The following is a 144,179-nucleotide window of genomic DNA, read 5'->3' on the forward strand; positions in this document are numbered from 1 at the left end:
AAAATAGATGGAGAACTTTAGCAGAGAAAACGGGAGTATAAACAAATGAAAATCTTATATCTGAAATTAAAATGAGTGAAATGAAAAATTGGTGGATGCTCTTAACAGCATATTGGAGACTTAAGTAAGTAAACTTAAAGATAGATCATGGGCCGGCCCTGTGGCTTAGCAGTTAAGTGTGCGCGCTCCGATGCTGGCGGCCCGGGTTCGATCCCGGGCGCGCGCCAAAGCACCGCTTCTCCAGCCATGCTCAGGCCGTGTCCCACATACAGCAACTAGAAGGATGTGCAGCTATGACATACAACTATCTACTGGGGCTTTGGGGGAAAAAAAATATAAATAAAAAAATTATTTAAAAAAAAAAGATAGATCAATAAGAGGGGCCGGCCCCATGGCTGAGTTGTTCAAGTTCCATGCACTCTGCTTTGGTGGCCTGGGCTTGCTGGTTCAGATCCCAGGTGCAGACCTACTCCACTCACCAGTGGTGCTGTGGAGGCATCCCACATACAAAATGGAGGAAGATTGGCACAGATGTTAGATCAGGGCTAATCTTCCTCAAGCAAAAAAAAAAAAAAGATCAATAGCAATAATCCACTCTGACATTTATAAAGCATCACATTCAACAACTAAAGAAATCACATTCTTTTTCATTGCAAGTGGAACCAAGAGATATACTATATGCTGCCTTACAAAATAAATCTCAATTTGAAAGTACTGAAATATTGCAAAGTATATTTACAGATTAGAGTGACATTAACTTAGAAATCAAGAGCACTAAGATATTTAGAAAATTTCCCACTCTTTTATAGATTAATGACAACTATGTTAAGGGAAATTAGAAAATATTTCAAGCTGAAAGATACTGAAAATATGATATATAAAAATGTATGGGATGCATTTTGTAAAATGTAAAGCAATGCTTAGAGGGAAAGTGATAGCTTTTTTTCTTATGCAGAAATCATAGCTGGAATATTATATTAGAAATGAATTAAGGTTTAAAACTAACCATCTCATAGGTGAGGGAACGGTGGTCCAAATTTCTCCCCTCTTTCTCCAACAAACTAAATAAATGAACAAGAACAACAAATAACACACAAATCCATACTTTAAGTACACATCAGATGGAACACTTCCACTTCAAATTATCTATAAACAAAAATTAAATACAGTAAAACAATTTCTAGCAGAGCTCCCATTGCAAGCTTTTGTGGAGAATTGTGGGTACAGAAAAAAAGTAGAGAAGAGAAAAGAGGATATCTGTAAAAGAACACTGGTTGATCAGGACAGTGACTTAAGGAAGAGAAACACAAGTTCATAGGACTGAAAAGTGGCAGTATTGTAAAAACTGTGTTACTAGGGGAGAGGAGTAAGAGAAAATTGAGTCTCTTTTTGGAGAATAGGAGAAAAAGGGAAAAATAAGCGAGAGAGGAAAATATAGGATCCAATGAGACCAAAGAAAACCAAAATAGTTGAAGAATGTAATAGCTCCTCTCACCTCCCAAAGAAGCCATGCATGAACCAAACTGCATTTTGCTATCTGAAAGAAGAGGGCACTCTAAAACATTAACCCTCTTCACAGAAGGGACAACAAGAAGAAAACAAAACAAAATGCCAATCAAACACTTAACTGATAAAATCATCCCTCCAAATAATCAAGAAGCAAGAGAAAACTGTAATATAACACTTCAAACTGAAATACATATCCTTAAACAAGCATTTTAATATAAGAAAAAAGTTAAGTTGAATCAAAAATTTTAAAATTAAAGACAGAAATGAAGAAAAAAATGAGAAAACAAATGAGAATTGGTTGAGATAGGAAAGGAATAGAAGAAAAACACAAAATCAAGTTAGAAACAAAGACTAAATTACAAGATGACAAAGGGACAATATATTTAAATAAAACATTTATTCTTTATCTTTTGACATTTTTAAATTTTGAAATATTAGCCTTACAAAAAAGTTGCAAAACGGGAACTCATCATACCATGCAACAAGTTCTTAGATATCCTTTGTGAATTTCCCATTAACATCTGTCATAATCATAGTAAAATTGTCAAAATCAAGAAATTAGAACTGATACAATATTATTAACTGCTCTGGAGACCTCATTTAAATTTTTCCAATTGTCTCACTAATGTCCATTTTCTGGCCCAAGATGCATTCCAGTATGTCACATTGCATTTAGTTGTCTTGCTTCTTTACTCTTTTCAGTCTGTGAGAATTCCTCAGGCTTTCTCTGCCTTTGACTTCAATAATTTCAAAAAAACCTGGTCCATTATTTTGTAGAATATCCTTCAATTTATATTTGCCTAATTTCTTCTTATGATTAAAATCAGTTATGCATTTTTGTAAGAATACCACCAACGTGATGTTGTATCCTTTTCAGTGCATTGTATCAGGAGGCACATGATGTCAATTTAATCCATTAATGATGAAGTTAACTTTGAGCACTTGTTCAAGAGGATTTCCCCCAGGTTCCTCCACTGAAAAGTTACCATTTTTTCCCTTTGTTATCAAGAAATATCTTTTGGGAAGATAATTTGATACTGTGTAAATATTCTGTTTCTTTTACTTTTGCCAACTAATTTTAGCATCCATTGCATTTTCCAAAACAATTTTTATCTTGGTATTAGCCAAATAATATTTTTCATTTCACAATTTCTTTTACATTTATTAATGAGACTTCTACTGTGAGGAAGAGCTTTATGTTATCTCTCACTTGCTTATTTATTCAATGATTTATTTATATTTGTGTGAACACATGGATTCTTACTTATTGTTTGGATTATAATTTATTATTATAATTATTTATTATATTACTCAAATTGTTCCAGAGTTGACCATTGGGAGCTCCTTTAAGTTGGCTTCTGTGTCCTTTGGCATGTCTCCATAATTTTTTGAGAATTTCCTTATTTCTGGGTACCAAAAGTTGTTCCAGGTGCTTCTTATATTTACCTTGCTTAAGCCTAAGAGTCAGAAATTTTTCCAAGGGCTCCTGGTTCCTTTTCTTAAAGAGTGGAATTTAAAAATCAAGCCCAGTATTAGTACTGGAATGCTGTTGCTCATTGGGCCTCTCAGTAGACAGACCCAGGAAATATATGCATGTAAATACACACACTCACATTCATTTCATTATCCATCCATCTGAACTCACATTAAAAATCACTGATACAGTTCCAGGTCTATTAATGATGTTAGAGACATCCTTTATTAAGTACTAATTGTCTTCGGTGCCACCAGTGATGGGATAGAAGGGTGAATCTAGTTTTCTTTAGATTTTAGCTTTGGGAAGAGAGTCCTCATTCTTTAATTTTGTTCAATATCCCCTTATTTATAGGCTCATCAGGAGTATCAGTCCACTCAATCAGACATTCACATCTTTACAAGAATGAATAGAATCTTGATGTACACACTACACCAAGGTGAATAAATTAGTGATAAATGGGATAATTTGAAGTTTAGCACTTTCCATATTTAAGCCATCATCCTATTTGGCACGCCAAAATATCTGATTTTTATTCCTAATTTCTCTCTACTTCTTTTCTCAAGAAAACACAGGGTCTTTTACCTGGACATCCGTGAATGGAAATCTTTGCTTTAAAGGATGTAGGAATAGATTCTCATAATTGGTTACTTTTCTGTATTGTTGCTTTCTTCCCTCTCACTGTCTTCATTTCCTCACCTCACATTTTCTCCTCATATGACTGCAATCAGTCTTCTGCCCACAAACTTTAGCAAAATTACCCAATGGCCACCAACTAGTTTCACTTCTAGGTGATACTAGAAGATTTCAGTCCTCATCGTTTTTCACTTGTCTGCAGCATTTGCTATTCTTTAATCATGGTCTCCTTCAGGGCTGCTGCATATATAGATTTTGTGCAAAGCTAGTGTTGTTATGTTCTGTTACCCCACCCTCCTTATTACTCCCCACGTGAACTCAACGATATCAAAACAATTTTTTCTTTGAGATATCCTGTCTTTTCAAATTGAAACCAGTTGTCTCCTACAAGCTTGAGAAGCACACCAAATTGCTTAAGTTACCTTACTTTCCACATCTACTCTGTTTCTACGTCTTGCTAATTCCATATCTGGTTTCACATGCATCTTCTCTTCTACATCTGCATGGCTACTGCCTTAAGGCAGGCCTTCATCACTTCTAAACTGGACCAGAGTCTCCTCAATGATCTCACCATCTTTCCTTTCCCTCTAAACTCGATCCTTCACCCTGCCATCAACGTGACTTTTATACCATGTACATCTAATCATTTCACTCTTTTGCTCAAAAAAGTTTCCTTGACATTTCTTTGCCTATCAGTTTATATCTAAACTCTTTGGCAAGCTTCACAACATCTTTGAGACCTGGTTATTTCTTGCCCACTCGTTTTAGTTTTTACTTTTCGATTTTAGTCTGAAAATCTCTGTGCTCTTCCTGATCTTCACTCTGTGGGTTAGTTTTCTCATTACTCTCACTTTTTTCTTATATAACTCAATCAATTCTTTTCACCATGGGACATTTTCCTCTCAGACAGGTTTGTGTCTATCACATACCCAGATGAACCTACATTTACAAGCATCCACAGCTATTTTCCTAATCTGTATCTGGTGACATTTGTATATTCTGAAAGGGATAAAAATAAACAGATAATTAGGGAGAAGGTTCCTCCTAGAAAAGAGAATGACTGTTTCGGCAAACAAGAAAACTATAGAGACAAGTGATTCTCAGTAATTTAATATGGTGCCAAAGACAGATTAGGGTAGGATAATAAAATCTGAGGGAAGGTGCAGGTTGATTTTGAAAAAGTTGATAGGGGAGAGGAAGTCAAGATGGCAGCGTAGGCAGACTCTGAACTCACCTCCTCCCGCAGACACAGCCAATTTACAACTACTCGTGGAAAAACTACCCCTGAGACAGAACTGAAAACTGGATAAGAGGAACTCCTGCAACAACGGACAATGCTCACTGAGGTAGAAGAGGCAGAGACTCCCTTCCAGAGAGAAAAAATGCCACCTTCACAAGCCGCAGCGCCTCACGGCCGCCGGGAGCAGCTCACAGGTCTGCAGCCCTCCCTGGAGGCGCGGGGCCCTGAGCCTGGAGCTCCCCCGCTGGGGGCATTTTGTGGCCCCAGCACAATCGAGGCGAGTGGCATAATATCTGATTTTGCCTGCTACTATAGCATTGGGGAGCACCTCCAGAAAAGCTGGTTCACAAAGAAACTAAAACTGGTTCTTAAAGGGCCCGCACGCAAACGCACCCATTTCAGAAAGCAACATAAAATCACCAGAAAGAAAGGTGCACATTGCTTTGGTGAAAAGAGACTCACCTAATAGGCCCTGTGTGCATCTCGGTGAGAGGTGAGACCTCTCCAGGGACTGGGACATTGGCAGTGGCCATCGTTGTGGCCTGGTGTGGGCGTGCTGACACAGATGCCATTGGAGTTCTCCCTGAGGCCTGCTAGCCCAGGGTCGGCCCCACCCTCTAGAGCTCCGATTTAATCCAGCTCAGCCAGGGCAGGCAGCCCACCCTAGAGACTGGCCCTACCCAACAACAAGCCCTCAAGCAACTTGTGGGCCTGCATAGATTGGTGACTGGATTCTCTGCAGCCTGGCAACTGAGCCCACTTCAGCGGGGCAGGGTGTGCATAAGGAGCAGGTGGAGAGTGTGGGGCGGTGGTGGAGTGTGTGGGGCTCCCACTGTGGAGAGACAGGGTCCTCTTCGGGAGGTCAGGGCGCGCACACGGGGCAGGACTGTGTTGACTGTGTGTGTGGACCTGTGGGCAGCAGGGCTTGTCAGCTGCACAAGACTTGTGCTTCACAAAGACCCGCATAGGGGGTTTGCCCCACATTCCAAAGCCTGAAACAATTGGGTGCTCCTGTGCCTGAGGCCAGCCCCACCCAGCTGCAATCCTCAGAGAGCTGACAAGAGACCTAAAGGCTGGAGGCTTATAACATTTGTAAGGCCCTGAGCCTAACAACCTGCCACACTGGGGGCCTACTCACTTAAAAGAAATACTGAAACACAAATGTGGTATTAGAACTTGCAGCCAACTGTGCTGGGGCTCCCCACACCTGAGAAAGAGACTGAAGGGTCCACAACAACTACAAGCAGCTGAGCATTACAACAGCTAGCTAGGAGCATAACTCGGCCAACCTGGGTGCCTACAGGGAGAGCAAACAGGCCACAACAGAAGGACACATGTAGCCCACATATGGGTCACCCCTGGAACATTGAGAACTGAGGAAAGCACACAGCAGGCCTCCTAAGCCATCACTTACATAAAGTCACCTATCCAAGAGCAGGAGACGGAGCTGACCTACCTAATATGTAGTCACAAGCACAGGGAAAGAGGCAAAACGAGGAGGCAAAGGAATACATTCCAAGTAAGGGGACAGGACAAAACCCCAGAAAAGGAACTAAGTGAAACAGAAATGAGCAACCTACCAGACAGAGAGTTCAAACTAAGAGTGTTAAGGATGCTCACTTGATCTGGGGAGAAGAATAGATGAACTCAGTGAGAATGTCAACAAAGAAATGGAAGATATAAAAAAGAACCAATCAGAAATGAAGAATACAATACTGGAAATGAAAAATTCACTAGAGGGACTCAAAAGCAGAACAGAGGATACAGAAGAACGGATCTGTGAGCTGGACGAAAGACTAGAAGAAATTACCCAAGCTGAACAGGCAAAAGAGAAAAGAATTAAAAAGAGTGAGGACAGTCTAAGGGACCTCTGGGACAACATCAAGCACACTAACATCCGTGTTATGGGTGTCCCGGAAGGAGAAGAGCAAGACAAAGGGGCAGAGAATCTATTTCAAGAATTAATAGATGAAAACTTCCCTAACCTAAGGAAGGAAACAGACATCCAGGTACAGGAATCACAGAGAGCCCCAAACAAGATAAACCCAAAGAGGCCCACACCAAGACACATCATAAACAACATGTCCGGAATTAAAGATAAAGAGAGAATCCTAAAAGCCACAAGAGAAAGTCAAGTTACATATGAAGGAAACCCCATAAGGCTATCAGCTGACTTCTCAGCAGAAATCTTACAGGCTAGAAGGGAGTGGCATGATATATTTAAAGTGCTAAAAGGAAAAACCTTACAGCCAAGAATACTCTACCCAGCAAGGTTATCGTTCAAAATGGAAGGAGAGATCAAAAATTCCCCAGACAAGCAAAAATTAAAGGAGTTTGTCACCAAAAAACCAGTGCTACAAGAAATGTTCAAGGGACTGATTTAAGGAGAAAAGAGAAGACCACAAATAGGAAAAATTATCTATTTCCATGATAAGAGGGTAATGGATACAAATGCACAAAAAAGAGGTTAGATATGATATCAAAAACATGAAAGGAGGGAGGAGGGGAGTTAAAGAGTAGAGCTTTCAGACAGAGGTCAAACTAAAGAGACCATCAATTCTGTATAGAAGAAGAAAGGAACAGAGAAGGACTACTAAAACATTGAGGAAAAAAAAAGTTAAAAAATGGCAGTAAGTACATACTTATCAATAGCTACTTTAAATATCAATGCACTAAATGCTCCAATTAAAAGGCATAGAGTGGTTGATTGGATAAAAAAACAAGACCCATATATATGCTGAATACAAGAGACACACATCAGACCTAAAGACACTCCCAAACTGAAAGTGAAGGGATGGAAAAAGATACTCCACGCAAATGACAATGAAAAGAAAGCTGGGGTAGCAGTACTCATATCAGACAAAATAGACTTTAAAACAAAAACTGTAAAAAGAGACAAAGAAGGGCATTACATAATGATCAAGGGAACAATCCAACAAGAGGATAAAACACTTGTAAATATCTGCGCACCCAATGTAGGTGCACCTAAATATATAAAGCAATTATTAACAGACATAAAAACAGAAATAGACAGTAGCACAATAATAGTAGGGGACTTGAACACTCCACTTACACCAATGGATAGATCATCCAAACAGGAGATTAATAAGGAAACATTGGCCTTAAAGGATACACTAGAACAGATAGACCTAGTAGATATATACAGAGCATTCCATCCAAAAACCGAAGAATACACGTTCTTTTCAAATGCACATGGAACATTCTCCAGGATTGATCACATATTAGGCCACACAACAAGTCTCCATAAATTTAAGAAGATTGAAATAATACCAAGCATCTTTTCTGACCACAACGGTATGAAACTAGAAATCAACTATAGGAAGAAAATCAGAAAAGCCACAAATACGTGGAGATTAAACGAAATAACGACTGGGTCAACGAAGAAATCAAAGAAGAAATCAAAAAATACCTGGAGACAAATGAAAATGAAAATACGACATGCCAGAATTTATGGGATACAGCAAAACCGGTTCTAAGAGGGAAGTTTATAGGAATACAGGCCTATCTCAACAAACAAGAAAAATCTCAAATAAACAATCTAACAATGCACCTAAAGGAATTGGAAAAAGAAGAACAAACCAAGCCCCAAATCAGTAGAAGAAGGGAAATAATAAAAATCAGAGCAGAAATAAATGAAATAGAGACCAAAAAAACAATAGAAAAAATTAATATATCCAAGAGCTGGTTCTTTGAAAAGATCAACAAAATTGACAAACCTTTAGCTAGACTCACCAAGAAAAACAGAGAGAAGGCACAAATAAGTAAAATCAGAAATGAACGAGGAGAAATTACAACAGACACATCATAAATAAAAAAGATTATAAGAGAATACTATGAAAAGCTATATGCCAACCAATTGGACAATCTGGAAGAAATGGATAAATTCTTAGAATCATACAACCTTCCAAAACTGGATCAAGAAGAAGTAGAGAATTTGAATAGACCAATCACCAGTAGGAGATCGAAACAGTAATCAAAAACCTCCCCAAAAATAAAAGTCCAGGACCAGATGGCTTCCCCGGTGAATTCTACCAAACATTCAAAGAAGACTTAATACCTATCTTTCTCAAACTCTTCCAAAAAATTGAGGAGGTGGGGGAAGCTCCCTAACTCATTCTATGAAGCCGACATTACCCTGATACCCAAACCAGACAAGGACGACACACACAAAAAAAAAGAAAACTACAGGCCAATATCACTGATGAACATCGATGCAAAAATCCTCAACAAAATACTAGCATCTCAATAGATGCAGAGAAAGCATTTGACAAGATACAGCATCCATTTATGATAAAAACTCTGAATAAAATGGGTATAGAAGGAAAGCACCTCAACATAATAAAGACCATATATGAGAAACCCACAGCTAATATCATCCTCAATGGTGAAAAACAAAGCTATCCCTCTAAGAACAGGAACCAGACAAGGATGCCCACTCTCACCACTCCTATTTAACATAGTACTGAAAGTCCTAGCCAGAGCAATCAGGCAAGAGAAAGAAGTAAAAGGGATCCAAATTGGAAAGGAAGAAGTGAAACTGTCACTATTTGCAGATGACATGATTTTATATATAGAAAACCCTAAGGAATCCACCAGAAAACTTTTAGAAGTAATAAACAAATATGGTAAAGTCGCAGGATGCAAAATCAACATACAAAAATCAGTTGCATTTCTATACACTAACAACGAAGTAGCAGAAAGAGAAATTAAGAATACCATCCCATTTACAATTGCAACAAAAAGAATAAAATACCTAGGAATAAACTTAACCAAAGAGGTGAAAGAGCTGTACACGGAAAACTATAAAACATTTCTGAAAGAAACTGAAGAAGACACAAAGAAATGGAAAGATATTCCGTGCTCTTGGATTGGAAGAATTAACATAGTTAAGATGTCCGTACTTCCTAAAGCCATTTATAGATTCAATGCAATCTCTATCAAAGTTCTAACAACATTTTTCACAGAAATAGAACAAAGAATCCTAAAATTTATTTGGAACAACAAAAGACCCTGAATAAGTAAAGGAATCCTGAGGAAAAAGAACAAAGCTGGAGGTATCACACTCCCTGATTTCAAAATATACTACAAAGCTATAGTAATCAAAACAGCATGGTACTGGCACAAAAACAGACACACAGATGAATGGAATAGAATCAAAAGCCCAGAAATAAACCCACACATCTATGAACAGCTAATCTTTGACAAAGGAGCTAAGAACATACAATGGAGAAAAGAAAGTCTCTTCAACAAATGGTGTTGGGAAAACTGGATAGCCACATGCAAAAAAATGAAAGTAGACCCTTATCTTACACCATACACAAAAAATAACTCCAAATGGATTAAAGACTTTAATGTAAGACCTGAAACTATGAAACTTCTGGAAGAAAATATAGGCAGTACACTCTTCGACATCGGTCTTAGCAACATCTTTTCAAACACCATGTCTGACCGGGCAAGAGAAGCAATAGAAAAAATAAACAAATGGGACTACATCAAAGTAAAAAGCTTCTGCACAGCAAAGGAAACCATCAACAAAACGAAAAGACAACCTAACCATTGGGAGAAGATATTTGCAAACCATACTTCTCATAAGGGCTTAATCTCCAAAATATACAAAGAACTGATGCATCTCAACAACAAAAAAACTAACAACCCAATTAAAAAATGGGCAAAAGACCTGAACAGACATTTGTCCAAAGAAGATATACAGATGGCCAACAGATACATGAAAAGATGGTCAAAATCATTAACTACCAGGGAAATGCAAATCAAAACTACAATGTGATATCACGTCATGCCCGTCATAATGTCTATAATTAACAAGACAGGAAACAACATGTGTTGGAGAGGATGTGGAGAGAAGGGAACTCTCATACACTGCTGGTGGGAGTACAAACTGGTGCAGCCACTATGGAAAACAGTATGGAGATTCCTCAAAAAATCAAGGATAGAACTCCCATACGATCCAGCTGTTCCACTGCTGGGTATTTATCCAACGAACTTGAAAACATCAATGCACCCCTGTGTTCATTGCAGCGTTATTCACAATAGCCAAGACTTGGAAGCAACCTAAGTGCCCATCAAGGGACAAATGGATAAAGAAGATGTGGTATATATACACAATGGAATACTACTCAGCCATAAGAAACGATGAAATCCAGCCATTTGTGACAACATGGATGGACATTGAGGGTATTATGCAAAGTGAAATAAGTCAGAGGGAGAAGGTCAAATACCATATGATTTCCTTCATTAAGTAGTAGATAATAACAACAATAAACAAACACATAGGGACAGAGATTGGTTGGTGGTTACCAGAGGGGAAGGGGGGAGGGAGGAGGGCGAAAGGGATAATTCGGCACATGTGTGTGGTGATGGGTTGTAATTAGTATTATGGTGGTGAACATGATGTAATCTATGCAGAAATAGAAGTATAATGATGTACACCTGAAATTTATACAATGTTATAAACCAATGTTACTACAATAAACAAAAAATTAAAATAAATAAATATTTAGGGGAAAAAAAAGAAAAGTTGATGAAATTTCTCTAATTTGTTTTTGTCAAATAGAATTCACTTTAAATTCTGAATAACATTAAATGAAGTCATGAGAGAATCTTGATTGACATTGATCTCAATCAGCATTGGTTCTGTTTTTTGGCTTTGCAGAAAAATTTCTTCATCTCTCCCCACCCCCTGTCATAGTGGGATTTGTGGTTTCGTATAATCTTAGCTATTATCAGTTAACAGTACTTCTTTATTTCATGGGCAGAGTATGAAGGGCCACTGATCCAGTGGTCATCTATATGTCATTAGACCATCTCTGTTTGTTTAGCACATCTCTTGTTTTTGCAATATTTCCCTTGAATGTATTTCCTCAGAGCAATGAAACATAAGGCAGTTTAAAGCCACCCTGGTGGTCTCTTGGTTAAGATTCGGCACTCTCACCACAGTGCCCCGGGTGCGTTTCGTGGTCAGGGAACCACACTACCAGTTTGTTGGTTGTCATACTGTAATGGTGTGTGTTGCTGAAAATTATGCCACTGACATTGCAAATACCAGCAGGGTCACCCATGGTGGACAGGTTTCAGCGAAGCTCCTAGACTAAGACAGACTAGACAGAAGGACCTGGCCACCTACTTCCAGAAAAATTGGCCTTGAAAACCTTATGACTAGCAGCAAAGCATTGTCTGATATAGCGCCTAAAGGTGAGAGAATGGTGCAGAAAGACTGGGTAGGGTTCCACTCTGCTGTTCACAGGGTCGCTAGGAGTCAGAATCGACTTGACAGGCACCAGCGACAAAAGGGCAGTCTAAATTAAGATTAAAACAAACTGCAGAGATTATGATCAAAAGGTGGTTTATAGACAGTTGCAAAAAATAAATCCTCTTTTGCAACCCAGAGCTCATTGTTCAGTAGGAGTTTTGATACAGATAAGAAGGAACATGTTACCTAAAGCAGAATAACGTGATGGGGGGAGAAGGGGGAAAAAAGGTGAGGGATGAAGGAGGCGGGGTGTTATGCCACATAGCCAGTTTCAGTGTGGTCTTAAAGCACATACAAAAGCATTTTATGACAGTGTCTGTGGTGTATAAACAGTCTTCTCCACGACTCTAGCTGCCCTTTCTCCAAAGAGCTCCAGAAGGCACCCCTATGAGATGATTTTACACGTGGGGAGCTTGGCATTGACTGAAAGGAGGCAACCCCACCCTGGAGTCAGAATCCCACAGTTGTGCAGGCTATGGGGGGAAAGTAGGAAGTATCAAGAACTGCAGTTGGGATAGAAGCTGAAACCTGGGGATTCAAGACTCCCCCAAACTCTTTAGCACACACATCATTGGGCTTGGTCCAAGGAAACAGCTGTGCTGTTAAAAGAGTAAGTGCATGCTGCCGTGGAGCTCTTAATTGAAGAAGGCATAATATTAGGCCAGATGAGGGTCCTACCGTAAGTAGAAGACAGACTATTCAATGGCCAACAGCCATGGCCAGAATGGAGAGTGGGAATTCAGCTACTTGGCATTTCTCTCACTATAGTTCATAATGGATTCATTAAAATTGTATAAGGATAAAAAGATGCCCAAGGTAAACATAGAGCCGCATGGAATTGTGCTGAATGGCATTCAGAGCACTGTAGCTTAGGGCTGTGACGCTCCATGCTGCAAGTGCTGGGATGAAAAGCTGTCATGAGCTCTCCCTGCTCTGCCTGGCCTTTCAGGCCTCTCTGCCTTGAAGGGGTGTAGCTTTACAACCTGACCACTTTGCGCTCGTGCAGAAAGAGGCTGCAGAACAAATTTTTCTCTCTAATGCTCACTTCAAAGACAGGCGTTTTCTTTGCCTCACTTCCTACCACTTCATCTCCTGGGTCGGTTCTACCTCCCGAAATAGCTGAGTTTTCCATCTTGCCCACTCACAAAAGCAAGCTGATCATTTGCAGATAGTTTTGCACATTACAGAAGAAAACACAGCCATTGTTTGCGAGCATCTCATTTAGTCTCAGGCATAGCAAAAATCTTCTGATAGAAAAGCATGGACTTGGGGTTAGAGAGTCCTGGATTCACATTTAAACGTTGTCACTGGTTAGCATATATCATCGACAATGTATGTTCTGTTAAAACACGGCTAAAATGTGCAAGGTTGTTATGAGTATTAAAGGAAACAATGCCATGTAAAATATTCAACGCAAACACACTTACTACATGGCCTAGTAGCTAAGGCAAGCTCAATAAATGTCAGTTTCCCTTCCTCCTCAGTTTTTTGTGTAAGGTGGTCTAAGGGATAAGGTTATGTGTCCATAACTGAAGTCAAAACATAATGTAAACCCTCCCTCTTAGCATATCCCTGACTGTGTCATTTACCACAACTGCCCTCAGTGAGCTCAACAGATGGATTTTATCAGCTTCTCCCTGTCATTGCTACTGTACTAGCAGAATGAAGAGGGTAAGGGACACAAGACGTCTGAAAAGCAGCACTCAAGCAGAGGCCAAATGGGCTCTTCGTGTCTGTCAATGGAACATTGAGTTTCTTGTGACCTGGAAATTTGGTGCTTCCGTAACTTGAGTCAAGGAATAGTAGAAGCATACTCTGAGAAATTGGAGAAATGGAAAGCACTCTCTGATTATTTAGGGTCTTTTGTATATGAGGCAGAGAAGGAAGGATTCAGCACAAGTTGATTTAGGATGACTATTACCAGGTGTCTGAGTCATCCATAGTGGAGGGAGGTCAAGTCACTAAGGGCTCGAATTTCCAAAGCTTCCACCAAGTAAGGAAGGAGCCTTTTCTGGCTTCCAATCACCTTAATATACCGGAGTAAGCAATAAGAACCATGAGCATGAAGACTCCTTTGGAGGTAGCTCTTCATTTATAATTTTGGTGGGGCTGGCTCTGCCGCTTAACATAGGCAGAGTAGGTGTCACCTCATGTGGAAATTTGACAAAATATGAAAATCCAAAATTTGGAGTCAGAAATTTGTATGATGTGAGTCTTCCATTTAGATTACTGTTATTATTTCCAGCAGGTCCTAGTTATATTCAAATATGATAATTGATAAGGAAAGAATTAATATCTAGATACCTATTTTTTAATATAGATATTTTTGAGATAAGAGGACACTTAAACTTATGCCAAAAGGATTGTATTGGAATTTAATCCATTTAGAGCAGGCTAGAAGAATATAAATTCAAATGTGCAAAGATTTTGGCACATTTCCTTGGAGAAAGTAGAAGTCTAATCACATCACAGATATTTCCTTGGAGGATTTATATTAGATTGGCTTCCTATTATGACAGGTAGGTACTATTTTGTTTATTTGTTTATGTGATGCCTGGGTAGATGAGTAAAACAAACAAAATGGAAGATGGATGATTTCTCCAATTCTTACTTGAAAAGAAGCTAGGAGGACTAACATAACTCAGGTATGTATCGGGTATCAGTAACAGCTCACACAAGCAATTTGGTAAGGTCCCAGGAAACTCTTCTCCTATATCTCCTGGATATATGTCTGTTTCCAGTAATAAAATCTTGGATAAAAATTGAAATTCACATGGAAGAATGTAAGGATCGAGTCAGCATTCAGTTCTTTAAATTTTGTGTGTGCTGATTTAAAAAAATTATCCTAAACCAATAGACAACACGAGTTCCAAGGAGGAAATAGGAATGGAATGTATACAGAGAGACTGAGTAATTTTAGAATCCAAGAACTTCCAGTAGCAGATATTCAAAGTATTATTTGCTGAATCATGGTGGGATTTTTAGGAAACCAGAGCCACTGTGAATGTTCTAGTCTAGAATGCTGCTAGGGTGAAGAAGGAGAGATGGGACACCTAGATACAAGAGGAGGGACAGAAAAGGGGTGATGGGAGGGCACAGAAAACACATTTTAATTATTTCTAAGTTTTTACCTTGACTCTGGGAAGTGCAATGAAGATTCCCCCTCCCCCACTCTAGGTTTTCAGACAGTGGTTATTTTGATTCCAGATTTTGTAAGGAGTGTGGCTGCTCCACAGAAAGACCTGACGTTTCTGTGTCAGGGGAGTCGTGCACGGCTCACTGCCCAGCTCCTATGCCTTGTTCTTAATGCTCCATCTGGGGCTCTCAAGCACACGCACAGTCCTTAATATGCGGAGGTGGACGACGACTCCCTTTAAAGCTGCTTGACATATTGTGTTTATACAGGTGGAAAGAGCAGTTAAATAAAATATGCAAGCTCCATAGTCCTTAAATTTCCTCCCCTCCCTCCCTCCCAGTGTGCTCTGTGTGCTGTATAGTGACCACTTTCCATAGAAAATAACTAGGCTGTCCTTTTTGGTATTTTTATTCCGCAATACCCCTAGGCACTAGTCCACCTTCTGGAAGAATAACCTAATAAAACCTCAGGAAGATATTTAATTGCAGCAGAGGAAGAGTGAGATGGAGCCAAGGCTGCAATAGCAATGGGAGGGGGTTGGAACTCAAAGAGGCAGCAAAAGACAAATAAACTGCCTCATTTAGAAGATAGAATGGGAGAGGAAAATCTCTAGGCCGTAAAAGGAACAAGGATGATGGAGGGAAGTGAGGAAGAAGCATTATCAATATTTGGTCCAGGTTCCCCAACTGGCATTGTTCCTCTGATTCAAGACATCTGTCCTTCTTTTTTTCCCAAAGAACTCCACCATAATATGTGTGATTTTCCTCATTCCAAGAAAATAAGCATTAGAAATCACTCTCCTATCTAAGCTAAAGAGTATTTTTTAAAAGAAAAGCATAAACCAATCTAATGAGACCAGAATCCCAATAATTGCTACCATTGTGTCCTATGCAAACGCTGCCTGCTGGATTACTCTATCCAGTTTGTGGTACAGTAATATATAAGGTTTATTCAAGCATTCATTTATGTGACAGAAATTTATGAGCACCTACTGTGTGTATAAGACATGATTCCTGCCCTTGAGGAACTCACAATCTGCTGTGAGAATTAGAAATGTGAATAATTGTAATAAAAAGACACCAAGTGCTACACTGACTACATGCACAAAGTATTATAGGCAAACAGGAGGGACCATATCCATTAGTTCTGCCTGAAAGCAGGGAGAAGGTCACAAAATCCGTCTCAGAAGAGGTGACTCATGAGCTGGGTTTCAAAGGACACAAATGATTTTGCTAGGTAGAAAAAAGGCGTTCCTGGGGACAGAAATAGCATGAACAATGACATGGGTGTTTTGGAATGGATTGATGTGACTAAGCATAGGATATGATGTAAAAAGGTGTCAGGAAATATGGCTTGAAGGGTAAATGGAGACAAGACTAAATAAACCTATGGCTAAGCAATGTGAACTCTGTCCTTTAGCAATGGGCCATCAGTGTAGAGGTAGGAGCAGGAGGAGCACCACCAGAACTGCGTATTAGAAAATTCGTTGGGAGCTGATAGAGGATAGTGAGGGTGTTGCTGGAAGCATGGAGAACAATTTAGGCAGTTGTGGTGTCCCAGAAAAGAGGCTGAACACTGAAACAGGAAAGATGGCAGTGAGGCGGTTTGAAAATATCCCCCAAATTGTATCTAATTAAACTTGGAATTGTGTCTAATTCAGCAGTCCTGTTGAAATACTCTGAGTCAAGAAGAAATATATGTCTAGATGGGATAACACAAAGAAATGTCTTACAAAAGAGAAGAGAAGCGTATGTGTGCTTCAGGTGAAAGAGCATCCCATCCTGTGAAAAAGATGGTCCACCCTCCTTGGGATATGCAGTTTTAAGAGCCTGGGCTCTTGAGCCAGAATACATAGGTTGGAATCCATTTGCCCCATTTAATGACTGGGCAACTTGGACAAGTGACTTAATATTCTGTGCTTTACATTGCTCATCTCTAAAGTGAGAATCACCCTAATACCTCTCATAAAAAGTGGGACTGTTGTGAGGATTAAATGAGAAGGATTAAATGCCTGAGAAGAGTGCCTGGCACATCTTAACGGCTCAAAAAAGAATCAGCTGTTAGAAGCAGCAGTAGATATTATCAATCTCAAAAGACATATTGACAGACAGTTCATCCTCTTTACCCTAAAACATTCAGATTATCTGTTTTGCTTGTTTTTTTTAACGGATGTGGAATCCCAAGAGGGTCAATTAAACATAGAAGCAGCACATTTTTAAACAAGGGCTATTTTTTTGTTATATATTCAAAAAAGTTTATTCAATCAGCGAAAGAAGAAATCAATACCCTGAGAAAGTTGGGCAGTGGGCATCATCTCCATTTCCCGACCTCAACACTCCCATGAGGACTTAGAGATTCTTGACACCCAGGCAAAAACAAATCGCATCAGCAAAAAAGCAACGCCTATTACAGCTGACAGCACTGTCCCAAATTATAGGGAAGCAGGAAGGGAGACAAAGATAAAGAAGGGAAAGTAGAAGGATAAAGTCTTTTTTAAAACTCTAATCAGCAGGAAGACCTTGGGAGAAACTAAAAAGAAATTAACACGAGAGCAGAATCTTGATGTACAGCTACAGCCTCAAAAATAGGATGCAATTAAGTGCTTCTAACAAGGCTCCAGTAGTCTGACGGTAAGTGTAGAAAGACCAGCTTAATGAAATGTCACGGGGACACTGCTTATAACAATCATACGCCCTGGATGCCAAATGGAGCTTTACCTGCTGGAGAAATAGTTATAGAGGAAAAGAACAAAAGCCTGCCAGCTGTTAGGAAATAGAACAGAATGAGGCTCAGGACCCTAGGGGAAGGTGGAAAATTAACACAGCCTCTGTGTCTTGTTATGCTTCTCCTACCACTGTGCTATTCTCTTCTGGATTGAAAATTGTACGTTGCCCAGCAGGTGGGGGCTTTTTTAGAGAAGTAGCGTTGGACCTGGTCTGGACTTTGCAAATTTGGACATCAGGTTGGGAATAAGATTGTATACAGCCAGGGATGAAGTGCAGCTTGCAAGACTTGATAATAACTATCCTTATCATTTGCTTTATTAGGTCCCTTGAATTCACGATTTTTATTCCCCTTAGGCCAGTCAACTTACCTTAGGCTTCTGCTCATTCAGTCCACTCCTCAAATGAAGGCATGTTACAGAGGTCTTCTCTGAACACCTTATCTAAAATCAATCCCTCACCCAATCCCTCAGGGACTCTCTAGCCCATTACTCTGCTTCATTGTCTTCATAGCATTTATCAGTTTATAAAATGTCTTTTGTTTGTTTATTGATCATTTCCTGACATATTATTTGTTCTGCCGTCTATGATACAAGCTCCATGAGAATGAAAAAACGTGTATCTCTATTCTGCACACCACCACAGCCCCAGTCACTAGAGCAGTTACCTAGAATGTATTCAATGCTCAAGAGAGACATGTAGAAGGAACTTTTTTTATCTAAAAATGTAAATTATTTTTAATGCTGCCCAACACTCCTACTTTATGTCCTACTCTCAGAGATTATTTATTACATAACTTCTCCACTCTCCTCATCCACATTTCCACCTGCCTTCATGTTTTGTTTCCTTAAACTTGACTTTCTCTCTTTTTACAATGACCCGTTTTACATTTAAACTTGCTATCTTTATCTGTTCAAAATCTTTCTACAGTCCCTTCATTCTGCTCTATCCATTTTTCCTTCTCTATCTCATCATTCCCACAAATATATAAATGTGCCATGTTACTCCCAGCCTTAAAAACAAACAAATAAAACCACACCCCCACCAGCTGCCACCTGATTCCTCTACTTGTCTTTACAGATAAAAGCATTTATAGAGTTGTCTTTACTCATTGTTTTTACTTTATACCCAATTTCCCTGGAAACTACTTCAAACAGGATTTAATCTTCATCTCTTTTATGAAACATCATCAAGGTCACCAATAGCCTCCAAATTGCAGAATCCAATGGACTCTCCTCAGTCCTCATCTTCCCGGACCTCTCCACAGCATCTGGCAGTTAAGAAGTCCTCCCTTTCTTTTATAAATAAAATTTATTGAGATATAATTTATACATTACAAAATGCAACCAATTTAAGTGTCCAGTTTGAAGAATTTTGACAAATAGATACATACATATATGTAATCTGTGCCACCACTAACAAATCAAGATATAGACATCCCCCAAAGTTCCCTTGCACCCTATCCTAGTCAATTTTGTCCCACTCTTAGCTCCAGGCAATCATTTATCTGCTTTTTGTCATTATATGTTAAATTTGTCTTTTATAGATTTTCATATAAATGGAATCGTACAATATGTACTTTTTTGCCTGTGCTTGTGTTCCCTCAGAATAATATGCTCTAAGATTCATTCATTTTATTGCATGTATCAGTAGTTCATTCCTTTTTATTACTGAATAGCGTTTTATTGTTCAGATATAACACTTTTTAAAATGTGTTCTCCTGCTGTTGAACATTTGGATAGTTTCTATTGTGAATGAATAGAATGTATGTGTTCAGGTTTTCATGTGGACAGAGTTTCTCATTTCTATTGGGTATATACCTAGGAATTGAATTCTGGGTTATATTGTAGGTGTATATTTAACTTTATTAGAAACTATGAAACAGTTTCTAAAGTGGCTGTATTTTTCATTCCCGTAAAAAAATATTATAGTTGCTTCACATCCTTACCAACACTTGGTATTGTTAGTCTTTTAATTTTAGCCATTCTTGTGGAGGTGTAGTGGTATCTCATTTGGTTTTAATTTGCATTTCTCTAATGAATAATAATGTTTTTTCATGTCCTTTTTGCCACTTTTGCATCTTTGGTGTTGCATCTTATCAAATATTATTCTCATTTTTAAAAATCAAGTTGTCTTCTTATTGACTTGTAAGAAAACTTTATTAGTTATGTGTTTTGAAAATGTTTCTTCTCAGTTTGTGGCTTGCCTTTTAATTTTTTAAACAGGGCCTTTTAAGAGAAAAAAATTAATTTTGATGAAATACAACTCATCAACTTATTCTTTTACAGTCTATACTTTTTATGCTCTGTGTAGGAACTCTGCCTAACTCAATGTCAAAATGATTTTCTCTTATACTTCCTCTAGAAGTCTTACAGACTTGAGCTCTTACGCTTAGGTCTGATGATTCATGTGTATCATTTAGTCCAACATCACAATATCTTGACACAGTAGGCTTATGGTAATTCTTTAAATCAAGAAATTTAAGTCCTCTTTGTTCTTCTTTTCAAAATTGTACTGGTATTCCACATCTTTTGCATTTCAATATAAACATCAATTTCCAGCCCTCTCTTTTCTCCAAAATATGTCTGGTAGGATTTTTGTTGAGATTGCATTAGATAACTTGGGGGAATATTGACATATTACAATAGTGACTATTCTGATATGTGAACACAGTATATCTTCCCATCTATGTAGGTCTTTTAAAATTGTATTTAGTCATGTTTTGTTTTTAGTGTAAAGGCCTTATATGTATTTTCTTAAACTCATTATTAGGTATTTTGTGTTTTTTAATGCTATTATAAATTGTACTGATTTTCTTCATTTCAGTTAAATTATCTGTTGCTAATATATACAGGTACAACTGGTTTTTGTATATTTTCCTCATATCTTGCCAATTTGCTGAACCAATTTGTTAGTTCCAGTAGTTATTTTTAAGACTCCATAGGAGTTTCTATATAGACAAACTTGCCATTTTCAAATAAATAGACTTTTACTTCTTCCTTTCCAATCTAGATGTCTTCTTTTTTATTTTATTTTTTTTTTTTGCCATATTGCACATAATAGAAATTCTGGTACAGTACGGATTAGTGGCAAAAGAAGATATCCTTATCTTCTTCTAGAACTTAGAAACAATTACGCTTTCACCATTAACATTGATGTTAGCTCAGTTTTTCACAAATACTCTTTATCACTTTGAAATAGTTTACTTCTATTCCCAGGTCAATGACCACTATTATCATGAATAGGTGTTGAGTCTATTCCTTTTTCTGGATTTATTGTGATTATGTCTTTTCTTTTTTTCTGTGTGTGAGGAAGATTAGCCCTGATGCCAATCCTCCTCTTTTTGCTAAGGAAGATTGGCCCTGCGCTAACATCCGTGCCCATCTTCCTCTACTTTATATGGGATGCCGCCACAGCATGGCTTGACAAGCCGTGCGTCGGTGTACTAATGTTAAACGTACAGTTAATTTTTTTAGTAAATTGATAAAGTTGTGCCAATTTTTGAACATTGCCAACACTTCAAAAAGATCCTTTATGCCCATTTTTTTTTATTGTGGTACCAAACATTTAAAGAAGAATTAATGTCAATCTTTCTGAAACTCTTCCAAAAAACTTGAAGAGGAGGGAACACTTCCAAACTCATTTTATGAAGCTAACATTACTCTGATACTAAAGCCAGACAAAGACACTACAAGAAAAGAAAACTACAGGTCAGCATCCATAATGAATATAGATGCAAAAATCTTCAACAAAATACTATCAAACCAAATTCAACAGCACATTAAAAGGAACATGCACCATGACCAAGTGGGATTTATTTCTTGGATGCAAGGATGGTTCAACATACAAAGATCAATAAACATGGTATAGTACATCAATAGAATGAAGGATAAAAATTGCATGATCATCTCAACAGATGCAGAGAAAGCATTTGACAAAATTCAACACCTTTTCATGATAAAACACTCAACAAACTACGAATAGATGAAATTTACCTCAACATAATAAAGGCCACATAGGTAAATCCCACAAATAACATCATACTCAACAGCAGAAAATTGAAACTTTTCCACCAAGATCAAGAACAAGGCAAGGATGCCCACTCTCATAGCCTTTATTTGACATAGTCCTGAGAGTCCTATCTAAGGAATTTAGGCTATAAAAAAATAAAAGACATCCAAATCAGAAAGGAATAAGTAAAATAATCTCTGTTCTCAGATAATATGATCTTACATGTACAAACTCCTAAAGATTTCACAATAAAACTGTTAGAACTAATTAAATAATTCTGTAAAGTTACAGGATATGAAATCAAAGTACAAAAATCAGTTGTGTTTCTGTACACTGAAAATGAACAATCTAAAAAGGATATTAATAAAGCAATCCAAATTACAATAGCATCAAAAATATAAAATACTTAAGAATAAACTTAACTGAGGAGACAAACACTTATACACTAAAAATTACAAAATATTGCTAAAAGAAATTTAAAAAGATACAAATAAATGGGAAACATTCTGTGTTCAGAGATTGGAAGACTTAATATTGTTAAAATGTTCATATTACACAAAGCAATCTACAGATTCAATGCAATTCCTATAAAAATCTCAATGGAAATGTTTGCAGAAATAGAATAAACAATCCTAAAATACCAGATGGCTTCACTGGAGATGTCAGTTCTCCTCAACTTGATCAATAGATTTAATTGAATCCCAAATAAAATTCCAACAAGTTATTTTGTGGTTATCAACAAACTGCTTGTAAGTTGATATAGAAAGACAAAAGAGCCAGAATAGCTGACACAATATTGAAGGAGAAGAAAAAAGTGTGAGAACTAACACTACCCAACGTCAAGAGTTACTATAAAGCTACAGTAATCAAGATAATGCGGTATTGGTGAAAGAATAGACAAATAGATCAATGAAACAGAAGAGAGAGCCCAGAAATATACCAAAACCAGTCAACTGGTCTTTGGAAAAAGAGTAAAGGCAATACAATGAAGCAATGATATGCTTTTCTACAAACAGTGCTGGAAAAATTAGACATCCACATGCCAAAAAAATGAATCTAGAGACATACTTTACACCCTTCACAAAAATTAACTCAAAATGTATCATAAACTTAAAGGTAAAATGAAACCTATAAAACTCCTAGAAAATAATGTAAGAGAAAACCTAGATGACCTTGGGTATGGCAACGACTTTTTAGATAGAACACCAAAGGCATGACCCATGAAAGAAATAATTAATAAGCTGGACTCCATTAAAATTAAAATCTGGTCTGTGAAAGATAACATCAAGAGAATGAGAATACAAGCCCCAGACTAGGAGAAAATATTTGCAAAATATGCATCTGATAAATTAAAAGACACATGTGTATGTTATCCAAAATATACAAAGAACTCTCAAAATTGAACAATAAGAAAACAACCTGATTTAAAAATGGGCAAAAAACCATAATAGATACCTCACCAAGGAAAATATAAGGATGGCAAATCAGCATATGAAAAGATGAAATGCAAATTAAAGTAACAATGAGATAAACCATATGCTTATTAGAATGTCCAAAATGAGGAACAATGATAATACCAAATGCTGGAGAGGATGCGGGGCAACAGGAAATTTCATTCAATGCTAGTGGGAATGCAAAATGGTACAGCCACATTAAGACAGTTTGATGGTTTCTTACAAAATTAAACACTCTTATCATAGAATTCAGAAATCGTGTTTCTTGGTATTTACCCAAAGTTGAAAACATATCCACACAAAAACCTGCATAAATATGTTTATAGCAGCTTAATTCATAATTGCCAATACTTGGAAGCAAACAAGATGTCCTTCATTAGGTGACTATATAAAGAAATTGTGGTATATCCAGATAATGGAATATTATAAATGAACTATCAAACCATGGAAAGACATGGAAGAGGACTAAAAATATACTACTAAATGAATGAAGCCAATCTGAAAAGTCTGCATACTCTCTAATTCCAACTATATGACATTCTGGAAAAAGCAAAATGATACCATTAAAAGAAATCACTGGTTTCCAGGGATTGGAATGGAGGGATGAATACATGGGTACATATTATTGTACACTTATCCAAACTTATAGAATGTGTAACACCAAGAGTGAACCATAATGTAAAATATGGACTTTGGGTGATTATGATGTGTCAAAGTTGGTTCATCAGTTGTAACAAATGTACTATTCTGGTAGGGAATGCCGATAATTGGAGAGGCTCTGTGTGTAGAAATAGGAGGAATGGAAAATCTCTGTACCTTCCTCTCCATTTTGCTGTGAACCTAAAACTTCTTAAAAAAATTTTAATAAATAAGTAATTGAAATGGAAACAAAAGGTAGAACTTTTCAAATAAAAACTGTAATAATTGAAAAAAAATAAATGAGTACAATCCTATCAGGGGAAAATAAAAGTGATTTATTCACCACTATTACAGTTTTACAGTATCCTGTATTTGTCTATATATTTACCTCTACCAGCAAGCTTTAAACTTTCATATAATTTCATGTTGCTGTTTAGCATTTCCTTGTTTGAACTTGAGTGATTCCTTTTAGTATCTTGTAAGACAGCTCTAGTGGCAATGAATTTCCTCAGCTTTTGTTTATCTGGGAAAGTATTTCTCTTTCATTTTTGAAAGCTAATTTGCTGGATATAATATTCTTTGCTGGCAGTTTTTTTTTCCTTTCAGCACTTTGTATGTATCATCCCATTCCCTTCTGGCCTGCAAGGTTTTGGCTGAGAAATCAACTGATAGTCTTATGGGTCTCTCTTTTTCGCGACAAGTCACTTTTCTCTTGCTGCTTACAAAATTCTCTCTTTGCCTTTGACTTTTCACAATTTGATTATAATATGTATTGGTATAATTTTCTTTGGGTTCATGTTAGTTGGAACCACTAGGCCTCTTGAACCTGGGTATACATTTTCTTCCCCAGATTTGGGAAATTTTTGGCCATTATACCTTCAAATAAGCTTTCTGCCCCTTTCTCTATCTCTGCTCTTTCTGGGACTCTCATAATGCATATATTGCTTGGATTGATATTATACCTTAAGTCCTTTAGGTTTTCTTTACTCTTCATTATTTTTTCTTTTTGCTCCCCTGACTAGATAATTTAAAATGACCTATATTCGAATTCAATGATTCTTTCTTCTGTTTGATCAGATCTGTTGGTAGACTCCTCTAGAGAATTCTTCAATTTAGATATTGCATTCTTCAGCTCCAAAATTTGTTTGATGGTTTTTAGTATTTTCTATGTCTTTATTGATATTCTTATTTTGTTCATGCATCATTTTCCTGAGCTCATTATACATCTTTATCATGGCTATTTTGAATTCTTTATCAGGTAATTCATGTACCTCCATTTCTTTAGAGTCATTTTTCAGGAAATTTATTTTGTTCCTTTGATTAGGCTCTGCTTCCTTGTTTCTTTGTGTACCTTATTCCTTTGTGTTGAAATCCACACATTTGAAAAATACCCACCTCTCCCAGTCTTTACCGACTGGCTTTGTACAAGGATGATCTTCATCAATCAGTCTGCCTAGACATTCTGGAAAACTCTCAAACATTTTCTATGGATGTAACTTCTCTGGACTGGTGTGTATAAATTCCCTATTTGCGAGGTTTTGCTGGTTCCTTTTTTTGGGAGCTCATATGTCTTGCCCCCGTAGTGTCTATTTGCAGTACTTCAGACTCTCTGGAGCTACCATAGGCCACTTAGCTCTTTGTTTCCCCAGTTTTATTGAGAAATAATTGAGATATATCGCTGCATAAGTTTAAGGTGTACAGCATGATGGTTTGATTTACATGTATTGTGAAATGATTACTAGAATAGATTTAGTTACATCCATCATCTCATATAGATACAATAAAAAGACAAGAAAAAAAATTTCTCCTTGTGATGAGAACTCATGGGATCTACTCCTCTAACTTCTCTGTATATCATACAACAGTGTTAACTGTACTCACAATGCTGCACATTATATCCCTAGCACTTATTTATCTTATAACTGGAAGTTTGTGCCTTTTGACCACCTTCCTCCAATTTTTCTTCCACCCACTCCCCACCTCTGGTAACCACAAATCTGATCTAATTTTCTATGAGTTTGGTGTTTTTTTGTTTTTTTTAGATTCCATATATGAGTGAGATCATACAGTATTTGTCTTTCTCTGTCAGACTTATTTTACTTTGCCTAATGCATTCAGGGTCAATCTACATTGTCTCAAATGGTAGCATTTTCTCATTTGTATGGGTGAATAGTAGTCCATTGTGTGTGTGTGTGTGTGTGTGTGTGTGTGTGTTTATAGAATCTAGAATATGCCTGTCCCGTCAGCACTCTAAGTTTGGCCAGACAGAAACCAATCCTTTGGGCTGACCCACTGGAAGAGTGGAACATTGGACACAGCTCCTGCTCTTTTCCTGCCTGGGGAGAAGTTGGGAGTTGGAGGTCTTCTTCCTTTTGCTCCATCTTAAGCCAGAGGAGAGGGGTAATGGCAAGTAAATGCCTGCTAGTCCAAAACTTTGCCTTTTTTCTCAGTGGCCCCCAATCTAGTGCTCTTTCTTCTCAGTGCTTAGATTCAAGCAAGACACATACTAGTCCCTTGAGCAGCTCCCAAAAGTCTAAACATTAGATATATGTTCCAGTGTTCTCTTTCTCTTCCCAGGGAGAGGCTGGGAGTTGGGTGTTTCCTCCTGATTGATTGCATTGTGTTGTGCCAGAGGAAGGGTTCTGGCAGTGAATTCCACAAATTATCCTACTGGCTTCAATGCAGCTAGTTTTGTGCTCATCTAGGGGTGCAGGAGCCTCTTAATTTGTGTCTGGATTTCTTATAAAGAGGATTGGTCCTTATACTGATGTTGAATTGATGTCTCTGTGGGGAAAGAGTATCTGAGACTTCCTATTCCACCATTTTTATTGGGGGATTTTTGAGAAATCTTTTTGTTATTTCTTTTTAGTATAATTCCATTGTGGTCAGAGAGCATTTAGTATGATTTTAATCTATTTAAATTTATTGAACTTTTTTATGGTTCAGAACGTGGTCTCTCTTGGTGAATGTTTTGTGTGCACATGAAACTAATACATATTCTGCTACCCTTGAGATGCAGCAATCTATACATGGAAATTGGGTTTAGTTGATTGATGATGTTTTTAAATTTCTCTATATCTTTACTGATTTTGTGTCTGTTTCAAATAAAGGAGTGTTAAAAACTCCAACTATCATGGCAAATTTTTTCTATTTTACTTTTCAGTTCCATCAGTTTATGCCTCATTTATTTTGAAGCTTTGTTATTAGGTGCATTCACATTTAGGATCATTGTGCCATCTTGATGAATTGATCTCTTTAGCATAAAAAATTCCTCTTTATTTATGATAATATTCCTTGTAATGAATTTTAATTTGTGTGGTATTAATATTACAACTTCAGCTTCCTTTGATACTACTTACATTGAGTATGTTTTCCTATCCATTTATTTTTAACCTATGCATGTTTTTGTGCTTAAAGTGAGTTTGTTTTAAATGTCAAATAGTTAGGTTTTGGTATTTAGTCAATATGACAATCTGGACCCTTTAAGTGAAGTGTTTAGATGTTAACATTTAATAAAATTATTGATATGACTGGGTTTGAATCCATCATCTTGTTGTTTAATTACTATTTGCTCATATGTTTTTTTTTCTCTTTTTTTTCTTTTCCTGCTTTCATTTGGATTGAGTTTTGATAGTTTTATTTTATCATCACTATTAATGTTAGTGCTACATATTGTTTTATTGTTTTTGTGATGGTTAGTCATACTTATAATGCATATATTTACCTTATAAAATTGTGTGTTCAAATAATATTATGCTACTCACTTGCAGTATAAGAACCTTACAACAGAATATTTCATTTCCTCTCCCATTTATGCTATTATTGCTATGCATTTTACTTCTCTATATGTTATAAAGCTCACATTATATTTTTATTCTTTTTGCTTTAAATGGTCAATAATCTTGTATAGGGGTGAAAAATAAAAATATTTGTGTATTTATCCATATTTACCATTTTCCATGTTCTTTATTTATTTCTTTAGAGTCAAATTTTCACCTAGTATCATTTTTATTTTTACTTCAGTGCTTCCTTTAATAAATTTTTAGTACAATTCTAGTGGTGATAAATTCACTTTTTGCTTGTCTGAAAAAGTGTTTATTTCATTATTATTTTTGAAAAGTATTGATGAGTATTGAAGTCTATGCTGACAGGACATATATTTTTTTCTACTTTGCATTTTAAACATAGCATTCTATTATGTTCTTCCAATCATATATTACGGTAGTCTTTAATCCCTAATTCTTATCTTTTTGCTCCATATACAATGTGTTTTTCGCTCTAACTGCTTTAAAGATTTTTATTGTTGTTTCTCAGCAATTTGATTATGATTTGCCTTGGTGTGTTTCTCCTTGAGGCTTGCTGAGATTTTTGAATATGTGGATTTATATTTCCATAAATTTTGAAAATTTTGAGCAGTATTTCCTCAAAAGGTTTTTCAGCATTAGGCTCGCCACCATATTAGACTCAACTTATATGTCTAGAGGACGACTTGATATTTTTCCCAGAAGTTACTGAGGCTCTGTTAATTTTTTCAATCTTCCTTTTTCTCAGATTTATCTTGGCTACTTTTATTTCTTTTTTTTGTGTGTGTGAGGAAGATCAGCCCTGAGCTAACATCTGCCAATCCTCCTCTTTTTGCTGAGGAGGACTGGCTGTGGGCTAACATCCATGCCCATCTTCCTCCACTTTACATGAGACGCCACCACAGCATGGCTTGCCAAGCAGTGCCTCAGTGTGTGCCCAGGATCTGAACCGGCGAACCCCGGGCCACCGCAGCGGAGTGCATGCACTTAACCACTTGTGCCACGGGGCCGGCCCAGGCTACTTTTATTTCCTATCTTCAAGTTTACTGATTTTTCTTTTTGTGGTATCTAATCTGCTATTAATCTCATCTCAAATATATTTCCTTTCCATGTCTAGACATTCCATTTAAGTCTCTTTTTATCTACTCCACTTCTCTTTTTATTATTTTTACATATATTTTTTTATTTCCTTAAGCATTAACATACTGTTAATTTCATCACATTTATTATTTCTGAGTCTGTGTCTATAGACTGCTTTTTTTCTAGGTTATTGCCTGCTTTTTGATCTGCTGGATTTCATGTTTTTGAATATTCTTTTTTTTTTCAGTCAGATAGTTTTGGAGAAGACTCAATATCAAGGACCTTTTGGCATGGACCTAATGTTTCCATGGACATTTTGGACAGGACCAAATATGACCAGTCAGGTGGTGAAGGACTTGAAGATTAGTTTGATTTTTCTGAGGTTTGATTTTAATCTTTTTCAGAAGAGGTCTAGGGTACCTTTATGGAAGGGCTAATTTAATCCCATTTCTTTATCTTGCCCTTCTGGGTTGTTTACTGAATGCTTATTCAACAAGATCTTTCCATTTTATCTGGAGAAAATTCAAATGATTCCCAGCTCTGTGTAAGCTCTGGAAATTTTTCTTCTTATAGCTGCTTGGTTATCTTTCTTTCCTCAGTTGTTTTTTTCTTTGCCCAGAATAGTGATGCTTTACTCATGTGCAGATTGATAGTCAAGCAGAACTTTATGCGGAGTTATGAAACTCTTATCCCTCTTACTTCTCTGCTCTCTGGAAGTCTTCTCTGCAAATTCTAGCAAACTTAACCTCCCTAGACTCTGATCTCTCTTTCTTCATCTCAGTGAGATCCCTGGGCAACATCTGATTGACTCTCACCTCTTTGCAGCCAGGCAATTGCCTCCACGCAGTAACCTGGGGCCATCAAGAGATCATCTCATTTCTTTCCCTTTTTTCAGGAACTGTAGGCTTGTGTTGTCATTCTGTAATATCTGAAAGAGTTATTTTGTATATTTTGTCTAATTTTCCATTTATTTATGAAGGGAGAGAAAGTTCTATTTTCCTATTAATTATTCATTTTCTATTAATACTTGGTGATGGAATTAGAAGCCCACTCTTTCCTTGAAGCATTTTTTTTTTTCCAACTTGGCTTCAGTGACACTGTATACTTTTGTTTTACCTATCACTACACTGACTGCTCTATCTTAGTCTTTTTTGCTGGATCTGCCTCTTCTTCTCCCCAACTCCTCAATGTTGGATTAGACCTCTTATTTTTTCACATCTTTGTCTGTCCTCACTTTCTGCCTTCTCTCACACAGTTCCATGGCTTTAAAGACAAGTTTTCTGTCTGGGTATCTATTAAAATTTTTCATCTTAACGTATCAAAAACTGAACCCATGATTTGTCATCAAAGCCAGCTCTGGCCCAATGAATCCAATCACAATAAACAACACCACTATTCTCTACTTGCTAAGGTTAAAGTTTGGAATCATCCTTGACTCTTTTTCTTTTATTCCCTACATCCACATCATCAGAAACTCTTGTGTATTCTACTTTTCAAATATATCCTGGATCTGGCTATTTCTTACCACCTTCACTGTTACAACCTTAGTCCCAATCACATCATTACTTACATAGAATTATGCAATAGTCTTAACTTGTCTCTCTGCTTTGATTTTTGTCCCCCAAGTTTATTCTTTATACAGAATTATCTCTTAACACAAAAGATGATGCCACTCATCTGCTTAAATCTTAAATGGTTTCCAACCACACTTTGAAGAAAATAAAAAAGTCCTACAAAGCCCTAAAACACCTCGTTCCTTGCATTCTTTACAAGTTCATCTCTAACACTTTCCCCCTTACTCATGTCACCATAGTCACACCGATCTCCTTGCTGTTTCTTAATTAGTCCTGCCTTCTCTGGCCTTAGGAACACAAGTATTTCTATTCCCTCTTCATGGAACATTATTTTAACTGGTGTCATCATGGCTTTTGCTGCATTCCAGTTTCTGCTTAAGTGTCATTTCTTCACAGAGGTACTCCATAATGCCCTTACCTTTAATAAGAATTCCTGTCACTCTCCACCTACTTATTCTTCTTTTTTCATATTTTATATAACTATTTTAATTTTATTACCTGATACTATATTATCTGTTTGCTTATTTGTGTTTGTCCCTTACTAGAATGTAAGCTCCAAGAGGGCACGAATGTTTTTTCACAGTCGTAACCCTAGTGCCAAGTATATGGTAAATATTCGGTAAGTGTATCTTGAAGGAGGAAATGAATGTGACTACAATTTTGAAAGGTGTCACCAGGTAGACTGTGATACCTGTTAGGACAGACCACTCTGAGTACACCAGGTTTTGATAACTCATGTCTCATAGTCAATGATGCTTTTTCCATTGAAATAGAAACATTTAAATAGGACTCTGTGTTTGAATTCAATCCCATTCTTTATCTTAATGATTAAATAAACAAAATATCTATCCATGTCTTTCTCTAATTTCTTTCCATTCCTTTCTGTTTCATCCCCAGATAATCCTCATCTGTAAGATTTATCTGTTCTAGTTTTTGAGTCAACTATCTTGTCACCCTTTATCACAACCTCCATCCTTCAACTGAGTTGTGGGATAGCTTATGACGAAGTAATTATCCCAGTCCTGAGATTAAGCTATCCTGTTACATGTCAAATTCTGGCACTGTTTCCTTGATCAGACTTTGAATCTGACAAGCAAACAGCCTGAGGAGCAGTGGAGACCATACTTCTCCACCGGCCTATATGTCCAATCAATTGATCCACCTAGAAACTTAGTCCCTTCCGCTGGGACTGTGTCCCAATTTGGTGTCAGAAAGCTCATGTCTCTTAGTCTTCCCAGGGTCCATGCTTGATAGGATTTTTCCCGATACGGACAGATTCCCTGAATGATCAGTGCCTTCTGATCAAAGTACCAAGAATTGCCTATCGTTTAGAATTCCTGAAGCCTTGCCACAAATACCTGGTTGTATTTCTGTCCCAATTAAAAACAAGAACCTCATGTGTAGCTAAATTGTTTACCTGTGCTATATGGATGCTCTTTTCCTCATCCTTGGGCCTTCTCAACTCAAGGTGATTCTTTTGTAATCCATTAACCTCTAGGGCCAAATTCCAATACGTCTTACTCCACGCTTTATTTCTTTTTTCTGGAGTTCACCTTAGTGGCATAGACGTCAACTGTTTTCAATTAGTGCTTAATTCAGTGTTAAGTAGTTTTGTTTCTGTTGTTGTTGTGGTTGCTGAAGTTTTTCTCCTTCCATTTTTACCGTTTAAATTATAGTTGAATTAGAGAGGTACAGCTCTGCTTACCACTTAACTGCTTTGGCAACTAAAGCCAATTCCAGTTGCCTTTAGAAACATAGCTGTTGCCCGATGCTCTTCACAAACGTTTTACTTAACTCTCAAATTTCATCTAAAAGGAATCACTAGTTGTATTTTAGTATGTGGTCTACTTATCAATTCAATAACTATGAAGTTAAAATTTTTTGCTGGCTTTCTGCTCAAAACAGAGATTTAAGCCGTCTCTTGGAAAGAGAACATTCTTTTTGGTTAGAAACAGAACATTAGATAGGACTTTCTTTTTCCATATCTCTCCGTCTTGTCCCAATCTATATATGTTTACCTACAATCTCAGGACTTAATTCTCCAAACAGAATATGTTGCTGGAATGACAGTTTTCAGATATCCTTCATTTTCCTTTGAATCTAACAAAGAATATGACAACTGCTTTACACTGCATACAAAAGCTTGCCCTCCAAGCTCTTCAGTATCCAACGTATATACCATTCTTTGTATTGACATAACATAACAGAATTTTTCTTTCTGAAAGCAGTTATTAAATTATTGTCTTTTGCCTATTGAAAATTCAAAATAATGTGATAGTTTTAAAACTTAAAAAGGATATTCCTTACATTTTCCTAGTTGGACAGCCTCCCAAAATTATGAAGTTGGTGAAATTTGGCTTTGAGTCCTCTCATCTCAGATCACCATGCTGCTTCCTACCTGCCAATGCCCCATGCCCCTTCCTCTGATGATTCAGTCACGTTGGCCTGTTCTTATCGTCTTAGCAACCAGCTTTGACATAATTTTTCCTTAAAATGATCTTACTTCCAATGACCCCAGATTTTTCCTAGTGAATTTTTACACACATATCAGATATTATTTCTACTGATAATATTTATATTTAAATAAGGACCTTACAGTGTGGGTGCTACATTAGGCACAAGATCACATTCTGGTCTTATCATATCATATTTGTCAATTTTTGCTGTGTGAGCTGGGACAAGTCAATTAAATTTACCTAACCTCAGTTTATATGTTGACAAAAACAAGATTCAAAGCTACTTCATGAGATTATTGTGAGAATGAGATAAATTAATGAGTATACAATGATTAACACAGTATCTAGCAAAATATAGCTGCTCATTATCTGTGGGGTTCATTGTCTTTGCAAGTGTAGGGAAGACTTAACCACCCTTCAAATTTAACCATGTTTCATTCACATTTTCTACCTTCACGAACCATCTTGTCCATAGTCTATTATAGGAAAGATTCATGTCTGCTGTGTCTTCTTTCTTTTTTTGTTTCAACATTAACTGTTTATTTAACTGCTGCTAGATTTCCTTTGTATTTGAAATATTAGGTGGAAAGAGCTCATACTAAATGGAAAGGATAATACACTTGATTTTTCTTTAAAGGCTTAGAGAAAGCAAAATGCTTTTGATTGTCAGCTTAGAGAATCAAGAATGACAGAGGCTTCAATTGGGTTAAGAACTCTGAGATCATAGTTTCATGACCCAAATTTCCTGATACCTAGAAAGTTTAAGTACCCGTACCTTTAGGACACATACTCTTCTTTGACCAGCTAAATTGGCCCATAATGAGGGTCTTTGCCCTTGTTCCAAGTGTATTTTTCCTTAGTTTACCTTTTGATTGAAATCCCCCTGTGCTATATAAACCCATATATTTGCACACCTTTTGGTACTATAGACACTGCCAACAAATATCTTGGGAAATTTCATATAGCAGGTAAAAAATGTCACATTCAGTAAATAGTCATTTTATCCATAAACTGTATCATCTTTTAATCTTGTCCTCAAATCAAATTATTTAAGTATAGCTTCCTAAGGACAGGAAACCAACGGTGAATATATTTTTTCAAAGCCTATGTCAACCAACCAAAACGTGATAACCATAATAAAATGGCTTAAAAACTTTGTTATTAAGCATGCAATATGTAAATTCCTATCTATTGAACAAGAAAGTAGGTCACTTTCTGGGTTAAGATGAAAAGAAAATGAAAATAAAAGAGAGAAAGAGAGATAAAATTTGAACAAGAAAATCTAAAATCCCTGGTATGGTAAATGAAATTTCAAAGTAGAAGTTATTTCTGTAATGAGATTCATGTAAGTACAAATATAAACATAGCTGGTTGTGCAAATCACAAAATGCAGAGATCATTGAAAAAATTTTAAAGTATGATATACACAGATAAATGCACCATTTTCAATATGGGGATTTGCTTTTTCTTAAGAAAAAAAAATTGAACGGGACAATTCATACTTCTTTTTACAAATTGGGTTTAGAAAACTGTGATCCTCACTACTATTGTCCTCATGCAGTGTTAGACATGAGAGATTATTTTCTTAAACCAGGTATTATAATGCACTGCTAGGCATCTAATGTCAGCGAACTGACTAGGCATATTCTTTTGGATTCTCTTCTTTGGAAAAAGAAGGCCACCTTCTGTGGTATTCTATTTTGGAGGAGAGAACGAGACCAATAGGTGGAAGTTATAGTAATAAAGTTATGAGCTCATGGGAAGGAAAAATTTTCTTATAATTAATGTCTCCCAGCAATGTTGTAAAACTCACTGCTTGCCACTGCAAAGGAATCTAACAGACTCTAATAACCAGATATCAAGTAGGTAGCTGATGTGACTTCTGTGTGGTCAGAAATTGGAATAAATCATTTCTGGGCCTTTTCCTATGCCAAGTTTACATGGTTCCGAGTGTAGCATTGTAGTAATACAAAGTGATGGGTTTGCATAGCTAATCTGGGTATAAGAGTGAGGGAGCAATGTGAGATTATTCAGAAATTGCTAGACAAGTCCCAGTGTAAGGTACTGGGTAGAAACCAAGGTTAAGTCAAAAGAAGGAACAAAGAAAGGAAGAGATGTATGTGTGTGTGATCTATAAAAATCCAAGCCAGCACAGTTGAGAATATTGGTGTAACTCAGTCCTCTTGTTTGTCTCATTGATTTGGGAACAGTCAATGTAAGTAAATTAATGTTGGCAAATGCACAATGATTTGCCTCCTCTACTTCTCTAGTTTTTATTATTAATGCAAGAACCATTTTTAGACTGGGAAAGAACTTTCATTCATTCCTAATGTACGTGTGAGTTCAATTGAGACTGTAGTGTTCAGTACAGCCTGCTGCCATGACTGAACCATTCACTCTGCTGACCAAAAGTGATGCTACTGACTCGGTTGAAACAGAAGAGCTGTGAACCACTCATTGAATATCTCTTGTGTCTGTGATGCACTTGGTGTCATACAAAATTTTGTTAAGCAATCCTAGTTGGTCTCTCTCCCTTGAGTTCTCTTTGATGTAGCTTGTAGGTTTTGACAGCCACCTATCAAAATCTGGTCTTGTTCTCTTCTCTGTTGGCTATAGAGAGCATAGCAGGCTGGCTATCATCACTACACAAAGCAATTTCAAAACTAATATGGGCTATGTGGGGTCAATTTACTAGCAAGAAAATTTTATTTACTGTAGAACCAATTTGGTTTGCTTTTGTGCAAGGCTGAAGCCTATTTGTGTGTTATCACTTGAGGGATAATGCTGCTTTAATGTATTTTTAAGAGATAGTCTTAAATTATCCAGTATAGCTAAAGAAAATATGAGCAATAATAACATTTAAAGATGGTAATAAATATCGAAGGGCTTAGCTGCTATGGGATTCTTATCAGAAACAATTCTTAAGACATAGGCATTTTCTATTATTCCCATTAACAAGCTTCTTGTCTTGACCCTAAGACTAAAATATGAAGCACATGAGGAAGATGTTTTAGGCTAAATCATTTGGTAAAATTATCAATACCCAAATAAGCAGATGATGATCTTTCAGATAAACCAAGTAGAAGATTCAATAGAAAATAAATAACCTGAGAAGGGAAATTGGACTTCATCCTACCAGTTATAAAATCTTGGCAAGTCATTTAACTTCTCTGATCCTGAACCTTACAATTTGTAAATTGAGGAACTTGAGCTAAATGACCTCTAAATTCTCTATCTAGCTTTAACTGTTTTTGCCAATTGGGGAACCCACAAACCAATTACAAAAGTATAAAAGAGGGATGATATGGGACTTTGAATTTAAATTGACATTAAAGTAATTTTAAGTCAAAGTGTGGCATTGTTTCCCCAAAAGCTAAATCTAACTTATGATGGATCAATAGGCATGTGGTGTCCTGAATAAGAAAGGAGAATTTTCTCTATTTCTTGCTTGTTTGTCTTTATCATTTGTTGGCCATGTATTTTAAAAGGTATTTCAGAGGATTGGAACATGTCCCTGAAGGGTTACTAAAATAAGATGATGAGGTGACTTAATGCTATAAAGAATAATTGGCACTGGAAACTTTTGCTTGGAGAAAAGAAGACAATTATAAATGAGTTGAAATATTTGAGAAATTGTCAGATGAAAGACATATTAAATGTATTTCATGTGACTTCAAGAGCAAAAGTTAATGACAATAATTAGAAAGTAGAAGAAAGCAGACTTTTGGCTTACACCATTGTCAATAAATAGATCCACCAACAAAATAAGACTGAGTTGCTTTAGAAGATCCTGACATCACTGGATCTCACTGGTTATATTTACAAACAAGATTGAATGTTACCATGGCAGAATGCTACTACAGAATTAATGCAATGGAAGGGAAGGGGACTTGATAATCTTTGGGGTATCTTAAAGTAGTTAGATTCCATTTATCTATTGCTATTTTAAATAATATCCCAGTGAATGTTTGAGTAAAGAGAACACTTAAATAATTGTAGACAGAAGATTTTCTCCCAGTCAATTGGTATTGAAGGGGAGGATTTTTATTTTTAACTTGAAAAGTGCTTTTCTAATTTTATTTTTGCAAGGTTTGTCTATTCTCAAGGTTAAATGTGTGTGACATAGTGATATGTATACTCTTTTTTATTCCTCGTTCTCTTCTAAAATGTCTCTATGTTGTGTGTCTCTATACTATGTTCTACTTGAGGGTTGCAAGCATCTCTATGTCTTTGTACAGACCTCATAGAATCTAATAAATTAAATTCACAATAAGTATTTAGTAATCGATTAGGTATATATCTAAAGGGTTTTTGGCTACAATGATTATATGAGAGTCTCAGATTTCCAAAACAATATGACATATACATAAAAGTAGAATCTAGAAGAGCTGAAAACTAATCCATAGTGACAAAAACTTTGTATAGTTTTGGCTAAATATAGCGATGATGGGAACAGACTGAAGTATAAGAACAAAGGTCAATGCACATTCTCCCTCTTAAGAAATAGTAACATATTCAGGAAGTATATTAAGAAGACTGACACAACGTAGATTCAGATTCACCAAGCAAAATTACACCCAGTTGAATGTTATCATTAAAGTTAGTTCATGTAATTGGTAAAAAGCAAGTAGACAAGATTCTTCTATAATTGCAAATATGATCTAATAATTAGCAGATATTTGGTCCTGTCCAAAACCATTTGAAAGATATGACATTAATGGTACCCAAAATTCTCACACAGGCTCTATGTAACGCAGACTGTAATATAATGCAGACTGGACCTAATGTAATGTAGAAGGGCATGGAGGACTTGGGTCTTCATAGCTGCAGGGCAAGCAGGAAAAAGCTGGTCATATTTATAGTTTATACATGGTACGTGAGTTTTTGGGACATAGCAAAGCAGCACCCATTTTCCCACCTGATTTGAGAACCAACTGAGAAATACAACAAAAGAAAAATCCTGTGAAGACCAAAATATTATTTATAGCTGATAAAGCTCATAATAGGGGCCGGCCCGGTGGCACAAGCAGTTAAGTGCGCGCGCTCCACAGCAGCGGCCCGGAGTTCACTGGTTGGGATCCTGGGAGCGCACTGACACACCACTTGTCAGGGCATACTGTGGCGGTGTCCCATATAAAGTGGAGGAAGGTGGGCATGGATGTTAGCCCAGGACCAATTTTCCTCAGCAAAAAAAAAATAGGAAGATTGGCAGATGTTAGCACAGGGCTGATCTTCCTCCCCCCCAAAAATAAAATAAAATAAAAGCTCATAATAACAGCTCAAACATATTAAATGTTTCCATGGTCAAAGTACTGTTCTAAGTGATTTACATATATTAACTCATTTCATCCTCCTAAAACCCTAGGAAAGGTAATATTATCATCCCATTTTACATATAAACAAAACTGTGGCAGGGAGATATTAAATAATTTGACCAAAGTCACACTGCTAGTAAGTTGCAGAGCTCAGATCTGAACCATGGTCTCAGGCTCCTTTCTCTTCACCATTATGCTTACTTCCTTTCTAATTGATACTGGAGATTGTACCTTCGTCTGTGGACAAGTCTTAATACAGAGTCCTAGTTATGGACAGCCATCCATCTATTACTAACAGCTCTGGGCTGGAGTAGAACTCACACACAGGGACAGAGACTGACTCTGGCAAAAGTTCAGAAGGGGGAAAAAGCCAAATCCATGATATCTGTGGACAGCTTACTTTCAAGAGAAAGGAAGAGGAAGATGGACCACATATGGCCATTTTATTTCTCCAAAATTACCAATCCAACTAATTTTCTCTTCCTCCCTGGAGAGAAGGTAAAAAGATGGAGAGAAGCAAGTGTATAATGTTATGGTACTACCTCCATATGGAAGAAAACATTAGTAATGAAGAAGTGTCCCCTACTCTCCCACCTCCCTACTACCTTCTCCAGGCTTTTTGTTCTCTTAATTTGGGCTAAGCCTAATTAAACCCTAAGCCCTAAACCAGGGCTGAGGGGAGGAGATCAGTAGTGCATCAAGACAAATCTGTTCTCACCTTTGTGAAGGAACTAATCCCTGTATCTAAGGGTATCTTCCTGGAACACTGATGGGGATGTGAGATTTTGCCTGCAGAGGGCTCTGATATAGATATGAATAACTCCAAACCAATGACTTCTGGGTCTACCAAAACAGCTACCATTCAAACAAATCTTTCCCTTCTAGAATTAGATATTCCTACCCAGGGGATTACTTTTCACTATTCCAACATTTAAATAGCATTTAATTTGATCTATTACCCTCATCCTTCTCAGTTTATATTTAATATGGCTTATCTTTGCTGTCTGTTTTCTAGAGTCTGCAGTCCAAAAATTCCATGGACATGGTCTTTCAGGCAAAGGTAAGGTTGGTATAGTTCCTTTCTTTAGCTGGAATAAAGAAAAGAATTTTGGACAGCTGACCTTTTGCAGTAGACTATGCTTGGCATCAACAATTTAAAATTAGAACCTCAGTAGTGCTCGGTAGTTCAGGAACATTTAAGAGCGGCCAATATCATTCTGCTTGTCAATGCCTGAAAGGCCTTATTATGGAACATCTTGTCCCATAATGCATATTTGCTTCAGCCATCTTTGCTCATTAAGAATTTTGTGCATCTGTAGCCTGCCAGCATCCACTGAGGTTTTTGCAAGACTCAGGAACATGTGCTAAAGCCAATGCCTTGGAACTCAAGATCAAGTTGCAGCGCCTTATACCTCAAAGCACCCACCATCTGGCTCTACTTCTTCACTGACTCTTACCTTTGCTGAAGCAGTGTAGTCAAACTTGGCTCTCCCTCACACTATCCAGCATCTGAAAAAGTCATGTGCACATTAGCATCTGATCAAGGTCCCCAGAGTCTGTGCCACTACTGAAGAAATCCCTTTTTGGTGAGCCCTCAGCCTACAGCTCTGAAATTTCATATTCTCCCTTTTCCTGAAGCTGACATACTCTACCTTTCTTGAGGCACTTTCTTTTGCTTAAAGTGGGAAAAGTTTGTAGGCAGGTAACTTAAGGTCCAGGGTCAGTTACCTTGCCTTTATAAACATAGTCACACACCTGGGATTAAGCCAACAGGAATATCAATGACCCACCAAAAAGAAAATCCTACCTACGCGTACACTAAAACTAATGTAATATGGTCAAGTTGCAACAGTTAAAGCTCAAATGTCTGGTTGTAAAAAGAGAATATGTGACTCAACATAACGTCTACAGATTGACAAGATATAAAGCACATTAATTTTTTTTGGAAAATAAAAATAATATAGTCACCATGCTGTACATTAGATCCACAGAACTTATTTATCTTATAACTGGAATTTTTTTCCTTTTGACCCCCTTCACCCATTTTTCCCACTTTCAACCCACTGCCTCTGCCAACCACTAATCCTTTCTCTGTGTTTATGAGTTTGTTTTTTAGATTCCACATATAAGTGAGATCATACAGTATTTGCCTTTCTCTGTCCGACATTTCACTCAGCTTAATGCCCTCAAGGTCTATCTGTGTTGTTGCAAATGGCGGGATTTCCTTCTTTCTCATGGCTGAATAACATTCCATTGTGTGTATCACATTTTCTTTATCCATTCATCTGTCAATGGACACAGGCTGTTTCCATGTTTTGGCTTTTGTAAATGATGCTGCAATGGACGTGGGGGGTGCAGATATCTTTTCAAGACAGTGATTTCATTCCCTTTGATATACACCCAGAAATGGAATTACTGGATCATATGGTAGTTCAATTTTTAATTTTCTGAGGAACCTCCATCCTGTTTTCCATAGTAACGGCACAAATTTACATTTCTCCCAATAGTGCACAAGGCTTCCCTTTTCTCCACATCCTTGCCAGCACTTGTTAACTCTTGCTTTTTTGATAATAGCCATTCTAATGGGTGTGAGGTGATATCTTAATATAATTTTGATTTGCATTTCTCTGATGATCAGTGATATTGAACATCTTTTCATGCACCTGGTGGTGATTTGTATATCTTCTTTGCAAAAATGTCTATTCATTTCCTCTGCCTATTTTATAATTGGATTGCTTGTTTTTTTGCTATGAGTTGTATGAGTTCTTTATATATTTTGGATATCAACCCCTTATCATATACATGATTTGCAAATATTTACTCCCATTCTGTAGGTTGCCTTTTCATTTTGTTGATGGTTTCCTTGGCTATGCAGAAACTTTTTAGTTTGATGTAGCCCCATTTATTAATTTCTGCTTTTGCTACTTTTGCTTTGGGTGTCAAATCTAAAAAGTCATTGCCAAGATCAATGTCAAGGAGCTCACCACTATGTTTTCTTCTAGGTGTTTTATGGTTTCAAGTCTTACAGTCAAATCTTTAAGGCAATTTGAGTTGATTTTTGTGTATGGTGTAATTCAGGAGTCTAGCTTCATTCTTTTGCATGTGGCTGTCCAGTTTTCCCACCACTATTTGTTGAAGAGACTATCCTCTCCCCATTGTATATTCTTGGCTCTTTTGTTGTAATTAATTGACCATATACATATGGGTTTAATTCTTAAAGTTTCATTTTCTCCGATCACCTCAGAAGCCACAAACACACATATTTTTTGTTCCTCAAAATTTCATTCCCTGCTTATTTATCAATATTCTGGGTCCATGCAGCATAGGTTGACCTTTTAATTGAACTTGTCTCCCATAATTCAGGTCTTCTTTCCCTATGAATTCAAACCCCTTGTAAACTTACAGCATGAGAAGTAGAGAAAAATGCAGTTCCCTTCCCAGAAAAGGGTAGAGAAATGAGATGAATTGCATAGTCCCACTTTCCCCTTCCAAACTCACCCAAGAAGTATTGCAGAAGCTCCCTATATACAGAAGGAAATAGCAGAAGGAGAAAGAAAAGCATCATTCCCCCATACCAAAATACAATTAAAGTTTGGCAAGTAAAAACAGTACCAAAAGTTGTTTAGAGGAATAAAATCAATCAAGGAAAGAAGGCACTAAAAAAAAAACAAAAGGAAGGAACAACACAGAATTGAATTTTCAAATATCTCTCATTCCCTTCAAATTACTCTATCTTTGAACTGATAATTTAATTTTATATCAACAAGCTCTGTATCTTAAATTCGGGGAGTAGTTTAATAATGACTCTTGTAGACAGTGAAGGTAACCAAGGAAATGGAATCTTACTGTTTTTGAGCAAACTTCAGGCCTTGAGAGATTCGCCCTTTTTCATCTCAATGAGATGTAAACGTGCAAACAGAATAGGAAAACAAACAAACAAAACGAAGGGCTATGTAAAGACTATGCAACTAAAAGGTAATACATGTAGTTAAAGCATTCAAGGAAGATCACATTTCCCAACATTTTATTCTGAAAATTTTTAAACATTCAGAAAGGCTAACAGAATTGCACAGTTGATTTAATAATTGTTGAAATTTTGCCTTATTTGTTTATACAGTTGTCCCTTGGTATCCACAGGGGATTGGTTCCAGAAACTCTCACAGATACTAAAATCTGCAGATGCTCAAGTCCTTTATATAAAATGGCGTAGTGGGCCCTCTGTATCTGCACATTTATCATCCAGATTCAATCAACTGAAACCCATGGATACAGGAGTGCTGCTTGTGCATATAACTAAACCACTTGAAAGCGGGTTGTAGATATCATTCTATAATTAGCTCCTCAGAATAAGACATTTTCTTTATAAGCACAACACCATTATTTCACCTAAGAAATTTGCAATGATCCCAAGACTTGTTTTACAGCTTTTTCATCTTTACAAAAAGATCCAATCATAGTAAACATATTGCTTTAGGTTTTAGATCTCTTTTTTCTTTCATCTAGAACCATCGCCCCTCCTGGTTTGTTGCATGACATTGACATTTGGCAGAGTCTAGAAACTAGCTAGTTTTTGTACATTTCCTAGACTGGCAAATGTTCCTGTTGACTTAATTTCCAGGTTCCGAGAAATAGAGAGGATAGAAAATAAGTTAAACTACTCTATGAGGAAACAGACTGATCCAGCATGTGGAGTAATTTAAAAGATGATTTTTCTAGACAGCTTACTTTCAAGAGAAAGGAAGAGGAAGATGGACCACATATGGCCATTTTATTTCTCCAAAATTACCAATCCAACTAATTTTCTCTCCAATGTGTTGTTGCATTTCTCATTTTGAAGAACATTTTCTTTTATTGATAGGTGACTTTTTTTCTAAATTCCCTAGGGAATTTTCTTCTTATTCTTTAAAGTGAAATGAATTTACTTGACATGTTTTGGAGTTAACTCCTCTTAGGTTATCACTAAACAATTTTACTATGTAGAAACAGGCATTCTATTATCTAAAATATACCTTCTTGGATTACATATATAATTAAGTCTTTTCAAAATTTTTTCAGTGAATCCTTTTATACATGTGTTGTATCACCTTTGCCTATGTTCTATAACTTTCTTTGTATTTCTTCTGCCCATTTCTTTATTTTTTTCTTGGTCCTAATTATTTATCTCTTCCATATCCTTTACTATACTTGCAACTATGTCTATTCTGCTTTAGATATCTTGTAATTTAGTTTGTGTCTTTTAGATCGTTTTTTCTTTTGCTTTAGTTTCTTTCTTGTTTCACTGTCTGTATCTTTCCGTTTCTATTTGTTTTGAAATTTCTGATGTCTGTTGTTCTTTCGTATCTCTTTTGCTTGTTTAATAAATGTTGGAGAGTTGTGTTTCAGCTCTCTTTTTTTTTTATTGGCAGAATGTTTTGATAATCATTTTCTCTGTTCTTGCTATAGAAGCTTTCTAGGGATGTGGTTGCTTTGTTTCTGTTCATGATAATATATCTAGAGCAATAGCAGCTAAAGATGTTCATAGCTATCTTGTCATTATTTTAATCATCATCACCAGCAATTCCACATTGGGAAGGAAAATTTGGGTAGCTATTTTGGTTTCTTAGTTCAAAAGTGCCTTCTTCAATTGGTACCATAAAGTGCACTTATTTTACTAAATGGCAAATTTGAAGAGAGTACGCTTATCCTCTGATTATTAATTTATATCATATTTTAATCAACCCTTTTCTCAAAGTTATTTCCCTCTTTCTCTTCAACACCAAGCCTCCAAGGGTCATCACACATTTTAAGATGCCTCCTTCTCCTGTATAATGGATGATTATTTAACTGTTATCTTTCATTCTACATGTTTTCCAAACTTAATTTCTTTTAAATTCTTTGAATCCAGTGCTCTGCTTTACCAAATGTCATGCTTGTTTTCATTATTTTCTCGGTAGGGTGTACTTTCTACTTTTGGGGGTGAAACTTGGATGATGTTTTCTGTGTTCTCCCAACATTAAGACACTGGCACACTCTCTACACTTTTAAGGACTCCATAAATGATTCTACTCATCTCGTGTTTATTTCCAAACCAACCTGTAAATTTGAAATTGATATTATTTTCAACACCATACCTCTGTTGTAGGTAATTTAAGTTGCTTTCCTTGCTAATCTGCATGGTTTATAGAGGGTCTTTGAAGGGATATAATTTATGTGGGCTCAATTATTCTATGAAAATCAGGAAGTTACAAGATCACATATTTTACTAAATATTTGTTTTATAAAACAAGAGATAATATGATGAAACTGTCTTTGAATCCTCAGTAAAATCAAACGAAACTTGGATTTAGAAAAATGAAATGATAGAGTACATATTGAAACGTATTCATCACAAAAAATGATGTAAAGAATTTAATATCATAATTAAAACCTGAGTTAAAATTGGTAAAGCACAGTACTAACATTGCAGAATATCAAATTAATGATTTCATAGAGTCTTGATAAATGTTCTCAGAACAAATATAAATGCAGTGAAAATATTTGCAAATATATCTAATAAAGAACTTGTGTCTAAATATATACTTAAAAGTCTCAAAATAAAACAAACACAAAAACAAACAGAGCAATCTAATTAGAAAATTGGGGGAAAAAAAGCCCAGACATTTCACCAAAAAGGAAATGCAAATAGCAAATAAACATAGGAAAATATGTTCAATATTATTAGCCATTAGGAAAAACAAAACTTAAAAACACCATGGATATCACTATGTATCTATCAGAACAGCTAAAATAAAAAATAGCAACACCAAATGCTGGCAAATATGCAGGAAAAAATTGATTTTTCATATGTTGCTAGTAGAAATATATAAAGGTTACAGCCACTCTAGAAAAGTCTGGCTGTTTATTATAAAATTAAACATACACTGACCTTGCGACCATACAGAGCATTATGCTAAGTGAAAAAAAGCCAGTTTCAAAAGGTTACATATTATATGATTCCATTTCTATGACATTCTCAAAAACGAAAAAAATAATAGAGATGAAGATGAGATCAGTGGTTGCCAGGAGTTGAGGATGGCAGGGGATGGGGCAGGGTGAAATGTACTATAAACAGGGAGCTGAAGGGGGTTCCTTTGTCGTGAAGGAAGAATTTTGTATCTTGGTTGTGCTGGTGAGTTCACAATTCCAGAGATGTGATAAATTTGCATGGAATTACACAAATACACACAAACACTCAAATGATTACCTGTGAAATCTGAATGAGGCCTGTAGATTATACCAATATTGATTTCCTGGTTTTGATATTGTACTATGTTTATCTCAACTATTACCACTGGGGAACATTGGATGAAAGGTACATGGGACCACTCTACTATTTTTAAAATTCCTTGTGAGTCTATAATTATTTTTTTTTAAAAACACATTATCAAAAAGAACCAAATTATGAATTAGAAAGTAATGAAAGAATAGGATGTGTTTGAACATTGAATTCACTAAAGGCACTAGTGAAATAACTAAGCCTATCCAGAAATCATTTCAATAAGGAGAATAGCAGTTATGAAAATTATGCTCAGTTTTCACTCACATTTCAAAATTTTCTTTAAAATTAAACTTAGATAATTATAGTGTTGATCTTTGGGGACTTCTAGTAGCAATGACAAGGATTTTAACTATATGTTCCAAATAAGATCTTCTCTGGAGGTTCTTCTCCCCAGGTTTGGGAGTGGATGTCCAGGGTCCAATCCTTTCATATGGTTACTTTGTGTATTAATATATTTACTTTTAAAATATATACTGAGACTCAGGGAATTTTACCAACATTGCTATTTAAGCCTCCCCCTCTCCATTAAACTTCATTTTGTCTTTCTCTGCCATCCTCAGGATTCTATTTTGACTTTTACTATTATCTGAGTTTTGACTTCGTAAATGTTGCTGTGTGTTTAATGACATGGTAAAAGTATATTTCTCAAAAAACATTCTGAATATGCATCATTATTGCTCAAATATAAATGTGTTGCACAGTCAGTGCTTTTCTGGTAGTAGTGCTGGGAATTTGAGTCAAACCATTGAGAGGTCTTCAAATGCCAACTGTGTGTCAATTGCTATGTTGGGCACAGGGTATCAATCTTCTCAGAACACTTCTCTCTACCCATACATCTCTGTAGAATAATTAGCATCAGAAGAAGAAAAATATATTTTGCTAATTATATTTTACCTCCAGAAGCTTTCAAACCAATCAGAAGAAGAAAAACTTGTATACTTTGATTCTTTCACATATAAAAAGGAAACTAGGAACAGAAAAATGAAATAATAGTGAAAACACTACTCTGAATATCTTTTTTTTTTTTTTTTTTTTTTTTTGTGAGGAAGATCAGCCCTGAGCTAACATCCGCCAATCCTCCTCTTTTTTTTTTTTTGCTGAGGAAGACGGCCCTGGGCTAACATCTGTGCCTATCTTCCTCCACTTTATATGGGAGGCCGCCACAGCATGGCTTACCAAGCAGTGCGTCGGTGCGTGCCCGGGATCCGAACCAGCGAACCCCGGGCCGCCGCAGTGGAGCGCGCGCACTTAACCGCTTGCGCCACCGGGCCGGCCCCTACTCTGAATATCTTTATGGGTAAAGTGTGGTGCTGGGCTCTGTGGATGATCCAAAGATTTATGAAGGCATGCTTGTTGCTTGGAACTAACACTGTTCTAAAAATATAAAGTCTATTAAATAACAAAAAATGCATGTTTGCTCCATGCAGGAGCAACTCATAATACACAAAGCAATTCTGGTTTGGGGTGGATGGAGAAAGTACCCAATATTGGCTGATGGTTGATCTGACTATCTCAAAGATTCACACTGGACCATCGGTTTGATGGAATGGAGTTGTACTCTTTTTGGTGGGGGTGGGGCAGTGGCATACTCAGCATAATTTCTATTTCATGTATCTCAATGATGGTTATATGATTATATTCTGTCCCCCAGGCAAGCAGAAGAGAAAACGTGATTAAAAATGGAACAAAACTTAATTCTTTTAATTATTTTAAAAGATGCTTTAAGAGTTTTGTGACACTGATATAAGTTATATATATATTTTTTCAAACTGGATCATATTTTTTTGGGTACTTATATGAAAAAGTAGCTGTGAAATTTGTCACTTGAAGCTTACTCATCCATCATTCACTCATGGACTGAATTTACAGTCCATTCATTACAACATTTTGCCCCCCTCAAAATAAGAGAGACAATGAGACTAGAGAAACTGACCTTTTCTTTTCCTACTGAGAGCTTAGATTGGTGAATGAAAAAAATCCTTTATTGAAAGTTTTATTTCTGGAATCAGAAAAACAGTGAAGGAGAAAATAAATATTTTATATTTCACCTGCCAAGAACTTAAATCCCAAAAGACATAGCATTCCTAAATACAGTTATTATGGCAGTATAGTGTTTTGTCTGTAACAATACAGCATTTATTAAAAATGTTCAATTGTTGGTGTTCAGATTCCTCATATATGTGTGTGTATATACCTATATATATACCAAATTCAAAGGCAGCTTCTTTGTATGAAACCTGTTTTAGGAGAACTGTCAGTTTATGATGAGTTTAAATACTCTGTGCTATATATTGTTTTCTAAGCCACTGCAGGACACTGAGTTGATTTTAGCACAGAGTCATTTCCAGCTGTGTCAAACTGTGTACTGGATCTCCTAGTATCCAAGCATGGCTCATGGTAGAACACTTTGTCCTAACCAATGTGAAAAATATCTTCCACCAAACATTCCTGGTTATATAATTTTAAAACCAAGAGCAAATCAGACTAGTTCAAATTCATCTGCACACACTTTATACAATGTAACAAGATCTTCTCTCCCAGTTAGTAAATCTGCTAATATGCAGAAACTCTGTGCTCCAGCCTAATAAGAAGGTTTATGATTTCCAGAGCACTTCATACATACTTTGCCTTTTCTTTGCTCAAGATACTCCCCCTACATGAAATTCTCCCCTTTTGCCTTGCCCATCCAGTAACAAGCAGAAGTTGTTTTTCAAAGAGTGAAGAATTACCTGCCAAAGAGTGCACTGTTCTAAAACCCTAGTAGCTTGAGCTGTGCTTCTCCCCTGAGTGATTGCCACAGTCTTCACTTAGCTTCCCCACCCGATATGCCACAGACGGTTCAAGCACTATTTGATGCATTGGTCAAGTGGTAGAGCCGCTTGCTCTGCAGCTAAATCAAGAGCCCCACTCAAAGTTGGAGTGGGGTTCCCATCTAAAGCTGGTGCTTTATCGTTTACTTGGCAAACGGATCAACGTGATATACTTGCCTTCAAGTCCAAAGAGACCCCCTTGTGTATTGTGCCTTCTTTCATGGTGGTAAGTGTAATAAGTCTAGCAGCTTTTCTTTCACTTTGGTGGTGATATACCAAAATGTTGTAAACACTACTTTCCTCCATCCCCATGAATGCCACAGGCATGGAAGAATCCTGAATATTTTGAGAGTTTTTCTCTCATCTTCTACGAATAGAGGTATCTGCTTATTCTTTATCTTTGGCATGATGCCATCAATATAGTAGACCAGCAGGATGTTCTGTGAAATTGTGAGATAATCTAAATTCTTGGAGATTAAATCATGAAAGAGAGCTGGAGAGTCGGCATAGTCTTGAGATAAGAGAGTGATAGCGTTCTTTGTCTGGCAAATGGAAACTTATTCTACTGTTCTCTGATAATTGCTCAGATGCAGGGGAGTCGTCAGCTTGATATCTGCATTCCAGAGGTAGGGCATGTGTTGTTAACTTCTATAAAGGGACAACAAATGGAACAGCAATTGGCATTTGTTCATCTGATAAAATTTGTGAAATCCACTGTCATTTTCCAATTTACCTAACTATCTTATACATAACCCAAAAAGGAGAATTAAATGGAATTGTGATAAGAATCACTAACCTGAATGTTTCAGTTATTTAATGATGGCCCTAATCTTTCTTGTTTCACTAGGAACATAGTATTGATTTTTGTGTTCTATTTTAGTAGGTAGCATTATTTCCAGGGGCTTCCACCTGCTCCTTGATATCATTTTATGGCTCATACACTGGTTCAGGAGCCAGTGTGAGAAGTCTGCCAGTAGCTTATTTCAACTATGCATTCAGTAATCAAAGAAATAACAAGAGCTTGGTTTTGCAGACTGCTTGGAACCATAGTTGATTTGACTTGGGACAATAAGTTACTCATCACCTAAACCTTGCAACCTTGACTCTGATAAGTGGATCAAAGTGATGTTCTTGATAGATAGACAGTAGCATTTGCTCAGAGCTGCAAAAGGTTGAGGATTTACTTTCACTCTATGCACAGGTTCCCTGGTAAGTGTTTACAGGTCCCTTTGGAGATGGCTGAGGAAGATGTGGAGTCATAATTTTTGTGCTATCACGGGATAGTTGTTGAAAGTTTCACGGGCTCTCTTTCATATAAAAGACTCCTAGTCTGTGAACTAAGTCAAATCTAGGGGCTGGGTCACTCAAGTCAAGCCTATGTTCATTGAAACTACAGTGGTTAAAAAGTGCTGCCGTGTGGCGTCTGTCACTCTGGGATCGGAGCATCTCCACTAAAATCAGGGCATACCGTTAAGTGGAATATCTCCTAACTTTATCTTTTGTTTCTAGAAAATAGCCACTATAGTTTATTCATTTATTTAAAGAATGCTAGTTCCCTCTTCACTCATGTATTTCTTAAGCCTTAGTGAAAGAGTGTCCTCTAGATCCTCCAAAGGGATATATTTATGGGCTTAATATGTAGGTTATACATGATAAGTCTGCCTAACTTTCTCCCTGAGTATTTAGGCTCCTTTCTTTATATTAAACCTAAAATTTTCTGGCATCTCAACTTCACTTAGTCTTCCCCTGAGTCTAGATTTCAGCCACCAGCTGAGCAGCTATTATAACCACTCTCAGCTAAGTAAATAAAACATTTGAATACAGAATCTCTGATAAAGTCTTTCTAAACTTGGCTCAATATAAAATTATGTTCTTTCTACCCTGCTATAAAGCCAAAAAAATCAATTTTCACACATATTCCTGAGGTTTCTGCTGATATAAATGATCAAAGTCTTGCAATTTTTTGTGTGTATAACTGTCCTTGAAGGTCAAATTTTATTCTTGTTCCCCTGGAGTGTGCTGAGCTATAGGTCTGAGAGGTGGCAACAGAGGTGAAGATAATGGCTTCCCTTTACAAGATAAATCTTCAGATGAAGTCATTTTAGGGTTCCAGACTAAATAACTTTAACTGGACCTACCAGAAGGGAAGAGGGGTTGTTTCGGCTGGCAATGGCATCTCAGCAGTGTTCCAGCGCTAGGGTACTCTACATCATCCAAATCTATCTGAAAGTTCTTAGTTAAGTTCTTGGAATCCAACTCTTTCCCAAACATTCCCCAAATTTCACATAGGGTCAGTCTGTACATTCAAATTTGTTGTGATTCAACAGCACTGAGAATCAGACTCAGCTTCTGATTTAAATATATATCTGTCCTGAAGTGAGACGAGGTAAGAAATTATTTGGGAGTAGTCATAGAAGCTTCCCTGGTCTCCTGTACATGATTCCACTTGAGAATTTAAAACCATAAACTTACTGTTTACTTCCTTTAAACTGTCCATCACGTTCACATTTCTTGTATTCTTCATTTGTGCAATAATGATCCTCAGTGGCAGACAGCCACTTGTTCACTAAATCTTTGCCTTCAATCACACTTTATATAATTAAGTATAATGTCTGCCATCGTTCCCTTGTATTGCCATGCTAATGAGATCATCTTTGCATTCAGACCTAACTGGTTTGGATAATCAAAATCAAATTCCCGTGTCCTTTAGTCTCCTACTTGCAACCCCCTATTGGTTCCAATTATATTGTCAATCAGAATTTAGTTTTAGGAAACAGAATCCATTATAATTAGTTTGAGCAATAGATGTTTTCTTACATTTTAGGAAATGGCTTCTAGGATTGTTGGTAAGCCCGGAGAAACAGATTTTAATTGAATGTTCAGGACTGACACCAAAAGACATACTGCAGAACCTGGCCACCAATTCAAACTATTATTGCCACTGTGAGCAAGCTATTAAGGTCTAGAAAATGCTCTGATTAGGAAATAACTACAACCAACTCATGAAGCATGCTGCAGTTTCTATGAGTCATACTCAAAGAAACTAACAATAAAAGACCGTACGCTCTTCGACATCAGTCTTAGCAAAATATTTTCAAGCACCGTGTCTGACCAGGCAAGAGAAACAATAGAAAAAATAAACAAATGGGACTACATCAAACTAAAAAGTTTCTGCACAGCAAAGGAAACCATCAACAAAACAAAAAAACAACCTAACAATTGGGAAAAGATATTTGCAAACCATATATCTGATAAGGGGTTAATCTCCACAATATATAAAGAACTCATACATCCCCACAACAAAAAAACTAACAACCCAATCGAAAAATGGGCAAAGGCCTGAACAGACATTTATCCAAAGAAGATACACAGATGACCAACAGGCAGATGAAAAGATGTTCAACATCATTAATTGTCAGGAAAATGCAAATCAGAACTACAATGAGATATCACCTCAAGTCCTTCAGGATGGCTATAATTAACAAGACAGGAAAGAACAAATTTTGGAGAGGATGTGGAGAGAAGGGAACTCTCATACACTGCTGGTGGGAGTGCAAACTGGTGCAGCCACTATGGAAAACAGTATGGAGATTCCTCAAAAAATCAAGGATAGAACTACCATATGATCCAGCTATTCCACTGCTGGGTATTTATCCAAAGAATATGAAAACACCAATGCGTAAAGATACATGCACCCCTGTGGTCATTGCAGCATTATTCATAATAGCCAAGACTTGGAAGCAACCTGAGTGCCCATCAAGGGACGAATGGATAAAGAAGATGTGGTAAATATATACACAATGGAATACTACTCAGCCATAAGAAATGATGAAATCCAGCCATTTATGACAACATGGATGGACATTGAGAATATTATCCTAAGTGAAATAAGTCAGAAGGAGAAGGTCAAATACTGTATGATCTCACTTATAAGTAGAAGATAAAAACAACAACAAACACATGGAGACAGAGATTGGATTGGTGGTTACCAGAGGGGAAGTGGGGAGGGAGGAGGGCAAAAGGGATGATTAGGCACATGTGTGTGGTGATGGGTTGTAATTAGTATTTGAGTGGTGAACATGATGTAATCTGTGCAGAAATAGAGGTATAATGATGTACATCTGAAATTTATACAATGTTATAAACCACTGTCACCACAATATATAAAAAAAAAAAGAAACTACACACTTCACCCTCCCTCTAGACACCTATGGAGCTAGTGACTAGCTGGATACCAACATCTATGCTAATACCAACACAGGTCAACCTAATAGCCCAAAGACAGCCTACCAGCAGACCCGCAGAAACAGCAAACAGCAAGCCCCTGCTTCCACCTTCCGGAACTCATAACAATCATCGAATTGGCCAAACATTAATCATATTTTGCAAACTATCTTCAAGGAAACCTGGGAGATGAAGTTTTCTGCCTTCTCTCTCTTAAAGGTAAGGAAAGCACAACAAACTATGTCACAACTCACCATATTCCACCACTTCAAGGGAAGAAGAGCAGATATCAAAGTCGGGAGCAGCCATAGCTATCCCTGGCACCATGGATTACAGATGTGGCAAAGCTCCTAATTTCTACATGCCTCACATTTCCTTTATATAAAACAAAATGAAAGTACCTAGTTCACAAGGACATTGTGATAAGTCAATGAAACTATACTAAATGCCATGTCCTAAGAGGTGAGTACCAATAAACTCACTATAGGAGAGTGAAGTATTATTTCTCCCCATACAGGCGCTGCTTGTGTTCTCCTCTCCTCCCACTCCTCAATCCCACCAAACAGGAATCTCAGCATATAATCACCTTTAAATATCACGTTAGCTAGTATTCAAAACATATTCCTTTATTAGACACTAAATCAGACAATGAATGAATCAGAACCAACATGGAATCATTTGCCTTCCTTCCACTCTGCATTCTCTGATAGCTGGCCTGAGGTTCAACCCACATGCGCCAATTACAAGAGATGTTTACAGGGAGCATCCATTCAAATAGATCAGTGCCTTTGCCCTGTATATTGTTAAATATTTTGAATAATCCTGAGGGGTTGATATTAGTGAGGAGTAAAAGTGGTCATCCAGAAAAGAAACAAATCAGAGAGCAAAGTGAGCAATCAGCTCCTGAATATTAGGAGATGCCTGAGGAGAAAAAGCTGTCATCAAGCTTCTGAATTAAATTTCTTCCCCATAAAATAAAACTGTCTTCTTTAAAATTTGAACTGATTTCTTACATTGCTTTATAGTTTACTAAGCATCTTGCTATATGCTATTGTATTCAACCTTCACACCACCCTGTGAACTGTGAGGTAGGAGTTGCCACTTGTTAGAATAGCATCCTTTGCCTGTGCCTGCCCATTACCCTAGACGTGAAATACTCTTTGGATTTTCCTGCTTTTTATGTATTAAATCTATACTGGGAAAAGATTGCTCTCTGTATACAGGTGGTAGGACCATATTTAAAGAAAAAGATGATTTTTTATAAGGAAGTAGTACTTCTCTCAGTTGTGATCCCAGAACCAAATAGAGTTCTAGGTAGGGGAAGATTGAGAACTCATTCTCGTGCTTGAACAAAGAAGCCAGGATATCTAAGTTTTCATGTTGTGGATTCAATAATAGCTTCTGAAATACACAGTCTGCTTAGGAGCTAACAAATAAGAAAAACATAACTTGTATCTAGTCTTGTGTGTGTGTGTGTGTGTGTTTGTGTACTCCCTTCTCCTGTCCCATTAAAGAATAAGTCCCTCTGTCCCTGAGTACAATTCACTGAAGGCAGTGTCAGAAACATATGTGTATATATATCATAGGTTTTTATAATGTTGGTATTTTTTGTTTTCATCATCATTTTTATTCTCCCTTGGTACTTTCAAAAGTTCTTTGGAAAATTCAGCCTTTCTTATTATGCTAAGTGAAACAGGGGAAGAAATTTTCGTGTACAGAGATCAAATAATTAAAGGCTGTGTGTCAAGGTGCATTTTCTCCAAAAAATCTAACTCAGTGCAAAAAACTCAGTGTCACAAGGTCAGCTCTTTCACATCACTTGAAGACCAAGCTTTTTACTCTTCATATAATAAGACATCAAAAAGAACATACCCATTGCAAATCCTTGGTGTTTCTTGGTGTTGTGTAATACTGAACATATATTTCTTATATATACTAATTTCTCTATTTTATGAATAAATAGATCACAACTCAGTGATGTAAATTTATTTTATCAAGATCCCATAGCTAGTAAATGTCAGAAGAACTGAAACTCTTTAGTTCCAATGTCCATACTCCTTCTGCTGCTGAAAAAAATTCTCTTTCTTGCCATTATGGTTCCAGAGAAGAGAACAGCTCTTTTCAGGTCTCTGAAGTTGCCTTGACTATAGCAGGTATTGATGTGGTTCAAGAAGTGAAAAGATCACAGAACTAGACTTTTGGTGGTGAGCATGCTGTAGTGCATACAGTTGTCAAAATATAATGTCATACACGCGAAACTAACTTGTATAATCTTATAAACCAATGTTACCTCACTAAAAATAAATAAAAAATAAAGCCCTCACCATGTTAAAAAAAAAAAAAAGAGAGAGATCATAGAAACAGCAGCTGTGCAGTGACAAAGCATCTCCTCGGGTTGCCCATTTGATCCAGAAGCCCTAAAGCTGATAGATTTTCAAACATGAGTTATTCATCTTCCTAGAGTTCTGTACTATGAAATAGATGGACACAAATTAATATCTCAATTTTTGCACTGTTCATTCACAGATTTGTGTTGCAGTAGATTTTGCTTATGAAAAGTTCTCAAGGTCAAAATAAAATTGCCTGTTTTTTTTTAACCTGCTTCATATATGTAAGGAACAAAGCAAATACATAAAGCATTGAAGAGAGGAAGAGGGAAAAAGGAGAAGAGAGAAGTAAGGAAGAAAAAGAAGGAAGGGCAAAGAGAGAAAGAAAAAAGATCCTAATAACTGCAATCACACTGGGAGGCAGAGAACCAGAATCAACCTCACCTCCTCATCCAAGTCCATTACCTTTTTCCCATCCATGCAATGACAGAGAGATGACATAACATTTTTTTCTTATAGAAATGATGGTAGTGTTCTTTACTCATATCTATTCAAAAATTAAGAAGAATGCGTTGCATTGTTGAAAATTGTTATTCAAACATTTATTACAGATGTGATAGGAGCTAATAATGTGACTGAGGAGAAGACAGTCAAATAAACACTTGTGATATAAAATAGTCAATGTTTTAAAGAAATGTTGGCTTCACATTCTAACCTCTAGAAAAATATCAAAGTTTATTTTCTTTCCTCTAATTCTCTCCTCTTGACCTCTGCATATTGGTCAAGGGCATAGAGCGGGGCCAAAGGAATAGTGAATCAGTAAAAAAGGACAAAATTCTCCCTGCCCCTTAGCTCATCTTTTGTAGATTTCTTCCTTTTCTGGAGTAAATAAAATGAAAGAGAATGATAATAAATAGAGTTGCTCTTTATCTATTTTTAAGATTTAGATCAAATATAACTTCCTTAGTAGAGACTTTTGTGCGATTAAACAAACTCCTATCAAATAAAATACTCATTTTGGTTATCTATTATTATATACAACTCAGTGTCTTAAAATGCTATTGTTATTTCCTGTAGTAGAGTTTGCTGACTGGGCTCAACAGTGGTTCTATGTTGAGATGGCTCAGCTCTTGCAGTCAGATATCAGCTGGGGCTGCATTCATTTGAAGACGTGACTGGGCTGGACATCAAGATGGTTCACTCACAGTAGTGGCAGTTGATGTTGACTGATGCTGTGGATCAGAACCCCATTCATAACATCTCTGTGGCTATCTAAAAATATTGCGGATTTCTACAGGATCCTCCCAAGAGTGAGTGTTCCAAAATTATCCCGAGGGAAGTTGCAACACCCTTTGTGGTATATTCTCAAAAGTCATGCAATACCTCATTTGCCACATTCTAGTGATAAAAGCGAGACAGGATCAGCTGTATTCCTTTTTTTTGTTTTTTTAATGTTCCCCACCCTCTGCTTTTTTATTTTTTTGAGGAAGATTGGCCCTGAGCTAACATCTGTTGCCAATCTTCCTCTTTTTCTTTTTTCTCCCCAAAGCCCCAGCACATAGGTGCCTAGTTGTAGGTCCCTCTAGTTCCTCTACGTAGGACGCCACCTCAGCGTGGCTTGATGAGTGGTAAATAGGTCTGCACCCAGGATCCAAACTGGTGAACCCTGAGCCACTGAAGTGGAACATGTGAACTTAACCACTATGCCACCGGGCCAGCCCCCAGCTACATTTCTAGAACATAAATATGTTGGATAAACTTTGAATTTAAACTCTATCGTTAACTACTCCCTTCTGCCCCCAAGTTGGTTTTGAGATAATATTGTTTTGAAGGACACAAGGCATTAGGTTGCAATTAAAATGTGTGATTTAATAAGAATTTTAAAATATTTTCTGATGCACATGGTCAAGGTGCTATTTTAGAGGTCTACATTATATCCTAGGGAGTGGATGGGGTAGAATATAGGAAATTTAGAACCTTCTGCCATTTATCCACTTAAATTCTATTCCCACAGCTGGCTGACATCACTGATGATGTGGTCATGTCCAAGGAAGCTATCAAGACCGATAAAATGAAAAAGGTTATTGAATTCAATGCAGTTGGGCAGAGAAAAATCAGTATATACATATGAAAAAAAGAACCAAAGTGATCAAAGAAATCAGTCTTGTCAAGCTTCAAGAGGGGACAGACATCATTAAAATAAACAAAAGAACGAAAACATAATGTGAGGTTGTTTCTATTGCAACGCAGTATTAGGGGGACTCGTTTAAAGTAAGGGTCCATCCGACCTGTAGAACCTTGTAGTGTATTAGACACTATATTGAGCTCTTGTTTTGAATAGGTAAATGACTGAGAAAGAGCACAATGGATTTTTTTAAATTTGCACTCCAATGCCCAGACTTGCTGAAGCATTGTGCTCCCAGTCAATAGTACCCTTGTAGCTTGTTTGTTTAATTGATTGCAATGCTATGTCAACCTTCACGACCAAAGCGTCAAATATTTGCAGACTGGAACACGTACTGTTTGGCACAACTTGGTCCTCCTTGCAATGCTGCTGCACATGCTACAGTTTACATAATATATCCAGCCAGAAAGGATTTTAAATTTACTAAATTAAACAGAGTTATGTCGATAGACTGTCTCAAGTCCATCAACATCACTGACAATTGTGATTTCAGAGAAAACAAACAAAAATACTAGAGTTTCCAACTCATTTATATTGCCGAGTAGTTGTTTTCGATTAATCATTCTCAGTATTAAAAGATTCAATGAAAGAAGGATATTTAGAAGAGACAAATATTTGTTCTCTGGACTCGAAGATCTCATCTTAGTACCTCTAAATATTCATCTACAATGGATTTTGCTCCATTCAAATGAAAACTATGAAATGAGAAATGGCTGTGTTATTGATTTCACAGCTTTTGTCTTGGAACTTTACATCGGTCCACATGGTTAACAATTTTCACATTGACTTGAATGAGGACAGCAGCATCTCAGTGTTTCCATTAGAAGTCTTGGCAGGGTGGGATCAGTCAGATCTTTGACAAGGGGCCATCTGATAAAGTTAGCTGCCCAGATTACCACTTTCATGGGAGCAGGTAGGCAGCCCCAGACTGTAGCCCGCCAGCAGGGCATACTGATGCCCCATTGGGTTGTTTTTTATCACTGCTTCTTGTACTCCCCACATTGTTAACACAGGGCCTCAAGTATGAAGCAGGCCCTCCCTGGAGGATAATGAAATGAAGGTTGAGGAAAAGGAAAAAAAGACGGCTGACACAACTTTGGTAGTGAATCCTTAGGAGCTTGTGAGCAGAAGAACAACACTTCACACTGAGGCGTCAGCAACCCTATCCTAGTTGAGGAAATATGTCACAGCAGGTGAATTAATTTTCCCAAGACCACTGAGAGCTGTCAAACAGGAAGTCCACCCCAGTGTGTCAGACTTCCAAGTTCTTAATTTTTCCATACCTCCATGCCAAAAAATGTACCTGCATATAACTAATAGTGATAATTTTAATGAGAAATACCTACTAAAATGACAACTGGGGATTTCATATAGTTGATGCAGAAATTTTTTTCCCTTGGCATAATTTCATCAGTTTTAAGAAACTGACCAATACCAAGGAACGTTATAAGCCCAGAGGGGAGAAAGAATTTGTCTTTATTTACTATATCTAGAAATCACGTACTCAGTTCAACATGGGTGGTGCTTAATAAATACTTACTTATTGATTGATCTAAGAACTACATGAAGTTCATAATATAGTGATCATATCAAATGCCATTTTTAGCTATAGTATATCTGCCAAATTCTGTGTTAAGAATTTAACTGAATTATCTCATTTATTCCTTATAATGCAATAGTATGATTTTTTGCTTTACAGATATGGAAACAAGTTCAGAGTTACACAAAAAGTAGTGGAGACTGGATTCAAAGTTGTGTCTAACTTATTCCAAAGCCTGTAATCTTAGCCACTATTCTATGCAGCCTTCCTCATCTTTACTATGTGAAAGTTAAAGGAGAAGAATGCTCTCTTGTCATCATTTTATGATGGAATTTCATCTGTGAAGATCACAGTCCTGCCAGTTCTGATTCTCATGGTGTTATGAGAGCACCTTAATAATTTGGGTGGTGCTTCACTCTGATGCAACAAGGCTTCCACAGGTAGGTAAGGAGACCATGGTGTTGCTGAGATTATATAAGTTCTTCTCCAAAGCAAAATTCCACCTGAATTCTTGGTAATGTAGATCATTAACCTCAATGCTCTGAATACTAAGCAATTCAAATTTAGTAAGTATCTACTAAAATTGCCAGGTTGAGGCATGCTAGTATTACAGGTTGAGGGAACTGATTAATCATGCAGATACTGGTGGTACTAGGGAAAATGCATAGGATCCCTTGTCAGCATGCTGGATACTCAGTCGTATTGATGCTGTTCTCTTGTATTTTAAAAATGAAAACTCCTTAACTAACTAGGGCATGCACTATGGTATAATGAGAAAAGCAAGTGATTCAAGAGAACTAAAATCTAATCCTGGGTCTTAAACCAATTTCTTCCCATCTTTGCAATTTTATCTTTCTAGGCTTCAGCTCTCTGTCTATAATTGAATAAGCTAAATAATTTTAAGGTCTTTTTAGTTCCAAAATCTTCAACTAAAAAAATAAAAGTATGGTTCCTGAAAAAAAAATCCACAAACAATTTATAATGATGATAAGAGTTGGAATCAAGTGCACTGTTTTAGAGAAGAAAAGAACCAGCACACCCCTCCTCTAGTCCTCCGATTAGGTAGTGTGGTCTGAAACACAGGCTGTGACCAGGAATTGGAGCCTCTGGAACTACACAGCTCCCAGTCTACAGAAGTAGTAGAGATCTTTCACGTGGTATTCCTCAATTTTGAAATGAAGAAGTGGTAAGTGCCAGTGCACACAAGATCCATAATTGTGATAGTCATGCCTCTGTGTCTTCAGAGATGCCATGCTGAATACTCATGGCACCGTAGGCTTTCCTTGGGAAATTACAGTGTTTCCACTTGCCATCACAGCACATCTGAGATAGATTTCTGAAGCTTGCACTTAAGATGTCCTGGCAAATTTAGGCAAATGTGAATCATAACCTGTAGATTGATTCCTTTAGAGGAGATGATATTAAACTTGCATCTGTATTGTTAACAGTGTGACATTGTTAAAATGCTATTGTAGACTGTAAATGCAAAGGCAAAGGCAAAAGTGAGCCTAAACCTAAATATTCTTTCTTAGGCTGTCTCTCTCTTTCTCTCTTCCTCTCAAAGACACACACACACACACACACACACACACACACACACACGTCCCTTTACATTTGGCAAACATCCAAGACTCAGTACTCACTGACAACAACCTTATGAAATCTCCTGTCTATTAGAATTTTCTGTAGACCTTTAAATAACTCTGGTGATAGTCAGTTTCTTTTTTCTTGTTTTTTTTTTTTGTGTGTGTGTGGCAGCTAAAAAAGCTGCCCTCAGCCTGAACCAATTTATCAGTTTCAAAGGAAAGGATAATAAAACTGTCATTTCTGGCCGTAGCAGCAAGGGTGCTGCTGATACTCTGATATTAAAGCTTATTAAAAGTAGAGCTGTCTGTTAGTTTTTGATATCAAAATTGCTTCCAAGTCTTGTTAAGACTCCACGTCATTCTGGATGAAAGGGAAGAAAAAAAGAACCTAAAGTGACCCCAGTGGAGCATTGAAGTGACTGAGCTATTAAACACCTAGCTATGTGGATGATTTTGTGGAGTTCTTCAATTTATCACAGATACAACCTGCCAGGAGAAAATTAATTTAAAATTCACTTCCCTTGCAGACCTGCTCAAGATACTCAAAATGTGAGAAAGGTTTACAGAAAGAAAGTCAAAATAATTGATGACTCCTTAGATACTGTCCTGGTTTCTATTCTTCCAATAACGTGCACACTTCTGACAACACTTTATCAGTAGGATTTCTGAATGAAGGAAGGGAGTAAATTCGTTATTTATTCCTAGGGTGGAATAATCCACAGGGAATGGTTTTGACCTAGGTGGAGTAGAGTCAGAGTAAATAATTTCTTCCATCAGCTGGCTAAGGATGAAGAGTCTGGCTTTTCTAATGGGAGGCAATGTGTGTTATCGGAAGGAGCTTTGTAGGCAAGCAGATCTTTGTTCAAATTCTGACTCCTCTACTCATTACCTGTTTAAACTTGGGCAAATTACCTAACACCATTGAGTTTTCTCCTTTATCAGTAAAATGGAAATATTAGTGCCCACATATAGGGCTGCAGAGAGAATGCTCAAAAGTTTACCACAATTATCCCTTTTGTTGGTATTAATATTTTTAAATCATGTTCTATCTATATGATGACTATCTATACTAAGATCTTAAAGTTGGGCATAACTTGTAAATATCTTTGAATTATGTTTAAGATAGACATTTCTCAGAATCTAAGACATTTGTTAGAAATGTTTGTGCAGCAGCTAAGAATGTAGGGCAATCCCTCTTTCCTACTCTACTGTGTTAATTATATCAATTATTTTGTGGCAGAATTTGGTTCCCTAACCAGCATGTTATTTTTTTCCCTCCAACTATTCATATTCTGGCTGCACGACATGGGCCGATGTTAACCTCAGAAAAAATTTTTAGAGCAATGCTGGAGAATAAAGATGCCAAACTCAAGGTTTCTAAATTTAAGAGCTAAGGATTAAGGTATGTGAGAGAAAGAAATGATTTGAATATTATAGCAATCATTTCTTTCTCCGCCCCTTCCACCAACCCCCTAGACACTAGAACTCTCAAGTGAAGGAAGGAGAGAGAACTAAACTGGAAGCATTTGAAATGCTCAGCAAATGGTCTGTCTTTGTGGTCTTCCCCAAACTTTCCCATCAAGGACTAAGCTGGGAGAGGAGGAACAGATTTGATAGAGCCCGTCCTTTGAAGTTGGGGAATATGGAAAAAGAGAAACACTGGACTATACTGATCATTTCTAGAAATCTAATAAATAGCTATGAAAGATGTTAGAAGCAGAGGACGCCCACCGACAGCCCTGAGCTTCCTGCAGCACCTAAGTATCATGGGGTAGTGATTCAAAATTTTCTGTAAGTTCAGAGAGGAGTGCAGATGATTCCTGGGAGGGACAGAGGGGGTGAGAGAAGGGAGAGCAAGGAGAATTCTATTATGGGGACAAGGGGACACGCGTCAGGATCATGTCGCATGCACATTCCTCCCTGGGGATTACAGGAACCCTGTCTCCCTGGCTCCATCTCAGAAGATCGCCAGCATCAGAGAGCTGTCCAGTTGCCATTCAAGGACACCTATATGTTACTAGACCAACTACCAGATACGATAAGGTTCATCTTGAGTGGAAACCTTGGAAATAAGCAGCAGAGAATTTTTTAATGCAATTACTGTCTACTTTCCCCACAACACTACTCCAGTGTTTTTTCAGCTTTACCACTTCCCCTCTACTCATAAGTCTTGTAACCAACAAAGAGGAGAGAGATAAAGAAAAAAAATACCTGAAGGGAGGCACTAAATTAAGGTTTTTTAAAATATGAAACACAAGACCTGAAGTCTGAAAAGAAAATTGAATTACCACAAAATAATCATAATACATATAGCTGCAACCACAGCCACGTCCACAAGAGCCAACACTGACGTGAGGTTTGTCACTTGCCAGAATCTGCTCTAAGTCCCTTATGAAGATTGATACATTTAATATCCACAGCACCCTTATGATTTCGTTACTCTCATTATCCTCACTTTACAAATAGGGAGACTGGAGCACAGTGGGGTTAATGTAAGTCGCTTAGGGTGACGGCTATAAATGGCAGAGCACAGAGTCTGAGCTTTATCCATGTTCCTAATCACTGTACGACTGCTTTATATATGAAGTAAATATCATTGCATCTGCTACCCAATTCTGTGACTTTCAGATTTATATGTACTTTCTCAGAGTTGTCCCCATGATGACCATGACAAAATTCCAAATTTTAGGTCTCTACCAAAAGTTGAAGCTCAATATGAAAAAAATCATGTTAAGATGACCTTTCTAATTGGATACTGGAAGAAAGTAACATAATGAATAAGTACGGCTATGGTATCTACTCCTAGGTCCTATTTTGTCATTTGAACCTTAAGAGCTAGATAAATGATTTGCTGTAGTGAAGTGCTATCAAGCCTTCTAAGTTAAACCTTTTGTCTCCTGCAGTGTGAGCTCTTGGGACTACAGTTATTGCCAGGTAGGCTTGTCCACTCATTATTCCTAGAGAAAATGTCATGAGGTCATGGAAATCCATACATGCCACAGCAAATTAAAATACCAAATACACAAATACACGCTGATAGATAGATAGATAATTTGTGCCACCCTCCATCCAACTTCTCCCTTTCCTAACCATACTACATTTAAAAATAAATTTCAAAATTATTTCCAGGTCCATCTCACGGGAAAAAAGGTTTGCTTTTGTTTTAATTCCACAGTTGTGAAAGCTGGAGGGGAGGATTTGGTTAAGAAAAGAGTGTTAGAATCTTGCAGCGTGTTCCATTGTCGAGTAAACAGCCTCAGCCTTTTATTCAAAGCAGAGCAAACCATGGCCATATTATTGGTTATTGTTTAGCTGCCTGGGTTTAGGATGAAATTACCCGGCTGCCCAGTGACCCAGCATTTTAGCTTCAGATCCAGCTGTGCTCATAACACAAGGCACAATGCTTAGTGGCATTGTCAGCCATTTAACATAAAAAAGAACATGCTGTAATCAAGTGGGGACTGTTGGACTGTGTCACTCCTGGGGTCCCTTTCAGGGAGCCTAGGAAAGCTGCCATTGGGTTTTAAAGGGAGAATGAAAAAAATCACAGAAAATGCTCCAAATGAATGGGACAAGGGTAAGTTTTCTCTACAAGATTTTTTTTCTCAAAATGTTTTTTAAGTTTCTACTTATCAACATGTCCCCATTTTGAGAAAGTTGTACTGATAGCTTTAAATATTAGTTACCCTCAGATTTCCTAGTTTTTCAGCCATGAATCAGAAGCCAAAGAAAGTCAGAAGCCTCCCCAAATGCAATATTGAAGCTGTCTTGGTTGCCACAACCCTTGAGAATGGGATCTAGTGCTTAGCAAGAATCATGCTACCTGCCACCTAAATAAATGCTAAGGTTTAGTGTGTGGAAATAATAAAGCCAGAGAGATGAAGTGGATTCTAGATATATTAAATCTGGGATAGGTTCAAATAACAGCCATAAGCAATAAAGTGAAACTTCCATCCTGTATTCATAATGTCAGTGTTACTGTGGAAATGCCAGCTTTAAAATACAGGCACCCAAGGTTGTCTTCTCGTAAGGATCTCTTCAGACATTATCTTAAGGCCCTTTTAACATGGAAACATAATGTCACCAATTGTGGCCCCTTGAGTTTTAACAGGAAGAATTCCTGCTGACATTCTGGTGTCAGAGAGGTTTCTCTTGAATTATTTGGAACTGAAGCTGTTTCCATGTGGACAAGTACTAATTCCAAGAGGAGAGAATTGTGGTGGAAAGTTATGCCTAGATAAAAGAAGGATCTAAATAGCTGTCCCATTTGTTAAATTGTGGGATAGAAGACTGAGGGGTGGTAGTTTGAGGAAGGCAGATGCATTGTTAGATGTCGAATCAAAAACTGCAAAAAGTGCAAAATTCACTACATGTTTGAGGTGAGATTGAAAAATAAATAACCATTGAGTGTGCTTCTCTTTGCTCCTGTGTAGAAATAGCAATTCTATCTGATGTATTTGGAGGATCTCAGAAGTGGAATCAGAGGCCCTGGGTGGAGTCCTTGCTCTCTTAACTAGCTGGATAACATGCACAAATCAATCAACCTCACTAAGCCTCAGTTTTCTTACCTATGTATTGGAGCTAGTAAGGTATTACCTCATTCATATGGTTCTTATGATAATCAAATGGAATAGAGCATGTGAAAAAGTATTGCAAACTGTGAAGAGGGATGTAAATATAATACAGTATTGAAATTAGGAAGTTAAAAGGTGGTGAAAGAATAAACAGGTACTTGAATGTAAGCTTCATCACAGCAAAAACATTATTTTGTTCCTTGTTATATCCTGAGTACCTAGAAAACAGTCAGGCACATGATAAGTGTCCAATAAATAAATGTTGAATGAAAAAATAAGTAATTGTTTCATTTCTCTCTGGAAGGCCTAGAAACATTCTCCTTTTATTTTTGAAATTTTTGTCTAAAAGCATATTGCCTTTGCCAACAGTGTACAACTGTTCTAAATCTCTTTTTTTCTTCAGTAAAATGAGAATACTATCTTACTTTCCATCCTCAAGGGAGAAAATGTATTGTCTTATTTGATCTCTTTCAGTAATAAAATGTTGCAAAAAGTGTGTGTCTGTGTGTATTCCTACGCACATCAAGATATCAAGCTAGGTCAACAGAAATGTTAGTAAAAATTTGAAATTTGGATTTGCTATACCAATACTACCCTTGTATAAGAAGTTTAGCTCACTAACACAATGCATGATTGCCAATGGCCTTGTTATTTTTGAGAGGAACCAGGAAAACAGTTGGCTTGTCCACATACACACATACACACACTGATACACAAATCAGTTCTAGTCTTTATTTTAAAATGTGACATTACAATAATCATTAGAAAAAAAATCTGTTTTAGGATTGGAAATGTCAAACCACTCCATCACATTTGGATGGGTTCTCATTTCTTACTGTCTTTCAGAAATAAAAATTCATTGCTGTGGAAGAAGCTATTTCTTTATAATGACAACTAAGTTTGCAGAGTGTTAGTCATCCAGCAACAAAGTATACCAGACAGCATCGAATAAAAATTTGTGATAATTTTGATCAAAACTGGACTGAATTTTATCTTTATGCTAGCAACAGAGAAAGAGTTTTTTAAATAATTCTTAGTACAAGTAACCGTGTTGGAAAGATATTTAAAATACTTAAAGGAAACAATTGTTTTCAAAAGCCCTCTAGCACGTGAGAACAACCATTTATAAACAATTAATTGACATATTATTTATAAATCATCCTTATGTTGTGAAAAAACATTGTTCCTAAAGACCTCTATTAGAAAACAATTTGCCACTCTATTTCCCTCTATTGGAATTTATATTTGAAAGCTACAAAACTACATTGAAAGAATTCTGAAATTCAAAGTTTTTAAAAATTTTCTGCATATTCAAATTAAAGTCCTTGCCCTCCCCCACCATACACATCCACCCATATACCTTCTGAAATAGTGAGGTTTTACTGTATTTTCTTACCATTTAGAAAAGAAAACTATATGTTGATTATGACCTTCTTGTCTATGAGAAAAAAGAGTAGGGATCCCCATCGCCTGCATCAGGCCCCTGCTCTTGGTCCTTCTTACACAATTTCCCCAAGATAAGCACTGCCAGAACCTCTCCCATAGGCTCTGCCTTGTATCCTTGGAAGAATAATCTTAAATGATCTCACCCAGATTTTGGCAAAGAGCAGAGATCATTGAGGCCAAATTTCCTTGAGGAATGGTCTGAATTACTTGTCCACTTGAGTGATGGTCCTGGTGAAATGTCTAATTGATTGAACTGCCTGGTGTTTATTATTCTAATAGTCCTGAAGAAAATCTGGATGATTCTTCATTAACCCACAATGAAACTCCAGGGGAGCATTTCCACAGCACTTCAGAGCTTGTTAACCTAAAACTAATTGGGCATATAAATTTGGAGGGTCTTATTTGTTCTGCCAGCACTAAGTGGAGGAAAAGAATGGTCATATTTATTGTATTTAAATATTCCATTCAAAGAAAATATGCAGAAATGATGCTAACTATCCCAGAGTCCTAAGAGAGAGATCTTGGAAAGACACCACAGCACACACATGAGCCATTATACCACTCATATTTGATCACAAATAGCCACATATGACTGCTCTAGCATTTGTACCTTTATTTGTAGTGGCAGATGAAACAATAAATGCATCCAAGCATGAAAATAACATGTTGGTTCATTTTTAGTATGGCTTTCTACACTCTATCTTCAGCTGGTTGATATTGACAATACAAACCGGGGATAGGAGAGTGAGGAGGGAACATTATGAAAGTGGGCATGAAAATGTTAAGTCAATATAGAATAACATTCTAGGAATTTGGTGCATAGATGGGTTAACAGTGTCAGCAAGATAAGCAGCAGGGACAGTCTTTGAGAGGGTAACCACAAAGCTGATGGGAGAGAGCAAGGATTGAGAACAGTGGAGGAGCGCTAGGCATTGGAAACAATTTGCTATGGTTCAGTCCAGATTAATTCAGCTGAATAGTCATGGTGTGATCTCTGCTGCATTTTTATTTGAGCCCCAGCTTGAGTTTGGCTCTCATCTGAGAGTGCTTTAAATCGTTGTGACCTTTGATGGTACACTTCTTCCTGTATATCCTTTCCCTTCCCTCCTTCAGATAACGCAGTAACAGATTGATAGCCACCCTGCAGTGAGAGTAATACAGGTGCAGAGAGGCTCATTTCTTTGAGCCACTGATACTGATTAACAAGTGTCTAGATTGTTCTCATTCTCCAGAAGTAACAGTGAGTGAAGCAGAGTAAGCATGGGCTTCCCACATGATGAAACTCATTTGTTATAACAAATATTACTTAAACCTTCATTGTAAATCTCCTTGGCCTCACATTCCTCGGAATGCTTTGGCTATCTTTTCTAGCTCCAGACACCACGTGATGATCAACTTTATGTGGACTCCAAACAATATCATGTGGGCACAATCCAAAAGCACTTTGCTGCATACCTGTCATGCACCCTTCACCTCCAGCCCAGAAGCTTTCCTGTAGATGTTGAAGCATGTAACGTCACAAGGCTGCTCTGCACTCATGCATGTGCAATCAGGAAGTGTGGAGGAATTACTATCCCATGGAACAAACTTTTGAGCAATGGGAAATGGGATGCAGCTTATAAATTTGACTCTCATTCTTCTTCAATGAACTGTTTAATGACTTAAGTACTTGGAGGACTGCTACGGATGGTGGGAAGTACTAGGGATAAAAGCTGTATTTACTGAAAAAAAATTGAAATTTGAGGTTGTAGCATGGACCAGGTTGTTGAAGCAGAACACTGCAGGGGACTTTAAGGTGACTCATATCTTCCTGTTACGAAGCATAGCATTTTAGGAGTTGTCTTAAGTCCTATGAGATATATGCTTTTATTCTTAGTTTTTAGATAACTAACGATGTAAACATGCCTTCTGGCTTAGAGAACTTTAGAAAGGGTCTACTCTAAACAGGAAAATATTAGAGTCCAAAGTCTAAAATAATCCAATCTCGTTTAATGTAAAGCCTGAAGATTTCTTGCTGAAAGATGATGGCTGTCTCAGATCTGTTCTATAATGAGAAAAAAGTGTCTCCTTTTATATGCGAAAATGATGAGGTCCAGGATGCCATCACGTTCCCGTGGTGAGAAAAAGAATTGTAATAATTTTATGAAAATATTTCTCAGAATACTTAGAGCTTGAGCTTTTTGGTTGTTGAGAGCCAATTTATGCTATAAATTGGCAACCATCTATTGTGTGACTTTGTGGTCATTTCAAAAATTTCAGTTGACCTCATTGAAGGTATTATGCACTTATTTGATGCTTTATTTGAAATATACCACAACACCTTTGGAGAATATGCGTTCCAGGACCCTAAAACTGTATACTGGGGAGAATATCTATGTTGAAGGTAATCTCTAAGGGAGATTAATCCAAATCTGTTTCTGCATTGACAACAAAGTCAGCCTGAAAGGCTTAGATGAATGGTTCATGTACTGGGGGCCAGAGTCTTTTGTATGGAGGTAAAGATTTCAAGGTGGAGAATCATTCCCTGTGTCAGTGGTTCTCTGGCTTTTGGGTATAGAGATTTTCAGAAAGAAAATCAACATGGAAGTTCTGGTTTAAGGCATTCAGGTTGTTCTAGAACCAAATCTTATAAAGATGATTTGCTGGTGTAAGCAACTCAACTTCTTGGAGATATGATAAGTTTGAAGATGTGGTTAGCCGTTAATCATGCCTCCAGTTAATAGGCCTTATCTAGGAAATGGTTTCAGACTTTAGATGCTACCCTAATGGTCAGACTTTTGTTTTGCTTCTCCAAAATTCATCAGGAATTATTCTTTAAAAATAGGTTTTGGAAGCCAACATCAGGGTCTTATTGGGAAAGGATGGTGTTGGAAACTATTTTGGAAATATTAATCTTGGGAGATCAGGTATTCTTGATTGGGGCATATCAAGACAGGAGCTGTTGTAAAGTGATATTTGTTTCCTTAGCCACTGAGGACTTAAGGAATGTCTAAACATTCTTCAGGAGGGTTTTTTCAAGGGGGGTGATGTTATAGAGAAGTGGGACATAAAATACTGGAAATATACAGTAAATTCCTGGAAGCATTGAATTTTCCTAAAGTTCTTGTGAGTTAGTCAGTCAACCAATACTAAAATTACTTTAGTGAGTATTATCTGTTTCACTTAAAGATCACAGAAAACTCAATACTGGTTGATGCACTTCACATTTGCAAAGGTTAATATTCAAATAATTTCACCTACATTAGCACCAATGCTTTCCCTTCATTGCACCCACCTAGCTTCTAATTATCTCTCTTCTGTAAATATTTTCCACTACATCATAATTAATATAAGTGCAGTGACCATGTCTATTTTGTATAAAACTATATACCTGGAAACTAGTTATCAACAAATGTTTCCATAATGAATGAATGAATGAACTAAAATAATTTAGTATCTCCGTGTTAATTGTATTAAAATTGGGCCACTAGAGAAAAGAAATCTCATTCAAATATAGAGTAACTTCTTGTTCTTCAATTTATCCCTTTCTGTCATTTATCAAATATATATTGAGAATTTTATATGTATCTAATGTCATGTGAGGTACTAGAGATTTGCAGGGAAACAAAAACAACACACAAAAAAAAAATCATCAAAAAATTACTCCTGACCTTACAGAGATCCCAGCTACTAAGTTTTAGAATAGTATAAAGGAAAACAAGGTATATAATCTCTGTATTGCAAAACTTGAAAGGAATCATAATGAATTGACATATGATGAAGTTTCAAATATGCCTTTACGTATCACCTTCCTAAATCTTAAGCAGATTACTTACTTTTTATAAAGGAGAAAGCTAATTATTCTCCAAAATATATTACTCTCTTCCCCAAAAATAATAGAGGACTCAGTTTTTAGTGGATCACATGGTTGCTCAAAATAAAAGGCTATACTTTCTCTTGCAGCTTATATCTGTTGTTCTGGAAAATAAGATATGAATATAAGCAATGTGGACAACTTTCTGTGTGACCTAAAAATAAAGGGGCATGCTCTCCTCTTCATCTGTTTCCTCTTCCTTCTGCCTGGAAGATGCATGTGCTGTTGAGCCACCTGGAACTGTATAGACATGGGACATATTCTATGGGTAGTGGAGACACAGGATAAAAGTGATCTGTGGCTCTGAACAAACTTGTAGAACAGACTAGCATATAAGCTCAAGTTTTACGTGGTAAAAGGGGATAATTCATCAGGAGAATATAAAAATTGTAAATATATATGTAGATGAAGCACAGTTGACAAGATTTAAAGGAGAAATAGAGGATTCATAATCATAAACTCTTTAGGAGATTTAAAAACCCCTCCCTCAAGTAGCTGATAAAACAACTAGAAAAATCAGTAAATGGATAGAAGATCTGAGCAACACTATTGACTGACTTGATCTAATTGAATTTATAGAACATTGCCTTCAACAACTGTAGAAAATACTTTACTTTCAAGTGCACATGATACACTTGCCAAGACAGATCATGAGCTAGGTCATAAAATAAGTCTGATAAATTTAAAAATAATACAGAGTGTGTTTCTGACCAATATGTAATTGAAATTAGAAATCAGTAACAATAAGATATACACGAAAGCTCCATATATCTAGAAATTAAACATCAAAATTCTAAATAATTCACAGAATAGAGATAAAAAATAGACAAGAATAGACAAAAAAATTAACATTTTGAAATGAATGACAAGAGAAAAACATCAAAATTTATGGGATGCAGCTAAAGCAAGACTAAGAGAGAAATTTGTAGCTTTAAATGTGTATATTAGAAAATAAGACAGATTTAAAATCAATGACTTGAGTTTCCAAATTTAGAAGCAAGAAAAAAAAAGCAAAGTAAAACCAAAGTATATAGAATGCAAGAAATAATAAAACAAGAGAAAAATAAATAAAATAGAAAAATTAACAAGGTTTCTAATAAAGAAAATTAGTAACGTCCAAAACTAGTTCTTTGATAAATCAATAAAATAAAATACCTACCTATATTTTCTGAAAATAAAGAGAAAGAACACAAGTGATCACCGACAAAAATGAAAAAGAAGTGGGGCCAGCCCAATGGCCAAGTGGTTAAGTTTGGCACACTCCACTTCGGTGGTACAGGGTTTACAGGTTCGAATGCCGGGCATGGACCTACACCACTCATCAGCTGTGCTGTGGTGGCAACCCACATATGAAGTAGAGGAAGATTGGCAGCAGATGTTAGCTCAGGCCTAATCTTCCTCAGCAAAAAAATAAAAATAAAATAAAATAAAGAGAAGTTATAACTACAGATCTTATAGATATTAAAAAGAATATTAAGAGAACACTATGAGCAACTGTAAGCAAACAAGTTGTCAAAATTGGCACAGAAAAAAAGGAAAATCTGAATAAATCTGAATATGTTTGTTTCTATTAAAGAATTAGAATTTATATCAAATCTTTTCCCCAATAGAAAACTCCAGGCCCAAATGGTTTTGCTAGAGAATTCTATCAGACATTTAAGGATGAAATAACTCCAATTCTACAGAAACATTTTCAGAAATTAGAAGAAGAAACACTATTCAAAATTGTGCTATTAGACTAATATAACTCTAATTTCAAAATTTTAGAAAACAACTCAAAAAAAGAAAATTACACACCAATATTCCTCATAAATATAGGTGCAAATATTCTTAAAAAATAATACACCAAATTCAACAGTATGTAAAAAGGAAATACATCATGGCTAAGTATGATTTATCCCAGTAATGCAAACTTAATTTTACATTTGAAAAAAAGCAGTCAACATAAATCACCCTATTAGCAGAACATAGCAAAAAAAGACACAAGAAAATTCAATAGATTTGGGAAAAGTATTGGAAACAATTCACCACACAATCATATGTAAAATGATCAACAAATTAGAAATAGCAGGAAAATTCTTCAAGTTGATAAAGATAAAAGATGAAGATAAAAGACTGAATTGGCTCCCCCCAATATTAAAAACAAGGCATGATTGCCCACTTTTACCACTTCTATTCAGCATTGTGTTATAGGTCCTAGCCATTGCAATAAGGCAATATGATGAAGTAAATGGAATAAGGTTCAGAAAAGAAGTAAACATTTGTTACTTCCAGATGATACAATTTCTTATGTAGAAAATTCCAAGGAACCTATAAAACAACTACTAGAATTAGCATATGAATTTAACAAGGTTTTCAGAACACCAGAATTACATTGAAATACCAAATGTATTCTTATAGATTAGCAGTAAATAGTTGAAAATGAAATTTAAAAATAATTGCATTAATGGTAACTCCAAAAACATAAACTACTTAGTGTTCAACATAATAAAATATGTCCAAGATCTCTACGCTGAAAAATGACAATAATCAAAAAATAAAGGGAAAGATATACTGTGCTCTTTCCCTTGAAAGAGTTAATATTGTAAGATAGCAACTTTCCCAAATTGATCTATAGACTCAAAATGACCCAATAAAAATTCCAGCATGATTTCTTTTTAATAGAAATTGATAAGATTATTGACATGGAAATGTAAAGGAATTACAATAACCAATGAAATATTTAAAAAGAAGAACAAATTGGAGGATTTACTCTACCTGATTTCAAGACAATAATCAATTTAGTTTGATATTAACAAAAAGTTATGCACATAGATCAATGGAAATGAATAATGAGTTGAGAAATAGACATGTGTGGACCATTGATTTTCAACAGACATCAAGGTAATTCAGTGGGAAAATAAATGTCTTTTCAACAATTGTTTCTGAACCAACTGAATATACATATGGGAGAAAAATTAACGTTGATTAATTTACCTAATAGCATACATAAAAATTTATTCAAAATATATTATACAATTTCTGGAAGAAAACATAGGAGACAATTTTTACAACCTTGGGATAGGCAACAGGTTCTCACATAGAACACAAAAAAACATGAATCATAAAAGAAAAAAAAATAATAATATGGACTTCATCAAAATTAAAGAAAAACTTTACTTTTTGAAGGACACTCTTAAGAAAACAAAACACAAGTCATAGTTTAGGAAAAAATAATAGTATTTATAACAGCATATTAGACAAAGAGCTTTCAACCAGAAGATATAAAGAACGTTTACAACTCAATAATAACAAAACAAACAACATAAGAAGAAAATGAGTGAGAGATGATCAGATTTATCACAAAAGAAGTTCAATAAACACCTAAAATGATGCTCAATATGATTTCTGTATATTAATTTTGTATTCTGCATCTTGACTGAATTCATTTATTTGTTCTAAGAGTTTTGTGGTGGAGTCTTTAGGGTTTTCTATATAGTATTATGTCATCTGCAAATAATGACAGTTTTACTTCTTCCTTTCCAGTTTGGATGCCTTTTATTTCTTTTTCTTGCCTAATTGCTCTGGCCAGGACTTCCAATACTATGTTGAATAAAAGTGACAAAATGGACATCCTTATCTTCTTCCTGATGTTACAGGAAAAGCTTTTAGCTTTTCACTGTTGAATATGATGTAAGCTATGGGTTTGTCATATATAGCCTTTATTATGTTGAGATACGTTCCTTCTATACCCACTTTATTGAGACTTTTTATCATAAATGAACGTTGAATTTTATCAAATGTTTTTTCTCCATCTATTGAGATGATCATATGATTTTTATTCTTCATTTTGTTGATGTGGTGTACCATGTTGATTGATATGCAGATGTTGAACCATCCCTGCATCCCTGGAATCATGGTGTATGACCTGTATTGTTAAATTCAGTTTGAAAATATCTGGTTGAGGATTTTTGCCCTATGTTCATCAGGAAAATTGGCCTGTAATGTTTTTGTGTGTGTGGTGTCTGATTTTGGTATCAGGGTAGTGCTGGCATTATAAAATGAGTTTTGAAGTATTCCTGCCTATTTAAGTTTTTGGAATAATTTGAGAAGGATAGGCATTAACTCTTATTTAACTGTTTGGTAGCCTTCACCTGTGAAACCATCTAGTCCTGGATTTTTGTTTCTTGAGTGTTTTTTAATTACCGACTTAATTTTATTTCTTGTAATTGATCTATTCAGATTTTCTATTTATGATTCAGTCGTGGAAGGTTGTGTTTCTAGGAATTTATCTATTTCTAGATTTTCCAATTTGTTGATGTATAATTGTTGGTAGTAGTCTCTTGTGGTCTTTTGTATTTCTGTGATGTCAGTTGTGGAGACCAAACAACATGCTACTAAATAATGAATGAATCAACAAAGAAATCAAAGGGGAAATAAAAAAATACCTTGAGATAAATAAAAATGAAAACACAGCTTTCCAATATATACAACATGCAGTGAAATCATTTCTAAGAGGGATTTCATAGCAATGCAGGCCTACCTCAAGAAATAAGAAAAATCTCAAATACACAATCTAACTTTACACCTAAAGGAACTAAAACAAGAAGAACAAAGAAAAGCCCAAAGTTATTAAAAGGAATGAAATAATAATGATCAAAGCAGAAATAAATGAAATAGTGACTAAAAAGACAATAGAAAAGATCAATGAAACTAAGAGCTGGTTCTTTGAAAAGATAAACAAAATTGACACACTTAGCTAGACTCATTGAGAAAAAAAGAAAGAAGGCTCAAATAAATAAAATCAGAAATGAAAGAGGAGAAATGACAATGGATACCACAGAAATACAAAGGATTAAAAACTTATACACCAAAAAATTGGATAAACTAGAAGAAATAAACAAATTCTTAGAATCATAGTTGTTAATCATAAAAGTGCAGAGATGGAGCCTCTGGCAGCCTGCATCTACCATAGATATAGAGCATGAGCAGAAAATGACTCCTTGTTGTTTTAAGCCACTGAAATTCGAGGTACTATTTTTTTACTTCAGTGTAACGAGTCTGTCCTCAGTGATGGGAGTAATAGGATTCTGAATATTTCAAGCTCTTTTGATTAAAGACTAAAAAAGCAAAACAAAATAAGTAAGCCAAAAGCAAAACAAAACAAAAAACCAGAATCCTATTTCTAGCTCAGCAAAAGTTTCTTTTACCATATTTTTATTATTATTTTTGTTCCAATTATTTCATCCTCCACAGCAAAATCTGCTGTTCTTGAGCGGAATCTCCATATACTTATTTTAAATCTTACATAGTTCTTTTATTATATTTATTTGTTCATGCTTTCCTCCTGGACTATGATGGCTACTTCCCAAGCTTGTCCTCTAGATCACTGATTTATTTGCTTATTATTATTATTATTTAAAAACTATTAATTTAACAGTTTCCTCTTAATTCACATAAGTGAGTTTTTTCCTCCCTAGGACACGATAGCTGGGATAAAATTTCTGGGACTAAAAATAAGTGAATCACTAATTTTCATAGATATTTTCAAAATTTCTACCTAAAGCTATGTCAATCAATAATCACACTCAGAATTGATGAGCACCTATTTCTCACACTCTTGGTAACTTTAGACGTTAACATTTTTTTCAGTTGGGTTCAATTTGTTGGTTTTGGTTTGGCCCAACTATTGGCAAAGACAGTCCATGATGGTTTATCTTTTCTCTCTCTGCTTTCTGATTGTAGTTACATTTGGATGGTGTCCTACAATATCTCAGCATTCCTGCTCCTTGTGGTTTTTTTCCTATCATTTTTCCTGTTTATAAATATTTTCTTTGACAGAAATTTCAGGATTTAGTTGACTCATTTAACTTCTACCAAGCCAACTCAGCTTCTTGCTTTGTTGAATTTTGTGAACTGTTGAATCTCAGGTGTAAGTCGCAGTCTGATGTTAATGATTATGCGGGACATGCATGGAAAGAAGCAATAGCTATGGCTTGCTCAGAAATTGTCCCCAGACAGATCGGGGATCAACTGTCTATTTTTATTTATTTATTTTTTTGGTTAATGCAGCACCTGCATCTGAGATTTCAAGACAAATTATAAGGAGAATAAAATTACATCGCTCCTGTTTTCATGGTAATATGCTGTCCTAGTTCAGAAGTTGGATCAACTGTAGTGTAAACCAAAAGTGCTTCTGTACAGTTGTTGGAAATGTCTCTGGATCTCAGTGTATGAATTCTTCCCATTGTTAGTTTACAATTCTGTTCAATTACCTTTGCATATATGTTCTTGAGTATTTTTATGAAACCCTTGGAGGTCAAACATAAGATAAAGTGAGTGGGCTATTTGTTGCCTCAAAATTCTACCTTATCTGTTTTTCTCAATATCCCCCAGGACTTCTATAATGATATACAGGTGAAAAGTGAGTCTTTCCGAGTATTGTACCAAAGATCTCAAAAAGAGAGGAGGAAAGTTACAATTAGAGCTAACCTTTTTTTTTTTTTTTTTTAATTATGAGTCCTGTTTACCTTATATTATGATGTTTCTTTTAACATGGTGGTAGAATATTTAAAATCTAGTTGAGTTTTCAAGCAGTGTTTCAAAAATGCACCCATTTATTAAGGAGAGCTCTACTAATGGAAGGGATAATGCAAGTCTTTCTGGGGCTTAGATGGTCTCATGTCCTTTAAATTGTTTCTTTGTTCAAATCCTAGGAAGTTCTTAATCCTCTAGGCAGAGCCTGAAAAGCAAAATCAACCAAGCATGAAATAGTGCTCCTTACCGGCCCATTAGGCCAACAAATGAGGTGAATGTAAAATACCACCTTACAAACTCCATTCTTCTACTCCCCTATTTGTGCATAGTAACTGTGGTGGACGGGCAGGTAAAGACATACAGACAGCCTTTATTTTGCAATCCGGCAATGGAGAAGAGAAGACCATTCCCTGTTATTTAGCGGGCTACACGTTCCGCAGTTGGTGCCTGGAAAACAGAGGTGTTGTCCCCACTGTGCCTCCTTGCTCAATGTTTGAGAAGCAGGGAAGCACTCAGCAAATGTTTACTGAACTGAATCAGGTGCTTTGAAGTTCACATACGTCACAATTGTTTTCGTATAGGGTACTTCTTCATTACCTATGATTATTTCCCAGAGAAGATATGTTCCCTTGGAAAGGGCTAAGAGTTAGGATTTTATTTTCATCTCTGTCACAGACTTGATTGACCTTATACAAGTGACAAAAATCTCTGAGTTTTGTTTTTTTTTTGATCTGTCAAATAGAAAGAATGTTCTCTGCCTTTACAGAACTGTAGCTGTGTATGAAAGAGAAATTTGGATATAAAATTCCTTTGATCATGATTATAGCATGATATCTATTAGAATTACTGTATTTCAATATTAAAATTTCATACTTTCCGTAGTCTAATCAGATATACTCTAAAATGTATGCTGTAGGGCTAGCCCTGATGCCCTACTAGTTAAGTTCAGCACACTCCGCTTCAGTAGCCTGGGTTTGACTTCTGGGCACAGACTTACACCACTCCTCCGTCAGTGGCCCTGTTTTGGTGGCGGATCACATCCAAAAAACAAAAGAGAAAGATTGGCAATAGATGTTAGCTCAGGGTGAATCTTCCTCAACAAAAAGATAAATAAATAAAATTAAAAAAAATAAAATGTATGCTCAAAATAGTAAAAACTATAAAATTAATGGAAATTTGTTGACTCAGTGCCAATAATATTCATTAGTATCCAATAAAGATGAAAGTAAATATCAAATAAGGCAGTTATGATTTCACTAAATAAAGAGGGGGGGTCACTGTGTAAATGAATCTTCTAATTATGCAATATCAACACTGAAAACCACAGGCCCCCACATACATGTGGAAAAAGTAAAAAAAAAAAATTCTTCTTTTAGCTTTGAACAACTTATATAGGACAGAAACTAAACTTAATAAAGCACTTTCCTTATAGACTAAGAGTGAAAAATCAGAGATCAATATGAGCAAGAAGGCCAAATAGAAAAGCCAAAAATAATTTTTTAAAAAAGCTTAAAATTATTTTATTGTGAGTTATGAATATGTGAGTCAAGAAAAACTATTGAAAAGGCTTTTGATGCCAGGCAACTCTGTATCAAAGCTAGAACTGGGTCTTCTGGAAATAAAAAAATAATAATAAAATAAAAATCATTTTCTTCCATAAGTAATGTTGCAAGTTGAAGATTAGTGAAAAGGAACAAATTATATGCAGGTGCTTTTGTTTCATCTTGAATATATTTACCTCATTTAAAATTACCTAAAATGCTACTGATAAATAAAATTTTAACTTTTTATTTCAATATGGAGCTATTTTTATATAAAACTAAATAACAGGCATGTAATGTATTCCCTTAGACTTTATTATGCAGATGGATGTGTAAAAGTTTTTGTAATACATTCACAATCATAAACTTTCTACCTGGAAATCATTATTCAAATAGTAAACATGGAGCCTATACATTTTAAAAAAGAAAATACAATGCGTATCATAAAGGCCAATATACTGGCATGTGGCAAAGCATGGCACCTACCCATTTATATCAAGTCAGCTTCATCCACAAAGCTTGTAAGTAGGAGATCCTTCTAAGGTCACATTTTGTTGATATAACAAAATCAGCCATTCAGCCTCAACTCCATTCCTTGTCACCCTGATTACTGACTTTTCGTCTATCTTGACCTGAACTGGAATGCATTGCTGGAAAGACTACAAACAATGGTCTGGAGCACTGCTTCTTCTACAAAGTTCCCAGTTGGTTTTTAACCCTTTAAAGAGAACTAATTCTGTGAGGAAATTTTATTAGATGGAAAAATTAACAAATCATCTATGAATACGGAAACCACACGTGTGGTCATCTGATGCAGAGTAGCAGGTGTACTTGTCTCAGGCGACCTTAGACTGTCTGATGTAAATGAATCACTCTGCACACAAAAATGCATGCGTCTTATCAACGTTAGCTTTTAAGAGAGTGTCTCACCTCATCCCTGAAGAAGGCGGAAGTAGAAATCATTTCAACAGCAGAAGCCACATGCTCCCTTTCCTTCCCTCCCACCCTGGTCCTCAGACCTGAAGTTGAAACACTGTAGTACATGCATTCTCAACAGGGGCAATATTGCCCCAAAGGGGCAAAAATTGGCTCTTGCGTGGAGAAGGATCTTAAATATTACTCCAAGGAGCCAAAGTACATGAATAGATATATAGTACATCTGTGTATTAAAATTATATAAGTGGGGGATAATTAGGAAAAAATGTCTAAAAGTTTCTTTCTCTTTGCTCAAATAAGGAATAAAAGATTGAGAAACTCTGCTGTAATATAACAGGGGCAAAAATGACCAAACATTTATTCATCTTGTTCAAGTTTTTAAATTAAATAAAGTGCAATTTAAAAATATAAATGGCTAATACCTTCTAAAGGTCACTTAGGTAGGCAGTAAATGGGCAAAAATTATGTGCTGGAGGGGAAATAATTGCCATTTGTTAACAGTGATGAAAAGCTGCCTATTCATGGGAGCCTGCATGTTGCTAAAAATGGGGTACTTTCAGAGTCTGAGTACGCAGAGGGCTATGGAACCGTTTCCCAGGGTACTGATTGCAGAATTGCATGGCGCACGATGAGGCCATTAATTAGGCAAGTATTTAATTCTTTTAGGGGCTGGATCAAGAGAGAAGAAACCAGAGCCATAGACATCCCTGGTCAGTGTTGTCTGGGGAAGACACGTGCAAGAGGCAGACATGTGACTTTGAGTCATGAGACCTAAGTTTGTACTCAATTCTTCGTAGAAAAAGTCATGACATTCCACCAGAATGTCCCATGGTCTCTTTTGAGCTTGTCATTGATGTGGAGCCAGGGAAAGAAGAGATAAACCCTGAAATCTATTTGGCCTCAGTTTCCTAATCAGTATGTCACAGCGTGGATATTGATGAGTCTTAACTTTTGCAAGTGAAGCTTACTGATGATCGAGATTGAAAGATAAAATCATTACATTAATGTGTGGAATGTGATATAAAACAAGTTTTAGAAACTAATACAACACAGACTAATAACAGCTTTAAAAACCCATTGTAATAAAGCTGCCTTTTCAAGAAAGTCTGAGCATTTCTGTGCCATAAGAACATCATCACCTCCTGCCACAGTGGAAACTGCTGTCCTGCCATAATCCAAGAGCCATTCAAAAAAACAAAAAGTTGGGAGAACCCAAGGCTTCTGATCCTATGTCATGTTTTCCTTTCCCTTCGAAAAGGACTATGAATAAAAATATGAAAACAAGAGGACTCTGCTATCAAACTGCCTACTTGACTTCTCCGTTTGGCTGTCTAAAGGACATCTCAGTAAACATACCCAAAACTGAGGTCCTTGCTTTCTGCCTCCTAAACTTATGTTTTTTGCCATCTTCCACATACCTGTTAATCACAACTCTACCCTAGCTGACCAGCCCAAAATCCTTCCTTTTAATCTTGACTTTTTTTTTCATATTCCATAGTGAGTTTATTATAAAAGCCATAGATTTTTACCTTCAAAATATATCTGAATTTACCACTTGTTAATACCCCCACTGCCACTCCTATGCAAGTCACCATCAACTCCCACCTGGACTGTTGCATTAGTCTCCTATCTCGTCTCCTTGCTTCCACCTTTGAGGCCAAAAATCTGTTTTCAACAGAACAGCCAGATGATATGTTAAATTACATCAGATCTTGTCACTCCTTGGCTCAAAATTCACAGATGGCTTCCATCTCAGAGTAAAAGTTAAAGTTCTTACTATGCCCACCAACCCCACCCCCCAGATACACACATACCTCATCTAATAGTCAGCTCACTCCACTCGAGTTCCACCATCTTCCTTGCTGTCCCTCAAACTTTCCAGGGGAGGTCCTGTCTCAGGGCCTTTGCATTTGCTGTTCCCTCTTTTTGGAATGATCTACCCTTAGATACCTTCATGGCTAGTTTCTCCTCTTCTTTCATGCCTTTACTCAAAAGCCCACCCTACTTAAAATTTCACACCACCCCCCTGTATGATTGCACTCATGGAAATTTATACCATCTTCTATATTTTAATCTCTTTCTAACAGGTGTATATTCTACCTTTTCATTTTGTTTACTGCTGCTTTTCCATTACTGCACTGTAAGCCCGACGAAGGCAGGAAATTCTGCCTATTTTATTCTCTATTGTATCCACATCACCTAGAACTGTGATTGTCACATAGTCGATACTCTCTAAACAATTGTTACATAAATGAACACATTTCCAAAGATTTTCTTTAGTAGCCCTGGTTTCAAAGTATGGCCAGTTGATACAGCAGAGGAGAGTACAACCTTTGGAGACAATTTTGAAAATGATCTTATAGTCTCCGATATGCCTTATCTATGCTCCAGATTTCGATGTGCCTTAAGTCAGAGCTTCTGCCAGACAAAGACAACTATCTTAATCGTACTGGGCGCTGGGTCTTTCATGTGCCTCATTACCCTGCTCAATCAGTTCTATTTCACCTGTTTAGAGTCAGGAAAACTGGAGTCACTTCAGTCTCTTTCATCAAATTCCACCCAAAGCATTAGGAAAGGACTCCCCTCTGGCCCGGTAAGAGGGCTGACTAATTGCAGTGCTCAGCTTTCCCAGACTGCACAGCTTAACTTAATTAGCAGCTGCCTTTATTTCTAATGTTCTTTTTCTTCTGCTCAGGGAGAAATAAATGCCTTTGGGTTATGAAACTGGCTGAGGGAGCCAAAATCTTCCACCTAGTCCTTATTCTCCTTCAACCACTGCATGTATAGCCCAGAAAATTTCAGATGAGCAAGCTCTGTCTGTAAAGAGCTCCCTATGTGTATGTTTGGAGCATGCTTTGAATGTTAGAAGAAGCAGGAAGAAAGAGTAGAGGAGCACGGATGTTATGGAGAGGGCTCGCTTTGTGAAGCCTGAGTGAACCTGGTAGATGGGCTGGGGTTGAAAGGGGGAAGGAAGCTGTGCTGAGCTAAGAGATTCAGAGACTGAATTACATTAGACTGAACATTTATCCAGAATTATCTGAGATTACATAGCCAGGGAATAAAATCTGAATTATGATCACAGAGAACAGCTGTGATCACAGGCAGGAAAACAGTGTCAAGTTTCAAGTCTTTGGAGTTGAGGTGTATATGGAAGTACAAGGAGCGGTCAGACAGGTAATGAGACACAGAAAAGTTAGAGCAGGCAATTGCTAACTGAGAACATGAGTGAAAGGAGGGTGCTCAGGACTTGCTTTTGTGAACACCAGCATTAGGGAAGCTTGTCTGCCCTTCTCATAATGAGAGAGATCAGCAAACTCTTTCTGGAATTAGATAGGAAGAATGCCACTATTCCTGAAAAATCCGTACATCAACAGCTGAAATCCAGTAGCACAGTGGTGGACCCCCAATATATACAGACTGTACAAATCCACTGAAACATTGGGAGAAAGCCTTTTGGAGGAGGCTGAATGACTGCATATGAGGGAAGACATGTTTTGTCTCCTCCATCAAGCAGGTTACTAAAAACTCCCCTAATGATGCCTCCTAAAACCTGGGGGATGTGATTGACCAAAGTATTTTGCACAGGAAATCTGAGAAACATTCTGTCAAAAGCATCAGAGATACTGACAGAGTTTAAGTCAGTGACTAGAGCTACAGGACTAACTTTTCACCCTATACTTGACAATTATTGTGTGATCCATGCTTTCAGTTTGGCGAAGAGCACCATTGCCCTGTACCTTGGTGGTTGCTTCAGGCTCTTTCTCAGCTAGGTGAGTGGACTTGACATTAAAAGCCCTTTGGATCTGGTAAAAATGACAACCAGGGGCCAAAACAGAGCATATGGCAATGCTCACTCAAGGTAACCTGAGTAAATGTGGCCCATGAGGCAATACAAATAGCATTTAAGTATGGAGTCAATATCATAGTAATAAGGATAATGATCAACACAACAGACCTGATTCAGACTGTGTGTGTCAAAATCCTGCCTCTGCCATTTAGCTACTACTTGACCTTGATCAAGTCATTATTATTATCATAGCTGTGAAAGGAATCCAAGCATCCAGTATGAATTCAACAAGAAAAATAGGAAAATTAGGAACATGTTTAGATGCCAAGGGTGTTGGGAGATGTTTAAGGTATGGCACAATACTAAATACTAAACTTAGCTAAAAGCATGAGATTCAAGGCTGACATTTCATTTACACATGCTGCTAGGTCTGTGCCACCAGGCCGGATGTGGCAGTTTAATGGCTCCAGAAAGAACTAGACATAGAAAAGAGTTAAGTATAGACAACCAATAACATGTACTAACATTTATGGATCATTTACATATGTTCCAGGACCTATGCTAAGCTAATTACATCAATCTTGTGAGGTACATAATATTATTCTCATTTTATGAGAATTGATGTTTAAATTATGAGATTCTCATTTTATGAGATTGATGTTTAAAATGCTAAGTAACATGTCCACGTCCTACGGCTAGTTGGGAAAAAACACAAGCCTGTTTGACTCAAAATTCCATGTTCATATTCACTGGAACATATCACATCCCAACACAGCACAGAAAGAGAAGGCAAGCTATGATAGTTAGAAATTTGATCATAAATGTCTTGTGTTTTAGAGCTGAGAGAAGGCGCTTAAGACACGGGCTTTGTGTCCCAGATATCTATCACTCTCACCCTGTAAACCAATCAGAAATAAGGGTGTTATGGAGCCAGCCCAGTGGCATAGTGATTAAGTTTGCACTCTCTGCTTCGGTGGCCTAGGGTTCGCAGATTTGGATCCTGTGCGCAGACCTACACACCACTCATCAAACCAGACTGCGGTGGCGTCCCACATACAAAATAAAGGAAAATTGGCACGAATATTAGCTCAGCAACAATCTTTCTCAAGCAAAAAGAGGAAGATTAGCAACAGATGTTAGCTCAGGGCCAATTTTCCTCACCAAAAAAATAAATAAACAATAAAAATAAAAATGTTTAAAAAAAAAGAAAGAAGGGTGTGATTTGTCGGGTAACTAATAAAAGTAAGCTCATTCCATCTTCTATGTTTCTCATTAGAGAAGTTACATTTCTAATACAGATACTCATTTTTGACAATTATCATTTCTTCTAATATTTTAACAAGGATTTAGGCATCATGATCTAGAAACAGGATATAACCAGGAATGTAAGAGGCTAAAACTTAAGCTTTGCATCGAAGAATCAGCCACTCCTCTAAAAGAACAGACTCACAGAGAGGATATCCTAGAAAAAGTAAGAAAACCAAAGTTCCAGAAAAAAATAATTCTGACAAGACCTTTCTCTGTAGGGTGTTAAATCAGAGACTTTACTTTGATTTAACATCTAATTTGGCGCAACCCTAAAGTCTCGTTCATGCCCAATGTGGGATCTTTAAATTTGTGAGTCAGATAGCGTGCTCCATATGCAGGAGGAGAGGGCTCCTGCTCAAGCGGAACCTTTCCATGGGAGGAGAAAAGGAGAGATGGAAACAGACTGGCCACACTGAGGTCCTTATAAAACTGTTATGATGTGAACTACGTGCATATTGTGGTGACTAAGAACATGGACTTTTATGTCAGATACACTTCTCCATGTTTTTTCTACAGAGTTCCTGGAGGCATGGAGGGCCCTAAATAATTTTATTATGGCACGTATGATATTATGCCCATTAGGGCAAGCCTGAAACATTTCTTCTCTGTGATATACATGTTCACTAAATCATACACACATACAAACACACAGCCCAAAAACCTTTTATAACTCTCCATACCAATGTTTTACTGATGATACACTGTTGGTTTATTTTAGCTACCCCTTCCAATAATTAACTGAATATCTTATTTTTCATCAAGACATTTTGGGAGAAGTTTAATAGTCAGTGAAATATATTTTCAGTTAATCTGATGTGCTTCTAAAAGGTGATGTTCCTTTTTATCAGTAGAGTCACTTAACTATTCAAACAAATGTTTTGTTTTTTAAAACTGAGGCTGACATAAATCAACAGCTGTCTCACTCAGCTGTTTGTCACATGGAACTGACTGGACTGGGGAAGAAACCTTACCTCATTGCTCTACAGTGTTCCTCCAACATCACTAACTCTCTGCACTTGTTCATGAGGTCTCCATTTTGGGAACGTGCTCTTTCCCACACGCGTCTTTGTTCATGCTTAACTTGCAACTCTAACCCATGGGTTAAATTCTTGGCTTCATTGCTTACCCTTTTACATTTACTTTCTGGAATCAAGCAGTTTTCTAGATAAGTTCTGTTCTTCTCTTCTTACATTTATCTCAGTAATTTGCTTCACTCCTTTTTTTCAAAACTAAGCTTATGCAGGACTCTCCATTCCAATATCTACGCATTTGGTTCTCAAAATTGATTTCTATAAGATGTATCTTTGATTTCCATCCCAGTCACGCTCCCAATCTTATCACTTGGCTGCATGTTTTCACTCCAGAAGACAGCACCTTGTGAATATATATGTGTGTATGTATATATTCCAACTGTCATCAATACATGCATTCATGCTAAAGAAAGTATTGTAATGCATTAACCTTTCTAAAGAATTTTACATTTTAATAAGTGATCACATATTCCGCAACTCAGAAAAAGCACTTTCTGGTTCTAACTGTAGGATGTCAAGCCTCCATAAACAGCAGCAACCTACTCCACTTACATCCATTTCATTCACTCAGCAAACATCTATGAAGCACTAACTATAAGTCTGGTCTTTTGAGGCGCTACTACTTTTGAGATGTGCCTGGCACAATGAGCAGTTCTTCTGCTGGTGTTAGGGAAGCACGGTATGCTACTGTCAAAGGAACCAAGAGACAAGACAAGCATTTCTCAAAGATTCTAATTTTTCCAAAATTTCAATCACCTACCCGCCATAAATATTACTGTGCTTTTGACATTCTCTTCTGGTCAGGATTTTTTTTCTGAGAATAGAATAGTTTTGTTCCTACTAGCTAGATATCTCGTGTTTTCTTCATTAGGAGAACTGCAGTAGCTGATCCTAAATATTGAAAATCTTTTAATGTCTTTAGTGCTCCCAGTTTGATAGACCAAATCATAGATCATGTTTTTGTTTTTAGTCCAAATATGGGTAGAGATTAAACATCATCAGAGGTTGAGTCATCTGTGCTGGTCTCAACTGTCAGCTCCATCATCTGCTATTTGTACGAATTTCTATACCTCAACTCCTTCATTTATAAAATTGGAGAAATAGTAATACCTACCAGTAGGTTGCCATGAAGAAGGAAAGAGTGAGCATATGTAAAGTGTTTTCTACAGTGACTCATATAGCAAGTGCTCTATATGTTTGCTGTTATTTATTGAATAAATAATCTGCTGAAGAGTACATTTCAAAATGAATCAATCTGTCACTTCTATTAACAAATTGGAGGTGTATTTTTCCATGAAAAAAATAAAAGCCTAGAGATATGACAAAAAGACATTTTAATATTCAGCAAACCTTTTAAAATTACATGCATAAAGGAAAAAGAGAACAATAATTTTTCTGATGAAGTATTAAAACAATACTCAAATCAAGTCATTGAATATGAATGAGAAAGTAGCCAGGGTTGTTTTTTTGTCTGACAAACAAACAAGTCTAGAGGAGGGAAAAGAGATAGCCTAACTTATCACAGCTCTACATACCGAGAAGTAGCTTAGAGTTGATCCAATATCCCTCATCAGAATAGCAACACTCTGAGCGTTTAAGTTCTGTATCTTGACAATGTCTAGACATAAATAAAGTGGCCTGGGCTGAAGGGAAAGATAGAAATGGAAATCTAACTAAGGTAAAGATTCAACAGTGAAATAACTAATGAGACACAATTATGGAAACAACTGACCTACACCTTGTGAGACTCTTCCAGGGTCTTGGCAGCATCAGTAGCCTTTGATGAGAATCACAACACAAGGATTTATTTATCTCTGTTATCTCATTCACCTGGTTTCCTGCATTATAGTTTCTCTTTTGTGTTAGTTCATTGATTCTGCTAAAATATTACTACAAAAATGTGCCTTCCCTATAGGAAACATGAGCTGGTACTGCCAGGTTTCCCTTTAAGTCTACCTAATGCTGGCAACCCCTTAATTTTTGTAATTACATGAACTGTGAGATGGGACTCTGAGTCTAGAATGCATTCCTACCTGCTTATTCTTGTCATCATTTTCACCTAATTAGTAAAGTACAAAATTCTCTAGGTGAGGTGACTGATAGATTCAATTTTTTACTGATGGAAATGTTATTCCCAAGAAAGAGAGGATGGGAAGGCACCAGCATATGCATGTGGTTGAGGATGAGGTGCCATGGAGGGAAGAATGTGCACTGCAAAGAAGTTGGGGCTACTAAGAACACACATTCTATGCTCCAATATTAATTATGGTAGTGATGTGATGAGACCAGCTCCTCCTAACTCTTGCAAGCAGATTATGAACATCTCTTCCCAACTTCACATTCAGTTACATCATGGTGGTAGTATGAAATTGTGAGGATATTTACACCATGGAAATTAACAAATGCTACAGGGTTTTTTTTCCTTTGTCTAAAATGCCAGTTGTTAAACATTTACCAGCATACCACTGACTATGGCTGGTCATAAGTAACTTGCCTAAAAACTACCATGAACACCCTAATCTGGGTTAGTTTATTCTGAAGGAATGTAACACGGGGAAGGTAAATATTGAATGAGTCACAGGTTATTTAGAAGTGGTAATATGTGCTATCGCTTCGAAGGGCAAATCCCTATTTTTTATTCCTCAAAATCCCTGTACTTGCTTCTATTGAATCTCTTTTCATGGATAATAATCCATTTACCTATGTTTGTCTTGTCCATGACATGGCGAGTTTCTTACAGGTAGAATCGTGTATGATTTATCTTCATTTATCTAGTGTTTAGTCGTGTCTAACAGAGTCCTGATGGTTTCTAGACTTGCTGCTTTGTGATTTCTTTACCTCTAACAGAGTGGAAGTATTATGTGTCCCAACAATCTCTGGAGATTGTTGTGAGAATCAAATGATAGAATGCAAATGTCAGCCACTCTCCTAGGTAGGGGCCTCACGTATAATTTTTTAAAGTGTGCTGTAAAATGCAGAGCATGATATGAATATCTGTACTTATTAGATATAATTCGGAGACAGATAGTATAAAGAATCAGAGGGACCTTGGTCAAAACAATGATTTGCCACTTCTCAACTGTATAATTTTTAAGAACATTATATAACCATTTTGAGCCTATTTCCGCATTAATTTATAAATAAATAAAACCTAGCTCATAGGATTAACACAAGAATTACAATGAGATATTATATATGAAGCTCTTAACCAGCACCATTGCTAGCAGATAGTAGATGCTTGATAAATGTTAATTGCTTCCCCTGGTCTCCTACGTAGTAGGACCTTCATATAGACAAAACTGTCTAATGATGTGACTCTTAGTCATCTCAATGATAAAGATCATCCTTATCATCAGAACTGCAATGTCTGTGGAGAAGCAGCTTTTCAAAATGATGATGTTTCAATATATCAATAACTCATCTCTTAGAGAAGGTCCAGATCCAGGCCACTTTAGATGTATTTCTGCTCTATAAATAAGAACCAAAATTCCAGTCAATTAATTACCACTATTAACACAACAGCAGACGAATGTCTTCTAGTAAAGGACTTTGGGAAGTTTTAGGCAAAGCATAACAATTTTTGTAGGACTGTTGTCAAAAGTCTCCCTGCCATCTCTCTTTCACAACATTTAGCATAATATATGCTCACATTCAGAGGCTGCTTCCGTTAAGTTTGTGTAATGCATAGAAGATGCCTCCTTAAACTGGCTGAGACATCAACCTGTGTGTACTTAGGAGATAGACTGGTTTTCTCCTTCTGGGCCCAATTTATGAATTGAGTCAAGTGAAGCCCAGGGCTCTCATTTGTTCCAAACAAGTGTATTAGACTGAAACTGGAACAGAGGAAAAGCTTTGCCAGACATCTCTATCAGCACCATTTTTTAGCTTTTGCTTACTTGTGGACATATTTACTCTAAATCTTCTAACTACACTGTTTTTGACATGTGTATCTGGAATTAGGACTGAGGACCAAGTCCTCTTTGATGTATGTTTCCTAGACTTCAGGACTCAGTGACGACTTGCTTTAACTAAACTTCAGAATTAGGAAAGAGAATGTCTTACATGCCATAATCTAGATAAAGAGAGACATCAGGTGGCATCATTAAGTTTCTTGATTAGATGCTGATAGAGTCACTGGTTATATGGTTATAATGAACTTCTACCAATCGGAAAACAAGCACAACTTTCTCAGTTTGAAAGAAGCCAATGTCATTATCCTGTTCTTTCAGCACAACCGGAGTTTATTAGAGAAATATCCTAATTTTTGCTTATAAGTGCTTGGATTCACCTCAGCTTCTCTGGGCTCCCAAGCTCCTCACTTATACAATAATATGTTTATGTATCTGTCTCCTTCATCAGACTATAACCTCCTCTGGGATAGCAGCTGTATTCGTTTCATCTTTCTACTTTCTGAACCTAACATGGTGACTGGTGCATAGTCAATGCTCAAAAATCTTCATTAGTTGACTCTTCCTCTTAAATCCAAATTTAACAGGAAGGGGCAGGGGAAAAGATGACACTCAAGAAGAGTTGTGCACAAATCTTATCTCATCAGGTGAATGAAGCTGTGATTGCTGGTATCTAATTTCTTCAAGTCGATAGTTGTCTCCCAGGGCACCTCTGGACTAATGAGATTAACTGTTACTGTCAGGGCTATCTAATTGCTTGTACTGAAGAAAGCAAATTGCAGACAGTAGATATCGGTGTAAAATCAAACAGAAAACAGGTGTTTGCTAATTAAAACTGAGATTTTAATGAATGACCCGTGTGGTTTTGGTGAATAAATACCACTCCCAACATCTGCTGCATAATCAGATTCTCTCTCTCACTCTCTCTCTTTCCTCTCCTGTCCTCTTTGACTCACTTTGCCAACAACATCCCAGTAAATAACTGTGAAGTGACAAATTTAAAAAAAAAAAAAAAAACCTAGTAATCTTTACTCTTCGCAAAAGGGCAAAAGCAGATGTTTCTGTCCTGGTAACTGCAAGCAAACCAGCCATAAAGAACTGCAAAAAAAGCATAGTCAATTATATACATTTACCTAATAGTTCATACATTAAAGATAATAATATACTGGTAAAAGAGGTGACAGCACTGGAAAGGATGGAAAAAGAGCACATTAAAACATTTTAACACACAAATTGGTCATGGTACCATAGGGGAGGCTTATTTTGAGTTCTGGTTCATCTACCACTTGAGACTTTATTTTGAGTTAATTGGGCTTCCTGTTGAGACGACCTCATCTGACGGATGTTGGTTTTTGCTTTTTAATCCATTTGAAAGTGAAAGAGGAGAAGCCAATTTTAAAATATAATAATAAGTCTGTGGAATGTGCCTGGTAAGCAGGTTTAACTGTATAGAAATATTTCATTTTTAGGAAAGCTGAAATGAAGGAACTAACTTAAAATGACTTAATAGAAAGAACACGAACAAATGTCAGGGCATTTTGTTGAAATCATCATTGCAGAAACATTTTCCCACCATTAGTCTTTGTGTTCGTGAATGTTCTAGTAAGTGAATTTCTAGTGGTGGCTATTTTATGCAATTAAACTCAACTGTAACGTCTCAGCCACAGGAGATTTGAGGACTTGGCAAAGCTATTGAGTGCTGTGTCAACTAATAAACAACCAAATCTGTTGAAATCTAAGGAAATCAAGTGGCTTCTGGATAGGTCTCTTCACTCATTCTAAGGCATCAGGTCAGAAGGCCATAGGCTAAAAGTGATAGGCATGCCTTACAACTCAGGGACTTTGGAGCATTGTGCTATATTAATTCAAGAATGGAACCCATGTAAGCATGACTGTGAAACCAAATATGCACCAAAACCCTCATCAAATGTTTTGAATAATATCTGAAAAACTTGGTGTTATATTTTAATTGCTTTTTATAAAAATATAACGTGTTTTTAGAGAACTCAAGGTAGTTGACTCTCCCTGAATTAAAAAGTCACAAAGCTTATTATACACACTTACAAATTTTAGATGTGTTTGTGTGTGTGTGTGTGTGCATGCAGCATACCTATATATGCATGTCAAAATATTAACTGGTTTAAATGATTGTGAATAAAAATAGACTCATTGTGCTGTTTCAAGGCAGGATCTTACCCTCCCCTAAGTGCCTCTTTATATTATTTTTGGCATTTCCCAAATCAGTTTTTCACACGGTCACACAAGTCTGGGTGTTAATGACAGCCTCCTTGTGGCACCTACCATGTTCTGCCTCTCATGTCTTGACTGCATTGGTTTTTCTCTGCTGCTCGTGGGGTCCCTGGCAGGAGGTCCTCACAGATCCTGATGACAGTGTCCAACAGGACAAGCCATTGTTGGGCCAATGCTCACACTGCCCTCAGCTGCCAGTTCTCAGGGTGTCAGAGCAAGGCCTGGCTCAAAACATAATCTGGTAGAATGTCCTCTCTTCATTTCTGTGACACACTTTGTTACTTAGACTCTGAACCAGTTTTGCTTATGCCTGGAGTCTTCCCCAAATCATTATGAAAGCAGCTTATGGTTTTCAAAGCTCTGATTCCAGTAGCTAAAATCAAGTTTCTAAGATGGGTGAAGAATACTCTGATTTACCTCCTCACTCTCACATGCCATCTCTCCTACTATTCCTTTCCTTGACCAAACTCCTTCCAGTTAAACTCTTTTCACTGTTATGTGCTTGTATTTTAACTTGTCAAAATTAAATGTCAATTACATACAAAAGTCTCTTATGTTGATATGTAAGTTACAAAGCATAATTCCAGTTTTAAAAATGCAGAGTATATTATTAGCTAGTTTAAGAATGGGAATATCACCAAAACCTTGAAGTCCCTCATTTCAGAGATTGCCATTTCTCTGAATTTTGTTTTTATCATTCTCTTGCTTTTATTGTAATAGTTTTAACGTGTATGTATGTATCCCTAAAAAGGTACACTTTTTAGTTTTGCACATTTCCAATCATTTATCAATGAATCATATGGTAAGTGTTTTCTTGTGACTTGCTTATTTTACACATCATTTTGTTTTGAAATCTATCACTCAATTTTAATGTGTTGACTTTTATATTAATTGGTTATCAAATGATAAATCAACCTTGTATAATGGAAAAACCAATTTGGTTACTATGCATCACCCTTTTTATATATTGCTGAATTTGATTTGCCAACATTCTGTTCAAGATGTATTCATCTATACTCATGAGTGAGCTTGGACTCCAGTTTTCATATATTGTACTGTCTTTGTCTTATTTCAGAATCAGTAACTGTCATGTGTCTTCTTTTCTCTCCTACTCTGAATGAGAACATTTATTGTGGGGTCCCTGCGTCTCTTTCATTGTTGTATTTTAGGGGTAATAGAGAAGGGCTAGGCATAAATTTTCTGTTTCTGATAATAGTTTGCCAGAATATGAGAATTCGTCTATTTTCCTAATGGGGAGTAATGGACATCAACAGAATCCTGGATTTCCAGGTGTGAGCAGTAAATTGATTGAACTTTTGATTATCTCTGTTATGGAGGGCATGAGTGTGTTTAATGTGTGTGGAGAAGGGTGAAATGCACATTTGATAATCAGAGGTGTTGACTGTGAGAAAACCTGCTGACTGATCAAAACCATTTTCAGTTCTTCCTAGCCCTTAGCTAGGCTACGTTTTCTGACCTCCCTAGCCATTAGGTATAACCATGCAAGGAAGTTCTAGCAAAGGACCTTGAGCAAAAGATGATGAACATCATTTCCAGACCTGTACCATAAAACCCTCCGTGGGTGATTCTCCATTCTCTTTTTCCTTTGACATGAAGCTAACAAGTACAATCACATTTGCAGTCATGGTTAGAAGATGGTAGAAGGTGCCCCAGTCTCTCAGCACAGAGTAGACGACCTACAGGTCAGAAATACTTGCTTAGTACATTACATGATAGAGAAATAAACTTGCTCTCTATTGATCTAGTGAGACAATGGAACGTATCTGTAAGAATAACTAGCATTACTCCAACTAACATGCTCTAATTTCTTTCTTTTCCATGTCTGCAACTTCAGAAATCTAGAGGACAAGTTAGACTTTGTGACATTAACCTATGTTTCTCTTAATCTCTTTTTCATATATACCTTCTTTTTTGCTACCCTGAATCTTAAATAATTTCTCCCAGTCTCCCTCTCATTTCACTAAATATCTCTTTATACATGTCTATTTAACTAATTTAAATTATCATATTATTTATGTGCAAAGGTTTTATCATATGTAAAAAAATTTTTCGTGGTCATTGTTTATTTCCTACCTATATTTCCTTATATCTTTAAAAAATTTTCCCTAAATATAGTAGAACTTCATATTTTACAGTCAAATTCTAAAAACTTTTTGAGGGTCTGATTCTGCAATCTTTTTCTTTGCTTTCACTTAGCAGTGGCTTGCTTACTTGTCCATGTTGTGAATGCTAGTATTTTGCAAGTTTACGACCCCTGTAACTTTTTCTCTGTTGCCTGAGTTTCTATAACTAAAGTGTGTTTCTTGAAAGATTATTTGGATTTGCTTCTGTGAGGTGCCTGATGACACCAGCAACCCAGGGCCACTTTAGACTAAGCATTCAATTCAAGGTTATTTTATTTTGGTGTTGGTAGGAGCAAATGGATAGCATGAATTTCATCACCAAAAACAAGTATGAGTGAGTTTGTGATAGTAATTCTTTTAAGACACACTTTTTCTCTCCCTTCCCATCACCTCCTTCCTCAAAATCAAGACTAGCAGCCAATCTTCTTTTTTGTCTCCCTCTGCAGAAGGATTTTTGTTGTTGTTCTTACCACAATGTTAAAGAATTTATTATTTTTCTTGAGGGGATACGGTGGGGGGAATTTTAGCTCTCTGTAGGGGTCTCTAATCTAACCTCTTTTCTTGTTTATGCCCTAGTTTTGTCTCCTGCATTTTCCTCATGATGTCCATTAAGATTAAGGCCTAGTGGTTAAGTTCAGCCTGCTCTGCTTCAGTGGCCCAGGTTCAGTTCCTGCGCCCAGACCTACACCACTCATCAGCAGCCATGCTGTGGCGGTGACCCACATATGAAATAGAAGAACACGGGCACAGATGTTAGCTCAGGGTTAATCTTCTTCAACAAAAAAAGAAACATTAGGTTCTAGCCTCTATCAATAGCAGATGTCCTGGAGTAAATATTGGCTTCACAATGCATTCACTTATCTGTATTTCCACTTTTTCAGGATTTTTTTCCTTGGATACTTTTCTTTCACTTAGATAACTGTTCATTCATGTATTATAAAATATGCTGTCCATATTTATCCAGTCTTTTATATGTTTATTCCTAAGAAGTTCCTATGGACATCTAGTTCCTTACAATTTCAGAAATGGAATCCCTTCCCCCGGTCTTCATGCATAATAATAGCTATAAACAGATATTTATGGTAGAAAGGAGGGAGGTGTTGCCTTACTAGCAGTGTTTCAGCCTCAACCAAGTCAGCCAAACTGTGTTATTACACACACAGAAATTCATATTTGGAGCCTTTATCCTTAGAAACCATAAAGTTGATTAGCAGAATGATGGCTTTAAGTGGTATTCCTATGAATAAATAGCAGAGTGCCTTGAAAGCTGAAAGCACTCAAGAAATGTTGAATGATGATGATTACATCATTGGGTTGAATAAAATGATGATGAGATCTTGTTGGCAGGTAGAAATGGTGCAGGGACAAATGTCTATGGGTATGAAATTGTTCAAGTTTGTTTGTATGGAAGGATTTATGGAAAAATTCACAGGGAGCAGTACCAGTTAGTATCATCTTACTCAAGAACTTTCAAACCTAATGGGAAAGATAAAATAATTTAAAATGAACTATGAAAGTTGTTTATAACTCACTTTGCTCCAAGATATATTTTAGTAGGGACCCTCAAAATTTTCTTCCATTACCTATACATGGCCTTGCTAAATGGGTTCAGATATTATTAGTGTTGGAGCTAGAAGGCCAAACCAAAAAATAAACTTGCTGATTTTTTCCCTACTTAAAGGGAACATTTGCTGATGTTGTCTCTTTTGCCCCAAAATGTTAACTGCTTACTTCATAAAGGTAGAGCCTACCCCCATTATGACTGTGTCCATTTTCAGAAAGTCTCTCCTGTTATTTCCAACCTTATTTAGAGAGTGACTATCATGAAAGATTCAACTCATGAACCAGACATAAGAGATTTGATTAGTTTTAAGGAAATAACCCTGTTAGATGATCCTCCCACATGAGAACATCCTGGACTATTGCTCATCAAAGCCACATTCTTGCTTTCATTTTCTCATGGAATATGCAGAGGACATACTCACATGTAATGAGCAGATCTAATCTTAAAAACTGTGCTAACAGGCTTGCATACTAACAATAAGATTTATCTTCAGGCTGACAGCTTACAGGTAGTCTTTTATTTTACAAGTCAAATTTGAAAATTAGCAAATTAAATTACAATGTTGTTTACATGGTACAGAAGTATCTTGTCCGGGCGTTGTTCTTTTTTCCTTTTATGCATAAGAATATTTTAATATCTAGAATAGGACAAAAACCTGCTAGTTCTCTGCTTCTAGCAGGATGCCAGCTCTTCCATATAAAGTGATCAAAGACTGTAAACACCATATGATAGAGTGAGAGATCTTTCTTAAATAGTAGGGCTTTATTGCAGTTTTATGAAGCAGTAAAACTCTGTAAGCATCACAGGTGATATCTGGGTAGTGCTGGGGTCATCTTTATCTTTCAGACTCTAAACTACAAGATCAAAAAGGAGTAACTTCATAAAAATTCCAATCTCACTTCCCTGGGCACACCAGTATCATGGGAGGATTTAGCTAGTCTAACATCAAAACTCTCACTATGCACATTTTGTACTCATTATCCAGCCCAGAAAGGTTGTTGATATTGCAAAATCCAGCCATTTGGAGGGTATAGTAATCTGTTTGTTATTGCGAAGGACATAACTTATATGAGCCATGTAGGAGGCTACCAGGTTGCCAATGTTCTCTAATAAGGGGAGATAGATGGAAACCATGAAATGAATTCATATTACATATGCATTTTTCATATTGTATTTATGGAAACCAAAATGTATTAATTGAATATGCTTGCTGCACAGTAAATTAGCTAGATTACACGTCCAAATTCGAGCTTATAAATGTTCTCAAAGCTACTCATAAAGTGTCTCTGTGATATTAAAAAATTAGTTAATTTATAGTCAGAATAGGTATAAAAATTATAATACAGTAAAAAACTGAGGTGTATCTACAACTCATAATTTGATGATTTTCCCTACTCCTTCTTTTTTTTTTTTATCCTTGAGGAAGATTAGCCCTGAGCTAACATCTGTGCCAATCTTCCTCTATTTTGTATGTGGGTCGCTGCCACAGCATGGCTGACAAGTGATATAGATCTGTGCCTGGGATCCAGCCCATAAATCAGGGCTGCTGCACCAGAGCACACTGAACTTAACTACTAAACCATGGGACCTGACCTTCCTACTCCTTTGTAATGAATTTGATTCCCCCATTCATGCCTTTCCTTAGATCTTGCTGCACCTTGTTTATGCCCATAGACTAAAACACATGAAACATATCATAACCTATTAACATATTTCCAATACTATCCTTATTCAAAGGGCTAATGTTAATAAATTGGTTTATAATTATATCCTTCAAGAATTGTGGGAAATAAGATGTTTTAAATTCAATGCCCCCCAGTTGCCATGATTCACAATCACTACAAAAGAGCAAGTTCTTGTCTTGTATACATTCCACATTTGTATCCTCCATCTCTTGTCTGTAACCTACATGTAGTAAATTGTTTCGACCATTTTCATCCTGCCGATCTCTCTACTAGCTCCTTTCAGTATGCCTTTAGTTCGTACATTGGTTCATGACAACTTTTTTAAACCTTTCCTAACGACTTCTTCTACCTCCTTGCACAGATACTGTCCAAGTTCCTCTGACCCCTCAAAAACGACAAGATTATGGGGCCAGCCTGGTGGCATAGTGATTAAGTTTGCATGCTCCACTTTCACAGCCCAGGGTTAGCAAGTTTGGATCCCAGGCGTGGACCTACACACCACTCATCAAGCTGTGCTGCATTGGCATCCCACATACAAACTAGAGGAAGATTGGCACAGCGTTAGCTCAGCGCCAATCTTCCTCACCAAAACACACACACACACACACACACACACACACACAAAGATTATTCTCCCTTTTCCATATTGGGACCAGAAAATATGCTAGATCAGAAATCAGATTTCTCAATATCCTCTGCCTTCTAAAGATCCTTGTTGTTGCTTTTTCTTTAAATTTCAGCTTTGTTATGGGCTGGCCCGGTGGCTCAAGCGGTTAAGTTCACGAGCTCTGCTGCGGCGGCCGGGGTTCGCTGTTTCAGATCCCAGGCGTGCACCATCACACCACTTGTCAAGCCATGCTGTGGTGGCATCCGGTATAAAATGGAGGAAGATGGGCATGGACATTAGCCCAGGGCCAGTCTTCCTCAGCAAAAAGAGGAGGACTGGCAAATGTTGGCTCAGGGCCAATCTTCCTGAAAAAAAGAAAAATTTCAGCTTTATTGACGTATAATTGACATACAAAATTGTAAGATACTTAAAGCATACATCGTGGTGATTTGATATATGTATATATTGTGAAAGGATTCCCCATCTAGTTGGTTAACACATCCCTTACCTCATATATTTGTCTTCTTCTGTGTGTGTGAGAACATTTGAGTTCTAATCTCTTAGCATATTTTGATTATAAAATTCAGTGTTATCAACTATAGTCACCATGTTACACATTCAATATCAGACTTTATTTATCCTATGAAAGAAAGTTTGTACCCTTTTACCATATTCTTCTACTTCCCCCACCTCCCAGACCCTGTCAAACACTTATACTCTCTATGAGTTTGATTTTTTTTTTTTTTAGATTGCACATATAAGTGATACCCTTCCATATTTGTCTTTCTCTGTCTGGCTTATTTCACATAGCATAACGCCGTTGAGGTTCCTCCATATTATCACAAATGGTAGAATTTCTTTCTTTCTTATGGCCAAATAATATCACATCTCCTTTATCCATTCATCTGTTGATGGATGCTTAGGTTGTTCCCATATCTTGGCTATTGTGAATAATACTGCAATGAACATGCGAGTACAGAGACCTCTTCCATATCTTGTTTTCATTTCCTTTGGGCAAATATCCAGAAGTGTGATTGCTGAATCATATGGTATTTCTATTTTTAATTTTTTGAGGAACCTCCATACCGTTTTCCATGTGGCTGCACCAACTTACAGTCTTACCAACAGTGCAGAAGTGTTTCCTTTTCTCCACATCCTTGTCGACACTTGTTATTTCTTGTTTTTTTAATGATAGCCATTCTAACAGGTGTGAGGAGATATTTTATTGTGCTTTTCATTTGCATTTCTCTGATGATTAGTGATGTTGAGCACCCTTTCATATACCTGTTGGCCATTTATATGTCTTCTCTGGAAAAATGTCTATTCCAGTCTTCTACCTATTTTTTAATTAGATTATGTCTTTTTGCTGTTGAGTTGTATGAATTCTTTACATATTTTGGATATTAATCTCTTATCAGATATATGATTTGCAAATATTTTCTCCTGTTCCACTGCATTTTCATTTTGTTGATGGTTTCCTTTACTGTGCAGAAGCTTTTTAGTTTGATGTAGTCCCACTTGTTTATTTTTGCCGGTGTTGTTTTTACTTTTGGTGTCAAATCCAAAAAATCCTTGCCAAGACCAATGTTAAGGAGCTTACTTCCTATGTTTTCTTCTATGAGTTTTATGGTTTCAGGTCTTACGTTCAAATGTTTAATCAATTGTGAGTTGATTTTTGTGTATGGTGTAAGATAGGGGTCCAGTTTCATTCTTTTGCATGTGGCTGTCCAGTTTTCCCAACATCACTAGAGTATCTTTTCCCCATTGAGTATTCTTGGCTCCTTTGTCATAGGTTAATTGACCATACGTGTGTGGGTTTATTTCTGGGTTCTCTATTCTCTCCCATTGATCTATTGTCTATTATTATGCCAATACCATCCTGTTTTGATTACTATAGCTTTGTAATATAGTTTGAAATCAGAAATCAGAAGGTGTAATGTCTCCAGAATTGATCTTCTGTCTCAAGTTTACTTTGGTTATTCAGGGTCTTTTGTGGTTCCATATAAATTTTAGGTTTGTTTTTTCTGTTTCTGTGAAAAATGCCATTGGAATTTTGATAGGGATTTCATTGAATCTGTAGATTTCTTTGGGTAGTATGGACACTTTAACAATATTAATTCTTCCAATCAGTGAGCATGGACTATCTTTCCATTTATATGTGTCTTCTACAGTTTCTTCCATCAAGGTCTTATAGATTTCAGTATGTAGATCTTTCACCTCCTTGGTTAAATTTATTCATAGGTATTTTACTCCAGATCCTTGTTTTACCCACTTTATTTAACAAAAACCCATAGCCACAATTCAGACCACATATTACTTCAAAACTGTTTTACTTCAAAAACTCTCTCTTTTCCTAAACTTTGCACCCTCTGTATCCACTCATTCACTTTTACTAAATTTAGTCTCACCCTCAACAGGACCCTTGGTCTGATCTTTCCTGATTAACTTAGGCTACCAATCAATTGAGGCTGTATATGCTTTCCTAACTTCTCACAACTTTGGCCTACCAAATCAACTAAGTTTCATTGATGCCCAGTTGATCTCTCTCTGCTTTCACCCCATCTAGTCTCATCCTAGAACAAAAATGAATGGCCCATTTTCTCTTACTCTGTCACCTGATGCAGAAAATGAAATATGTGTTTATTGATATAAGTTCAATTAAATACTATTTAAGTCATCCAGGACCAGTAATGCTGGTCACCAATCTCACTAAATGTTTTATTCTTCTCCATTTAATACATCCGTTGTCTAAGTTGTCCATTTAGTCCTTCTTTGCTTTTTCAAAATCTTGCCCTCCACCCCTAACCCTTCTTACTCTTAGTAGTTGACTTCAACTTGGTCTCCTCAATTTCTTCTTCTTCACCACTTTTTCCTTCCTGCCTCTTGACTCATTCTTTCCTAATTATTTCCAAAACTTGAGACAGAAGATACATGCCCCTTTCTTAGCTAAAAGTTTAATCAGTGCTCTTAGCAGTTATTCCTTTCCTCTACTAAATCTTCAGGTGTAAAATTGTAAACATGGCTACCCCTCATTTTCTATTAATATACTCAAGAATATTATTTAAAGCTATTTAAATAAATACGTTTATTTAAATTATTATTTAAAAGTATTTAAATACATACTTTTCCTGATTATCTGTCCCCATTAAGCTATTTTTTCATCTTATATTCCCTCTACTTCTAAATTTCTAGATAAACTACTTCAAAAAAGTACTGTGTCCTTCTCACACCAAGTTTACGTGTGATATATCTATACACTCTGCGTTCTCCTATCTCACATGAACCCCTTCACTTTTGCTCTGGATCCCATACTCACTTACCTGCATAAGGCAGTCGATACAAAAATGATCTCCTCTTTTTGCTACATTAACATTTTTCCCATTTATTGGATCATTCTCCAAAGCATAAAATCAAGAACATAAAGCCCATATTAAGAAAATAATGTCTTTCCTGTCCCACTTACCTACTATTCAATTTCTTTGCTCCTTTACTTAGCAAATCGGTAAGAATTGTATGACTTAGTGTCATCACTTGCTTACCACCTACTGTTTCCTCAATCTACTCTAATTAGGCTTCTGTCCTTACTACTTGTATCAGTCAGCTTGGGCTTTTAGATGGCCGTTTTCTTGCTGTGTCCTCATATGGCCTTTCTTCTGTGCTTGCAAGGAAGACAGAGGGAGACAGAGAGAGCTCTTGTGTCCTTTCCTCTTCTTATAAGGACACCAGTTCTATCAGATTAGGGTCCCACCATTATTACCTCATTTAGCCATAATTACCCCCATAAAGGCTCAAACTCCAAATACAGTCACATTGAGGGTTGTGGCTGTCACATATGAATTTTCGGAAACACAATTCTGCTCATAACTCTATTTCAATGAAATAATTATTCTATCACCCACAATTTCCATTTTCATAATCCAGTATTTGGTTCTCTGTCATTGCTTTATTCCACTGTTCTCATCATTTAACATAGTTGACTGCTCAGTCCTTTCTGAACACTTTGTTATCTTGTATTTCATTTTTACTAAGATATTTTATTTCTTAAGATATTACCTATGCTCCTACATGATAATAAGTTAACTTAATCAAAGTCACAAAATAATTACTTGACAAAATTTTCACATCATTTTCATCCTGGATCTACTTGATTCCTTGGCAGCATTTGACACTATAGATCAGAAGTCTACAAAGTAGGATCCACAGACCCTAGGTGGTGTTGAAGATGATTTGAGTGCAGAAAAAATGTATACAACTTTACTATACATTTATTTTTATCTTAAAAAAGAAAGTAATCACTACAAAAATTAATTATTTAGATTCAACCAATGCCCTCGTCAGTTTCATATGTCGTGTAAGACTAGGAGTCTATACAGATGGTGGTCAGTAGTGCTCATCTTATTCAGTCCTTTTTAGCACATCCTGAAGTAGTTTAACTTAGGTATGCTCAGTTAAATGGATTTAAGCAGGATATAAATTTTAAGTTTTAGAATCTTGGCAATGATTTACAATAAGATAAGGAATATTTTGTAGCATACAGAAGATGCTTGTCGATTTCATGGCAAAAAGCTTCAAAAGAGTTCTCTTTTACTAGAACTTAAGTGTAAAAAAATGCTGAAGAGTGGTGATATGACATCCAGCAGATATTAACAGACACACGCATACATGCACACACTAACACACAAGTCCTGTCAAGGAAACGCTAACATTTTTCACAATGAACAAAAACAAAATTATCTTTTTCAGAAAATAAAATTCATTATATGGAGAGAATATTTTTAAAATTAACTGGAAATGTTTTCATAATTAAATAACTTTGTCACTGAAAAAGACATAAATGTGTCAAAGAGAAAACCACCCGAAAACAGTTTTCTAATATATATATAATGTATAATATATAATATATTTATAAATATTCTCAATAAAAGTTCATTGTGTTTAGCATCATAATTTGTAAATAGGACTGGAAAATAAGTGTCATGATTTCCTAAGTACAACTAATAATTCAGTTTTAAAATTTGGTTTCATGTGTTTGTCAGCTAACTTCTTCACCTGTGAAAGCCATTAAGACCAAGAATTATAGCACAATCTCTATCAAAATCTAGCTGACTTTTTTTGTTTGACAGTAACAGACTGTGCCTCAAATTCATAAAGAAATTTAAAAGACCTAGACTAGCCAGAAAAAATCTTGAAAGGAACAGAATTGGAAGACTCACACTTCCTGATTTTGAAACTTACTACCCAGATACAGTAATCAAGACAGCATAAGGATAGGCTTGTAGATCAATGAGTAGAATTAAGAGTCCAGAAATTAACCCTTGCGTTTATATTCAACTGATTTTCAGTAAGAGGACCACAACTATTGAATGGGCAAAGAATAGTCTTTTGAACGAATAGTTCTGGGAGAACTTGATATCCACATGCAAATGAAGTTGAACCCCTACCATTCACTCTACGCAAAAATTAACTCAGAAAGGATCATAGACCTAAATGTAAGAGCGAAAACTATAAAAGCTTCGAAGAAAATATACAAGTAAATCTTTGTGACTTTGAATTAGGCAACAGCTACTTAGATACAACAACAAAAGCACAGGTGACAAAAAGAAAAATAAATAAATTAGGCTTTATCAAAATTAAAAACTTTCGTGCTGCAAAGAACATCATCAATAAAGGGCAAAGACAAATCCCAGAATGGGAGAAAATGTTTGCAAATCAAAGATAAACCACAGAATAGGAGAAAATGTTGGCAAATCATATACCTAATAAGGTACTTGTATCCAAAATATACATAGAACTCTTACAATTCGATAATGAAAGATAGTTAACACAACTAAAGTGGGCAATGGATTTGAATAGATGTTTCTTCAAAGAAGATATACAAATAATGGCCAATAAATTCATGAAAAGATGATCAACATTATTAGTCATTAGGGAAATGCAAATCACAACCACGATGAGATACTACTTCACATTCATTAGGAAGCTATAATTAAAAGACAGATAAACGTTGACAAGGAGGTGGAGAAATTGGAACTGATACACTGCTGGTGTTAATATACAATGATGCAGCCACTTTGTAAAACATACTGGCAGTTCCTCAAAATGTTAAACATGGCGTTATCAAATGATCCAGAAATTCTCTGCTAGATCAATCTATCTATCTAGAATTTATAAGCACTATGGAAAGAAATAAGTTAAAGAGTGAAAGAAAAAAAGGATGTGTGAAGAAGAGATAAGGAATATGGGTGTTTCTTTTGGATGTCTATTCTTAGTGAAATAAGAAGCAAGATTGTCAGCAGGTGTGTTAAAAATTTGAGTTAGGGAATAAGATATGAAATTGTGATCTGAGAATATGGAAGAGTGAATTGTTAAGGGAAATATTATGAGATTGTTAGGCAGCCCTAAGGAACCACTTGAGATTTGAGGTAATAAAACTGAAATAAATTTCATCAATATGATACATATTTTTCTCCAGCCATCTTCAGCCGAATAGGTACAGACAGTGAACATGTGGAAAATGGATTAGATTTGACCTGCATTTCAGGTCATTTAATTATTCTCCCCGTCACCCAGACTGTAAACCTCAGGAACGTTTAACCTCAGCTTTTTATCTACTTTTCATTTTCAATCATTCAGTAAGTTATTTAATTATTCATTAATTTGCCTAATAATGTGTATTGATCACTTATATTGTTCACAAATATGAAAATGAATCCTTGCCGTCAGGAAATATTAATATAACACAATACAGTATAACACAACATAATATAATACAATAATATAAAATACTGTTGAAGAAACCTGCTGTGTCCCATGTAGATTAAGCACTGTAATAGAGGAATACTCCATGGTACCCCAATAGGGGGTTAGCCACTTGGCTATGTGGTCAAGGAAAACTGCCCAAGAAGAGATGCTTAAGATATATCTCGAAGGATTTAGCTCAGAGAAGGCATTACGGGCAGATGAACTGCATGTAAAAAAGTATGTAGGAGTGAGAGAGCATAGTGTGTTTAGGGAACTGACGTGGTTCAACTTTAAAGGATTAAGTTTTCTGGGGGAACAACGTCAAGCAATGAGGAAATGAAAAGGGAGGGATAAGCAGGGAGGAAACCATGAAGAAATGCGTCCCACGTTAAGAAGTTAGGATTTTATTAAGAAGGTGAAAAGGAGCTCTTAAAGGTTAAGTGAGGGACTGACATGATCATAATTATTTTGTAGAAAGACCATTCTGATGATGATGGTCTGAACCTTGTAGACGATGCATTGAAGAAGGCAAGACTTGAGGCAGGAAGACAGTGTTAACCTGGTAGTCATTGTAAGTTTTGCAATAACAGATCTTCCCTAACAGATTAGTTCCTGAACTTCTCGCCTTGATCTATGCATTCCACTTTGTCTTTGCTCTCTGTAGTTTCACACTCACCAACTTGGGAGCTTTTTGGTTGTTGTTATGCCGGTGTTGACTCCTTGCAGTTAATGTAGACCTTCACCCTTTCATTAATGCTCTTTGTTCCTTCTGAGTTTGATTCTCTTTTCCATCTTTGCAATCCACCCTTGAACTTACTCATATAATGCCGCTTCCAGATAGACTTGGGACTTACTCCCTTTGGGGCTTGTCCTTATTTCATGGATGAGACTGAAATAGGAGCTAAAAGAAAGACAACAGGAATTAAAGGACCAGCCATATTTCTGTAATGTTTAGAAGATATGATTATTAAACAGTGGCAATATACTGGATATGGAAGGTAACTGAGAAAAGGGAATAAAGACTGATTTCCAAAATGCAGTTTGGGTAGCTATATGTATGATATAATTAACCCTGAAATATGGAATATAAGATGGATGGGATCAAGTTTTCAAGGGAAGATAGTTTAGAGTTAAACAGCTCTGTAAGAGGATGCTTGGTAAACAGTTCAATATGCAAGACAAGCTCGAGAAGGAAAGTCTGGCTGCAAGATAATAATGTGTGCGCCATATGCGTAGAAGCTGTCCTAGAGGCCACAAGTTGACACAAAGCCACCTAAAAGATGGCGAAGGTCAGGACGCTTAGCAATAATATAGTGAAGGAGTAGATGGAGGAAAGAGCTCATGGGGAAGGCTGAGAAAAAGGAATTGAAGACAAAGAAAGAAAACCAGGAAAGAGTGTTGCTACAGAAGCCAAAATAGGCGGGAGTAGACAAAGGTGGCAAAACAACTCTCCGTAGTCTCCACCTCCTCAGTGCCTCTTGCATCAATTTCCTCTTTCCCTTCCTATTGTTTCTGCCCATATTGATGAGATTGTTCAATTGCTAGTATTTTTCTAACTGTAAGTGGTTCTTCAATTCGTGCTTCATAGTTGTCAGAGTTATCATCTAAACAAATCAGTTCATGTTATTTTTCCTAGCCCGATACCTAAAACCTCAAATCTTGGATAATCAAGTCCAAGCTTTTTACCTCATGTTCAAAGGGTTTCAAAGAGCCTCTAGAATTACCCTAATTTTAGAATTACCGAGATACCCCTCCACATATACCAACAATCTTTTAGTCTAAGACTTAACGCAAATGTTAACTCCTTGTAAAGCATTTTATGAGCCCACTGTTTATAAATACTTTTTTTTCTCTCAATGTGGACATTTTATGTATTTATTTCACACTTATTTTATTCCATTTTCTTCTAAATGGAGTTTCAGACATACATTCCTTCAAGTTAGTGACCTGTCTTCTTTCTCTCTTTTTTTTTTTTTTTGGTGAGGAAGATTGACCCTGAGCTAACATCTATTGCCAATCTTCCTCTTTTTGCTTGAAGAAGATTGTTGCTGAGCCAACATCTGTGCTAATCTTCTATTTTGTATGTGGGATGCTGCCAGAGCATGGCTTGATGAGTGGTGTGTAGGTCCAAACAGGATCTGAATGCATGAACCCCAGGCTGCTGAAGTGCAGCATGCAAATTTAACCACTACGCCATCAGACCAGCCCCAGACCCTGTCCTTTTTATCCTGGTATTTTCTACCCATCTAGGCATGTCCTTCCGAATGTCACATCTTTGCCATATTTTTATTAAAATGGTTGATCGTTGAATTCTGAATTAATTTGGGTCAAATTAAAAAGAATATTCTGTAGGGGTGTGTGTGTGTGTGTATGCATGCATGTATGCATGTTGCAAAGATAGATAGATCAATAACACCTTGCTCATTTTTCCCCAAATGTACTTACAAATTTTAATTTGTCTTATCAGAATCTAGGGGGTTCCATTTTCCAGTTGTTAACTGTAACATTTGATACTTGATATTGAGAGCACAGATGCTAACTGAAATTCTCCTTCTACTAAAGAGAAACTGAGGCCCGGTGAGATGTAATAATTCACTCCCAATGATACATATTCCAGCTTTACATTCTGGAAGCTTTCCAAATCACTCAATACCACCTTTTATTTGATTCAGTTACACAGAGTTATACATTTGTGGCTTTTAAGAAAGTCAAGTCAGGAAGGTGATTAAGGATAATCTAATAACAATAACCACATTCATGGAGTTTCCACCTGGCACTGTGTTAGGCACTTTACAAACATTATGATTAATACTCAACGACCTTGTGAAGTAGGTGTTCTTATCCCCACTTTAATGAGAAATTTATTCTTAACAGGATGAAGTAACTTACTTACAGTCACCACTAGCAAATGGCAGGGCTAAATTTCAAATGCAGATCTGTCTCTCTCCAAAGTTTATGTTTTTAACAATTTTAGATTAATATTCTAGTTGACTGTTGGCTATAGTGTGATGAGAAAAAAATGATATTAATTTTCAAACTTGTTTCAGAGAATTTCATCAGCAATGGATGAAAAAGTAGTTGTTAGAATGAAATTATGAAAGTGATTTTAACATGCACTTTTTTTTTTCTTTTGTGAGAAAGATCGTCTCTGAGCTAACATCTGTGGCAATCTTCCTCTATTTTCTGTATGTGGGATGCCACCACAACATAGCTTGATAAGCGCTGTGTATGTCCGCGCCCGGGGTCTGAACCCACAAACCCCAGGCCACTGAAGCAGAGCACACAAACTTAACCACTATGCCACCGGGCCAGCCCCGTTAACTCTCACACATTTTATCCAAGAAAGCTTTTAATCCATTTTATTATCCATTTTTCCATTCATTCACTTAACAAAATTGTATTGAGTACCTCCTATGAGCCAGCCACCATTCTAGGCACTCCTGGGATACATTCACGAACAAGATAAGAAAGGCCTCTTCCCTCACAGAGCTCACATTTCAGCAAGAGTGAGACAGAAATTAAACAACAATCGTAGTGAATGAGCTAATTATATAGGGTGTTAGAAGATGATAAGCATTATGGAAATGTTTTAAAAAGTAGAAAGGTAGACAATAATTATGGAATAGAGGTGTGTATAGTTTGCAAATTTAAATAGTAGCTCAGCAGAAGCGCACTCCCAGCAGGGAGAACAGCCAGCGCAAAGGTGCGACTGCATCTTGGGGGAATAGCAAGCCCAGTCTGCTCGGACAGAGTGAGCAAGGGGGTGAACTCTAAGAGAGGACATCTGAGAGACGCTGAGAAAGAGAGCGTGCAGATTTCTGCTGGACACGAACACAAGCTATATCCTCATGTTCTTATTTTATCTGAGACTGTCATCCTTTGCTTTTGCTTCTGCCCTTTCACAAGTTTGGCTCAGGAAATCAATTGTGTCATAATTGATTATAAGTGGAAACCTCATTTTTACAGCTGTTGATTACTATAGTGAAGTCTGAGTAAAATGGAGAATCTGCCCTTCCACGGTATCAAGACCAGAGCTTATGAGTGGATAGCTGAATTCAGACTAGAATTTTGAGACTTTTGTCCCTGAGCTCTGCCAAGACCTTGTCTTTTCTTTAGATTGATGTTAACCCTCAGTGGCATAGATTCTCTCATGAAACTCATGGGTCTTTACTCCAGGAACTGAAGAAAAGATCTGAGCCTAGCAGGTATTTCATTTTCTAAAATGTCTCACAAATTATTATGGAGTCCACTCTACTCCTGACTTGAACATCAGTCAAATACTTGATAACTGAGTAATTTACAGTAAAATCTTGAACTTAAGTTCTTAAACTCTAAGTTTCAAATCTCATAAACGCTTAGACTTGAAAGAAATAAAAATGTTGTGGTTCTGCCCTTGAATTTTCATTCCAATTAAGCATTGCTTTCTCAAAGGGTAACGTCTTTACTAGATGTTAGAATTTATTATTTAATTTCTAAATTTTTTTGCCTTTAACAAAGAGCATGATGATTTCTCCCTCATGAATAACTGATCATCAGACAAAGTCTCAAAAGACATTCCATTGATTAGCATCTCTGAGTAAAACACAGGTTTTAAATCCTGGCTCGGCTTTCCCCCTGATTATCTCTGGAAGAAAGAAAACACAAAACACCCAGAGGAGAGATTTTAAGTTTGTTCTGTCATTCTGTACTTATAATAAAGACTTTTCTTTCCAAACCAATCAGCAACCCATTGGCCAGAACCCAGGGCTGGCTCATAGGAAATTCAAGTCTGAAATGGACAGCAGGAAGCTGTCTTTTTGTGCAATATCTCAAGAAAAGTAAAACAAATTCGATCATTATGAAGCCTGTGCCACCTCATCGCTATGCAACACGCTCTGACACCCTTGCCATTTTATGAATGGTGAGAGCTCTTAGCAGTGACAGCCCGCCTTGTCTTAACTTGCGATTAGCATCAGTCACCCTGGATATCTGCTTAGAGGTCTTGAACAACTCTATTTTTTTTTCTGGAAATAGAACAGGAAAGCATTCAGTTTTAGCTAACATTTGCAGAATCCTCATTCTGTGCCAAATTCCATGCTAGATGCATCTTGGGCCAAATGTTGAAGACTGGGAGCAGAGAGACGAGCTGCTCCGGGTACAGCCAAACTCAGAGCAGAATGAATTTTCCCCAGAGAAAAACAGAATTAGAAATCAAAGCCTTCAAAATATTGCACTTATTTATGTGGACAAAATATTCAAGGAGCCAGCATGAACATTTGCTCTAATGGAAGAGGAAAAAAAATAAAACGTAATAAAATGCATTTCATCTATCTGATTAAGCTAAAACACTAGTTGAAGTTGATTGTTTTATTTGGCACCTAAGTATGTGATTTTTTTTTGCTTTGCAAATTAGTAGCAGTGGCAGGACTGTGCAGAGCATCTGGCAAGTGAGGATTTTAACACTAACTTTGTTTCACTGGACTAAGTGGTGACCAGACCATAAAGGAAGAAAGTAGGGGGGAAGTAGAATTCTAAATAGCATCCCAGATACCAGCAGCGTGATTAAACTTTGGCTAATAATATTTAAATGAAGGGATTCTAAGGAAGTCATCTTAAGCGAGTAGAAAGATGTCCCAGAGGTAACCAGCAGTCTCTAACAGTGGACTTTTTTTTTCTTTTATCTCTTTATATACAGCTTTTCTACATCTTCCCAAAGGGATGGCCTTGGTTTCTTTACCTGCATTACTAAAAGTCATGGAGGAGTGGCAGGCAGTGGTTTCAGGGTCTTGCTGAGCAAGCAGTCAACACAAATACTTGATGAGTTCATGAGAAATAGCAGCCGTGGTTGGTGGTGCCAGGATCAGTGCTTGGTAAGAGTATGAAGCAGTTGAACTTTATTCTCAAGAACATTCAAAAGTGTGCTGGAAAGACTTTTGGATCAGAAGCCAGGAACCTTAAGTCAACTGCAACTATTGCCACTTCCTGGCTATATGACAGGTCACTGCAAGTCACTTACCTCCTCTGGGTCATAGTGTAGTGGGGTTAATAATGTTTTGAAAGTCCTCTTAATAAGCATAATTTCATTATGAATGAGAAAACATTAAACTAAATAGCACTAAATAAGAACTGTGAATATTATTTCTACTTTGGTCCTCATTAAGATCCTTTCTCACTTCATGTTTGTGGGTATTTATCCGCTGACCCTTTGTTGGCTGCTCAAGTGTTTCCCCACACCTTACCTCATATCAAGACCCAGACAACAAACTTACTATGCTGAATAGAGGGAGAAAGTCTGGGACTTTGAGAACAGCAACAGGTAGACAGGAGATATATTTGGGAACAGAAAGACCTGATTTTAACACCCCCAAACCATTCAGCTTACTTTAGGTGTGTCCTTACTCTAAGTATGTCACCTTTTGCCTTGCTTCAGTAGCTATAGTCCAAAATTTTCATGTAGTATGATGGAATGAGCACTATAACCACTCCACTAAAAAGTTTTCAGCAACTACTAATTTTTGCTAGAATAACAACCAAATCTTTAGCATTGCATGACTTGTTTACATCCCCTACCCTCCCACTCTGTGTTCCAGCCATTCCAGCCACAAGGAAATTAATTTCCCTCCACTGCTTTCTCTCCTTCTCTCTCTCTACTGCATGCCTTCACCCTTTTATTGTCTCAGACAAAAAAAGACAGCGGGGGTAAAGAAATGCTAATTCACATTCAGGCCCCACTTTTGCTTACAATCACTCCAAGAAGTGGTACCTGATCCCTGCCCTACTACCAACCCTCCCCTTAACTCTTCTATCACAGCTCATTGAACTTAATTGCTTCTTTCTTTGCTCTGTTGTTCACTTTAGCCTGGTGCCTAACATGGTGCCTGCTAAATGAACTTACTAATTCACCGTATTTGTTTAATTGAATCATATTGACAGGGAAACAGGAGACATGGTCCTTCTATCAACTTGATATTATAATGTGGAATAACTTAACTTCTTTGAGCCTCAATATGGTAATCTATAAAAGAGAAATTTGATAATAGGATCTTTTTAATATGATGCTTTGGTTTCTAGAAATATTTTCCCCACATAAAATAGCATCTATAAAAGGGCATTCAGGCATTTCCTCAATAATAATATTCAGAAATTACAGGCCAATAGATTGGATAGAGCATTAACACAGAACTGAAAGAGTTTATATGTTGATATCTCAAGAAATGAAATAAAATTACTCTTGATATTTAGAAAATGCTCATATTATCATAATAATGATTAAATTCTCATTTTAATGATGACTCTATTCACATTTTATGATCTTGCTATATAACTTGATCAATTCTCATACAACATCCAATTTATTGTCTGCTTGAATTAACTGTAGGAGGACTCCCTCTTTCTCAGTTTGAAAGTTGATTTGGCAAATCCTCCTCAGATGACTTTTGAGTCGAACTCATGGGAAGAAAAATGAGAGGAAGAAAAATAGACATATTTATTGTTAAAAGAGAGAATAAATCTATCCAGGATAGAGATGCTATTAATATTCTGAACCACATGGTCAAACAAAGTTATGTTTCCTGCACAGGATAAGAAGCTGCAGGGTAATAAACAAGACTTTCTGTGGCTTCATTTTTCCAGCTGTTTGTGGAAATACTTGACATTTAACAACATGCACTCGGCTGTTCGACAGAAAATGGAATTATCACCTCTTTCCAGCAACTATCCACAAGGCAGATCTTGCTCCTCACTGCTGCCAGATGTCTTCTTGAGCCGAGAGTGGAATTCCCTGCAAAGGAAATTTCAAGCGCAGGTAAAATAAAGGGTGAGGGGACATTTAAAGCAACGGCAAGAAATAGCTCTTAAATGCAGCAATCTTCTAGGTTATGTCTTATCCTTCTGATGAGAAAGAAAAAAAAAGATCAATATGTATTCTGACACCTCGGTCATTTCTCCTACCCCTAGATTCACAAAAGGAATAATCTTTAACAAATAAAGGATGGTATTGTGTTATTGTCATCTTTGCCAAGCTCATGCATTCTCCTCATTTGTAGGGAGGTTAGAAATGTAACTGTTGGAAGAAGCATGAAGATGAGATGTGGGAGCTTATTGAGCAATTGACCCCCCCCTCCTTTTTCTTTGCTGAAATCCTAAACCTTCAGAACAATGCCATTGCTAAGCAACAGATCAGACATTTCCTTTCAAGATGCAGGTGAATAGGAAAGTATAATGCTAGCTCAATCAGAACCCGCATAGATGCTTCAGCCCTCTGCTCATCAGGGTGTAGGCTCTGAGTGACTCTTCCCTTATGCACTGCACTCTTCATGGAGATATAGGACAGGCATCAATCTGGATACAGGAGGCCAGGCTTTTGAACTCAAGGGTGTCCTTAAGAATGTGAACTTGCCTAAGCCATTTCATGTCTCTAGACCTCAGTTTTCCAACTTGTAAGAGAAGGTAATTGGACTTAATTAATATTTCTCAAACTGTACTTGCATCAGAGTAATCTGAAGAAAATATTCCTATAATCTCAGCTTCAGTGGATTTTAGAGATTATCCAGGTATGTATATTTTTAAACTATCTGCTAGTGATTTGATACAAACCAAAGACTGGATCTATTAGACCAAAGGGTTTCTAAGAATCCTTTCCATCTTGACGTTCTATGAGTCTACAAGTCTAGATTAAATGTATTCGAAATGGTTCATCAGACAAAAATCTAGTGGACAGCTCCTTAGGAAAATCCTGTTGTCACTAAACTAGAAAAGCTTTGTGTATTTCATATGCTTCATTTTACTTAACGTCCTAATCGCTAAACTCAACAAGATCATCTGACCCCTCCAGTCCCTGAAGTTACCTTAATTCTTTCTCTTTTGTCTCCCATGTACAATTAATACTTGTAATGATAGTGATAGTTAAGACTAACATAGTACATAATTTGTGCTGGGAATTCTTCTAAGTCTTTTATACTTATTAACTAATTTAATCTTTATAACAACTTTATACAATAAGTATAATTATTAGCCTCATTTTATAGGTAAGAAAAAATGAAGCCCAGAAAGTTTAAGTAATTTATTCAAGGTCCCACAGCTAATACTAGACTAAGCTAGAATTTGAACTGAGACAGTCTAGCTCCAATGTTCGTAGTTACTGCTGGGCTGTTCTGACCCTAGTTTACTGGTGCGGTTTTGCTATTTATATAATTTATAGTTCTCCCTTGATTTATTCTTATCTTTTAATTCTTACTAGAAAATCCCTAATTTATGTTGACCCAATTCACCATAAATAACTTCAAGGTTTTACTGAGCACCTTAAAATGTGAGTATAATTGTGCTACAGTATGTAATAACAAAGGTCTCTGTTTTCAAGGAATTATATAATGTTTTTGATAAACTTGCAGGTTTTCTTACTTCTGGTCTGTCTGAAACCATTTTCTATAAGTGGCTTTGACTGTAACTTTGTTCACTTCAAGAGCACAAATTTGCTACCAACTCCCCAATGCTTCAGGTTACACTTTAAGCGTCAATAATTTAAAACACTGTATTCCCTAGTTCCATGATATATGAAGGTACTCATTGCTCAGAGTCTCCTGGCTAAGTTTTCATACAATGAAGTCAAAATATTACAGAGAAATGTTACTTGTATATAAATGTTCTAAATCAACATTTTCCATCTTTGAAAATCCTGTTTAGAATTCATATTTGCTAGGAAATCCTAAATCAAATTAAGCAAAATTGATTTCTAAAACATTTATAACTCCCAAAAGGATATTTTGCAAGTGTGATTGTAGATGTGTTTGAATACATCTGTGAAACAGTTTCACAGATAGATAATATTCAGAATTTATATAAGAAAGCTACATTTAATTCTGGTCTTAGCTAGTTGACTCTGGTATCATAAAATCAATCACGTGTCAAAGCATAATTCTCAAAATGTTAAAAACATAATTCTTATGCAAGTAGATAGTGATCATTTGTCAAATTTTTATTTAATTCTTTAATGAGGGAACTAGCAACTTGAAAACGCTGATTCAAAAAATATTTAAAAGAAATGGAATTTTATATAATCAATGAAATCAAAAAGGACCTAAAATTTTTACATTCAATTTAAAATTAACTGGTTCCTATCTCACATTTCAATAAAATCACAGACTTAAGTTATCTTTCCCAGCAACAAAAAATAAAGTCACCTTGTTTTATAGTAGTTCTAAAAGTTAACCTCTAGCTTTATGGAGTTATAAAATACCTGGGCCATAATCGATAGAAAATATTATGTCAAACATAGAATCCCCAAGAGAGTCTGTTGGCCCTTAGGTAAAATGTTGGACAATCCTCCAGCATGATATTAAACTTTTGCACAGTTAATGTTTTGCTTTATTCTGAAATTGAGGATAATTTGAATACATATTTATATCATAGAACCCATCATGCATTCAGAAATTTGGTTCATTTTGGAGGATAACAGTTATTTTTAGTGTTAAGGTTAGCCTTTTGGGATAGATCTTTCCCTCAGGAAAAGCTATTGTAGATGAAGAGAGAATGTGTCAATACAGGTGAGTCTAAAGTCCATGAGAGGCCATGAAGAAAGTTACCATAAGAGTCTAGGCAAGTGATAATAAACGCTTACACAGGGCAAGGCAGGGACTGGTACACAGGAATTAGTATATAAATATTAATTGAGTAAATATGTCTAGGTATAACTTTAAAGTAAACAACTGACTCCAAAAGCTACTCATTGGCAACAATAAATAAACAAAATATTGATTAGATGGCCAGTTCTTTTAAAGGTATTCCAAGACTATTTTTTCCTCATCTGTTTTATTATCTGTTGTTATGACATCTACTACTTGTAAATGGCCTCAAAGAGAAATGTACTAATATTTCCTTTACTATTTATCTTTTGTGAATGCACTTGTTGTCCCTCCTGCCTGGGATATTCTTCCCTCAGATATGCACATGGCTGGCTCACTCACTTCCTTCAGGTTTCGCTCATGTGGCACGTCCTGGCAGATGGTCGCCCTGACCACCTTCTCTGAAACAGCAATCTCACGCTCAGTCCCTCTTATCTTGCTTTACTTTTACTCATTGCTATAGATTTTAACATCAATATTTATTTATTTATTTTTAAAATAAACTTTATTTTTTAGAGTATTTTAGGTTCACAGGAAAATTGAGCAAAAGTACAGAGAGTTCTCATTAAGCTCCTGCCCTGCACCCCATCACCTTCCCCACTACCAATATCTCACACCAGAGGGGCACAACTGTTAAAATCAGTGAACCTACATTGACATGTCATTATTACCCAAAGTCCATAATTTACATTAGGGTTCACTCTTGGTGTTTTATACTTTATAGGTTTTGACAAATGCATAAGGACATGTATCTACTATTACATTACCATACAGAAAGTTTCACTGCCCTAAAAATTCAACTGTGCTCCACTTATTCATCCCTCCCACTTAATCCCTAGCAACCGCTGATCTTTTTGTCATGCTGGGATTAAAAAGAAGTCTCCAGAATCCTTATTTGACTTTCTCAAAGAATGATAAAATCTTTAGAGCATAGAAACTATATTGCTATTAGCCTTTTAGCCTGTAAGCACCTAATAAAAATAGTCCTATCATAGTAGAATTACAAGACAATTGATTTATTGACTTTAGGAAGTGGACAAAATAAAAGGAGCTGGCATACAGTGGTCAGAAACAACATGGAAAAGGGCAGTTGATTTCTTAGCAGTAATCATTGTTTATTTTCTTATTTTAAAGTGTTTTGTTTAATTCACTGTGGGAGATCAAAATTGACCACCGCGAAATATATCTCTTTACCTTGATTATTTTCTCTGATGGATGTTTGACCTCGCCCAAGCTGTCCAAAGAATTTAACATAGAAGACCTGTTTCAGGCAGGAGCCACTACCATATGATGGCTGTAATATAATGTAAAATAGATGTTACAGAAGGAAAGGCATCACCAAGCCCATCTTACCAAAAATTCTGTCTCTCACAGACCACATTCTCTAGGTGGCCTTGGAAAGGGCTATCAGACAAACATTTATATTTGTAAAGGTGTCTCCCTCTGTGCACTGGGAAGAGCAGGGGATGATCTTATCTCTGGAAACTCATATCAGGATAGAAGGAGAGGACTTAAATCTACATACCCTTGATTGCTGTGCTTTTTGGTAATCTCCCATAGCTGTCTCGTCTGCCATCCCCAACATCCTCCTTTGTCTACCTGAATATGCTATTTAAGGTGAAAACCTTTGCCATTTGTCGAAAAACTCAGTTTCCCTGGTTTCTCCCATGTATACATGTTATTAAACTTTGTTTGATTTTCTCCTGCTAACCTGTCTTTTAATTATTTGGCCAGCCATAAGAACCTTAATGGAAAGGGTGGAAGGGGATTCTCTCTCTTCCCCAACATCACCCAATCCATTGTTGCTTTTGAATGCAATGAGATTAAATCTATATGATGACTGATAGGCTGTCTGTTCTGAGGATTCATATTAGAATTTGCTCTAATCTCAGGAAATAACTTAGAAGCCTGACTTGTACACATCTGTGGAGTTAAGCATGTCTGAGTTGCTTGTGCTAATGTTTCCAGGAAGCTAACTACCATGCCAGGTTCATGACTTGTTGCCTGGCAACCTCAGGACCCAAGCTTTCGCTGCACTCTGGAGGCACTCTTCTGATGCGAGTCCGTGAGTATTTTGGGAACTCACCTCAGAATGCTGTGACCTTGTATCCATATTCAAAGAAAAGTGGAAGAGGAGGACAATTCTCCAGAATATTTATAAAATAATCCTATGGCTCTAATTAACCCCAAATCATTAAACTTTTGAAATAGAAACCCTCAGATTTTGTTGCATTTTATCATCAGGAAAATCATCATTATTTAATGAGTGTGAAGAATCCACTTCTTTTCCAGGCTGAACTAGAGTACTAATTTTTAGATTGTGGCTCAGGAACAGTAGTGAATTGTAGGAATTATAAACTTGCCTCTTTCCTTAGCTGGGGCTACGTACCCCACAACTGCATGCTAAATATATTTGTAGCTAAAAATTTTACAACATTTACGTGAGCAGGGAGTACGTTAAGCTCTTCACATAGAATGATTCATTTATTTGTCACAAGGATCATAAAAGATAGGTGCTATTATTTCATGGCAAAGTGAAAAAACTGGATCACAGAGTGATTAAGTAACTTGAAGAAATGTCACAAGGTCATGATTAGTGGTTAAGCTAGGATTTGGGCCCACGTAGTTTGACTCTAGATTTTGTTTCCTTAAGTTTCAGGAGTGAAATCTGACCTCAACAGGGGTTTAAGAAATTCTAAGCTAACACATTAGTGGCTTTAATGAATTTATCTGTTGCTCAGCAAGCTCTAACATTATGGCCTAACTCGACAATTGGATTTTGGCATTATTCCTGAGGCAAATCCCTGTCTCCTAGGAGCATTATATTTCCCAGATCCTTGCTCTTCCCAATCTGGAGAATGTACTTCTACCCAGCAACATTACGAGTTAGGAAAGAAACACTATTTTTGATGATTGGTTCACTCATTTACACATTGACTTGTCTATTAAATATTATTTACCAGCAATGCACTTTGTAAGAGATGGAGGAAGGAATTCCAGGCAAAATGAACACCACAAGAAATATCAGGGAGACTAACCAATATTTATTGAGTGCCTACTACATGCTAGGCATTTTTCTAAGTGATGAGAATACATAGTGACCAAAGCAAAGTTCCTACTCACATAGAAATGATATTCCAGTAGGGTGGAAAGACACAGACAAATACGTGTGATATAACATGGTGATATGCTATCTTAAAGTTTGAAAAGGGTTATGAAGCAAAATAAAGAAGGGTAAAGAGAAAGATAATAATGAAAGGGTGACTTGCTAATACAAGAAGGTTGGGAAGGCCTCCCTGATAAGATAACATTTGCATCATGACTAAAAGGAGGGCAAAAATAGGCCATGCAGATAGCCAGGCATGGGCATTGTGAGAACAGGTAGAGTTATTAGACAGGCCCTGCAGCAGACTCATGCAACAAGGAAGCTAATATGTCTGAAGAGAGTGAATTAGTGGGGCAGTCGCAGGAGATGAAGTTAGAAAGGTGGCAGAGACATGGATTCTGTAGGAATTGTAAGCCAGGTAAGAACCAGGGTGAAGTTGTAGCAAGAATCTGGCACAAATTGTTGACTTACTCATATTATTTATTAAGGTCCATAAATTAGCTCATATGTGCATTATCAAAATCTCATTCATTCTCATAGACTCGTAGAATATTAAAGATGGAAGGGACATTCACATTGCCCATTACAGTCACAAATCTTACACTCAATTCTCCTACACAATGTCAAAAACCAGCAACAACAGTAAAAACTTAAGTGCTTTGTGAGCGCTTACATGTTGATCATTGTACAAAAATCTTTATGTACATTGTTTTCATTTCCATCTCAGAAAGAAATGATAAAAATAAGTCTTACAGAGGTAAAGGTATCACTGTTAGGGGACCATCCTGCTCTGCTTGAATAATGTCAAGGAGAGGAACTCACCATGGCAGGGCAGGGCTAACAATGAGAACATGCTTTGTGATGGTATGAGTCATTATGTCTTCTGTTGGTCCCCTCCATTCCCCTTTTTTTCTTATTTTGTCAATTTATGTGTGTGTTTTCTTTCCTAAATAGACATGACTGACATGCCATTAGGGTAGTTTGAATAGGAAAGGCAAATGTTTCACAACTGAAGTTAAAGAGACTGGCAGCATCTTAAGAGCCCTCATAGGGCCAATTTTAAATTTTCCAAGGTCAAGTATAAATTACTCAGTCTTATAAACTCAGAAACCTCAAGACATGCATTATTTAATCAGAGGCAACCTCACACTGACCAAGGTCACAGATACTGAGGTACAAAATCAGAAAATCCATTTATTAATGTGCAAGGAGAATTGAGAATGCTAAGGGGACTGGAAACTTGAAGTCTTCATCCAGTGCATTATTTTCTGTGGACACGCAACATGAGAAGTCAGAGTATAATGAGCAGATTGCATGGAATCAGGACGAAATAGTTAGATGATTTAAATTTTTACTGATACCAAGCTAAGATTCTTGCTATAATAGAGGTCGGATGAGTTCTTAGGCCTACCTGTCTACCAGACAATGCTCAGATGAGAACCGCCATATTTGACCAAGTATTTCTCCCTTCTCCGTGGTTTTATGGTTGAAGTTATTTTTCTTAATGTAGCTGAACAATAACGGGGATCCCATATGGCCCATTTCTTACATGGCAACACTTTAAAGATACCACCATCTAGCAAAAGTAATTAAACGGCAATTCTAGCCTTTACTTGTAGCTTTCAATGAACATTAATGAGGATCCAATTCTTAACCCACAGCAGGAATTCACAAGAATTCCTTTTCTTTTCCTCTTCAGTTCTCTGACAAACTGCGGGTGCCTTGAACCTCCTCTTATCTAATTGCTTCAGCTCTCTCCATGAAATATCCTAAGACAATCTGCCTATATGGAATCTTTGCTTTCCTCCTTTCCTACCATCCTGCAGCACTCCCTCCCTGAGAGTGGCTGTTTACATTTATGGTCCTACTCACCAGCTGTGCCAACTGGCTTCTGGTGGGTTGGAGATAGCAGCAGCTCTCCATGCCTCAGTCTCCCTCAATCTGTAACAAGCGAAGTTCACAGAGCCCCTTGGAAATGCGTTTCTTCTCACACTCAGCCTGATTTTCACAGAAGAAATTATAATATAGAATTCTCAAAGATGAGTTCTTGTAAGTAAAATTTTCCTTCTTGTTGTATCTACATAGACTATCACATTCAATAAGGTAACTGAATATCTGGTCAAGGTTACTTCAAGGTGACCATGTTTATTTCTACTCTGACTCATTATCAGTAGACAATATAATCCAAATATCTAAGAAAAACACCATTTTCCTTATATTCAATTTCTTGAGTGAAATCTCATTGTAACCCCTGGACCTTTGAACTCCATAATTATCCAAAAGATCCGTTAATATTTTCACAACACTCATGTACTTATCATCAGTCTCCACTTCAGTTGTATATCTATTGAAGCAGCAAAGAGAATAATTTTAATTTATAACTGCCTAAAATCTTTCTAGAAAGTATTGTAATAGCCAGTAAATTAATTTATAACCTTTATAACCTTAGTTAGCTGCCAGATCCAGTCTAGTCATGTACCAACATACTTTTGTCAAAAAGGGGAATCATAGTTTGCCATCATAGAGTTGAATGTTGAGAGACAACACACAATCTTATAGGTAACAATTCACTCGTTGGAACTGTGTTCATGGGAAATATTTCATGTATTGATATTTTTGTACAAATTAAGTCAAACAGTGTCACTTTAGGTCATTGGGAAAATAAATGTTTTTTGACTCCAGTGTTGAAGCGTTTTGGGTTTCTGAGCTCTCTTCTCATCAATTGCATATTTGATACTACATTATGTATGTCTCCAATACACTTTTTATGATCTTAATATTGAACCACTATGACTAACCCATCTTGGAACAAGTTTTTTATTGTTTTTCTCTTCTTCCTTACTTTTGACCTTGGGGTCATCTTTTAATCATCTCTCATTGTTAAAAGGTACTTTATATACAGCACTATTTCTCCAGCTTTATGTTTTTATCTTCTGTTTCAACCATTCTTCAAATGCTACCTCTGTCTCTACTGCCTTCCTCTCACCCTTTGGGTATACGGATCTTAGCCACCAGAAAACTTCAACTCTGTGTTACACTCTATGGTCTATCACCCACTAATTCTCCCTGGTAACACCAAGTGGATCTAGGAGGAAATTTTAATTAAAGGTAATTTTTGTTTGTGTAAATAAGAACATTTTACCGTATAAATTGTGCATTCAGTTGGAAATTCAGCCAATTCATAAGCGAGAAAAAAGGGTTATTATTTGGGGCCCATAGAGTGAAATATAAATCATGTCTATTTTACATTTAATTTCTAAAGTTCTTTCACCCATACTCCTTGAACTGGTTGCAACTCCAATAGAATCTCAGAATTTGTAGGGTCAACAAACTTCATTTTGTCAAATTCTTTGCTTATGCATAAAGCTCCACTTCAAAATCCCCAACAAGTACATGTCTATTTTTTTTCTGAATACTTCTCATGTAGCTTCTATCTCTGAAGAGCCAATTTTGCACTCAGGAAAATTATAATCAAGTTAATAAAGATAATTAAAACAATGATTGCTGGGGAAGGGATGGTGTTGATCACACATAATTAATACTTAAACTAATACACATTATTCTCTTTGGACGATGCGAGCACGAAAGGGGGTTGGGAAAGATTTCAGAAGTCCTGGCATGAAATATGATGATTAAGAGGGGTCAGATAGCCTTCATCATTAAAAAGCAATAGCTCTGGCAGGTAAACACACACACAAACCAAACTGTCTTTTTCTTGGATAGCTTAAAATACTGATTCATATAGTAATCAATATTTTAGTCATTAACCCTAATTGTGATCCAAATTGGCCTATCAACTCCAAACCCTAAATTATTATCCTATGACCCTGCAATTCTTTGGCAAACTAGAAGTAACCAGAGATGATTATTCTTTTTCCCAAATAGACATGTACCAAATACTGCAGTTCCTACCAGAGTCCGAATTATAAAATCAGCAGTGAATTCAAATTAGATAGACGGAGTGATGCTCAAAAATAGAGTATGACAATTTCATGATAATTGAGAAGCTTCTACACACACACACACACACACACACGCACACACACACAAGCTCTCCAAGGTTAAAAAAAATTGTGTATCAAAGACATCTTTGGCATTACAGAAGTTTGATCTGAAGGGGGCATGTGAAGGGAGGAGCTGAGCTTCATTACCTGCCTTAACAGTCTGGGGCTGCTCCCTGCGTGTCCTCAACCCTCAGTGAAATGGGCCCGTGGGTAAGACCTCTCTTCCTTGGAGGAAAGTCTGATCCCCAAGAGTCTGGTTCTAAATGGCTAGAAGGGTCCTGTGGTTTAGGTACAAAGGTCCATGGTCCAGCTGTTGTGTAGTCCCTGGGCTGTCTTGTAGAGGAATTACGACCCACACCATCAGAGAAATGATGTGAGCTCAACTCAAGATTTACATAAAGTGAACATTAGCAAGTCCTAACATTTAAAGTGAGATAACTAAGTAAAAACTCTCTCCGAGCTGTTTGACGGCCTTATGAATATGCAGATAAGAAACCAAAAACTGTCTTCCAGTGGTCTGCAGTAAATACATCGGCAGAAATGTTCCGCCAAAGTAGACGATTTAAGTCCATACAGTGTTTTCTTATAAGTACAACACTTAGAGGCGAGTTTTATTATAATGCACTGAATCTATTGAGCATTCAAATCAGCTGATAGCAATTTTAAATCACAGTTATTTTGGCATTTCTCATTGAAAGCAATAGAAGAGCAGCCAGAAGTAATAAATTTGCTTGTGAAAAGCAGTCTTGCTCGTCATTGTTGTACATTGTTGTAACTAGGACAAAATTATGCAATAAATTTACAGATGTATTGCCTTTATTGTCAGCAATGGCCAGCTTTTTCCTGTTTATTTTAAGCATGTTTATACATGGAATTGCTTGTAGTTTAATCATCACTGCATGCGCATATACTTTAACCAAACTATAGCTTCTACAGGACAAGGTTCAGGTTATTTAAATGAATGACATGTCTTAGCAGCGAGTACTTAGTTCAATGTTTTGACAAACAAATTCCAGGAAATCATAGTTTTAAATGCATAGTTGTGTCTGAATAACTTCCATAATTACTCTCTACTCCCCAAATGTGCATGTGTTGGGGCGAGGCGGAGACAAGAGGTGTCTCAGTTATTCCTGATATTCTAGGTTGAGCATTTGCTTAAAATATTTTTTTTTATTAATTGGGAGTGTGGGTAGCAGATTCTAAAGTGTTCTTCTTAATCCTGGGTTTAATGAGATTGACTAACATGTCCATAATCATTTTTCTGTTCAGGAAGCATTTGATTCCCTATGTTTTCTCCCAACACTGGGATAGCTATGTAATTATACTTTGCGCATCCTTTAACTTGGGTAAACCATACAGAATTATCATTTCTCTGTCTTTAAAATATGAAACAAATTTGAGGATTTAATATGAAACAAAAGAATAAATCTATTTCTAAGGTGATGGAACAGGAGATTCATGTATTTGAGGTTACAGGAAAGAACAATTGCTTAGGCAGTTTATCACTGAGTTTCTACAAATCAGAAAAAGAAAAACGGTAAAGTGAGTAGATGTCCAAAAGCCCACGTGTGTGTGTTTGGGTGGAGGTGCAGAAAGGTGTCTTGAATTCATAGGGGTCTTCATGGCTTGCATTGTTGGGGTAGGCTGCAAGGCGGTACTTTACAGTGATTTAATTCTTGGACTAAGGCACTATAGAATACAGCCTAGTGACAGAGTTGAAAAGAAAGACTGGGCTCATTTCTTTGGAAATAAAGATTCTTCTCCCCTCCCACTCCTTGACTTTTCACCTCAGTCTCTTTTTGCTTTCCAAAATTCAGTGATTTTTATCTCAGTGAAGTTAAATAAACAAGTGACAGAATGGTAGATCTGTGTCAGAGTCCACAGGGGACATATTTTCCTCAGCTGTGTGCTCCGACCTCTGATTATTGTCTTGAGAAATAATATGTGATTGCATCTCCAAGGCTACAGAAGCCCCGAGCAGTGCTCAGTACACAGCTCTGCTGCCTCGCCCAAGTGCCTGGAAATCAGCCACATCTGAGCCAGGGGTGGTTAACCTGGATACCCCTTTTCTTCATCTGGAACTGTGCTCTTACCATTATCTCCCCTCTACCCAACTCCCCACTTGAGCCTTCTCTATGTTTTCCATCTTCATTAATGGTTTTATTACCCCATCCTGCTGCACAAGCTGGAAATCTTAAGTCCTCCTTTGTGCCTGCCTCTTCCTCCCTCCACCCTTACCCTCATGTCTTATATTCTAATGGTTCTGCTTCCAAAACATTCCTGAATATGGTTCAGTTTCTTAAAGCTGTCTCTCTCTTGCTAAACCTCCACACACATCCTTTCCTCCCTTTGGAACACTCTCCTAATCCCATGTTCCTACACAAGCTCCTCACACACACTCACACTCAGCTAACACTTTCTCCTCCTTCAGATGCAAGTTAAAGATGACATAAATTCAACAAAGTGTAGAGGTTAACTCCAGAGCTAGACTAACTGGCTTCACACTCTGCACCCTCATTTACCAGCTATGTGCCCTGTGACACAGCTTTGACCTCTCTTTGCCTTAGTTTGTCTACCTTTAAAATGGAGGTAATAATAATATCAACATCAGTGAGTTGCTGTGAATGGTAAATGAGCTACTCTCCTCCTATTCAATGTGTGATCCCCAGACCAGCACCAGAGGCATCAGCTGGGAGCTTGTAGAAATGCCGAATAATAGATCCACCCCCATATTCACCGTATCAGAATCTGCATTTTAATAAGATTCCCAGATGACTCGTATATACATTATATGTACACACTAAATTCACGAGTGTGAAGAATTGAGAGCAAAGCCTGGCGTCATTTAATGTAACCTATCATCATCATCATCATCCTCATCTTCGTTGTTTTTATTTAAAGCCCCTAAACTATCCTATGTTCCTATTAGATATTTTTGGAGGCCCTGTACTTCCAGTTTTATTAGACACATGATATTTTATAGAAAATGTTAATTTAAACACTGTTTCTGCCATTAGGCTATATCGACTACAAAGTCAATGTTCATCTTTTAACTGCTGTATTTCTAGAATCTAGTATAATGCCTGGTAAACAGTAAGTGCTCACTAAATGTCAGTCAAGTGAGTAAGTCTCACATTGGACTTCTCTACTTTTGGTGATGGAACCCTAATGAAATTCAAACTTTTTTCTCCACAAACACTTTTAAGAACCTCTTACCCAGGATTTCTGCTTTTAGTCTCTGTCTACTTCAATCTATTCTGTTTAAATCCACTCAGGAAGTTATAGGGGATTAGGCATCTTCCCCCTGGTTAGATACTTGAACATCATAGTCCCATCAGCATCAGCAATACTGTCACGTAAGGGAGGGATTTTAGAGGAAAATGGCATAGCTGTGCTGCTCGAAGGGAACGAGCAGAATCTACCCCTTGACTTCCCTCAGTACCAACATGGTTGAGAAGTGTATTAATGAGTTACCATAGGCCCCGAATTAGAGTTTCAGAGAGTAGCGGACAGTGGGAGCGTGCATACTGGTCAGGGACTGCTGCCTTCTGAGACAAGAGATGAGTGTGTCTGGGGAAAGTATGCATGATGCTGCGAGCTCAGAGTCTGGCAGCGGTCTGCTCCGCATCTTCATGGGGATCCCAGGAGCTTCAAGGGATGCACAGGCTGCATCTGCTCCAGCTGGTTCTCTAAGTTCTCTACTTGCTCATGCAGAATCTGAAGAGCTAGGTCAGGAGTCATGTGATAACAGGAGATGGTGAGCTAACTAATTCTCTATCACCGGGTGTGATCAGTCTTACAAGATGGTGACTCCATCTCACACCAAGGTTTTAAATTTTGTAGGATGTGAGAAGGAAAGAGAGGGAGGGAAAGTAAGTCACACATCCATCTGCCAACCAGGGGCTCACTGCTGGTACGTGGATGCTCATTCTGAGTTCCCAGAACTGACCATGATGAAAGCCAATAAGATATAAATGTGATTGAACATGTACCCTCAAATTATGCAACATTAAAATGGACTGGGGGGCTGGCCCGGTGACATAGCAGTCAAGTTCGTGCGCTCCTTCTGCGGCCCGGGGTTCTCAGGTTTGAATCCCAGGCACGGACATACACACCGCTTATCAAGCCATGCTGTGGCGGCTTCCTATGTAAAGTGGGGGATGATGGGCAAGGATGTTAGCCCAGGGCCAATCTTCCTCAGCAAAAAGGAGGAGGATTGGCAATGGATGTTAACTCCGGGCTAATCTTCCTCACAAAAAAAAAAAAAAAGAGAGAGAGAGAGAGAAAGAAGAAAAAAAAAATGAATTGGACCATAAATCACTGGACTGAACTAAAAGTCTTCAAGGGAGCAAACACTAATAATGGGCAGCTCTAATATTCTTTTTTATTGATTTCTCTCTCTACCCCATATCTTTTGCCCTAGAGTGTGGAAGGGTTGGAAATTGACTAAACTAAGCTGATGACACTTATTTAAAAAATTAGAAATATCTCATGTTTGTACCTTGTTCTGCTGAGTGTCTTCAATTCTATTTATCAAAAAATTATGAAAGGAAGGACATGGAAGATGAATTCCTTGTCCTAAATTAACCTAATGACTTTCTGCTGCCTTCTTATTTTTGAGTATAAATTAGATTTTTATAATGCATGATGTTTCCAGTCATTATAGAGGAAAAAATTAGGGGAATCCTCTCTCTAATATTTTGATCAGAAGGTGATTGGCTTCTTCATGAGTCTTGAGACACTATTTGATCTCTGCTTTCCTTGACCCCCAAAAATTGATGAACTAGTAATAGCATTAATAGCAATCCATCGTATCACTCACTCTTTCGTCTAAAGCACTTCCCTACTCATCACTATATTTGATCTTCACAACCTCTCTTTAGGATTATTTTCATTTCCATTTCCTTAAAGGAAATTGGAACCCAGAAAGTTCTAGGAACTTAAAGTTCTTCCAGCTAATCAATGGAACAGGGAAGCTAGACACCAGGTCTTAGCCCATGAAGCAGTAATGGCATGTACATAGTGATGAAAAATGAAATGGAGTTGTGGCAGAGACAATGTCCACAAATGCCATGCGCGTGCCGGAAGACAGGTTTCCCAGACGTTTTGCATCATTCGGAGCCAGGAACTAGAACGTGGGGAAAATGATGTACGCCACTTAGGTCTACACTAAATATCACCCTTGAGATTCTCCACTTGTCTTTCTTTGCTGATCAGCCAAAAAAATACAGATACAACAAAAGAGGTTTTCAAGGCCTTGAAGGGTTGTGACTGCACAAGATGGAAGACAGTCTGGATTTTAGATTCCCTCCATTTAGAAAAGAACCTCCCAGGAGATCCTCTCAAACACAAGCATTTCCGTTGTTCTTTGAGTGAGTCAGAATTTTTTTTTTATTAAACTACTGAGATTTCAGGGTTGTTTATTACAGAGGTTAGCAAACTCCTGGTTAATACAGATATCGAACCAAAAGTAATTATATCTATGAATTACTCTCACAGAGAGAATTCTAGTTTCCTCCCTTATTCAAACTGTTACTTCCTGATTTACTGAAATGCCTTTCCTGTGACATACAAGGAGCTAGTGAACTCTGAATGATAATACATTGAGATCCAAATAGTGCTTGTGGTTTGATTCTTTTTTTCCATTCAAAAAATCCATTTGAGAAAAAGAATAACAGGAAAACACTCGTCTGGTTGCAGGCAGAAATACGTAATTCAGTTGTACTGAAACAAGGAGGTGAATCCAGGGCTCCTTCCAAGCCTGTTAGAACAGGAATTTAGCAGGGAGGCATGGCACTATTACGTGAAGTGTAAAACCAAAGGCAGGGATTAATTATGTCTGAGAGATATTCCTGGAAAGCTGCTAATCCATTGCTTTTCACCCATCGTCAGAGCAACCACTAGAGATGAGTGGCCTGACGATAATAATCAGAGGAGAGTGGAGTTGGGTCATGAACTCTTATAGTTGACAAATGTAAAACCTCCAAATGGGAAAAAAAGCTCTTTGGTGCTGAGGATAACAAGGGGCTTAAGCGGGGACAGCATGTCTTGCTGACAGAAGACAGCAGGCAGTGTGCCATCAGATACAAGGCCTTGCCACTTCTCTTTCCTCAGGAGCTGTGCTGGACAATAACTCTAGTGTAAATGTGATTGTCCCAGCAACCATGGGAGTTGCTTTGTGGTTTGTGATCATAAAAATGAGCAGATAATACATATCTTCATTATAGATAAATATTTCTCATTGGACACTAAAGATTAAATATCTCTTTCTTCAACTATAATAGAAAAATAAAGTATTTTAGTAGGCCAAAAGGTGAAAAAAAACACCAAGAACAGAGAACAGAAAGGGGATGGGTAACAGGGAGGGAAGAAAAGCTCTTAGGAGAAAGAAAGTATTAGAAATCTCTTAGAAAATAGGAGAGTCATAGTCGAAGCAAAGTAATAAAGAGGGCAGTATTACAAGAACAGATAAAACAAATGGAAACAGCCTATCAGAATGGTCCATCAGAGAACAAATTCAATTGAAGTTTATCAGAAACATGAATTACTTCAGCTATATCAGTGAAAGGACAAGTGTGTTCTCATTGTACTTGGACGCAATGAACATGATTCAGGCACAAGACCATTTGAAAAAAGGACAATAAAAATATGATAAAATTTGACAACTACATCCAAATATTCAACTACATTCTTCTCAGAAAATATTGTTAATTAACATAGATAAAGAACATAAAAAGAAGGGTCTGACTACTACCACTTTAATTTTATATAGAAACATATGGTTTCAAAAAACTTTCACAGCATCATCTAATGCAATCTCATGATTGCACTTATGACAGACTACAAAGGTATTGTATATATAATGTATTATATGTATTACGTAATACTTATATAATATGTGCACATACATACATTATATATTAGATAATGTATAAAATATACCTATAATATAATAGACCTAGGGTATATTTTATATAATTTCCATAATTTATCTATAGTACATTATATAATATATACACTGTACATATTTTATATATTGTAGAATGTCTAATATATACATTGCACGTATATTATATAAAACATTCTATGGGTGTAATATATAGATATATTATATGCTCTGTTAATAAAATATATACAATGTTTACATTATATATAACATATAAGCATTATATGTAAATATATATAATGTATATGATATATATAAAACAGATGAGGACTCAGGGCTCAGAGTTTAATGCCTTGCCAAGTTCACACAGTAATCTATGGAGTTTGGATTCAAACTTATATATCTAACTCTAGATTTGATACTCTCTCACCATAGCACTCCAGCAAGAGGGTTATCAGAGATTTTTATTCAGTTATTCAGTTATTAAAACTGCTTGGTTCATTAATTTTCTGTTAGAGAAATGAGACTAATAGTACCTAACTTGACATCTGCTCATACATTTTCACTATTATAAACGCCTAGATATGTTCAACTTCAAAAGTAACTTGGGAACAAAGAAAGCTTCCTTTGCTTTAGTCTAGTATTTCTGAAGTTTGCCCAGTCACTAGATCACCTGCGAAGTTGAGTATAGATTTTCAGTCCCAGTACAATTAACCATAATCCTCATGAAAGGGATCTGGGAAGCTAGGTATTAAACAAGCATCCCCAATGATTTTTAGGATCAAGGAAGTTTAAGAAATACTAATTAAACCATCGCCTTTCTGAGAACATGTCTGAACCCAAAAATGTTCAAGAACAATGCAAAAATACAAATTTTTAATGATCTTAGAATTTCTATCTCGGAATAAGTAAATATCATACCTTTTTTACTTCATGACAAGAATGAGAAATGAGGGCCCATTATAAAAATATAAAATCCAGATATGACTCTACAATTGTCTTTAATAACCGTGTTTTATGGTGCTAGCCTTCAAAAACTTTTTTTTTTTCTTATTGGCATTTCTAACGTCTTTACTTTCCCCCGAATCTCAATTCTTGTGTTGTCTTCACTGGAAACAGAAGCACCCTGAGGTCTTAGATTAAACTCACTTTACATGAACAAATCTTCACCTGTCTTGATTGCTTGTTTAATAGGAGAGCTTCTTTTAAGAATACTAATATTTATCTTTTAGTAAAATGCACTGAGAGAAATTTCTCCTTTTGGCCCAAAGTGTGAACTGGAAGGGTTAGGAGCAGAGTTTTTGCTAAGTATAGTTATTGCTGTATTGCATACGGCCCCTGAATCAGGGCAGCATGGTGGTAGTGGATCTCTTCTAATGTTTCTGAATACCCGGAAAATATTTGCACTGCTGTCTCCAAAAGTCTAGCCCTGTCGTGGCCGTAAGAGTCTGTGTGTATCCCAGCTATTCATCTTTGCTGTGGATAGGGGATAAAGAAACAGTGACCTGGATTTTTATTTTATTTTAACTGCTTTATGGATGTCCAATTGACACAATAAACTGCACATATTTAATGCGTATAATTTGATGAAGTTTGAAATATGTCAATTTATAAAACCATTACCATATCAAGATAATAGACATTTCCATCACCACTAAGAGTTTCTCATGCCTTTTGTAATCTATCCTTCCCTTCGCCTCCGTTTCTAAGGAACCACTGATCTGCTTTCATTCACTGTAGAGTAGTCTGCCTTTTCTAGAGTTAATTATACATATGTTTTACTCTTTTTTTGTTGTTGTCTATCTTCTATAACTCAGCATAATGATTTTGAGTCATTCATATTGTTGTGTATATCAATAGCTTGTTCTTTTATTTCTGAGTAGTACTCTACTAAGTCAGCCCTGGCGGTCTAGTGGTTAAGACTGGGCGTTCTCACCACCTTGGCCCAGTTGTTTTTCTGGTCAGGAAACCACACCACCCTTCTGTCGGTTGTCATACTGTGGTCGCTGTGTGTTGTCGTGAGACTGAAAGCTATGCCACCAGTCAGCATTTCAAATAACAGCGGGGTCGCTCATGGCGGACAGGTTTCAGATATGGAGCTTCCAGACTTAAGAGGAAGGACCTGACCACCCGCGGCCATGAAAACCCTATGAATAACAGTGGAACATTATCTGATATAGCACCAGAAGGTGAGAGGATGGCAGAAAAAGACCAGCCAGGGTCCAACTCTGCTGTACACAGGGTCACTAGGAGTTAGAATCAAGTCAATGGCACTAACAATGACAAGTACTTCACTGTAAGAAAGTAACACAATTTGTCCATTCTCTAGTCATGATATTTGCAGTTTGGGGCTATTAGAAATAAAGCTGCTATAGACTTTTGTGTACTCATCTTTCTGTGGAGACATATTTTTACTTGTCTTGAACAAATACCTAGAAATGGAATGGCTGGGTCATATAGTAGATGTATATTAATTCATTAAGAAATTGACAGTTTTTCAAAATGGCTGTGCACCAATTTAAATTCCCACCAGCAGTACATAAGAGCTCTACATCCTCAACAATGACGAGCATGGTCAGTCTTTCTAATTTCAGCCAATCAATAGAGTGTATAGTAGTATCACTGTGGTTTGGATTTGTATTTCTCCTGTGGCTAATAATTTTGAACATCATTTCATGTGTAATCCCTCTATCTTCTTAGTGAAGTGTCTTTTAAAATCTATTGTCCATCTTTTTATTGAATTGTAAGAGTTTACATTCAAGACACAAGTCCTACGTCAAATATATTCTTGCAAATATTTTCTCTCCATCTGTGGTGTGTCTTGTCACTTTCTTCACATTGTCTTTTGAATAAGTTTCAAATTTTGATGATGACCAGTTTATAAACTTTCCTTTTATAGCTCATGGTTTTTATTTCTTATTTAAGAAATCTTTGCCTAACTCAAGGTTATTATGATTCAGATTTTCTCGTATGTTTTCTTCTAGAACATCTAGAAGTTTTATAGTTTTGACTCATATATATCTGGTCTATGATCCATTTTAAATTATTTTTTGTAAGGGTCAAAGTTCTTTTATTTTTTTTATAGGTATCCAAACGATCCAGTTCTTGTTTAAAAAGATTACCTTTCCCCCATTGAATTACCTTGACTCTTTGTAAATATCAAACATGTATTTTCATTTTTTTATATATATACATGTATATTTCCCTTTCTAGGTTATTTTCTTTTATTTTACAAATTTGCGTGAATGTGTGTGTGTGTGTTACTGTCTTCAAGCAATACTCCACTTTCTTAATTGATGTAGTTTTATAATAAATCTTGAAATCATGTAGTTCAAGCCCTACAACTTTGTTTTCCTTCTTCATAATTTTTCGGCTATTCTAAGTCGTTTTCATTCCCATGTACATTTAGAATCAGCTTTTCAATTTCTACAAAAACTCTGTGGAAAATTTGGAATTTTTAAATAGATTTTATTTTTAAGACAGTTTTAGTTTTACAGGGCAATTGAGAGGGTGCAGAGAGTTCTCATATATCTCATACACAGTTTTCTCTATTATTATTTTGATATCTTTGTTACAGTTAATGGACAAACATTGATACATTATTATTAACTGAAGTTCATAGTTCATTTAGATTTCATTAGTTTTCACTTAATGTCCTTCTGTTCCAGAATGTCATCCACGACACCACATCACATTCAGTTGTCATGTTTCCTTAGCCTTCTGTTGGCTCTGATGGTATCTGAGACTTTTCTTCTTTTTGGTAACTTTCAAAGTTTTGAGAAATACTGTCAAACATTTTGTAGGATGCTCCGCTATTGAAATTTGTCTGATGTTTTTCTCTTGATAACACAGGGATTATAGGATTTTGAGAGAAAAACTAGAGGTGAAATGTCATTTTAATCACGTGATATCAAGGGTATATGACTTATAACTGTTGATGTTGACTTGATTACCTGGATAAGATAGTGTTTTTCATATTTCTCTACTCTTAAGTTACTCTTTTTTGTTTCACTTTCCCTGCTGTACTTTTTGGAAAGAAGTCTCTATGGACAGCTCACTCTTGAAGAGTGGGGAGTTACACTCCAGTGTCTTGAAAACTGTATATAAACATAAATTTTTTGGAATTTTTATTAACAGGAGATGTGTTTATTCTCTCCCATTTATTAATTTAGTCAATCAATTATTCATATCAGTAGACATTCATGCATATTTATTTTATAATTTGGGTTATATTCCAAAATCATTTTATTTTGTCCTGCCTTGGGCATTGGGAGCACTTTTAGTTGGCTACTGTGCTTCTTTGACATACCCAAACAATGTGTAGGATTTTTTTCTTTTTCTTTTATTTTTTTAAATTAAGGACTTTCTTATTTGCTGGACCTACATGATGCTCCATGCTCAGCTTATATATTTTGCACCCTGGTCCTAGAATTGGTTATTTCTCCAAGGAAACTTACTTCCTTTTTATCGGAACATGGTATTAGAAACCAAGAAGTGAGCACAAGATATGCTCATATCTGCAGGTATATCATTTCTTTTAGACCCTCGCACCTAACAGCGCAAAAAAAAATAAAAAAGGTATACTAACCTATGTATATGCACATACATCTATATATATTTTTAAATGAAACCATTTGTATTAATTTAAGTTAAACATGAATTCAGACCGATGTCTCCAAATCTAATCCATTATGACATAAGTCATTCTAGTCTCATCCCCTTGCATATCTGTAAACTCCCAACTTAACATAAGAAAAAAGACTCCCACCATCTACAATCATTTACTTAATTGTTCAATCCCAGTATACATGGATAATAGTATCAAAATTATTAACCCATGCTCTGGTAATTTACTTTGGCTGAGTTTAATCTATATATTAGTGTGGGAAGACTTGACATCTTGACCATACTGACTCTTGCAGTCAATGGGTATGATTTATCTCTGAATTTATTTAGGCCTCCTCTAATTATTTTTGCAACATTTTGTAGTATACTGTGTACAGATTTTGTAATTTTTTTATAAGATTTATCCTTGAGTATTTCATATTTTGTGGTGCTATTTTAAAATGCATTAGTTATTTTAATTTCAATTTCTGATTGTTTATTGCTAGTTAATAAAAATACAATTTATTGTTTTATATTTACCTGTGTTCTGAAACCTTGCTAAACTCACTTATCAGTTTGAGTAGCTATTGTCTAAGTTCTTTAGCATTTTAGCATCACGTTTTTGCTTAAATGATCAGCTTTTCTGTAAATACATTTTATTTCTTTCTTTCCAATCTTTTATTTTTCTTGCAATATTCTACTGCTTAAACTCACCAATTCAATGTTTAATAAAGGTAATAAGAGAAGACATCTTTGACTTATTCTTAAATTTAGGGGGGAAGTATTCAGTTTTTCAGCATGAGGTATGATGTTCAAAATGTAAAATTTTCAAAATGGCCTTTATCATGTTGAGAAATTTCCCTTCTATTTCTAGAATGGACACTGAATTTAGTCATATTTTTTTTCAGTATCTATTAAGATGATGATGATGGCGTTTTTCTCTTTTATTTTGATAACAGCGATTATATTGATAGACTTTAAATTGTTAAACCGAACTTGTATTATCGTAATAAACCCCTTTGGCTGTATTGTATTTTTCTTTTTATATTTTGTTTGATTTGGTTTACTAAAATTTTATTAAGAATTTCTGGGTCTATTTTCATGAGGGTTATTCTTCTGTAAATTGAAATGTAAAGTCTTTGTCTGGTTTTGATATCAAGATAATGTTGACCTCATAAAATGAGTGGAGAAATACTCCTTCAACTTTCTGCAAAACTTTATTAAAAATTTCTATTATTTCATTGTTATATGTTTGGTAGAATTACAAAGACTTCAAGGGATGGAGATTTCTTTGCAGGAAAATTTTTAACTGCAAATTCTATTTCTTGAATTGATACAGGCTATTCACATTATCTAATTCTCCATAAATGAGATGTGTCTTGAAAGGATTTTGTACATTTTATTTAATTTATCAAATTTATTAGTAGAAAATTGCTCATAACATTCTTATATTTTTTTTTAGTATTTATATAATTCATAGCAATGTCATGTCTCATTCATGATATTGGTAACTTTTAACTTTTCTTTTTTCTGCCTGATCAGTTTCATTAGTGATTTATCAATTTTATTTGTCTTCTCAAATAACCATCTTTTAGTTTTATTGATTTATTCTATTGATTTTTTTTTTCATTGCATTGATTTCTACTTTTACAATTAATAATCTCTTCTGCTTTGGGTTTTGTTTTTTATCTTTTTTCCTAGGGGGAGTACTCATATAATTGATTTTAAATATTTCTACTTTTGTAATATGTAATTAATGCTATAAGTTTCTTACTCAGCACTGCTTTAACTGCATCACAAAATTTTTAATATACCATGTTTTTATTTTTCATCAGTTCAAAATATTTTGCAATTTACTTTATGATTTATCTTTGATGCATAGATTATTTAAAAGTATGTTTCCAAATAATTGCAGACTTGTCAGATATCTTTATGTTATTCATTTTTAATTTAATTTTTGGCACTAGGAAAATATACTTTATATGATTTCAACCCTTTTAAATTTATAGGGAAATGTTTTATATCTTTATACATGGTCTATTTTGGTAAATGTTCCATGTACACTTGAAAAAAGTGTAATTCTGCTGTTGTTGGGTAAAGCGTTCTATAAATGTCAAGTTAGGTCAAATTGGTTGATAGTGTTCTATCAATTATCGAGAAACAGGTGTTTAATCTTTGTCTATTTCTCCTTGATATTCTATCAGATTTTGTATCATATATAGTGGAACATATAAAAATAGATTTATTTCTAGTTGCATGCACATTTAAGATCATAATATTCTCTTGATGAATTGCTTCTTTATTATGAAATGACTCTTTATTCCCTGTAAAATTATTTATTCTGAAATCTACTTTTTCTAATATTAATATAGCTACTCTAGCTTTCTTTGGTAATTGTAAGCATGGTGTACATTTATCCATCCTTTTTGTTTAAATCTATCTGTAACTTTGTAATTAAAATTGGCTTCTTGCTGACAGTATATAATTGGATGTTTTCCATCCGGTACGATCATTTCTATCCTTTAATCGGTGTGTGTAGTCAATTTATTGTAATGTGTTTATTGGCATAGATTTAAATCTTCCATATTGCTATTTGTCTTCTATTAGTCACATATGTTCTTTGCTTCCTTTACTTTTTTCTGCCTTTTTTTTGGATCAATAAATTTTATTTTTCCATTTTTACCTCTTTGTACATTTATTAGCTCCACTCTTTTTTTTTTTTTTTTTAGTGATTCTTGAATGGTTAGAGTATATAGCTTTAATTTATTGCAGTCTACCTTCAAATACTGTTATACCACTACATCTGCAGCATGAGGACCTTACAACACTATATTTCCATCCTCCTCCTAGTCATTATGCTATTATTGTCACACCTTTTACTTTCACTTATATTATAAATTCCATAATATAGTGCTTCTATTTTTGCTTTAAATTTTCAATTATTTCTTAAAAGGATTTAAAAGATTTTAAAGATTAAGAAAATATTTTTGAGACAACCACATATTTATCTTTGCTGGCATTCATCCTATACATAGAGTTGGTTCTCGTTATTTATGACAGTTATTTTCTGTGCAGTTGTCACCAGCACTAAATTAGCAAACACTGAATCATTCTTCCTAGCGGAAATGCGAGTTTAGTTTCCTGCAAACCTCTGGTCACAAGGTCTTCATCAACTGATCACTATATAACCTTGTTTTACATCTGTTTCTATTTGAAGACATCTTATTTAAGATACATTGTTGATTCATTAACATTGAACTCACAGCCAACGGAACTATGTCTCATGCCTGAGACATGAGCTTATGTAACATCTTACATCAAGCTTATGTAACACATATATTTTCTTTCTTTTTTTTTTTTTTTTTTTGAGGAAGGTCAGCCCTGAGCTAACATCCATGCTAATCCTCCTCTTTTTGCTGAGGAAGACCGGCTCTGAGCTAACATCTATTGCCAATCCTCCTCCTTTTGTTCCCCCAAAGCCCCAGTAGATAGTTGTATGTCATAGTTGCACATCCTTCTAGCTGCTGTATGTGGGACGCGGCCTCAGCATGGCCAGAGAAGAGGTGCGTTGTTGCGCGCCCGCTTGCACTTAACCGCTAGGCCACGGGGCGGCCCCCAATGCATATATTTTCTTTGTAAGGTTCATCACGGCCTCTGTACTTCAGAACACAAGATAGCACTTCAGGATTATGCTTGGGGGCCATTTTAAACAGCACAATCACCAACACAAAGTGTAATTATGTGAAAAACATAACATTAAATAGATCACAAAAGTAGGCTCATTTACAGTATGAGCTGAAACAAGAAGACAAAGCATCTCCTTGTCTAACTCCAGCTGGGAAGGTGTACATCAGGTGACTCAAATTTTTTGCCACTGCACATGTCTGTGAATGACTGCAGAAGCACCATGAGTACTGATACTGGGGTTGCAAAATAAATGAGAGTAAATGAATTCATAAATATGGAATCTGCACATGATGAGGATCAACTATTTTCATCCAGTATCATTTTCTTCAGGCTAAAGGCACTCCTTTAATATTACTTGTAGTGACTTTCAGCTGGCTACGAATATCTCCATTTTTTCTACATCAGGAAATTGCTCTTCCTTTGTTTTTTAAAGATATTTTCACTGACTATACAGGTATAATTTAACTTGTTTTCTTTCAATATTTTAAAGATGTTGTTCTATTGTCATCTGGGTTGCATTGTCTCTAAAGAGACTTCTGCTGTCATTCTTTTCCTTACATGAAGTGTCTTTTTTGCCTCTTACTGCTTGTAAGATTTTCTCTTTGTCATTGATTTTAAACAAGTTCTTTATTATGTGTCTTGGTGTTGTTTTTATCATATTCCTTCCACTTGGAATTCTTTGAACCTCTTACATTGGTGGATTTCTAAATTTTATTAAATTTGGGGAAAAAATTTCCCATTTATTCTTCAAATATATTGTTCTCACCCTCCATCTATTTCCTCTTCATATGCTAAATTTTGTGACATTTTTGCAAAGTTCAATGATGCTCATTTAATTTTCTCTTTGATTCATTTTTGGTAGTTTCTACTTCTATGTATTCAATCTCACTAATCATTTCTCTTGCAGTGTCTACCCTGCCCCTAGTTCTATCCAGTGTATTTTTCATATCAGGTATAATATTTTATATTTATATTTACTTATTTTATCTCGACAACTTTGCTTTGAGTCTTCATTATGCCTCTCATTTCTCATCTATCATAGTTCTTGAATATACAGTTTATGTTCATAGTTATGTCCATGAACATAACATGTATAATTATGTTCATATATATGTATATATACATATATACATATATACATACACATAATGATAGCTTTTTGAAAATGTCCTTGTCTATTCCATTGTTTGTGTAATGTCTGGATTGGTTTCTATTACTTGATTTTGTTCTTCCTTATAAGTTGTACTATCCCGCTTTTTTGCATATCTGGTTATTTTTTATTGAATGCCCAGCAATGTAAATTTTACATTTATGCATGCAGAATTTTGTTATATTCTTTTAAATATTTTTGGGCTTTGTTTTAGAATGTAGTTAAATTACATTGAAATGACTTGATCCTTTTGTGGCTGTTTTTCTTTTTCTTTTTTTTGTTTTTTGCTTTTTGGGTTTCTTTTTTTTGCTGAGGAAGATTTGCCCTGAGCTAACATCTGTTGCCAGTATTCCTCTATTTTGTGTTCAGGTCGCTGCCACAGCATGGCCACCAATGAGCGGTGTAAGTCCAAGCCCAGGAACTGAACCCAGGCTGCCAAAGCAGAGAGCGCAAAACCGCTATGCCACAGGGTCAGCCCCATGCGGCGGTTTTTAAGCTTTGCTAGGTAGGTCCAGAACAGATTTCAGTTGATGGTTAATTTGGCCCCACTATTGGGGCTATATTTTTCCGACAACTCTGCCTAGTGCCCATGTGTTAGGAGATCTTTTCACACTGGCTGGTGGGAACATGGCCTATTCCAAGATTTATGTGAACTCTGAGGATTGTTTTGCTTATTTCTGATGGGCAATACTTTTTATTTACGTGTATATGCTGATTAGTGTTCAGCTAAAGACTTGAGAGAAATGTCCAAAGCTCTCTAAAACATGTTCTTTTTCTGTGCTACTCTCTTCTTCTGTCCTCTGTCCCACAAATTTTCATCCTTTTGGCCTCCTGAAACTTGAAGCTGTGTCTCCTCCACTCTGAGAGAAGACCAAACTTGAATTCCCTGCTCTATGCCACTGCTTGGAAACACTTTAAGCATAAGGTAGGGTAATCATTGGGCTCCTTCTCTTAGGGCTCAATCTCTGTCACTGCCTTTTCCAAATTATTCAATGTTGTTTTACTTATTTATTTTTTTTTTTGCAGCTTTTTAGTTGTTTAAGGAAGAAGGGTAAATATGATCTCTGCTATTTCATCAAGTCTGGAATCAGAAATTCCTACCTTGGATTCTTTTAGCTATGTAAGGCAGATGTATTGTCCACTTTTATCTTTATTTCTTCTTTTTATTAAGTACTTTACTTTCTTAAACTTAGACACTTGGCCAAATTAATAACATTCCACAAGAATAATATTGAGTCCATGACAAAAGTAGGTTGATGCTAAAATAATAGTTGGGTATTTCTCAGTGACATTCAGGAATAGAAGAGAACAATTTAGGACAGGTATTATCCCTGGTGGCATAGTAAGGTGCTGTTTTTATTGTAAAGTCACAAAAAGCCTCTGTGTATAATGGGTCAAGTGGACTAGCAGTGGCAATATCATGTCACAGGTAGAACATCTGTGTCCAGACCAGCCTGCCTAAGAGGTATGTTTTTTCAACAGGATGTTCCACATCCTCAGAATGTCCAAAATGATTGTACATCTCTTATAGGTACTACTCTTTATTGGCATAAGCATATCTGTATTGCCCATAATAGTTAATTTATTTTGCTTGTGTCATTGAATGTATGTTGAAGTTTTCCAGATAGAAGAATTCCCTTGGCAACAACCCAGCTATTGTCCACTCAAAGTCAGGCTTCCGTATGAGGAAATCTGTCTACTGGAATAAAATGATGCCTGTGGAGGAGTTTGCCAGTTCAACAAAATTCACTTTCCTCTTCTTTCTGGAACACGGGAAACTTATGAAACTCTGCTGATCCTGAGTAAGATAGCCATTCTTCCCAATCCACCTGAGCCTGAACATCCACTATCTTCAGTTAGATTGAAGAAAAGGAACACAGTGTTGTGTCTGCTTCTGATAAGACCACTCTTCTGCTAGCTAGGACAATGCTCTTGGCAGGTTTGAGATGGGGCTCCCAGATCTCCCCAGCCTCCTAAGAAGACTATAACATCTGACCCACAAGCTTCCCTAAGACATTATTAGATCTAACCAACTATGTCTTCTGTTTTAGTTTTCTATTGCTTTCACAACAATTACCACAAACTTAGAAGCTTAATATTGTAGCAGTTTATTGTCTCACAGTTCTATAATCAGAAATTTGGTAGACTCAACTGAGTTCTCTGCTTTAGGTCTTGCCACGGTAATTTAAGGTGTAAGCTGGCTTGGATTCTTATCTGGAAGCTCTGGGGGAGAATAAACTTCCAGACTTTTTAACGTTATTGGTAGAATTGGGTTTCACCCAGCCATCCTACTGAGGTTCCCCTGATTGTCAGCCACGGATTGTTCTCAGCTTCTAAAGGCCGTTCTCATTACTTGGTTCATTGCCTCTTCATCCCCTTCATCAAGGCCAGCCATGACAAGTCAAATCTCTCTGATCTCCTGTTCTGCCTCATCTCTCCTTCTGCACTTCTCTTGTGCTTTTCACCAGAGAATGTTCTCAGTTTTTAAAGATCCATGTGATTAGATTGGACCCACACAGATAATCTAGGATAGTCTTCTAATCTAGGATAGTCTACTTAAAGTCTGTAGACTTAATTGCATCTGCAACATTCCCTTTTTCATGTTATGTAACATTCACAAGGTCCAGGAATTAGGGAGTGAATATTTGTTGGGGAGGTAGAGGGGCATTATTCTACCTACTACACCTTCCTTCACAGTTTACTTCAGTCACAACCAGACTCCATCCCCATTGGACTCTATGTCCCCTAATGTAACCTAAAATCTCTTCTCTCCTTACTTTTTGGCAATTCTACTGTGCACTCCGGATTTCATGATCAGTTATTATCAATATGCTCCACTGATGCAGAGTTTTACTGGAATGATTTCTACACCTCGTTTTAAATGAAGCTGGTTGAGGAAACTGCTTCTCCTGTTAGGTTCTTGGAGGGTGTCTATTTTATTTTTGTCCACTACAAGGCTCCTCTGGCCAAAAAGTTATGTTAGACTCTCTTCTCCATATTGTCGATGACAGATCACTCTTCTCTCTTTCTCCCTGAAACGTCTCAAGGCATTTAGAACATACGAATATAAACCCACTATCTCTGCTTTCTATAATCATCTACCATCATCTTGATCACTTTTCTTCATTCACTGAAGATTTTAGCACCTGGATTACTACCTTTCTCTTCACTATTATTATTGACATCAATATCGGATATCCACATAGATGCAGCACACTGGACTTTCAGTCCCTTAAACTCCTTTCTCTTCATAGTCTTGTCTCCCTCCCTATTTTACCTACTTGACTCCCAAGGTCAAACTGTATCTTTTTTAATTAGCAACAACTGTACTACTCTAAAATTTCAATATCAAACATCCTTCTCCTTGACTACCAACTTGTATTTCTCCAGTCCATTTCTTTATCTCCCAACAATTCTTTGATCCCAATGGAATCTACAGTTCATAAGCCCATTACTATTTAGCTGATCATCATATTCTTCATTTTTTCAGTTCCTCCTTTATTCCACTTAGATTCTATGTTCTATCATCTTTTACATATGCCCTCACCATATAACTCTACTTCCCTCCATTGTGGTCAGCTGGTAAAACCCTAGTCATGATTAAATCTACCTACTCTTAGCCTATACCTTAAGCAGGTGAAAATTTTAAAAAATGCTGATATATGCTGCTAACATATTTTCAACAAAATTTAAGAGAAACCTCAGTGCTTCCAGACAACTAACTACATTTTCTTATTCAGTTCATTCTCTGAAGTGGCTGTTTCTCCTCTCTTCTTAAAACTCAACAATCTCTCCTCTTGCTCATTCTAAATACTCATAACAATTTTTATTTTAATGAGAAAATAGAAGCATCTAGAAGAAAACTTCTTTGATGCCTATTAAGATATCTATCAGACTACATGCTTCTGTACCAAAAATTTTATTTCTCTTCCTGTTACAATGGATAAACTATCCTTGCTTTCATCTAAGATTGACATCTTCCCCTTCGCTGAATGCACTCTCACATAGCTAAGGCCTTTCTCTGCAATTATTTTCTTTCTTTTGTGTATCATCAAATTTTTCTTTCCCTCTCTACTGGAAAATTCCCATTAATACACCAGCATGTTATCATACATTTAAAATTAAATTTTCCCTTTTAACTTCACGTTTGCCCCACTCTGCCATTTCACCACTCTTCTTTACAACAAAGCTTCTCAAAAGAGTTGCTCAAATTTGTTGCATCTACCTTGTTTTCTCTGATTATGACTCGAAACATTCTAATCAGGTTTTATCCCCAAGTCCTCCACTAAAACTGCCCTCAATGAGGTCATAAATACTACCTACATTGAAAGTTTTATGATCATTTTACAGTTCCCATCTTGGTTGGTCTCAGAATCATTTCACACAGTTGTTCAGTTTATACCTCTTGAAAAACTTTCATGCCTTGATTTCTAGAATATCACACTCTTAGGTTTGCTAATTCACTGGCAGCTCATTCTTAGTCTTCTTTGTAAATCCTCCTCTTCATCTCAATCTCTAAATGTTTGAGTGTCCCAGGGTTCAATCCTCAGATCCTCTCATTTCTCTATCTACATTTATTTCCTAAGTGATCTCATTCAGGCTGATGGTCATGAGTACTATCTGTCTGAAGATGGCTTGAAAGTATATATTTCTATCCTTGCCTGCTTCTATGAACTCCATATTTGTTTGTACAACCGTATGTTCAACAATTCCACTTCAATGTTAAATAGACAATTCACATTTTTCAGGTCCAAAAATAAACCCTTGATTCCCCTGATATGTACACGTTTTTCTCCCATATATTTTTATCACAATAAATATTACTTTCATTCCCTCAGATGTTCAGACCACACAATTCCTCTATCAGTTCTGAGAATCTCTTTAGTATGAGTTTCCCAGTTTGAGGAGATATTAGGCTATGTAGTCATATTAATAAACGCTTTTTTATTCTTTAGAACTTCTATTCTCTTCTTCTCCCACCCAAGTTAATTCTGAATGTGTCTTCTTAAGAGCCACCAGTCATCTTCAGAAATTTAATTGTTCTTTGCTACCTTGAGGAGGAAACTTCAAATTCTTAAATGGTCATGAAGATCTTCTGCTATCTTACCTCAGTCTTCCCTATGAATTTTATCTCCCACTATTATATTTTGCAAACCCTCTATTCCCGACAAATATTGATGCATGCATGCTTTGAACTCTTCTGTTATTTTTCCCTGTTCATGTTCATTCTTCCATTTTTCAAAATCTCTATCAATCATATTCTTAATTTCTCTTATCAATATACCTTTTAAGTTCCAGCTACTATCATTTATCCTCTATTAAAATTCTTCAGATGTCTTCTGATTTCCAAAGACATTAATTTCTTTCCTCTGAGCTTTTCTAAAGCACATTCTGCATAACACTCATAAAGTACTTAATTTATTATAATTATTATATACATATCCAGGTTCTATAATTTAAAATTACCTAAATACTTGCAGGTGAAGTTATGGCTAATAATTCTCTGAATTCTTTGCAGTGCCTAGCACAACACGTTTACATCTATTATATACCAAATATATGTTTTGAAAAATGAATTAGTCTTAGACATCACTCTAATCTCTAAACGAAAAGATTTTACTCCCATCAATATAGCAATTATTCTAAGTTTGGGGATCACACAGTGTATTAACTAGAGCACAGTCAGAAGAGAGCACACTACTTATTTTAACAGAGAGAATTTAAGATAAAGAATTATTGACTAAATATTGAAAAATTGGAAATTCAAAAGGGAACACTAAGTTTCCACACAATTAACAACTGCAGGAAGCAGCTACTATCATTAGTACTGGAGAAAAAGGGAGAGGTTGGAATTATTAAAATTTAGAAGCTTAGTGGAGGATTCCTGAGAGCTAAAACACACTTTGTGGAGTGCGTTCTGCTCAGCAGATGTAGGTGACTCTTAG

The 144,179-nt window shown here is 36.4% G+C and overlaps 1 non-coding gene across 1 annotated transcript; it reads left to right on the plus strand.

Moving 5' to 3' along the window:
* The first annotated feature begins 12,215 nt into the window (after positions 1 to 12,215).
* Positions 12,216 to 12,329, plus strand: LOC131394148 (small nucleolar RNA SNORA40). Its single transcript, XR_009216081.1, has one exon. It is a non-coding gene; the product is annotated as a small nucleolar RNA SNORA40 (small nucleolar RNA).
* The last annotated feature ends 131,850 nt before the right edge of the window (positions 12,330 to 144,179 follow it).

Source organism: Diceros bicornis, chromosome 29 (assembly GCF_020826845.1).
Source record: "Diceros bicornis minor isolate mBicDic1 chromosome 29, mDicBic1.mat.cur, whole genome shotgun sequence".
Lineage (NCBI taxonomy): Eukaryota > Metazoa > Chordata > Mammalia > Perissodactyla > Rhinocerotidae > Diceros > Diceros bicornis.